The sequence below is a fragment of the Rhamphochromis longiceps genome, linkage group LG13, assembly GCF_057381845.1.
Source record: "Rhamphochromis longiceps isolate RC_006_pf linkage group LG13, R_longiceps_female_GT1.1, whole genome shotgun sequence".
Classification (NCBI taxonomy): domain Eukaryota; kingdom Metazoa; phylum Chordata; class Actinopteri; order Cichliformes; family Cichlidae; genus Rhamphochromis; species Rhamphochromis longiceps.
Genome location: NC_140569.1, coordinates 10,609,055 through 10,732,463, shown reverse-complemented (window position 1 = coordinate 10,732,463; position 123,409 = coordinate 10,609,055). Strand labels below are relative to the sequence as shown.

Sequence of the window (123,409 nt, the reverse complement as noted above, 5' to 3'; positions counted from 1 at the left end):
CGGACGGTCCTGATCCCCAAGGACCCCAAGAAGGGACCGGTCCCCTCCAACTACCGACCAATAACCTGCCTCAGTACTACATGGAAGCTCCTGTCAGGCATCATATCGGCTAAGATGAACAGGCACATGGGTCAATACATGAGCGGGACACAGAAAGGAATTGGCAAGAATACCAGAGGCGCAAAACACCAGCTACTGGTAGACAGAACAATCAGCCGAGACTGCAAGACCAGACTGACCAACCTGTGCACTGCCTGGATTGATTACAAGAAGGCCTATGACTCAATGCCCCACAGCTGGATACTGGAATGCCTAGAATTGTACAAGATCAATGGGACCCTAAGAGCCTTCATCAGGAACTCAATGGGGATGTGGCGTACAACACTAGAGGCCAACTCCAAGCCCATAGCACAAGTCACCATCAAGTGCGGGATCTACCAAGGAGATGCTCTGTCCCCACTGCTGTTCTGCATAGGCCTGAACCCCCTCAGTGAGATCATTAACAAGACTGGCTACGGATACCGACTACAGAACGGAGCAGTTGTCAGCCACCTCCTGTACATGGATGACATCAAGCTGTATGCCAAGAGTGAACGAGACATCGATTCACTGATCCACACTACCAGGCTATACAGCAATGACATTGGAATGTCGTTCGGACTGGAGAAGTGTAGTCGGATGGTAACAAAGAGAGGGAAGGTAGTCAGAACTGAGGGGATTGAACTACCAGAAGGCAACATTGCAGACATAGAGGACAGTTACAAGTACTTGGGGATCCCACAGGCGAATGGGAACCATGAAGAGGCCGCTAGAAAAGCTGCAACCACCAAGTACCTGCAGAGGGTCAGGCAAGTCCTGAGGAGTCAGCTGAATGGTAAGAACAAGATCCGGGCCATCAACACGTACGCCCTGCCCGTGATCAGGTACCCTGCTGGGGTAATAGGCTGGCCAAAGGAGGAGATAGAAGCCACTGACATAAAGACAAGAAAGCTCCTTACCATGCATGGAGGGTTTCACCCCAAATCCAGCACCCTGAGGCTGTACGCTAAGCGGAAGGAAGGGGGCCGGGGACTGGTGAGTGTCAGCACCACAGTCCAGGATGAGACAATGAACATCCAAGAATACATTAGGAAGATGGCCCCAACTGACCGAGTGCTCAGTGAATACCTCAGGCAGCAGAAACCCAAGAAAGAGGAGGGAGACGAGGAACCATCATGGAAGGACAGGCCCCTGCACGGTATGTACCACCGGCAGATAGAGGAGGTGGCTGATATCCAGAAATCCTACCAGTGGCTGGACAAAGCTGGACTGAAAGACAGCACAGAGGCACTAATCATGGCAGCACAAGAACAAGCTCTGAGCACAAGATCCATAGAGGCTGGGGTCTATCACACCAGGCAAGACCCCAGGTGCAGGCTGTGTAAAGATGCCCCAGAGACAATCCAGCACATAACAGCAGGGTGCAAGATGCTAGCAGGCAAGGCATACATGGAACGCCATAACCAAGTGGCCGGCATAGTGTACAGGAACATCTGTGCCGAGTATAACCTGGAAGTCCCAAGGTCAAAATGGGAGATGCCCCCAAGGGTGGTGGAGAATGACCGAGCTAAGATCCTGTGGGACTTCCAGATACAGACGGACAAAATGGTGGTGGCTAACCAACCGGACATAGTGGTGGTAGACAAACAGAAGAAGACGGCCGTAGTGATCGATGTAGCGGTTCCGAATGACAGCAATATCAGGAAGAAGGAACACGAGAAGCTGGAGAAATACCAAGGGCTCAGAGAAGAGCTCGAGAGGATGTGGAGGGTGAAGGTAACGGTGGTCCCCGTGGTAATCGGAGCACTAGGTGCGGTGACTCCCAAGCTAGGCGAGTGGCTCCAGCAGATCCCGGGAATAACATCGGAGATCTCTGTCCAGAAGAGCGCAGTCCTGGGAACAGCTAAGATACTGCGCAGGACCCTCAAGCTCCCAGGCCTCTGGTAGAGGACCCGAGCTTGAAGGATAAACCGCCCGCAGGGGCGTGCTGGGTGTTATATATATATATATATATACATACATACATACATACATACATACATACATATATATATATATATATATATATATATATATATATATATACACACACACATACGTATATATATCTATACATACGTGTATAGATATACAGACAGACAGACAGACAGACAGATAGATAGATAGATAGATAGATAGATAGATAGATAGATAGATAGATATGTATAATATTTTAACTTCAAACCATCAACTGCAGATGAAACAGCACTAAGCAGAATTTCAGTCTGTTTGTTCAAATGGTTTTCTTTAAGGTATCCAAAAGTCAATAACAACTGCTAAAATCAGAAGACAAAGAACATAGTGAAGAACTGATTTTTCTTTTATTCAAGTAATAATCCAAGAAAATAATGAGAATACCAAGTATTACAAACAGTAGCAATAGTCGCTCAAGTATGTCGTATTCAGCATTACAAACAACTAAAGTGCAAATAATTGTAATATCATCTCACTAAGCTATCCAATCAGAGTCTTCATTTCAAGATCAGAAAACATATTTCTGCCTTTAGTTCAGCAAACAGGTGTAGTGCTCTGTCCCGAGCAAAGCACCCCCTCTAAATGACAAACAGACTGAGAACAAGTCCCAAATGAAGAGTCCTAACTGTTAAACATGACTTGAAATTTTTGCTTTTATTTCTAAACTTGTAACAGCTGTTCACTGAAATTGATCATTTTAAAACTAGCCAAGTTAGGCACTAGTCACACAGGATTCGAGAGTGGTCGGCAACCATCTGGTGAGCACTGGTCATGGGGGGTAAAATGTGTATTCCCTGACTGGTTGTTAAGTTGTTGCCTGAGGAAATCAATTCAATTCAAGTGTTGGTTGCAGTGGAGAGGCACAGCAAGTTTTACAACAACTCAAATAGTCACTGCCACCAGCCTTCAGGAATTACTTGTCAGTGGGTCAGAAAACAGACATTTTACCCTAAGAATCAGAGACTGCCAGGGGGGTCACTGACCAAGGTCTGTGTATCTCAGGCCTTAGCAGTTTAAAACCTGTAATTTTCTGTCACACTTCTAGTGACAATCATAGGTATTAAGTGACTCTATTGCAAGACCCTGATCAGGTCCAGCCCAATCCGTCCCCTCTGAAGGTCAACATTCAGGACCCGGACCTCCACTCGCTCCCCAGGTCCTAGAGCCAGGCTGCGACGACGCTGGCTGACAGGCAGCTTGTCCATGGTGATGTTGCTCTTGTGGATGAGGCCTGCACGGCCAACGCCAATATCTACAAAAGCCCCGAACAGAGCGGTGTTGTCCACACGGCCTGTCAGCACAGCACCCACCCGCAGATCACTCATGGACACAACGCCCCGCTTAAAGTCCGCTTGTCCAAAATCTGGGAATGACAAAAAGATAGCTAGACGCAAGGTGTGGAGCGATATCAATGACAAAATAATACACAAGTGGCAGACAGTCGAAGTGTTTGGGAGTAAAAAGTGGGATAAGGGAATGCAGAAAAAAATTGTTGATGAGGCAGACATGAAAAACATAACATTTCGAGCAGTCACTCAATACTTGTATCTACATACGTTTATCAGCAGTGTATTAAACCCCACTTTCCACTTTGCCTGCTCATAAGACCTGTTTCCTGTCTGTAACACTAACACAAAGGACTGTGCTCCAGGAAATAGTCCCGTCCAATTATCCTCCCAACAGCACTGATTTCATGCAGTAGTCTTAGCCCATCTGTTTATTCAGCTGAGCACTGGCTATGAGGCCAAGCATAGTGTACTGCAACCGAATAAGGCTAACCTGAGAATGAACTTTGAAGCCGCGTTCCTCAATTTTAAGACAAGTTAGCCAGCAATAAGTGGGTAGACTTGACTTCTTTCCTCTTCACATAAAATAGTATTTAACTAGCCAGTCTGAAAATAATTACTCTTTTGTACTTACATCTTTTTTTCCCTGTTTTGGGGAAGACCGTCAAAGAAAAATATGTTGCACAAATATTAAAGTGCTCTGTGCCATTTTTAATCAGGATTTGAGAGTTGATGCTGACTTATATTTCCTCATTATCAATAAATAGGCTGCTTAATCAAAAACAGAAGAGCAAGAGATGTGTCCTATTTTTTTCCTTGAGAAAACAAATTTGAGCTACAGCAACAGTTTGTAACTATGGATGGGGTTTTAGTGGTATGTTTGTATGTGCCTGAACTGAAGTGTTTCAGATTAAGGAGAAAAACAGAGTTCTTTGTGCATTTTGTATGTGTGTCTCTGCAAAGAGACGCTGCCCAATAACACAGTCTGTTGGACCCATCACACCCTGTCAGAAACACACTGCTTGTATTGTGGGGCTACAGGGAGGAAGCCACAGCACTGTCAGATGCTATCAAGTTACACTGCCAAGACATGCCTATTATAGTAAAGACAAGAAAAGTCAGTGTGTGTCATAACTAGCAAGATTCTCAAAGAGCTGGATGAATACAAGTTTGATTTTCTATCAGTCAGTGGGGACCTATAAAGGACATCATGAAGGAAAGATGAGAGGCCAAGGGAAGTTACTGTGACTGATAGGCTGCAGATACGTGCAGTCTACAACATTTTTATACGATTCAAAATACTGATAGTTTTGAGATATAAGGAAATAAAAAACATGCATGATCAAGGGTATACATATGTTTCATTGGCTTTCTTCTATTTAAATACCTTTTAAATAACAAAGTCAAAGTAACATTTATGTAAACATATTAATGTCAACATCTCATTTTCCTATTAAAACCAATTTTTTTTAAAAAATGTTTACATGCATTAACATGTTTTTCCTTCAGCATTTTCAACATTGTCCTTTGTATTGTTCTTCTGATTGAATTGATATCAGTATATCAGTGAGTGGCCGGAGTCTTACTTTGTCGTATGTCAAACCCGGGGGGCTGCGTCAGGCCGTCTATAATGAGTTTGAGGGTCTCGGGTGTGGTGTCCAGGGTGCGGGCCAGCTCCTCTACACTGCTTGTCTTAACTTTGTTCTCCACACAGTGTTTCAGGGTTGTACTCCCAATTTGGTCCACACTCCCACCCACAAGAGACAGAAATCTGGACAGGAGAGACGTGCAGAAATTTGAGCTTAGAAATAAAACCACAAACCTACTTGACTTCATAGAGCCTTACCAATAATAGATACTCATTTTTAGGGATTTAGAAATTCAAATATCATTATTATTTACTAGAGTTTAGTGTTCTACCGTTATACTGAAAAGGGAAAATGTTGGGATAATTTATCTATATTTCTAGCAATGTATTCCATAAACTAGCACAAAAAAAATTTGGAAAACGTTTCACCACAATCGCTCACATGATGCTCCATCTCCAGTTTGTATTGCTAATTGCAAAGTGTCGCTACCAGTAGGGGAGTAGTTTTTGCAGACACGGCATTGACTGTGCAAACTACAAACAACCACCAAAGAACTTGCAAGGAGGTTTTTGGTTCTGCACCAAGTAACTCTTTTCAACCAGTTTTACCTTGTGACTACCAGCAAAGTCCAGCAACCACTTGCCAACCAGTCAAGGGAATAAACACCCTTCCATTAGCAACAGAAATTTGCCAGGAGGGGTCACTGACCCATCTCTAGGCTTGCATGACTGGGGTCTAAGAGTAGATGACAAACAGTAAAGGTAAAAACAGAGAAAAAAAAAGATGCTGGAAAAATGGAGGGGAAAAAAAACATATTAAGCTTATACGGGAAAGTGAGCAGGCACTGGGGAAAAATAGGGAGAGCGGCAGAGGTGTGTGAGTAATACGCAAAAAGTTGTGAGTTGTCAAGGTGGAGTTTTCTGTGTTGGATGCAAAAACACATATTTAATTTACCCCTGGTAAATCAGGTAAATCCTCATTGGGCTGTAAACGCTCTGACACCTTGTTTAATGAAACTGCCTCCACTGTGCTAAGGCTGGACTTCGTGTCTGTCAGCTACACTTTTATCACTTGATTCCAGCACGATGTCCCACCACATAATGTCTAGACAGTCAAGTCGCACCATTTCAAATTCACTGAGCCGGAGATATAAATCCAAACTAATTAGTTGCGCTCTGTACTCTAAACAGAAACAGTAACAAATTGGCATTAGAGCCAAAGTAGCGAGCAGGGTTTATGGAAAAAAAAGTGATATGTGTGTGTGTGTGTGTGTGTGTGTGTGTGTGTGTGTGTGTGTGTGTGTGTGTGTGTGTGTGTGTGTGTGTGTGTGTATTATACATACTGTAAATATTATTTACAACAGGCACTTGGCATATTTGGTGATAGATGTGACTGCATTTGTTTCTATGCATGTGTTCATGTGTGGACCAGCTGGGTAACATCCGTGATAGATGTCGCTCACTGGCAGGCTGACGCCAAACAGACTCAGCAGCTGTCCACGACATGATGGACAGAACAGGTGGAAACACACCAGAACACACACACCAACCTGATTCATACACTGTGTTGTTCAGAAATGTTCATTTGGCAATAGGAGGGACAGTACCGATGTAACATAAAACAGCTTGTGTACAAACTATGTTTGTGACAGCTGTGCGTCGAGAGGCCCCTGCCATCAAAGTCCCTGTCTAACGCCCAAAAGAGGGAAACAAGCGGACTCGATCTCTCAACACCAGTAAGCTTGATCGGTACAAAATAGTAGCTAAGTATGTGCCAGACATGACTTAGTGGTAAGGAAACAACACCTTCGGACCAAACTGGATATCTGTATAACAATAAGGTCTTCTCTCCTGTGCCTCTTTAATCTTCTTAACTTTCCAACCACATATCTTTTAACAGGAAAAGAAATAGTTGTGTCTTGATTGCTTAGACACATATCATCTAGACCCCCAGTTGGACTAAAGCCAGGAAAAGGCGGCTGACATATAATTTCTTACAGAAAGCAAGCAGGATCATTTGTAAAGCTTTTCTTTGCACAATACAACCAAGTTTAATTATATCATTAAGTACAATTTCTGATATTTTAACTCTTTATATATATTATAGAGTCATTTAAGTCATGCAGTTAATATACGTTCATATAAGTTTTTTTTCCTGCTCCTTAATTCATATACACTGTGGTAGAAGTTCAAAATCCAAACTAAATGTATGAGCACACTGGTTGAGTAGCAGGAATACTAAAATCTTAAAACCTAAATAAAAGCAAATAGAAGAGCACAGGAGAGATATCTTAGAATAGATTAAGTGGGTGGAGGGCCCTACTTGTAGGTGTGTGTTTCACATTTTATTTTTCAGTGGTGTATGTTAGTATTTAAGGGGTACCGGGAGTCCACAGGCCTCCAACACCGTTGGGTTCATACTTATATAATTGCTACCAACACTGTGCATGTATTTTGGTATGTGTGTGTGAATGTAGCGTTGGGTGGGCTCTAATACAGATTTTGTCCAGGCATACAATCAAGGACCCACTCTGTCTTCAGTTATAGAAATATTAGGCCCTGACTGTTACTTATGAGAACAATATTCATCACACAGTGGAAGCTCGCTGTCTCAAACCAAATTACAATTAAATATTTCACATAATGCACTCACAGAATTAGGCTTCACTGATTTATTTTTTATTTTTTTAAAGGTGGAAAAATCATGCGTGTGCTCTTGTGTTTCTGGTTTTGTGCGCGTGTGTGTATATGGTTACAAAAAAGGGTGGATGTGTAGGCTGTGAGCAGTAATGGAGGATCCAGTTCCACTAATGCGATGAACATGATATTCCTTATACAGCATAAAGACACACACAAACACACACATACACTAACACACACAAGCATTCCTTTACAATTCTCCCTCTAAACCTTGTTTTCACCATTTGTAGGTGAGGAGGAGAGAAAATCTTTGGGGTATCTCAGTGATGCTCTCACAGCTAATAATCTAATCAATTCAAGTTGATTAGATTATTAGTGATTAGTAGCGATTATTAGAGTTCTGATTTTGAGTCAGTATACAAATTAGTGATTTTCCAAGTAACTCTTTGATTATGAATATAACTCACCAAGACTTTTACAGCTATAATCTAAAGGTTTACGTAAAAAGACATCCAAACTAGCCCAATGAGTGATACACTCGTCAAGTAGTATGGTCTATTTCCAGATCACTGTCATACCCTGTGATTTTAAGTTTAGTGGAAGGTTACTTATTTTCTGGTTTGTCAAAATAAAAGAGCAAGAACTGACATGGCTTTTCATGTACTGAAAATCTTTACAGAGACAGGTGATGTGCTGGAAACCACAACACACTTTGGGATACTTTCAGAACCCATACTGAATGGAGTACATTCCCAGACTTGGATTATAATACAGCCATAACACCGGATAATGCATTTGCCAACACAGGATTAAGAATTCTGAACAGCAAGAGAAATAGAAAAGCAGAGAACGATTAGATGTCCAGTGAGAAATTTCAATTGTGGAGTTAAATTCTATGGGAAAAGTGCTAAAGATATCTTTAAACGGTTGGTAATTCTGGTTAAAAGAAGTTTTAATGTGAGGCACCATTGAGAAAGTGACAGGGAGGGGCAGTGAGAGAGCTGAAAGTATGGACGAGAAACGTGTCTGCCAAATAAATAAATAAAAATAAAAGAGAAAAACAAATAAATGTAACTAAACGCGTGCAGCTCAAAAAGGAGTGCAGAGGGTATTAACAGAAGAGTAATGTGTGCTCTTATATTTTAAGACCTCTGATCCCCAATACTTCTTTGATGAACTACTCTCTAGTGCAGTCTGTATTGAACACACAGACACTGAAGTAGGAAGTTTCATACACGCAACATCAATCTATCTGCACGTGTGTGCACAGAGATACATCTCCCCACATATATGTACAGACACCATCAACAAGAGGAGAGCAATGCTTAAAACCACTAGTGTCAGAACTTATGTAGACTAAACACAGTTGAGTGACTACAGCTGGATGAGAGAGGGCCCCCTCTCTCTCCCTCCGTTTTGTGTGTCCATCTGTTACACACACACAGATGCTCAATGTGCTTCTGATATCAGCATCCGCAGCGCTAACAATCATCTCTCACACAAGGACACACACACCACAGCCAACGCCTCCTCTCTTGTATCCCATGTCTGTGTAAATCAAATCAGAGCCCTCCACCACTATAACCAACCCCATGTGAGATGGTGTCAAAATCAACTCCATCATAGCCTGAACATGCTTTAGCCAGTGGGGTGGGCTGCTGTTCAAGCGTCCGTGTGTGTTTGTGTGCACTGTACCTTTGTGCTACATGGTAGGACTCCGGGTGTATACAGGTCTGATCGAGGGGGTTAAATGAGGTTGAGACGTTGACACCAGTTTTTCCCTTGCCTTTCTTAGCTGCAGGTTTCTCGGGCACTTCTGGTGCCTGGTTAGATGATGATCTGACACTGTTTTGGCAAGAAAGAAATGCATTTTAAATCACCCCAGTATTCCTGCTCTAAGACTATATATTGTTTTATATAAACATTAAAGGAAAAGAAAGTCTATCAAGCCATGGAAACATGCTGCATTTTGCTTTACTGAGCCCTGTGAATTTTGCTTCCATCCAAATATAACAGCGGTACAAGTGCTTCAGGCACATCCCTCTGGGAGGAGATCCTGCCGCAGACCTGCGGCAACCTGGAAACATTATATCTCTAAGTTGGCTTGAAAACGCACCGGTGGTTGGGAAGTGGGAGGTCTGAGTTGCTAGACTGCTTAGACTGCTGCCCCCATCATCTCGGAGGGAAAAATGTCAGAAATACTGAATGGATGGATATTTGAAATAATCCAAGTACACTGTCAGTATTTCCCAACACATTTGACACGATTATCTAGAGTAACTAAAACATTTTTTCTTTAGAATAATTTCTGCATCACATCACACTCCTCATAAATCATAAATAACTTCTTCAACCCATCTCTGTTTTACATGATATACACGATACAAACTCTTGGATGGTAATTCAACTGTAATTTTTACTGCTTTGAACACTACGAACTGAACCCCATTGAGAAATTCTCAGAACTTGGGTGCAAGTTTATCTAAACTACTTGCATGGCTAAATAACACAAAATGTCTATGAATAAACAGGGCGTTTTAGCAGTTTGTTCCAACAGACCATTGCATGAAAAAAGACAACATTGTGAAACAGAATTTGAGTGTTTGTCTGCTTGCTTTTAGGTCTATCTATGTGGATATACTGTGTATATGAGTGCGTACCTGGATAGAGTTTGTGGGTTTATTCTAATGAAGCCAGCACACTGCTGGTAGGACTTGGGCCCCATGCCTTTGACCAGCTTCAGCTGCTCCCTGTTGATGAAGGGACCGTGCTGCTCTCTCCATTCTGTGATACTCCGTGCCCTTCCCGCATTTAAGCCTGCTACATGCCTAGGAGATAAAACAACAGATTGAAGGGAGAAAAATTACTCATCTCACAATATATTCAAACAACTTCTTAAAATTATTCTACACTAGATGCTAAAACAACAAAACAGAACAGGTAATTAAATAAGTAGGATCTCAAGCTTGGTTGATATCCATATAGGTTGTATACCTATGGGATCACCTATAATAACTCTACAGTATTAGGCTTAGACACACACACCCACACCAAACAAACAGCAGATTCTGCAACCGTGACCTGGCATTTAAGCAAGCACTGGAAACACAAGTGACACACATAAGCCAATATTAAGCATGTATATTTGTCCAGTTCAGGCTGAGCAAAGACGAGAGGTGATTTGAAACTCAATTAGGTCTGCTCTGTTAATGCCCACAGTGACTCACTCATGCTAAAGCATGTGGCTATGTCAACACTCGGCATAATACCTCAGTCATCAACACGTCTGTGTGTGTTTCATGTGCGTTTGTGCATAGCTTAACTTTGTGGAGGAATGGAAAACGCTCACTTGCAGAGCAGACAGGTAAACAGATGACCTGATGCCTGCCTTGCAGCTAATGCCAGCTCAATTCATACTGTTTGTCTCCACTGCAAAAAGTGTGCATATGAAATTTCTGCACTTCCTGCTTTTGACTCATGTTTATACTGCACAAGTTGTAACAAATAAGCACATGTGTGCACGGTGTTCTTGCATGTTTCTTCTTCAGCATGTATGTTTCTGTGAGTTTAATTGTGTCCACTGTTCCTAATCCTCTTTGTTAATACCAGTCAGCCCAGTAAGTGGGCCAAGGTGTGAAGCATTAGTCTAAACAGAAAACTGGCAGGCCATCTGTGTTTTTGTGTGTGTAGATCATGCAATGGCCTGTGCATGAGTGTGAATGAAGCCTTGCCATGTGACTGCAAAGGGAAAGTATGCCAGAGGTCTGAGTCAGTCTTCATCTCGTTTTCAGAATTTTGTCTCTGTCTGCATGTATTTGTGCAGCACACAGTGGTTGAGTGCAAACATGCACTTGCTTGTGAGGACATGTATTAAATGTTTTTAGGTATGTTTGATGTTTTGATTCTTAATTATCATCTAACATTAGCAAGACAGCTCACTGGTCCCAAACGAGCTATTTTAATGCATCTCTAGTCTGAGTCTACAGCCACGCTCAGTAAGAACCCTCTTCTGTGACAACATAGGCAAAGAATCTTGCAAACATAAACTGTCTGTAAAAGACGGACACAGGCAATGTGAGTCCCACAATTCAGTCTAAGCTGAGTATAATTCCCATTTTAGTGTTTAGAAACTGTACACGGTGAAACTGAGGAGCACTGCAAGATTATTGGCTAGTGACTTCTCAATCAAATCATATCAAATCACATCATACTACAACTTTTGTTTCCACTACAAATTGGGTGCAGAAGTTTGAATTTAATTTGGATTTTCTTTAATCAACACAGGCTCAAAAGCATACATACAGGTTCAAATGTGTACATACATTCACTTACATTTTTTTCTACAATGTCCTAACTTCACAAGATGATCCTGACCAAGAAAGAAGCCCTGCTCCAAAATTAACACCTTTGTACCAGCTGTTAAGCATGGTGGTGACAGCATCATGAGCTCAGGCTGTTTTACTGCTTGTGGTAATGGTATATTGCACAGTATATGGAATAATCAAGGAGGACTACTCTGAAATTCTTCCTTCAATTTAAGGTTAAGGCGGGCTAAAGCAGGCTGTTGCCAAGTGCATACTTGTTGTTTGATTATTGGGGTTCTCTCTGTGTTATTGAAGCGTCTCTACCTTACAATTTAAAGCACCTTGAGGTAAGTGCTGTTGTGGTTTGTTGCTATATAAATAAAACTGAATTGATTTTTAGAAATTATGCGATATGTCATTTTGGGTACTCTACCTCATCAGTATCTCAGAGCAGATGTTAATGTCCACACCAACAAAGCTCACACACTCCTGCACCACGCCATCCAATGCTGTCTTCAAAGCTCCAGCTGACACGTCATGCTAAGAGAAAAAAGAAACATATTGACAAAACCAGGGAATTTTTAAAGTACAGACACACACAGAGACAGAAAGACACATGGCAAAAACTGGTTAAGCAAAGAAAACAACTTTAAATCACTGCTTTTATCTGTGTGTGACAGCAAATACAGGAATTCTTAGGATTTTTCAAACCTCTTTGGGACAGATGAACACTAAAAACTAACACAGCTGCATGTAGCTGTGCTTTCTTTTTTCCCATCCAAATCTGTTTATCAAAATATTTTAATGGAAGATTTTAACAGACTTCACTTGAGCGTGTTCAGGTTAATTCCCATATATTATATTCCATTTTCACCACATACTGCTACTTGATCTTGTGCTGACAGCAATATAGCAAATATGAGGCAAATTTTAAACAAAAAAGGGAGTGAGAAAACTGATTGACAGGAGAAGTACAGAAGTGAAAGGAAAATGTTTCGTTAGGCCTTTCTGTGATTTTTCCCAGTAATACAGTGTTCTTGTCATTGTAGCTCTCAGTCTATAAAAGTACCTCCAAATGAAACTTTCACATTTCTCATCGACCAGCCAATCAAACATTAAACAGGAGATATTTTTCAAAAGCAGTGGAGCCTGTTTGTTTGTTTTTTAAATAAGAAAGGTTGACAGCAAGAAAGGAAAGGAAAGAAAATTATTGTCAACAAACTACTTAAGTACACAACCAAATAATCTTAAAGAAATATAAGGTCTGGCAGTGAGAAACACGAAGCCCTGTGTTGTGGTTAAAATCCAGGAGTTCAGCTACAGGCTGATGTCTCAGCAACTGCTTGAGGATTAGCTGACACTCTAAACTAGACTACTGTTGGTCTTTGAATGTGTTTGTGTGCATGTGTATGTCTGTCATGTGCATGAACATGACTGAGACTAGCATGTGCTGTCCTGTAACATGATCAAGCTTTTAACAAACACTGACTTGTAAACAGATAACAACAAGAGCAGCTAGCAAACACACCCTCTGTCAGCAATAACAGGATAGGAGGACAGATGAGGATAGAGGAGGGAGAGCGCGGTAGACAGAGAACACATGGGGCTCCAAAGTTTTTGCTTGGCCGTTGTGAACTACAATATGTAATTTCAGCACAGAACCTCCAATACTTATCACACATTTTTATGCTATATAGTTACAAAAATATTTCTATCTTGTTATCTTAAGTTAGCACTTAGCCTACAACAGATGTAGCTTTGCTCAGCAGACAGAGGATGACTTACAGCTAAAAGACAAAGTAGTTCTGGAGAAAAACAGCATCTACAATCTGTTCTTTGTAAGTATAACCAGAGGCCTTTTGGAGACAATAATTTAAAAAAAATTCCGAACAGGAACAAATAAAACTACGAATGATTTATGATTTCTGCTGAGTGGCTCTAGAAGCAGAAGCTCACATGAGAAAGAGAAGACAAGGAGGAGGAAATCACCTGTCATACCAGAAAAGAATTTTCTCACGTGAGAAAGTTGGAGGTGCGTAAGGTAGTGTGAGTTTTAACCTGCAGGAAAAATCCACTGAATGTGTTCTTAGATTCTTGCTGAAACCTTATACAGGCGTGAGAAACACTAGAACACTTTAGGTGCTGCTTGGTTAGGGATGGGAACACTAAAAATGTAGCTTAATAAGCATTTATAGTAACTTCCCAAAAGTAAACAATAATCATAATAATCACATTTACACTTGAAACATTGTGACACTGCTCAATAATAATAGATATTTGCATAACAAATAAGGGACTGCTACACAGAAAAGGATATGCAAATATGTCGTAAGGAAGAAACTAACGAGAAAATACAGGTGAAGAAAAACAACTGTACTAAACAACTGTGATTTCAGAGCTGGAGTGAAAGAGTTCTGCTCTATTAAACATCCACAATCCAGTCCGTGTGTTTCCGCTTCAACACCCAGGCAGCAGAGGCCCGCATGGCTCTGCGTCACAGTTTACAGTGGCGCTAACAGCACCAGTGAAGCATGTCATGCTGTATCTTTTTATCTATCGATCCACGTGTCACACTTTGTGAGGTATGTTTTCTATCTGATTATGCAACAGACGAGTCAAATAAAATGGCACGATCACTATTTTTAAGCTGCAAATTCTAGCTTTAGAGGGATGCACTGACCTAGTGTTCTTCTATTTTCATTTTATATTCAACTCACCTCGAGGTACACACTAACTAAAGAACATTAGAAATCACATACGCAACTTAATGCAGATTTTCCATCTGAGCCATCTAGATCATTGCTAAATGTTCTTCATAGTATTTAGATTAGAGCTGTAAGGTGATGTGGAAGCATAGAGGTGGTTTGCCAGACAAAGCTATATATGCTACTATCTCTTTGAAAATCACCTCCACTCCCTCATTCCTTCGTCCCAACTCCCAGCACCCAAACCTCAAATTCATACAGAACCAATGGAGTGGATCCCTATGTGAGAAGGTTATGTTTGGATTGGTCGGAAACCAGCCAAAGCCAGCCAACCAATACAAAGGAACAAAGTGCTTCTTTCTGCACCTCAAGTACTTAAACACTGTTGAGTTACCACATGTCAATCAGAGACAGTGAGAGAAGCACAGTGATGAAAACTACAAAAGAGACAAAACAAAAAGGGTTTTTTAGAGAGGTACTTTACTGATAAAACCTAGAATACCTTGTCATTTCGACATTTATAAAATTGCAGTGAACCAGAAGGTGAGTAAACCAGAGAGGGAAAGGGGACTGACAGTAATGAATGAATGTCTTTGGACAGCAGGCTGATCGTTTATATGAAAGAAGAAGAGCCTGAGGGATGTAAATGACAGAAGGTTAACTATGAGACTAGAAAAAGTTGCATTTCCTGCGGAAATGCAGTGTGAATGCTGTGTAGTGGAATCTGCTGAAAACAGCAGAAGAAGCAAAACTATCAGCTGAAGAGAGTTGTAGAAGCTGAAGTGCTTGCTGAAAATGGCTGTATTTGAAAGGGTACAGTGAAGAGTGTCAAGAAAGAGTGCATGCAAGCAGGGGAACATGTGCGGCAACCGCCACAGGCAGGATTTGAATCTTCGCCACCATATCTCACGGCAGCTGATCATCCCACTGAGCCAAACCACTTTCGGTCTCAACCAGAAATATGATGAGAGGCAAAATGTCCACTGTGCAGAAGAAGCTGAATTGTGCTGAAAAGAGGTGAAGAAGCTGAATGTTCAGCAAAAAGAGACAAAGAACCTGAAAATTGTGCTGAAAAGAGCAGAAGAGGCTGAAAATTCTGCTAAAAAGAGCAGAAGAAACTGAAATTTGTGCTCAAAAGAGGTGAAAAACCTAAAATTCTACTGAAAAGAGCAGAACAGACTGAAAATTCTGCTAAAAAGAGCAAAAGAGAATGAAAATTCTGCTGAAAAGTGGTGAAGAAGCTGAAATTTGTGTTGAAAAGAGTGAAAAAAAAGTTTAACTGTTAACTGAAAAAAATGTTGCCATAAGCGGGATTCGATCCCAGCCCTCCTGCTCTGAGAACGGCTGCTCATCTCACTGAGCTAAAACATGGCTCAGCCAGGCAAGCAAAACCAGTGATCACACTCGCAATGTGGTCCCATTCAGCAAAATGGGCCAAAAAATGGCATAAAAAGCTTAATATCTCAAAAAGTATAAAAGTTGTGAGGACCAAAAGATATAGCAGGAATTAGCAGAAGGAGCGGAACAGAGGGAGTAGTTAACCAGCAAAGTCAAAGTCAAAGTCAACTTTATTTGTCAATTCTGCCACATGTACAGGACATACAGAGAATAGAAATTTCGTTACTCTCAAACCCTAGATGAAATAGCAATGAACATTTAAATATAAGAGAGTGATTAAAAAATGCAAATAAAATAATTAAAAAGTAAAAATTTAAATAAATACAATACAAATTAACAAGAAAGCTATACAATATACAATATACAGTATTCAGGTAAGGGTAAATGACGTTGAGTGTAAACCAGGCAGAGTAGTGCAAATAGGCAAAAAGGTCTGAGCAACTAGAATAATAAGGTAGAAGAATAAAGAATAAAGAGAAACAGGAACTCAATAGTATGAATGCCTGTGAGGCATTCACACAATAAAGAATAAAGAGAAACAGGAACACAATAATTAAGATCAAATGTCTGTTGGGTTCCAAGTGTTGTATTCAAACTGAGACACAAAGGCTTATACTCATGTATTAATTCTTGTAATGTGGGAAGCCACAAGTCAGTGAATGTTGTCACATCTACCTGAGGTTGATTAGTTAAAACTGTTTATTTAAATCAACCAGAGCAACAACTAAGGTATGCTGCCTCAGCAGCAGCCATGATTCCAAATTCTGCATCACCAAACTCAACCCCCACCCCTTCACAGATCTCCTCCCAGTTGTCAACAATCCACAATGTACTGGGCACCAAAGTGAAGTTGGGAAAACCAATTTTGAAGACACAGATAGACAATGGAGTGAAACTGCTGAGTGAAGTCATTCAGTTTCACATAATAAGTGAACTATGTACAAATAAACAAGGCTATTTGAAGGTCATGATCTTGACTGACAGCACTTTTTAAGGCCTCTGAGACCTGTATATGTATTCTACATATGGAGCCTTGGCTGAGTATGCTTGTGTTTGTGGATGCAGGCATTACTAATGTTTTAGGCCCCTAAATGTGGTCACAACAATTACTTTATGAAAGTCTAAGACAATATGCAGACTAATCAGTGACTCTTCTCTACAGGCATATTATCAAACTTGTCTTTCTTGAAGGGACAAAAAGCAAGTCTTCAATATAAAAATAAATTTTAATAACCATTTTTAAGATGAATTTTAAGGTTAGGTTACAGGTTAGGCAAGTAGTGCATACAGTTAAAGTAGTTAAAGCGTGGGAGTGTGCATGCACACACAAGAGTGATCATTATGGAAGCTCAGGAAGTTAAGTAATAGCTATCAGGTCTTTGTGAAAGGTGATAGAAAATCATAAAAACATGTCCTTGCCATCATATCACTTTCGGGTGCTGATGAATGACTGGCATTTAACGACCTAACCAAGCACATACTCGTGTGCACAAACACATGCACGGTCACACATTACCCAAGGGAGTGCAAAACAGAACATGAGAAAACTAGAACAGAAAGCGCTTCAAGAGAGGCACAGGAAGTCTCATCTATTTAGGTTTTCACTTGGAAAATATCATGTTTGAGAATTTGGACAAAATACTCTATTCAAATGTTCCATTAACAAAAAGATTAGAGGCAATGTTTGCATTTTGTTTAATATAGATGAAAAATTAAGGACACAGTTGATTTAAATCATCATTTTAAGAACCAAAAAAATGCACCTTTCCTCCTCTCTTTTAAATAGTTTATTTCTTATTTGACAATTCTGCTGTTTGCTCTTGTTAACTATGAGGTTTGTGTGCTTTTTTCCCTTGAATATCCTACTATATAAACTAATTTTGATATAAAAAGGTAGCAATTAGAAAGCACTTACCAAGAAATTTAAACAAGGGAAAGTAAATTGTACAACCTTAAAATAAGTAGCCTGGCAGCCAGATATGTATTATTTATTGCAGAATAAGAAGATATTTGGCACAAGCCTCTGTAAATCCATTATACAAACAAAGATGCAAGGTTTATTCATTTAACACCCTGCTTAAATGCACAAACACTCAAAAACATGCTTGAACAAATCTAAAGGAAATCATTAAAATAGTATCTCCTAATGTTTTTGGCACCTTCTGCCAAGTCTTAAAGAGCTTGCTTTTTTTTTCCCACGCTCCAAAGCGACTAGGCAGGAACTATCAATCACTGTCAAGCCTTCATTTTTTATTCTTCTTCTTTCCCTGTGCTCTGCCTGCTCCTGTCTGCCCCATAGGCACTACCATTCAAGGGTGAAAAACATGCCAAAGGAGTCATAGACACTTTCTTCACAAGGGGTTTTCAGTTTCAGTTTTAATATGTGACAGTATTGTGCAGGCTCATGAAGAGGTACAGGATTAAGTTACTTTACTTACTGCTGCACAAAAGTATTAAACAGTTACGTTACTGTTAAAATTTCCAGGGAAAACACTTCCTAGGTTACTTTTGTGCTTACATTTGACTTGTGCTGTGTCACTGTATACAATGCTGTGTCACTAGTATTGCACTATAATGCTGCTGGCGGCACCTTGTGGCAACAGATTCACACTTTCGATGGCATCAATGACAGTGGCTCAATAGAAAAGACGTACAAAAAAATGCCCTTGAATTTGTTCACACTTATAAATGCTGCCTACAAGCTGCGATCAGTTTTTTTTTCTACATCCTTATAAATATCATTATCTCAGATTTCCTTGAAATATTGCACTATAATTTTGAGGTTGTATTACCCACTCCTAACACGTTGTAGTATTTGAAAGAAAACATGAAATTAAAGGAAGGCAGATGAAGGGCATTAGTTCAGGTGTGTGAAGAGTTTTACAAAAAGTTAGAATTGGAAGAGAAAAACAATCAACAAAGGTGAGGGGAAGAATGACAGTTTCTTTAATATCCGGCTGGCGGGTAATGTTTTCTTACACAGCAGTGTGCGTCTGTGTGTGTGTATTTTCCAGTAGTTCATTTCACATCCCTGGGGATTTCCCAGCTGTCAACAGACCATAGCTACATAAAGGTGACTGACAGGTGGAGGTCTGGTTCAAAGGAAAGTTAGTGTCTAATTATTAAAGAACAGAAGACTCCAGCAATGTTTACACACTTAGTTTTCTGTACTGTGCCGATGTGTAAGTAGTCTTTTAAATGTCAGTGTCCTGTTAAAGCTAATGACACTGGCTCCTCATTCTGACATGTTTCTGGCTTTTCAGCATTCAAAAAAAAAAAAAAAAGGAAAACTGTCAGCCAGCGGATCCACAGTGAAAACAGCGTTCCCACCCCAATACTTGCGTCCAATCTGATTTTAATGGGCCTCACTTCTTTAGCCCTCAGCTCATTTCCGTCTTTCCCTCAGAGCTGTCACTCACTGGGTCAGCAGGGAGAGAGAAAGAGAGCGCATGCTGTGCCAGCTGTCTAGAGTTACATCTACCCTTATGCTTTTTGGGTCTAATGGCAATAAACTTTCCGAAAGCTCAAAAGGCCATATAAAAGAACTTGCTAGAAAACAAACGCATGCATGACTGCCCTATTCTCACACATATACATTCACGTATACACCAATGCAAATGTATGCACACACATTACATACTGACTCTGAAAAAGGATGGGAAGAAAGTGTGTATGCTTTGCGTGAGCTCATACACAGGTCAAGATGATGTCCCATCTCATATCTGTCAGCACCCAGAGTTTATTTACTCGGTAAGATTAGCATTTGTTGACCTAGTCACATGATCTGAGAGCGGGAGGTGCAGAACCCTGAGCACCCTAGAGAGTCAAGATCAGGACGTGATGAGAGACACGGGCCTGTGACCTAACACACACAGCCATGCACACAATCATTTGAACAATATGACCTCCTCCTTTTACTTTCAAATGTTAAATTTTTCCCATCATTCCTTTACTTTGACTTTTGTCACCCTCTGCTGTTCTTTTTAACCCCCCTCCTTTCCTTCTCTTCTTCCACTGGTGAATTCTTTTTCTTAACACTGAAATATTACCCAAAGCAACACATGAAAATGCTTCTTACGCTCCTTGAATGACAGCTCTTGAAATAACCTTGATAAAAGATATCAGTGTATTACTTAGTTACAATTTACCCTGTACAATACTGACTTAGTGAGCAGAAACCTCCTCTCAGCAGATAAACAGCACCTCATCTGTTAGTTGATGAATGAAAAACCAACTGATAACAACTTCAGTCTCCTTTTTACTAAGCCAAAAGCAAAAATTCTTTTTCATCAATGACAAAAATATCTGCTTTTTTAGCAATTAAAATTAAATTAAATTAAAAGTTAATCAAAATAAAGTCAGTCCTACGGTGCATCAATTCTTCTCTCTCATCATTTCCCAGTGATTAAATGGGCTTCACATTTCTATTACAAAGAGGAATTCCACCAATTTAACACTAGACCTGAAAACTCACTCAGCCTTACAGTACATCAGCTCTTCTCTCTCATCACTGCCCAATAATTAAATGGTCCTCACATCTTTATCAGGAACAGGAATTCTACCAATTTAACAATATAACTGAAAAACAACTGCTGCAAAAAAGCACTACATGTTCTGCAGTTTACACCCTCTCTTCTACCTGCTTTAACTATATCCAATAAAGCCTTAAAAATAACTTTATTATTACTTTTTTTGTAGTACATAGCATCTAATACTGGATCCATCATGTACAGCTGACAGTCGTTTATTGTGACCTTATTGTATTTGCCTGTGTCATCCTCATTCTTTTCCGTTTTCTACTTATTTCCATCTCCTCATAGCCTTTTCTTCCAAGACCACATGGAGAACAATACTGCATTCATAGCTGATGCTAACAGTAAGCTCACTGACATAATGCTCAGATTGCCTTTCTCGCACAATTACATACCCACTCGCAATGCGGAAAACCAACACTGAGCCAACTCCTGCTTCATACACACACACACACACACACACACACACACACACACACACACACACACACACACACACACACACACACACACACACACACACACACACAGACACTGGAAAGAGTATAAAAGAGTTGGCAGTGCACACAAACGGACAGAGAACGGCAATTAAACAAGCAAAAGCAAATGTCCAAACATACGTCATGCCTGATCTCCATTAATTGAATTAGTCATCCTTAGCATCATCTGTTGACACAGCTCTCAGCCAAGTTTATCTTCTTTGTCCCTGCTTGCCTGTTTTGCCTTTTTTCCTCATCCCTCTCATCGCTTTTTCTTTTTAGGACTCAGTTACGTTTCTGCTCTCTTGGTTTTGCCTAAAAGATAAATGTCGCACCTAAACTCTAGTAAAAAGCAACTTGTGCTTTGGAGGATGAAAGGATAGAAATGCAAATGCATGATTACATTATTGTTGGTATGAAATATTTGATCTGGACTCTCCTAAAAAGACCATCTTTGATAACTAAAGTAAATACGAAACATTAAAATCAAAATAAACATAAGTGCCTTATTGTACACCTGGAATATTTGTCTTCATTGACAAAAGCAGACAATCGAAAAGCTAAAAGCTAACTTACCTGATATGTTCCAATGCCTATGTGTTTGGGATCAATCTTCACAAGCTCAGCCAGCGGATCTTGGACACGTCTTCCAATCGACACTGCCATCACACACACACAGACACACACACACACACACATGAGATACCTCTACGTCTCATGGGAATCCGTGGTTTGTGTTTTTCATAAACTTGGTATTTGACTCACAGTTATTGAATATGCAAATCCATAGTAGTATGCGTAATTACTCGATATGCTAATTGTCTGCATATTACTGTGTTGGCCTGAGGGCAGGCCAAACCTAATTGTCATTCCTCCACCCCCACTAATAATAATTAAAGCTGGCATTCAGCTGGAGTTGCTGCACCTGTCATTTAGCTTGCTGATAGATGTTTGAGCCATGAACCTTTAAAAACACCAATTTATCCACTTCTGTGCCCTCAGGCAAAAACAGTCAAACGTAGCACACAAACAAATACACAATACTCCTCAACCAACGTTGGGTTTGTTTTATGACAGAGTCTTTAAGGTTTAGATCACACGTCTTTTCTGATTTTCTAAATGACAAAGAGAAAAATTACAATAATCTTATTCACATACACACGGCATTTCCCCACGAGCACACACCAAGCGGAGAAGAATAACACAACCAATCAATTGTGTACTTACATAACCATGGGCAAGACAAAGGGGATGCCAGCTCTGGGCGTTACCGTACACTGTTATGTCTTTTCCATTTATATAATTTTTAAAAAGAGAAAAAGCAATATATACATAAATATTTTTAGTAGTTTGAGTTTCCTTAAAAAATAGAACTTAAAAAAACTGCTATACTCCCCAAACTTTGGCATCACAACACAATTATGACCAACGATTTGCTCATCCATTGATCAATTTCAGGGAACAGTTTGTCCCTTCATTTGTCCTTCCTTTCCTGCCCTATCCACCGTTTTGTGTATGTAGTATGCTGCATGGGATGCATCAGATTCTGATCTTTGAGGTGGAAAAGGCAGACAAAGGGAAGAATAGGATGTAAGAGAGGGAGTATGTCTGGAATCAATGGTCCTCCTCTCTCTCCTCTGGCTGCGGCAGGAGCCTGCTGCCTGAGATAATATTTAGACAGGGATGGAGTTTCAACCCTAGCCTTGCTCAGTACACCACCAAAACTCTCCTATACTCTTTCCATTTATCCCGTCTCTAACCCCCACCCCCCCTCTGAAGGGAGGTTATTTGTAAATGGAGTCCAGCAGAACTCTCCAGCACTTATTGAAAGTTTATGAGCCAAATACAGTACTACAAAAATGGGAAGCAATGAAGAGCACAACAACTGACGAAGGCCCTGGCCAGACACATTACTCAGGAGAAAACGGAGACATCCAGCCTTCTGGTGAGACACTGATGATGTGGCTGCACAGTTTTTGTTGCAGAGCATGAACTGAGAAAGAAAATGAACTGCTCGCACTCCTCTCAAACATCATTACTCTCAATCAGATCATGAGCTGAAAAAACTTGATTACAACAGGCCAACTTTTAAAGAGATGCAGCATGTCTGCAATGAGTGACTGAAAACCAGTTAGTAGCAGCAGTCCTCTGATCAGAGGGGAGACGGGAGGAGCAGAAATAAGTGGAACAAAAACAGTAATCCCTGGAAATGGGTAAAATATTACCTATTTCCACTAGGTGTCCCTAATCTCACAATAATCAGTGTAATAAGTCAAAACACCCCCCTGCATACAGTGTTACACAGCCATTCATTTAGACTAAGGCAATAGCAAAGATACCCCCGAAAGGCAAAACAGACACACACTGTTATTCATGGTGTCGAGGCTTAGCATCCAAATATAAATTCAGTAGATTTCTTGAGGTTTTCGTTATGGGTATAAATATGGCTCTCTGCAAGTGCTCTGTGCTGCTGACCACAGGATACTAGTGAGGAATAATCCAGCCTTGGCTGATTTATGGTTTTTATAGAGGAAGTCTGCTGGAAACATTTATTCTCCAAAACTCAGTGTGATTCCTTTATATTCTACTGTGTTTTCAATGACGTAGTATGTGCAGAGAGTTAGGAAGAATTGGCAAGGGAGGCAGAGAGGTAAAGCAAAGTTAGGGCGACAGAGGAGAACCAAAAAGCAATGCCAGAAATTCACTGATGTATGAAAGCATTATGCAAAAAAAAAAACCAAAAAAAAGGTGGAAAATAAAATTGAAGCTGAAACCAGTGGACATACAGCTGTTCCTGACTACCAAATTTCCAACCTTATTCATATTGCTATCCACAAAAACAACACATTAAACCAGGAAAAATCTACTTGCTACTTGACAACAATCAAGCTTTGCAGCTTGGTGTACCTGCACTCCTAAGGTTAGGGTCCAGGTCTGGCATCTCTTGGACTGCCTCGGGACTCACACTGTAGATGGATGCTCCTGCCTCATTGGTTATACTAGGGAAGATATGGGAAAGAAAGAAAAGTAAGAGTTAGAAAAGTAAAGGATGTCTTTGGGAAGATACTGGCAGAGATGTACAAAGGAAAAAGGGAAAACATACAGGTTCGACAGCGGGGGGAAGGTGAAAAAGAGGTGAGAAAGATGGGTTTGCATAGGGAGAAAATTGTGAGTTAAGGAGAGGGAGGAGGAAACTAATTAAAACAGCTATTACTACTTGAGAGACATCATCATAATTAAACATGACTTACATCTTTAATAATGTACTTGAAAAGTCCTTAAAACAGTTACTTTATTTGACTCTAGTTACCCCCTTTGTAGCCATGACAAGCCAAAATAGCATCATGACTAGTAGTCCTGCACCCTTAACATTAAGATCTCAGTTACAGTCTTTCAAATGCCTTTAAGTATTCTGACACTTGGCAGCAGGTGTAAAAAAACAACTTGCACTCCAAATACATGTATGAGTCACTGCCTCATGTACCTATGAATACTTAACATGTTCAGAAGTTAGCGAGTCAGTTGGGTGATTGAGTCAATTTGCCCACTGTATGGTATGCACTTTAGGCAACTATAAATTCACAGCCATACATTTTTCTGCATATATGATTCAGAGTACGGTCACTTTTCCACACTGAACTCTCACAAAAGAAAGTGTGACTCAGTAGTAAGATACCGAACCTCTTTACAGCAAATCGTGTGGCACTTCTGCCATCTAGTGGTAGTTTTGGTGCACTGTTTGCCAGCCTCTATAGAGTATTACTATAGACAAGGGATGTCAAACTCACTTAACCTCGTGAGCTACACACAGCCTATTTTAATCTTAAGTGAGGCATAGAAATGCTACTTCTCTTTCTGTCAGTGTAAAGAAACATAACTAAACATTTAATCCCTGAGATGTCTCAACATAACAAAAAGAAGTGCAATTTCAACAGCACGCTTCATTTTTCTACGTGATAAATGTGTGAAATTACAGAAAAATAAATAATTTTACAGACTGTCCTTTATTTATAAATCGAAAAGTTTTTGTTCATTCACAACAAAATGTGAAATTTATATAACAGAAAGTGACAAACATATTAGTAATTTATTAGTTTATTAGTTTTATTAGTTTATCTATTACTTAAATACTTTGGTGCATTATAAGTGTCAAAGGGGTAGGTCTATATCACTAGGGAACAAAAGGAAAAGCTGTTAATGTAATCAAAATACAATTAAAAGTTCAAAATGCTGCATTCATTCACATTTTCCAAAGCCATGTCAGGACTGAGACATGATGTCAGACATACCAAGTTTCAACTAAGTCCTAAGTAATATAATTCTTCTTTCTGCCCAGTTATCTATAAATTTAAGTAACATTAAAAAAATCCATTTACATGTTGCTGCAGAAAGAAAATCGTTAGAATTATGCATAAAGTTAGAAAATAAAACCAACAGTCTGCCTTAATACTTCACATAATTAACCATTAAATAAACTTTTAACGACTCAACTGAAGTCAAGGTCTTTGACAATTCCAGCATTGTTATATTTCATATATATCTTATAATTAAATTCCTGGCAATATAAGGTTAACATGCTACGAATTATACAATTTCCCTGTTAATGCATTCAGTCTAAAGTAGGCTGCTTATCATCCATCACCACACTTGCAAGATGGTGGTACAACAAAGCCACTGATACCCATGTTAATGTTGGTGACACACAAATGAAACTGCCAAATTGTTTAGTCGTCCTATTCTCTTGAAGGGGACTTGGAGAAAGAAAGAAGGGGGAGTTCCCTCAGGGCTAACCAATATGACAAGAGGGTCGTCCCCTCCCCTATGTCCAAAACTAAGGTCTTCCATAGTGCGCTCACACACACAAACACACACGCGTGCACATATACTATCCCAGAGGCCTAGACCTTGCTACAACAATCTTGCCAATTATAAGTATCTCATTAATGAGGAGTGGCAGAGGCCGTCTGATGAGAATCGCATTTAAATTAACTTGTCTGTCCACCCTCCCTTTTTCTTTCTCCTTCCCAATATCTTTATTCAGCCCTTTCTCCATTACACTGTTCTTTTTGTTAACCTCCCATCCATCGCGCTGACAGCTGACATATCGCCATGGTGACACTACTAACGAGCAATGGCACATGACCTTCAAGGAGGTCAAAGCAAAGCTGGTCATTAACCTGACACACATGGGCTCGCGCAGAAACATGCAGGCTTGCAGAGACACAAATTTACATGGTAGGTAATGCAGATTAAGACCAGATTAAGATTTCGCTTATATAAACAAAATCATTCACTATACCTAAATCTCAATTTTCCAACAGCAAATGCAAAGGGCCAAATAATTATATATGTATTTATATACATATGAATGTGTATTTCCCAACCCTGATCTCTCTCTCTGCCCCCAAAACAGAGTGGGTAGGTCAATGAGGTGTAGCACCTACACCGTTTGTTTTTCAAGAAAAATTACAACAAGAGAGAGAGAGAGATGCTCTAGACAGAGTGAAAAAAAATGATGGTACAATGAAGCATACACAGGACATATGAAAGTTGAGAATAGGGTGAGAGAAGAAAGCAAGGCCACCAGCCCCTATCACGTCTGACTTAATTAAGGCTGCTGCTGGGGCATCTGGGTAACCACTGTCATAGATACAGCTCTGAGCCCTCATCGCCATAGCATCTATGACTGCAGCCATAGTGAGGGGATCGCCCTGGCAGCCAGCAGAAGGTCATCTGTGGTTGGATGGTGGATGAATGGACAGATAACACACACACACTCTCTCTCTCTCTCTTTTGTATACAAAGTCAGTGGTTGCCTCTTGGTGTGAAGCAATGATTTCTGCCACTGTAGGGATATCGTTCACTCGCATGTTCATTTGCTCTCTTAATTGTACACAAACATAAATATAGACTTGCCTTTAGCCATGCCCTTTCCTGGGGGAAAGTCACACACACACACACACACACACACACACACACACACACACACACACACACACACACACACACACAATGACTGGCATCCTGCTACTCCTCAAGAAAACAGAACTGTTATTAGCCACAAAACCCCAACTCAACAACTTGAAGAAAGGGATGCTGTAACTGAATATCTGTCTATTTAGATGTTTGTTGTTTAGGCCCTATGGTTTTATATTTCACTAGTCTGATATTTCTCTTTTTAATTTGGAAATACCCTTACACTTGAGATGCTTCAGTTCACATAATTGTTGCCAATTTTGGAACGTTTTATACCAATTATATGCTTTTTTCATAAAAGGAATCAATAACAAAAATCAGTAGACAGGAGAGCTTTGCCTCTCACACTTAAAGGAGCTGTAGCACCAACAGTCCGCGCACAGTCAATTACCAGCAGGTGCAGTCACTTAAGAGAGTAAATCAAATAAAACATGCCTAGTAAAGAATATATACAATATATATGTGTAAAATACATAATATGACCAAATGCTGATGAATAAATCCCCCAAAACTGATTCTGTTTATCTGGATGTAGCCTTTTCAGTGGGAGAAATTATGAATTTAAAAAAGCATTCTGTGTGCTGCAAAGATTAATACCTTTGAAATCACTGATTTTGTAATTCAGCTGGACAACTAACCTAAACCTACATCCAAAGCAGAGATATTTTTTAGAATGAAGATGAGGGATATAACTGCCAAAAGTCAGTCACTTGAATTCAGCAAGACTTTGCATGCATTTCACTTGCTTAAAAGAGATCCCATATAGAATGCGAGTGTAGGTGGCTGCAATCTGCTGCTTAATATGCAAAAGAAAGCAGCAAAGGGTACTGATCTCCAATACCTTTCTCTCTGTGTTAATGATACCCAGTCAAGCTGAAGTAGAAACCTTCTTATTTACTGCTTTACTTAAATATGGTAAGGAAAAGAGAACGCAAACTTTGTTGCCCAAATATGTCTAACCTGGACCATGTTTTCTATTCCAGCAACTGTGTTTGTGTTCAGGATACTTGGATTGGCCTCATTTTATTGCCTCAGAATGAGCTGTAACATCAGATGTTGTCACCCAAAAATAAATTTGCACGCACACGCACACACACACACACACACACACAAAAACACACACAGTAAGTTTCTCTGTCCCAGCTGCTCAAACAGCTTCGTTCCATTGTTCAGTCAGCTGCAAAGCTTGACCTGAGGGAGACAAATTGAGGGATGCGCCATATCGCACTCTCTCTCTCTCCCTCTCTCTCTCTCGCACACACACACACACACACACACACACACACACACACACACACACACACACACACACACACACACACACGTCGGTTCTGAAGACAATGACATTTTTCACAGAGAAAAGCGTCCAAATGGCAGGTGTCAGAGGCCGTCAGTCTCTTTCGAGGCGCTAGAAGGCAGGCAGCCGAACGCACACACACATAAACTCCAACTGCCAGTGTGAGGCATGTCTGAAAAGAGCAAAGCCTCACAGACACTCACGTCAATCTGGTAGCAGGAAAGGCCTGCACTTGTGTCATACACAAAAGCATACACAACCACATGCAAACACGCAATACACACATGGCATGTCACACACATTCATCACACATTTTTGTCACACAAGACTATTGTAGGGAACCGTGTAGCCCTAGGGTGAAACGTGGGGAAGAAGGGACCGAGGCTGGCCACCAGTGAGCACGGTGGGAGGAGCGACAGGCCTGTGGCTCCTCAGAATGAAAGTGGCAGATATTTACTGTTCACCACCTGCAAGTGCCAAGTCCTCAACCCAACCCAAACCATCTGTGACTATGTTAAGCTAAAAAAGTCCAAATAAACCTTCTTCAAAAAACAATACTGCTTGAATTATTTGTTTTTTTACAAGCCATTTACTTCAGTAATGGAAAGAGCAAAATATCTCCAAGAGCTCCGTGAGGATGAAATAGAAAGAGAGCAACAAAAAGCTTCCTGCTTTGTGCCAAAAAGAAAGGGCAAACGAGATCAAATGAAAAAGCTGTGAAGAGCACAGAAGGTGGGCACAGATGTCACAGTGCTTTTCATGCCCTTTAGACTTTCACACTTTGACGGGTAAAAGGTTTCAAGGAAAAAGTAGAAAGTAGCTATCCCACAATTATTAACACATAAGTCATGCCATCATAATTCATATCAAATTCATATTTTTTTGTTTCATTAAAAAAAAAGCATGGTAACACTGTGACTGATTAGAAGAAATGTCTACTATCTGCAATACATGAATGCATTTCTACTTTATACATAGTAACAGACAATACACATTCATTTTGCAACTAACTAAACTATTTATTTAACCCATCCTTTTAAGGTTAAACAAATAACAAATATACAGAATATGTATTTAAGTTGAAACTCTCAAGGTTCCTTAAATAATCACGATAAATGCAAATGATAATGTTTTTCTTCTGACCTGTAGGTTTTCCACTAACACACAACTTGGGTTTTGTTCAAAAACATTTAGCTAAAACAACCACATCTCAACCCCACGAGCCACAACCTGTCCACAAAGTATTAAAAGAGAATTTGTTACGTTATATTTTCTCCTGTCTGAAATGTTTACTCAATACTTCCACCATTTTCTGCATCAGACTCAATTCATTATGAATTTTAAGGCAAAGACATAACCTCTTTGTTTACCCGTGGGTTTATTTTCCTCTTCTAATATGAAGATGCACCCCAAAGCCAAGCTGAGGCCTTTCCATGCCTCTAAATCCATCTGTCCCTCTGCACCACCTCCTATCCAACCTTCAATGGGGCCTGAGTGCCTGGATGTCACTCAGTCATCGCTTGTCCTGCCACTGTATGTTCATCACTCTCTCAGCTTGGCCCTGGGAGCATGCCTGGACACAGGACATGACAGGGGATACACATACCCGCACCCACATACAGTCTCCACCACTTTCCTCCAGGTCCATCAGTAGCAAGTAATAATGATCTCATCCCAACAGGAGCGAGCCAGAGGGCAAGACAGTCAAGGACTTATTGTAAGCGTGCCTGTGTGCCAGGGCAAACAGAGGCTGTTATTAGACACTGCTATTTGACTTTTTCTTCTGCTGCTTGTGTCAATCTCATCTACAGAATGAACCATTTAAGGAAAAATAATGACTAGCACGAGAAAGAGAAACGTCATAATACTTTTATCAACTAAAAGTACAACTTTGACAAAACCCACAGCTCAACGACAAGTCAGAAATGGCAAAAAAAGAGATTCAATTATAATAAACTGTAGCAAAAGTCACCATATAGACAAAGTAGTTTTATTACGACAGAGCACCACAAAAAACGATTTTATTTTAACACACTGCAATTTATCAGGTCATTTATTCAACGCAACAGGACCGGTGGTTGGAGTTGTGACATGTAGGCCCGCAGGATCTGATTGTGTGTTTATGAAAAAGGATAAGAGGGTCAGTCATCCCATTGCCTTGAGGAGCAACAGAGAAAGTGGTCAAGAAATTGGATGTCGTTTCTGTTTGCCTTTAGCAGTGTTCAGAGTGCGTGTGTATCATCACAGTTGCCCAAAGATCTCCCTAACCTTACCCCACATATTCTTGCCCTCTGATATAATAACATCAACCTATTACAGCCAAACACTGTCAACTTGTTAGCCTTAATGCTCAAAGCCCAAAACATGCAAAACAGTGAAATGCAACGGTAAATGTATCGCAGTTCAATCATAACACTGTGAAAACAGGAAGTGTTTAAAACTGACTTGCAGATCAAATTTAAGCACAATATTTTTGCACTGAACCCTCTCAGCTTTTTGTCATTTGTAAACCTCAGTCCAATTCACTGTGCGTACGTGCATTCGTGCGTGCGTGCATGTCTTTCCTACCAGTAAGATTCCCCCACAAAAATCTGGAAACCACCTGACGAAAGTGACAGAGACCACATATCATATCACCAAGCACAACGCTACATCACACCAACACACAAACATTTCCACTCGAGCATCTGTCTGGTCCGTGTTGTGCACCTTTGTGAGCTTTGACAAAGCCTGCATGCTCTATCAGTGTTAAAGCACAATGACAGCTGAGGTCAAGCTGCTCTAGCCAGGCAAGTAGGAGAAAGAAAGACACACGCACACATACTGAGCAGTGAGCTAGCAAAGAGCAGGTGTTAATGACAATGCCCAGGCAATCAGAGCAGATGCACTCTGGTTAGGTCACCTAAAACCTAGAAAATAGTTTACTCAAGTCAGAAATTTGGAGCTTCCTTCTAATGTGTCCCAGAATGATGTCCAGCAGGAGGTCTTAACATTATCCAGGCACAGCTGTATGGCAAGTAACCTAATGTGCATTCAGTGAGGGTCATCATCGCCACAGACAAACCTTGTCAGCTTAATATTACCTCATGCTGTATAATTTCCTGCAGATTACTGGTCATCCATAGAGGCATAGTTCAAGCTTAATCATGCAAGGTTACTGTGTGGTGAATCTTATAGGACTATGAAGAACCAGATTGTGTGATATAATTCTTACATGGCAAAGACAAGAAAAGAAAAATACAGGAAGCAACACTGAAGTCCTTAAAAGCTGTCATACTTAATCCTCCACTGCTAACATCTAAATATATATTTTTTCTAATGATAATCCTGTTTCAATAACCTTGAGTTGTATGCTAGTATATACTCCTTAAACGTCTTTGTACTATGTCAAAACTCACAATCTTCTCTTGAATATAAAAGGTTTTATATAATTTGAATAAAATATAAATTAACATAACAGAGATTATCCGCTTAACTGGTCAACTAGAAGCCAAGTTCGCTCACCATCTTTTTCATTAAATAAAAAAAAACAAACAACAAAACAAAATTTAAGAGAACTAGGCCTAAATTATTATGGAGAGGATGTTGAAATCAGACACAAGTATGCACATTTTAGGCAGTTTGTTCAATTTACCTTTGTTAAAAAAAAGCCTTGTATAGCCACAATGATAGCATCAACCCACTAAAATATTTATGATGTCATATGCTTATTATGAAAAAAAAATCCTGAGAGCAAATCAGTGCTGAAAAAATTAATTAACCGATCAACAAAATATTTATTCAGCAACAATTTTAATAATCACTACTGGTTAATTTCACATTCCAGCCTCTCAAATGTGAAGATTTGTTGCTTTTCTCTATTGAATTACAGAATATTAAACAGCTGAAAGCATAAAATAATGAAAAGATTAATTGCTGTGATAGTATTTCTCCATTTTGAATTTGCTAAAGTTGTGATTATTAAAGAATCAGAATCATTTTTATTTGCCCAAGTTTGTGCACACAAACAAGTAAATTTGCAAAAATATAAACGTTATATTTAAATAGGCAGTATATACAAATAAGTTATATTTTTGACTTTCAGTAAGTGCAGAACTGAGTAGTGCAATGTGCATATGTGCCTATCACCTTCATATAAAAGGTACAGTAAGTAGCTTTCGGGGTTATTTATCAGAAAAAAAGAATGTTGTATTCATAGAAATACAATGATTGGTGTGTAATTACATCTTCTAACAAAGTGATGTGGACAAGACGGACATTGCCATTCTGCATAATCGCATTTTATGTATATGGCTGGATACCGGTCACATATGTTGTACACCTTATAAGTAACTTTATATTTAAAGATCACAAATAGGTCGTTCAAACTATATATAAGTATTTAACATTTGGACATCTATATTTACATCATCAATTTTTCATTCTGTCTTTCTCCCCCTCCACACATGCTCTTTCCTCCCTCATTTCCCCCTCCTCACCTTAAGCCTCATCTCTGGTACTAAAGTTAGAAAATGTGAATAAATATGCTTATCTATCTTGGATATTCTTGCAGTCACTTATTCACTGAAGATAACACATCCGACACTACCATCTCTTAAACAAACTAACAGTAGGCAAGCTAAACAGCAGCAGCTGGTTATAAGCTAACATTATTCCAGCTAATGTAAGGCTCAAGTGTCTTGCAAATTACACTCTCCCTCTGATAAACAGCTTGATAACATTCTCACATAGTTATTCACCAAGTGTCCCTGTAAAACAATGTTTAATCTATTGTTTCACTAAGTTCAGCGAACAGTGGCAAGAACATCATGATTACAAACAGAAAACCCTGGACACGAGCTTCACTGACTCATCGACTCTTATTGGACTCCTTTCACAAAGTTTTGCAGCTTGTTCCAGAAACAAATAGACATGGGAAAGTGGTATATTGACAGCTGAGGTAGACAGCGAAGTGACAGGCTGCAGTGCCAGCTAGAGTTGTTTGTCCCACATCAGCCACTGTAGCTAGGTTTATACACTTGAATTGGGAGAGGTAAGAAAACACAATTCAATTGACTGCAATCTGAAATCTACTAATATGGTGAGATTTACACACTGTACCTTTAAAAAAATCAGAAAGAACTACATATATGTTAATAATGGTGCTGTGTACTTTTTGTGGCCTAATGAAATTACTCCGTGCACTCCATTGTACATCATTTCTGCGCTATCAGGGAAACAAATAGGGGTGACTATTACAGCTGCACAGAATAAAACAAGCTTTCACATCTGTAGCTCCAAAATGACATAAAATGACAGTCTTACAGACAAAGACTCAAATCTGTGCACTTTTTTCACCATCTTTGGAAAAGGCCACACTTCTAAAGCATTATGGTGATGCGGAAGATGAAAGTTAGACTTAAACAGGACTAAGGCAAGGAAAACTGCATGCACACACACACACACACACACACACACACACACACACACACACACACACACACACACACACACACACACACACACACACACACGCACGCACACACGCACACACGCACAGTCAAAATACAAGTAGGGATGTCCTGCAGGCTGCCATTTCTGGCTGTCATCTGAGCACTGAGGCAGAAGGACAGAGAGCGAAAGAGAGACAGGCGAGTAGAGAAGACAGGGTGGTGAAGGGTGGGGGTGGTGACACAATGAAGGCTCACAGGGAGACAGGAAGCAGACGGTGCAAATGAGGCCGGGGACTTTAATGAACTACGGCACAGTCAAAGCTGGCAGAAAAAGTGGAGGAAAAGAGAAGAGAGGGGAGGTCTAATTACCAACACATGTGTTTGCAGAGGTACACACAGAGCCAAACAAGCCAGCCCAACCTAATACCTCTAATGGTATTCTAGTAAAAATATTAAAATACTGGTAATGCCAAACTTTTACTGATTCTATTTAAAATGGTAATGGCATCATAACTAGCAGCAGATGACAAAAAAAGCAGGGTGAAAAACAAGGGCCACTAAAGGTATAGCAATGGTAACACAGGGAGAGTCACTCACTTTGTAAATACCCTGAAACCACTATTTTGTCTTCCTGGTTGTTTTCCACCACTGTGATTTGGCTAGCTACGGATTCCTAAAAACCTTCCTACATCTGTCAAGCAAAAAGTATTGGGCACCAATTTGGTATCACGTCAGCCTACAAAAGCTCATGCAAACATGCTAAGTATACAAGAAAATAGGTCAATTAATTACTTTGGGGTCATACACAGCCAGCACTAAGATCCCTACTGTTTCTGATGCTACACAGCTATTCTACATCACTGTCATCATCCTTGTGGTCACAGTAATGAGTATGTCTTAGTAGCAAGTCAGGGTCAGCTGTGGGTCAACCAGCAGGGGAGTGAGACCCTCACAGTAAACAACCATCACTCTTTGAGGCCAGTTATTCTTTAATCAGCCATGCAATCATTGTCATTCTTCAAGAGATGCTTCTGTCAAATTTGACACAATTAACCAGATATCTTAAAGGAGTATTAAGGAAAAACACATATTACTAATACAGCAGGTATTAGGATGTTAATCCGTTTTAGATCAATAAATGTTGACAACTAGTATATTAACCAACAGGCTAGCTATACAATTTCCCCACCCCTAAAACTTTTTTCCATTTGTACCAGGAGAATGACTTCATCCAGCATAGAATGATTTTCCATGCAGCAGGAACGACAGAATAAAAAACATGCAGAAATAAGTGTATTGATATAAAACTGCTGTAACATAAATGTGAAGTATCTCAGTTACACAGTCAATTGGGTTAAAAACCAAATTGAAAAATTACAACTAATTTAAATCAACTCTACCTATTCTGCTAAGATGAGTGGCAAATTACCCAGCCACAGTTATGCCTTTTGGTTGCCGATGGCTACCAAAAACATCTGGTCAAGAGGCACCTTGCTAAGGGACATTTAACCAAATATTAGTGGGGACGTAAGTATACATTTGACACTGTGTGGATTAGAAAATATCAAAAATAAATTCTAACTTGAAATGTATGTTATCCAATCACCTCACGCTGGGAAAAGAACAGCTCAAAAAAATAATTAAAAGTCCAAAATTACCATAACAATTACGGATATGATGTGTGTATGTAAACTTATGACCACAACTCTAAATCCCAAAGTACGTGCAATACTGATACTGAACCAATCCTAGAGTTTTAACACTTTGGAACGAACCACTATTTAAGTATGGGCAGTTTTTGAAAATCTAGGAAAAGGATTCTGCAGGGCCAAAGAATGTTCAACTGAAGTTAAGAAGGGAAAGTCAGGAAAGGGATACATAATGTAAAACAAGGACCAAGGAGAATCAGATTGAGAGAGAAGGGAGCGAAGAGCAGCAAGAGCAGAATGTAGATTTAAATTCTGAAAAAAACAGACTGTATTTTAACATCTTTTTTTTCCCCATATCTTATTCATCAACTGTCCAAAGAAACCAGAGTGAGATATAGGACCAGATGATTCTGGAAAGATGTTATCTCTGGACGACAACAACCATTTTTCAATAACTAATGTCAAAACAACAGCTTTCTGTTCTTCTATAGTTCACACACTTGCAAATGCCTTTATTCCTCAAACCATACCAAGTTAAGGCAGACTCTTTACACATGTGCTGCGTACTCAAATGTGATTAATCACATTGAGTAATACAGGACATTCAGCTATCACCACATCAAACAGACATCCAAAGGTTCTTCTGTGTTGTGAAAAGTGTGAATGCCAAACAGCTGCAGCAAAAGAATGAACAAGAAAGGCATTATATCAAGATGTAAAATTTAGCTGCTCTGGAGGTGCTCAAAAGAAAAACCGTCTGTCAGGAAAATAATCAAGTGGACATTAACTTACTAAACGCCTCGCTTTCACTGTTTCTGTTCTAAAAAGACGACAGAAAATGTAACATGATAGAAAAAATATGGGCTATTATACCAAAAGCACAACCTTTGAAGTGTGTGTGTGTATATGAACTCCAAGGTGCTCAGAAAAAAAAAAAATTATACATAGACATTCACATATCACTTAAAGTCACTTTAGGCTGTGGTCCCACTTCTAACCCCAAGTCAACAAACACACATGGAACTCAGTAGAGAGTGAGCGAGATGGAGCAGGGAGAGGCCAGTGGTTATTATGCTTGGACACAGGTTCTGTGCTGTTATATTCTTAAGTTTGGACTGGGCCTGGTTACAGACACAACTTCAACCACAAAGCGTCTCTTTAATTGGACCAAAGCGTAACAAAGTCCAGATGGCTTTAATGGACAATATTCACTGGAGGACACATTCCTCTTAGTCTTACTCTGCATCTGTGTCCTGCTTTCTCGCTCACACATATAATGCTTTTTGTTTTTTATTCTTCTACACTTCTCATCACTGTTCTCCCCCACTGTTAATCTTATTCTGTACCAAGATCATAATAACTTAATAACTTATTAATCATCATAATACTATGGGGGTGGCTGTAGCTCAGGTGGCAGAGCAGGTCAGCCATTAATCAGAAGGTCGGTGGTTCGATCCCAGGCTGCCTCCTGGCTGCATGCCAAATATCCTTGGGCAAGATACTAACCCCATGTTTGCCTACTGGTGGTGGTCAGAGGGCCCGGTGGCACCAGTGTCCGGCAGCCTCGCCTCTGTCAGTGCGCCCCAGGGCAGCTGTGGCTACAATGTAGCTTGCCATCACCAGTGTGTGAATATGTGTGTGAATGGGTGAATGACTGAATGTAGTGTGAAGCGCTTTGGGGTCCTTAAGGACTAGAAAAGCGCTATACAAATGCAGGCCATTTACCATTTACCATAACAATTCCAGATCTTGCTGATACCTCCCCTCTTACTCCTCTTTCATAATGAAAGAGATTACATATTGGCAGTTAAGTTGTATAAACAAATCAAGGATATTTCAATAAATCACTTACTTAAAGGTTTTTTTTAATATTTTGGTCCTAAAAAATCCTTGGGTGTTTTCTAAGAGTAGGAACCATGAGTGCAGTTAGCCTTGGCTTAGCCGAGCAGTATGGCATGTTTTTTGCAAACACCATAGAGAGGAAAGACAACAGACAAAGTTAACTTTAAAAATAGTCAGAACAAATACAGTTGCAAATATGTATTAAACTTTGAATTATTTCAGCACCAGTTCAATTCAATTTGTTTCTGGTGTTACACAGATTCATAAAGCTTGAGCTTCACTTACTACTATGTAATTTTCCTTTCAGAAAAAAATACATATCTTGCAAACCATCCAAAAATATCTAAAGGTCCACAGTTTACAGCCTTCTGTTACTGTTTAAGATGCAAATCTTGCAAACCCAAGAAACATTAAACTGTGCAATAGAAGTCAGCCCTCTGGAGAGTCATCTATCAGCCATCTTTTATAAGCATTTATTTCTACTCAGGATAATAAATAATTTACGAACTATTCCAAAGTATAGTGGACCTTACCAATAGGACACATCCAGCGGGTGAAAATACCGCCGGGAGATGAGGTCAGCGAAGAAGGACTCTGTTTCCCGACATGCTGTCCCATTGCCAATGACAACCCTACTACAGCTAATATGGACAAGATGAAGAGGAGAAAACTGAGGATTAAGAAAAAAAACATCAACCTCTGAAAAACTGCAACTGGGTTTTGAGTTCCCTCCAGATTTTAATAATATACAGTTCAGTGGACTTTATAACACCAAGAAAGCAGACAAATACACAATCTGCACAGAAATACTATGATTAACAGTGACTCTTTAGTTGTAATACCTGTATTTGGTCATAAGGTGGCGTAATTTCTCTGCTTCCCTTGGTTGGTTTGAATTATGCAGGTACACAACATCAGTTTGGAGAATCTGACCTTGGACAGATAAAAGTAGCAAGAGAGAGAGAGAGAGAGAGAGAGAGAAATTACAATATTGCTGATATGTCACTATGATGACAAGAGGAATTTAACAGACAAAGATGTATGCTATAACGTAATGTCTCTTCCCTCTAAGTTGAGTACACAACCTATAATCCATCCAAGCTGCGCCAGAAAGTCAGTCACTTCACTGCTTCATTAAAAGAGAAGTTTGGATCTGAAGCTGTGAAATGATGTGAGCCAGGAGACACAAACCTGTGACCACACCACACGGTATTTGATACTATTTAAGTGTGCCAGCATGACTTTTGGCCACACAACTGGTAACCCAGAGGGTGGGGCAATCCCTTGCCAGTTTGAGGGCACAACCACTGAGTGACATGTCAAAAAAAAACAGTAAAATGGACACAGCACATACACATAGTTGTGTGCACACAAAAAAATAAACCCACCAGGTTCATGCCAGCTCTATCAAATCTAGTGGTGCCTGGTTACACGGCAACCTTTCAGAAAAAATCTTTGGCTTCATAATTTGCCCAGTAACAACTGGAAATGTGTGCCATTGCTATGTATATCCAGGTTTGAATTATCAATAGCAAAGGGAATTAAGCACAAGTGTCAGAAATCACAAGACACAAACGAGGGAAATAAAAATTCACTAGTCATAAATTTGAAAGGACACTTAAAAAGTGTGATTAAATACAGTTGGCAAAAGCAATGACGTGAATTTATACTTAGTTATTGTATTAAAATATGACAATGAATTGCATTAACTAAAAACAAACCATCTTGGCACAGCTGTTCTCCTGAGATACAATGCACTCAAAACTTTCAAAAGGTTTAGGGTAAAAGGGTAAAAATACAATTCCCTTTATAGTTAATGGACAAAGGTGCTCTTTGGAAAGGGCTACAATGATTACAATCACAAAAAGCCTTTAGAGATGCTTTTTGAGCAGCAAAAATGGATGTGGCTCATGGCTTTGTCTCCCAGTCAGATAACGACTCAAAAACATTTGTTGCTCTACATCCAGTAGACCGAAGTCCAGGACAAAGCCCTGATTTGAATCCCTGGGTAAATCTGTGGGATTCTCCGATTCTAAATTGCCTTTATATTTCCATCTTTCTTCAACATCAATGTGATTTCATCATATCTTTAGCAATAAAATGTATTTTTTGTATTATTTGTGTAGGTACATGAGTATGCTTTTTATACACTGACTTGCAAAACCAAGAGATAGCTGACAGTGAGTCCACTTTTGTACATTTTTGTGTTTACTTACTAGTAGGTGAGAGAATTGCCAGCTTGCAGCCATGTCTGAAGCCAGGGTCCACCCCCATGATGACACAGCCTCTCACTGGACACACCAACAGGCGCTGGCGGAGGTTGCGCACAAACATGGCGATTGACTCCTTCTCCGCTGCACTCGTCAGCTTAGTCCTAAAGAGAGAAAATGCAAGATAGAGACAAATAGATAAGTTAAAGAAGAGAATGACAACATCAACAAAAGAGAAACTGAGAAAGGATCAAAAAAGGATCATGGTGTAAATGGAAAAACTGATATTGGGTGAAAAAACACTTTAAAATCCAAAATCCACTTACCTGTAACTCCTGGTGAGGAAAGGAAGAATAAGCCTTTTATATGAATCCTCCACTGCATTCCTAATGATTGCATGAAGTTCTTCTTTTGCAAATGTCTTTGGCCTCCACCTGCATTAAAGCAGTGGGGGTAAAGAGTGTGTTCTTCTGCAAGGCGTTTCTACTGCTTAACGTATTTTGTCAAAGCAAATGTGCCTTTGCAAACTGACTCTTGTGCTCCCAAGAGATGCTTTGCAAATGTCATCAAAAACCCAATCTGTACAGAACCTTTTATTATAGTTTAAACCAGGTGGAGTGTTCTGCTTGTCATATTTGGTGGCACATAAGGAAACTACTCCTTTAATCATGAGAAATACGTCTTATCATTAGAGTAACATTTTGTTACCTTGCTTACAAGATGCCTAAGAATATATATTTAAAAATGGATAGCGTACTTTACAAATAGTACTTACAAACAACTGCTATTTGCTTCTTTTTCTATTTTACTGATTATTTAAATGGCTATTTCAGAGTGGCAAAAAACAGAATTAGCAAAAGTTGCTGTTACCTAGGAAAGTGCTGTGCTACTCATGCTTCCCAAAACTAATATTAAAAAAGAATACTAAGAAAATATTCAAAATTATGAGAATTGTTGCTAATAATAATTTCTCAATGTAAAATCTAATTTAGAGATACCTGAAGCATAAGTCAAAAATAATGAATGGATTGTATTCAATTTGGAGTATTAAAAAATATTAAATTTTCATTTTTGTCCTCTTGAAAAGCAATAATGACTCTCCAGCCATTTCTTAGTATTTCTATTACCGACTTCAGCCACAGGCAAAAACAGCCACAAAACATACAGCACTGGTATCATATGTTCAGTTTTGTGCCTTTTGTACAAAAATCTTAAAGTCAACAACAGATGCCACACTTTCTGCCTTCTACAGTTCCAGTTTTGTATTAAAATTTTTAACAAAACATCATATGATCATGGCAGACACATGTGTCAGTGAGTGTAACAGTGTTTGTGTATTACTTGTGTCTGACCTGTTGTTGATGCACCACCTAGTGAAGTCACTCTTCACCCTGTCGGGGATGTTCACCTTCACTGTCAAAATCTTGAGACTCTCCCCTCGGTTAATAGCCAGCGTCTGCACATATATGCACGCATGAATGCAATACATATATTTCCACCAGTTACCGCACAGACAGTTAAACAAGACTCGCTGTTGTCCCTAAAACCAGCATCCACTGAAATCATAAATATTCAGATTAATTTATGTGTGTATATGTGATATACTTCATTTGAAGTATGATAAATAGCAACGGCTAGCAGAAATATTTTAGAAAAATGTATATTTTATGTGTATATTTTGTTTTAAAACACATAAGGCTCTGTCGCTTTAGTGCATGAACACGCTTTACTCACACAAACATACAAAAAAGAAAAAATCTTTGAAATCTCAATACACGTGCGCTAAAAGTGATGAGCCTAGGAGTATATCCCGTGGCCAGGCCTGTTTTGCTGTGCGGTCGTTCCCCCCTCAGAGGAACTGTTACATGCTGTTAAGCAAACAGTAGTAAGTGTCTGACCTTTTCAGTGGGGAACCTTTAGCCTGCCATAGAACAGGGCCAAGAAACAAGACGTCAATCTGGAGCCCAAGCGGAAGAAGCAAGCTGACAAATGCCACCACCATGCCACCATCAGCACTGAGACCGCAAGGCCTTCCCCCCACCCGCACCCACACAGTGCCACAACCATTACCACTCAGCAGCACCCTCGGAAGGGATGCGCCCATGTTCAACACACACACAAATAAAAACATAAAACACAGCTAATGGCATGGCAGAGACACGGATTAATGCAGCAAGTTTCCTTAAATAATGATGAAAGTTAAGATTTCTCCTGTGTTGACATGTTTCTCCCCAGAGCTGCCTCGCTGACTATGAAGAGATTTCTCAAAGAATCTTTATCAAAGAACTAAAGTTTAAGAGGTAGTCTTAAAAAAAAAAGGCAAAACACTTCCTTATCTTGGAATTTAGGAAAGCCCATGAGTGAAATTAAAGCAGTAAATACAAAACAAAGCCTTGTTAAATCTGCGCTCTTGGGCTTTAATTATTTTGGGTAATTAAGAATGACATATACTTTTATAGTGTTATTCATACGACACTGTCTGGCATCAACGTGTGTATCATCAACTAGAAATAAGAAAATATTAATAAAGTTTTCAGAAATTCAAGAATTCATAACACTTTAAGTAAATAGAAGCTGCACAGATAAACATAACAGTCTATCTATATACACAACACTATAATGTATGATAAAGATATAATTCAAATATGTATTTCTTATAAACAACTGCAAAAATGCACAACTGTACCAGAATTTTAGCTGCTGCTTCTAAGGTTTTATTGATATCACAACCTAAATGGAGAAAAAAAGAAATCTCTCCACAGTGTAGTGGTTTACACATTCAACAGATCACCAGTTCAATTCCAGGAGAAGACACAAATTCCTTTGGTATTGCATCAGGAAGGGTATTCGGTGTAAACCCTTCGAAATCAAACATGCAGAGATACGTGCTGTGGCAAGCCTTGGTGAATAAGGGAGCAGCTGAAAGTAGCTTTCTGGAAAACAAACAAACACTAAATTCATCTTCCTTGTTGCTGGTATGTATTCCAAATTCAGCTATGGTGCCAACAAAAGTAAAAGATCTAAGTTCATCCAACAGCAATTTTTGTTCATGCTCAGGTTTTTTCTATAGCAGATGAAGGTCCTCAGTGATGATAAACACCAGTGTCTGGTGCTTCTCTCACTTTCTCTCAGTTTCTATCTGAGTTGGGTCACTGATGGGACACACAGGGTGATCTGGAAGGAAGGGTGATGTGAGACAGAGTAAGAACTGTGTTTGTGTTTTAGATGGGCCCAGAGTGACAGGTAACCAAGTAGCGGCCAAACCCTGACAAGAGCAGACAGACCGTCTCTTCTAGATGCCCCTTATTCCTCCCACCAGCCCTGAAGGGAGGGCAGTCAGCCAACAACTATACTCTGTCTGTCTCCTTCTCTCTCTCACCCTTTCTTTAGAGGAATACTGTCATCAACACATCTATCCATCCGACATATCAAGGATAAACAAACAGACACACATATTCAGTGCCAACTTGCAGACTTTTTGACTTTGTTGACACACACAGGACACATTGTATATGAGTGACGAATGTGGTTGTATAACAGCTGAACAAAGCTGTCAGTAGAATGCTCAATATCCCTATATAAGTGAAGGCCAGTAGGATTAGAAATACAAAACTGGGCATATAATGGTCTGGATAAACAATAACCAGTAAAGTATATGGAATAATAAAACAAAAGTATCTTTACACAGTTTGATTTCATTTAAAAAATACGCTTTGTAAGGAACACACATGGAGTTTCCCATTCTCACTGTCGCACAGTGACGTGTTCTCACTACTGGTGATATGTCGCTTGGTTTAGGTAAAGGTAGCGAATAAATACATTAGGTGCAGAGCGTGAGGGAGGAAGGAGACAGGACACCTGATGTCCACTCGTAATCACTGATTACACAGACTTTGTACTACCCAGGTGGCAAAATAACATATTTTATATTTGACACATGAATCTGATTCAATATACCGCAAGTTGTACAAAGTTATAAAATCCTCAGAGCATCTCGGGCATTAAAACCATTACATAAACTCAAATATACCACATGTACAGTACACACACACACACACACAAACAAACAATTTTGCAGTACAAAATGTGAACATACAAATAATCTTGTTTTTCTCCGCCTGTCCATCAAAAACAAGTGTTTAATTGATAAAACAGTTCCATTTACCCAAGCTTCTCTGCAGGCAAGCCCCAGACTGGAGTGCTGAACTACCATTTGATCACAGCGCAAATCGCATTAAAAACAGCCCACTGCATGTTTAACAAATCTTCCCTGGCATACTCGAGAGCATAGCAGCTGCTAATAGCTATAAGGTAAACGTGTACCCTTCAAAGAAGGCCTCAAATCATGTTAGTCGGAATTAAATCTGAGCTAAAGAGGGCACAGCTTAGCCTGGTGTGTGGTGTGCTCTTACAAAACTGAGGAAGTTGGACAAGTGAAGAACAAAAGAAGTGGCAGGCGCAAAAAACTATCAGCAGATGAACAGTAACCGAAAGTCGTACCATTGGGAAACAGTAACAAGAGATTTTGAATGTCCTTCATGAAGCCTGGAGAACTATTCCTGGAGACTACATAAGTTTGCCTTAGAGAGTTCAGGCTGTGTTGAAGGATAAAATGATACCGACTTTTGAGCTTGTTGAAATTGTACAAATTCTGCTTTTGTCTTATATACGCTACAATAAATCACTGTACTTTTTCCCCCATTTTCACTCATAAGAAATCATAAGAAAAGTTGGATTTTTTGTGCCTGAAATCATTAGCTGATTAACAAGACAACAAAAAGTACTGAATTACTCATTTATTCCTATAATTTGTTTATATTTTCAGCCCTTTTTTCAAGAAAAGTTGAAAAATGCCAAACCAAAAAGTTTCAACTTCTAAAGTTCAGGAATGCACTCTTTTCCTTCACTTCATGTGGTCATAAAAATCAGTGACATGGATTTTAGAAGGCAGCACGAGAAAAATCATCCACCAAATCTGTTATTATGGATTCAGAATTAAACTGTCATTTCAAGCCCGTACTTTTGAATCAAGGTGAACACCTAATGTTCAGATGTTACCTTCTTGCTTAATTCTTTTCCTTAATGTATTTAACTTTGACGATGAATTAAAATGTACCAACACCAAAACCTAGAATCCCTTTTATGCGTTACTTCATTAAGGAGATTAAAATTCTGAAGATGTACTTTCCATGCTACCTAATTTTGTTTTCCACCACAGGAGATCTATACTTCCACACACCCTTAATACAATGCCTTGCACTTTATTTTTAACAAACTACCACGGCTGGGGCTTAATAAAAATGCGCTAAAGCAAACGGGCAAGTGTGTGCTCACACACATGCCTCCTGTCAAAACACATCTCCCACCTGCTCCCCCTAACTGCCAACTTGACGGCTAGAAAAGGTTCATATTAGCCGGAATCTGACAGCTCGCAGGGTCACAGCAGCCTGTGGATTAACGCTCCGTGACAAAGGCGAGTCATCGAATTAAAGGCCTTGCATAGAAAGGGGAGGAGAGGCGCAAAGCGGAGGTGATGAGTGGATTGGAGGGCTGACGTTTAGTCAGAAAAAGAGGGAGGCAGAGTAGAGCGAAGCAGGAGAGATAAGTGACGGAAGCACCTCAGCACCACTCATCTGTCCATGCTCTGCCTTCCCTTACTGCCCCCCACTCCTTCTCCCCGTCCTTTTGTCCGCCTGTGGGCCCAGCAGCAGTAGCTGTCACTACAGGAGAGCGCCTGTCAATCAAAGCTCCCTAATCCAATGGCATGTCGGCAGGGGACATGTCACATATGTTAAGAAGAGAAAATGAGGGGACTCACAGGGTGCGCTTGTGTGTGAGCAAGTGTGTGTATGCATGTGCGTATGCGATTAAATGACTGTAGGGCAGAGAGCGGTTGCCAGAGAGTGTGGTGTGGCAGAGACAGCAGATGATGGAAGCTGTGGTGACACATGAGGCCCGGGCCCAACTCTGAGTAACCCACCAGTCACTAGAGGGACAGAGGGGGAGCAGAGGATGTGGTGCAAGATGCAGGAGGGCTAAATATGAAGGCACAGACAAGGCTAACTGTGACTGACAAGGCTAGCATTCAGAAGTGGCATGCATTAAGCAGACAGAAATGACACAAGCAGATGGTGTGCATTTGTTCATGTTTATGTGCATGCGTGTGTGTATTTGAGAACTAGGGTAGTCAAAACACACTCCACAGCTGTAAATGACCTTTATGATCATCAAGAAGACTTGACTTATTTGTTGCTTTTCAAGTTTATTTGTTTTGTATGTATTTTCTCTTATGGCTGGGTTATTACTTGTCTCATTAGTTATATCATAAAAGTAAAGGTGTTAGAAGGAGTAATTCCAGTCGAGGTAAAAAAAAAAATAGGCACAAGAAAAAGTGTGAGTCTCAGCAGCGTAAATGTATCTTACAAATAAAGCAAACTGTCATTCTTTTTGTTTGGTTTTCGCTGTGGAGCAATTTTAGCCACCCTTTTCCGCAGAATTGTTCAAATTGAGCTACACTGAAGGGTTTTTGAACATGAACAGCCTATTTAAGGTCACGCTAAAGCCTTTCAATTGGACTTAAGCTTGGACTTTGACTAGGCCATTCAAAACCTTTAATTTCTTTTTTTGTTTAAGCCATTCAGAGGTGGACTTTCAGGTATGTTTCAGATAACTGTCCCACTTTGTAACCCAAGTGTACTTGAATTTCAGGGCACAAACTGATGGCCAGATATTCAGGATTCAGAATTCATGGTTTCATCAAATACAAGTCACCCAGGTCCTCAAGAAGCAAAGTAGTCCCAGAACACCACATTTCTACCACTATGTATGCTTGTTGGCACAATATTCTTATTATGAAATGCAGTGTTAGTTTTATGTCAGATGTAAAAGGAGTCAAAACTCCCAAAAAGTTACATTTTTGTTTCGTCAGTCTACAGAATATTTTCCCAAATGTCTGTGAGATTATCGTTTATTTATTTATATAGCACATTTAATTACAAGACCAACGTTAACTAAAGTGCTGTACAAAAATACCAAATAACTAGTACCAAATAACTTATAATATTAGTACCAAACACCAAATACCTCTCATACTGTATTAAAAGCCAGTGAATACAAATGCGTTTTAAGATGAGATTAAAAAGACTGACAGTAGTTGCCTGTCTGATGCATAGGGGTAGATTATTCCACAGTTTAGGTGCTACGGACCCAAATGCTTGATCACCTCTGTGAACTAGCCTTGACCTTGGTATGGCTAAAAGCAAAAGCTCATTTGATCTAAGAGATCTAGAGGGCGCATATCGCTGCAAGAGGTCAGACAATTGCCCGGGAGCCTGTCCATTCAGGGGCTTGTAAGTCAACAATAAAATTTTAAAGTCAATTCTGAAGTGAACAGGGAGCCAGTGAAGAGAGGCAAGCACCGGCGAAATATGTTCACATCTTTTAGTTCATGCAGCTGCAGCATTTTGGACCAACTGCAGTCTTGCAAGGCAGGTCTGGCCAAGTCTAACATATAAGGAGTTACAATATTCCAGCTGGGATGTAATAACAGCATGGATTGCCCATTCAAAGTTTTTAAAAGACAAAAATGATTTCACCTTAAAAGCCTCAGTTTGAAAAAAGACCAATGTACAACTGAGCTAATCTGTTTTTCAAAGGTGAAATTGCTGTCAAATATAACCCACAAATTTTTGGCATGCAGCTTAATAAAAGACTCAAGACTGCGCAGGTTAAAATGAGAGGTGCTGGGATTGACACTTGGTCAAAAATTATCACTTCAGTTTTGTTGTCATTAAAGTTAAGGAAGTTAGAGGCCATCCGGGCTTTAATTTCACCGAGACACTGAACTAAGGGCTCCAGTGGAGCAGGACAACTTCTCTTCAGTTGAAGACAGATCCGAGTGTCATCGGCGTATGAATGGAAACAAATGTTATATTTTCAAAAAATTAGACCTATGGGCAGCATATAAATAGAGAATAAAATTGGCCCCAGTATAGATCTCTGGGGAACACCACAAGTAAGGGGAGCTGAAGAAGAGATAAAAGCTCCAAAGCTCACAGAGAAAGTCCTGTCAGATCGGTATGACCTGAACCACTCTAATGGAAGGCCCTTGATGCCGCAATGCTCCAATCGTGAGATCAAGATGCTGTGGTCAACAGTATCAAAGGCAGCTGTCAGATCCAAAAGCAAAAGCACAGCTGAGTCTCCTGAGTCAGGGACTAATAAAAGATTGTTAAGAACTTTTAAAAGTTCAGTTTCAGTATTGTGAATAGCTTTAAAACCAGACTGAAACCTCTCAAGAACATTGTGTCTATTTACAAAAGAACTAATACAATCTTTTCCAAGATTTTCAATTGGAAATAGGTCTGAAATTTGAACGGACACGTGTTGGGCAGGGATGCCAAACATCAAAAGTTCAAAACCTGAATGAGAGTCAGTTAAGAGTTGTTTGCATGCGAGCTTCTCCCTAAAAACAGCCGCCATTCCACCACCACGCCCAGTCATCCTCGGCACGTTAAGAATTAATATCAGCTTTCCTAAAAATGAGTTTAATCACAGTTAATTCACGATTTTATAATGGGGCCAATTACTTTTTCACATAGGTTTAGGTAGCATTTTTTCCCTTAATGAATAAAATCATCCTTTAAAAACTCTATTTTGTATTTACTCTTGTGAAATGTATGTAATATTAAAATGTTTTCTGAAAAAGGAAAATAGTATTAGTAATAGCACTATATATGCAGTGCATCAAAGCCAAAATAAAAATATCCCAAACTCTAAAATATTCAAAGGACTTGAACTGATTGTTTGTTTTTTTGGTGGCTTGGCAGGCAGTTATAGCTAAAATGTAAAGAAAGAAAGAAAGAAAGAAAGAAAGTGTACTTTATTATGTTTATTACAAAAGCACTCGAGAAAGATTTTAAGCTTATAATCACACTCCAAATGGTTACGCTTCTGCTATAAAATGTATTTGCACAAAACTTTTAAGGTAGATTGCAGACAATTCTTAAAAGGATAATTAAACTTCCTACCTGATGGGGTTGGATACGTTGGATGTTACAGGTGAAGTCAAAGTAGAGTTGGAACTTGTCAATGTCCTTGTTTTTATTTTGCTCGGCGCCTGCTTTTGTTTTGTGGCCTTGGACAGGTTTCGCCTGTTCCTTTTCCTTTAATGCCGACTTAGACACAGACGACTGTATGCTTACAAAATTTTTCTCACATCTGGCACAAAAAAAGAAAGACATACAATATTAATAATTCATGAAGATACAAGAAAAATGAATTCGATTTTATGTGTATGTAGACAGACTCCTACAATGTCTTCACGTAGGTGAGTGTTTCAGGATCTTTGGCCATCATATCAGCCAATATGTGCTCCACACCTGTAGCCACTTCTTCCACTGATGACAGACCTGTCACACATATACACACATCAATAATGTACTTTAAATGAGTCAATAAATCTTTAAGAATTTAGAATGTGATTGTGTGTGTCTTCATCTGCATTGCATAACCATTTAAATCATTTGGTAATCATTGGCTGGTTCAAGCAATACACAAAACAGCGCAGACCATGACAAGAGTGTGCACATGTTTATCAGTTACCTTCAGTACCAGGTTTTATCCATGCCCTTAAATCTAGAGTGTGTGGTGTGTTCATCAATGCAGAAGCAGCGTCCTCAAGGCCAAGTGCTTTGGCCCTGCGAGCTTTTGTCAGCTTGCTGCCTTTCTTATAGGGGGAGTACTGCAGGCAAAAACACAAACACTGGACTGAGCTAGTTATTAGTGCTAGAGCCCTTTTCATGTGTGGAGAGTCAAGAATGAACTAATCTTATTACAGTTAATTGATGGATAACACTTTGGAATACAAATTTGATTCTGACCACATGATCCAGTTCATCAGCTGAACGGCAGTTCCTCAGGTTTTGTTCCAGTTCAGTTGTTAACACCCCATCTTTCTTCAGGGTCTGAACCACAGACTGAGTCCTCTTTGCCAAAGAACTGAAGAACAAATATACACATAGAAGAAAGGCAGATTATCAACTGTGCAGGACAAACACACAGAAATCAGAGAAATACAAATCAGCCACATGCAACTATTTCAGGCTTTAAAGCTTGACATATAGCACCATCTAGCTGCAGGACTCAGTATAGTCAGCTCATGTGGTTTCACAAATCTAATTCCAGTATTCTAAAATGCTCTTTCCATGCTTTTAACATATTGAGGGCATGAGTAGTGTAAGTAGTATAAGATCCATCCATCCATCCATCTTCTTCTGCTTATCCGGGGCCGGGTCACGGGAGCAGCAGCTCAAGCAGAGAAGCTCAGACCTCCCTCTTCCCAGCCACCTCCTCCAGCTTGTCTGGGGGAACACCCAGGCGTTCCCAGGCCAGCCGAGAGATATAATCTCCCGTGTCCTGGGTCTGCCCCGGGGCCTTCTCCTGGTGGGTCATGCCTGGAACACCTCACCCAGGAGGCGCCCAGGAGGCATCCTTGTCAGATGCCCAAACCACCTCAACTGGCCCCTTTCAATGTGGAGGAGCTGCGGCTCTACTCTAAGCCCCTCCCGAATGGCCGAATTTCTCACACCATCTCTAAGGGAGAGGCCAGCCACCCTTAGAGATAGGGTGAATCTGAATCTTATGAAAGTATAAGATTCATTTTTTTTTTTGTTTCATTGAACATCTTACATTCACTTACCATAACTCCTCATAAACCATCTGGACATCTCGAACAGCATCAGCATCCATGTGGTTAATCATGTCTTTCCTGTAGCGCACCATGAACGGCACAGTGTTCTCCTCACGAAGCAGCATAATGATGTTTGCACATACCCATCGCTCCACACATGTCAAGTGGGACAGCACCTGGGGGGGAATCACACACACAGGAATTGCAACTCTGCATCTACTCTACATGCATATATACACACACAGTTAAGCAGGTAGGCAGAAAGACACAAATTAACCTTCAGCAGAGAGCATTTGATTATATTTGATATGCAGAATTCTGGATCTTTGTGTGTATTAACTGATCACTGTTTTTTAAATATGTCAGTGTGCATTAAGAACGGCTACTTGTATACTTATGATTTTCAAACATCAGTAATGCAATACACTAAATTTGAAAAAGCAGTTGTGACTTTTTTAAAGTGGCATTTCTCTCCAGTAGCTTATCACCTAAACTGCATATGCGAATCACTGTCACATAGCCTAATTTAATTCTTGAGTCATAACTTTATGCAAATGAAGGTAGAAATATGCTTTTTGGCCAGGTGGTGGTGGTCACCTTCAAACTGTTCGTTTATTAGAGCATTTATTTTCTGTCTGAAACTAAGTGAGGTGTCTTTTTACCACCTGACAAAAAACAAACAAAAAAAGAAACAATTCCCACATAATATATAAAAATACCTCTATCAAGTCCCAGTTCATATTGAGTTCATTCCTCAAAGACTGCGCTTCAGATGATGGTAAATTAGTCGGCCGTCCCATGCAGGCAGCACTGGTCTTTTGTTTCTTTAAACAGGGCTCATCAAAAGTAAAATCCTCCGCATCTACTTCCTCTTTCTTCACTCCAAGCCAAGCTTGTGAAGACCCCTCGTCTGCCCATCTGTCTCTCTGATAGGATTCTGACACAATAAATGACACCCTCTACAAGAAAAGAAGAGAAAGAAAGGAAAACAAGGAAAAGATGAAAGAAAATATAAAAATGCAAACACAAGACATTTAGAACATGGACATTTTCTGCAGACATCAACTCAGAATGTAAATATTGATGTGTAGTTCATTGTCCAGTTTTTAATATTATAAATACAGCCACAGTTTTGTGTAATTAATGGGTCACAAAAGTTAACTTATAATTACATTCTAATATGTTTCATTTGGCTGTAATTATAAACACTGAAAGTTTGCCTTACCTCTTCCTTCGTTCTGACACTTGTCCCGCTCTCTTCAGCCCTCGTTTCCTCTGGACAGTCAGTTTGAATTCCTCCTGTTTTTTCTCTATAATCATTATCCACTTTTTTCCTCTCCATTCCAGCCAACACTGAGGCTTCAGAATCCTTTAGACTTTTAGCAGCCTGTGTTTTTCGTCCTGCTGCAGGTTTACGTGGTGCCCTTAGCTTAGGTTCTTTAGGCACTTTGGGAGCTTTAGGTTCTTTGGGTGCTTTTGCCTCTTTTGGTTTTGCAGTTTTCTTGGCAGTTGTTTTCTTTTCACCAGTTGCAGTACCTCTAGCAGTTTTGTTGGGGGCTTTTGACTTTGGCTTCGGTGGCCTCCATTCCTCAGCATCCTCATCACTACTCACCGTTTGGGAAAAAGATCTGATGGTGGAGTAAAGAAAAAGAACAAAATCTGTCAATTATAACACCAGAACCAAACTTGAACCTTTCTAATAACTTTATAATGTTTTTCACAGGTGTTTAATGGATTGATAGTTAGTAACATGCAAGCAACCCAAACAATTAGTGACATATTTAACATTTAACACGTAATACCCCTTTCTAAGGCCTCACAAAGAAGGCCTTAAACTTCAAATGATCCAAAATACAACACCTGTTTTGTCACTATAACTAAAATAGAACAAATATAACTTTTAAAAGTGCTTCATTTTATAATTCATTTTATTTCCCTTAATGTCATTGTCTAGGAATCCGTTTCCTGATTGGTCCATTAAAGTTTAAAACACATTACACACAGTAACTATTAAAAAATAGATTAATACATGTTAAGTATGTATCTTATTAATAGAATTAATACTATTACAGATGATGGCTGTTGCAAAAAAGCTATCTGTAGCAATTTCGAAGACATTAGGGTTTAAGTGACCTTAGCCTGTGCCTGTCATGTCTTCCTATGTTTTTATCAGTTTTGATTGTTTTAAATGTATAGCACTTTGGTCAACAGTTTTTGTTTTAAATGTGCTATATGAATAAATTTGACTTTGACTTAGATTATCATAAAAGACTAGCTCTAGACTTGGTGAAACTTGTTTGTTGTCTGCATACCATCTTATCCACAAGATCCTGAAATTCTAGTACCTTAAAATTCCCAAAAGCAGAACATACAGAAATCCACCACTTTGTATTATTGACCATCACGTAAACAGCTTCGATTTAAACCACATAATGCATTTTTTTAAGCTTCAGTTTGTGAAGCTATGATGTAATTCACTTACTGCACACTAATTTATAACTCTCAAGGGCTTTTTCATTGAATAGAGAAATCTTTTAAAATACAGGATTTAACAAATGTTTTAAGCAACCTGTTATGAAAACAATGGAACATGATTTTCTGCTCCTGACCACAAATACTGTACGGCATTACTGAGTGGGTGAAATGAACGAGTAAAAACCACTTACAGGTCGGAGTCCACATCTTTGTACTTTACAGCGTTGACAGTAGTCGCTCTGGGTCTTCGCATCATCTGTTAGAGGAGGTATTTTGGTAAGAAGCATTACATCAAATTTCATCGTTAAAATCATATCACATCGTGTAAAATTATCTGGCTTTAACAATAATAGTGCACTGTCAGTGCCGTTGGGCGAGAGTTACGTCGCTAAACAATACTCAGCCCATTGTATTCAACCATAAGACCATTTATTTTTGCTGAACTTGAATTGTACGTGTCTGCTAGCTAACAACAGAATCGGCGTTATGTTGGTTAGCTGTTTCAAATTTGCCGCTACATGATGAAGCAAGCAACGTTACTGACATAACGAAGCATTTTAATTCATGACACAATTTTTCCGCACGGCATAAAGCGTGACTACCTACTATACCTTTATACTGTTGATAATACTCAAACTATTTGTGGTTATTGCGCTGGAATAGCACTTTGTGCAGTACAACGACTGCTTCCTGCAACAAAATGGACTGAGCCAATCACAGCAACCAAAAGTCTTAAAGGGCCAAAGACTCTTCTTCCTTGTATTTGTTGTGGAAGGTGCACACTGCCACATACTGCAAAGGAGTGGTCAAACTCATTTTAGCTGAGGGGCCAAGTACAGCACAGCCTCAGTTTCGTGACTTGGGAATTTGTGAATTGTAAACGAGAGTATGTTTGCAGCTGGCTTTATGGCATATGTAATTGTAAGTTTCCCTTCCAGAAGGAGATTCGTTTGTCCTTTTTCACCTGTCCTGTCGGCAGCTTTTCCAATCTGAATTATCATCTGAATTTACTGTTGTGCCAAAACTATTCACTTTTCCAAAATTAGCTTAATAAATTCTCTGTATCTCTATCCTCTTGTTTGTGTTTACCTTTTTCTTTTATCTATTTACGTATTAATTTCCTTTTTTTTCTTTCTTTCTTTTTTTTTTACAGTTTTTCTCCATCGCTTTGGCTCAGTTCTGACAGCAGAAAGGTCATTCTCGCTACTCTTAATGCAGAACTCAAATCTGTGACGCATATTCTCACTCATATAAGACATTCTCCTTGTTTTTACACACACTGCTATTGTGTCTACATTGTTTCTACTATTATTTCTACATATACCTCATATGCCTCACTACTATAGCTATTTGTTTCTGTGTTGATGCACTTCTCACTACTCACTTTTATGAATTCTGTATGGATGTCTGAATCCTCTGTATGTATGAATATGTATGAAAGAGCAAATACACTAACACTATGTCAGAGGTTTACTTGCAACCAATAGAAATGCATACTTGACATGGATTTGAACTGACATTTGGTGAATGTGGAGGCCATATGACTACGATGTTTTTCCAGTCTTCTATTGTCCAATTTTTGTGAGTCTGTGCAAACTATAGCCTCAGTTTCCTGTTCTTAGCTGACAGGACTGGCCTCCAGTTTGGTCATCTGTTGCTGTAGCCCATCTGCTTCAAGGTCAGATGTGCTTTCAGAGATGCTCTTTTGCATATCTTGCTTGTAACATCACTGTTGTCTTTCTAACAGCTTGAATTAGTCTAGCCATTTGTTTTCTGACCTCTGCATAAAGTTTTATCATTTTGCTTTTCTCCATTTCTGTAATTTTGTAAGTAAGTAAGTAAGTAAAATTTATTTATATAGCGCTTTTCACAGATAAAAAAAAATCACAAAGTGCTTTACAACACAGGAAATAGAAATATAAAACAATATAACAGAAAATAAAACAGCAAATAAAACAATGTAAAACAATAAAACTATAAAAACAGCATAAAAGGAAATTAATCATATGCTTTTCTAAATAAAAATGTCTTCAGCTGTTTTTTAAAAGAATCAGTGGAGTCCGTGCAGCGGAGAGACAGTGGAAGAGAATTCCACAACCGTGGTGCCACAGTCTGAAAGGCCCGATCACCACGAGTTTTAAAACGAGTGCGCGGTACCACCAGCAGTCTCTGATCCCATGACCTTAAAGCCCGAGAAGATGAATGTGGTTTCAGCAGGTCAGATAAATATTGACGAGCTTGACCATGTAGGGTCCTAAAGGTTAGAACTAAAATTTTAAAATGAAACCTAAAATTTATAGTCAACCAGTTAAGGGAGGTCAAAACTGGAGTGATATGAGATCTTCTCTTGGTGCCTGTTAAGAGACGTGCTGCAGCATTCTGCACTGTCTGAAGACGATTTAAGGCAAAGTTGGGACAATGTTAATGACTTTCTTTTTCATCCACATTTGGATCACTTAAATCTACGACAGTCATTCAGGCAGTAATGCCTGGACTGGAAACAAACATCCTTAAAATATTACAACATACCAAGCTTCTGTGATTGAATGCAAAACAAATGTGCTGTTTGATCTAGAGCCTGCACTTGTGACTGAAGAATAAATACATTTTATTTTGATTATGTAAGTAATGTAACTTCCAAAACAAAGTTGTGGAAGGCCTAAACTTAGTTTTAGAACAATTAAATCTGAGACTTTGTTTCATTGTAAGATTATAACAATGATGGCAATATAATTGTTTGATGTTCAGCAGAACAGTGTCCAGTATGTTGGCTGTTATACTTTTTTGCATTTGAAAATAAAAGTTGGGCTGATTTTAATGCCATTACAAGAATTGTTGTTAATGGGTTTGTTTGTTTTTTTAAATCATACTTGCATACAGTGTTCTATTAATACAAGTGTTGTACTAGAAATTTCAAGGATGATAAAACATAATGTGAATTTATGAACCGCACCAAATCACAGACTTTTGTAAAGTTTTAAATAAATCCTTCTCATTTCATTGTGTTTTGAAACACTTAATATTAGGCCTATATTTTTGCTGTACTATTTTGAAAGTAAGTAAAAAAAAATAGCAATTTGATGTCTTAAAATGACAAATTTTGACAAATGTGAAAAAGATTTTGATTGTTGTAGTGTCTTTTGAACAGGTTAGTCTGTGTTATGAAAAATGCCTTAACCATTTTGACAGCTGCATTAAGAGTGGTGAAAATTGTTCCAAAATTATTGAGAACAACTGTAGGCTTATGGTTGTGATAGTTGCCACTAGTACTTCTTGTTTTTTAAAAGGGGAAGATGTTATCAGAACGAGTGTGTAATCAATACTTCACGTGGATGACTCAAAGTTATGAGCACACTGTCAAAACTCTGCCCTGAAATTCTTCACTCGGTGCTCAATTTGAGCGTTTAGAGGCCAGCCCACTTACTGAGTTTAAATAATACTGAGATTTTTATTAAACAGAGCAGAAATTAATTGAACTGAACTTTCCTTTTTCTCTGCTGTGTGCACGCAAGCAATTTGGTAAATGTACTAGTTCTTCTATAGCACTTGTGAGCACTACTTGAACACTCAAAGCACTTCATACAACATGCTTCCTTCACCCCTTCATGTTCTATATAACATTCACACTTGATGTAATGGAGAACAATCTGCAAATTGTTTAGTATCTTGTCCAAGGATTTTTGCAATGAGGACTGGAGCAGTCAGGGATCAACGTACCTACCTTCAGCTTGCTCTACTTTCTGAGCTACAGTCTGTTTTGAATTATAGTGAAATTGTCACGGTTCTGGGTCATTTTGACCCAGCTTTTTCTGTTTCTTATGTTTTGGTGTTTTTCTGGATTATGATTTATGTTCTGATTATTTAGAGATACTGTTTTGATTATTGTTATTATTGCAAGTTTAGTTCAGTGTCAAGTCTGTCTCACTCTGTCTAGTCCGTGTCTTAGTAAAGTGTCTTGTTTCCTGTTTTACTTTGAATGTTCACGTTCATGTCTGATGTCAGTGTGTTCAGTTTTACTTCTCCCCTGTCTCGTTAGCCTAATTTCTCCCAGCGGTGTCTCCCTCCTGTTTCCCATTGCCTGATTACTCCTCTGTGTATATAAGCCCTGTGTTTTCCTTTGCTCTCTGTTGCGTCGTATTCTCAGATTGTGCCTGTGTGTTTCTGTTTCCAGTTGTTCATTGTCAGTTCATGCTTTGTTTCATCACCAGCAATAAAGCTGAGGGGTTTTTTGAGTTGCAATTCAGTGTCCGAGTCCTGCATTTGGATCCTCATCTCCGCCTGCCCGCACACAGAGCCCTGACAGAAATGCCTGTTAACTGAAAATTGAAATTTAAGCTATTGTTATATTATATTATATTATATTATATTATATATGTCTTAGGGTGATTTGCGTACATATACACATGTGGCACAATAACATGGTAACAGGGACACCGCGTGACCTGAGTGTAAATAACTTTTTGTGTTCCTCTATGCATTACACAGATCAGGAAAGCCCCAAGCAAGATGATACACATGAAACTATCTTCATCTTCTTCTTTTGGCTGCTCTCTTTAGTGGTTGCCACAGTAGTTGTCCTATTCCTAACATTATCCTCTGTCACATCAACCCTCCTTCATTCCACACATCTTCTATCTGGTTTTCCTACTTTTCTGCTGCCTTGCACCAGCATCTTCAACATCCTTTGCCCAGTATATTCACTATGTGTCCATTCAGCCTTGTCCCTTTACATTTGTCTCTAAAGCACTCAACTTATACTTTCCTTCTGATGTACTGATTTCTAATTGTCCATCCAACTCACTCCCAATGAAAACTTTATCAACTTCAACTGTGCCACCTCTGGCTCAGGGTTCTGTCTTTTTGTCAGTGCTATCATTTCTAAACCACATCTCACTACCTTGTCTCTTGCAGCTTCTTACAGATCATTCCTGAAAAAAAGTGCATCAAAAATTAAACAAGGAAAATTATATAAACAACTACAATACTACTGCTGTACTATTGTATATTACAGGAAATTCCCACTATATATGGTTACAGTATATATGCGTATGTAATTAGTCACAACACACAGCTGTGATACCAGAATGAGAGCATGTGTTACTATAACCACTGAAAAAAGTAGGAAGTGATTTGCTAGCAAACACTAACACAAAGTAAAAGATATGTTGTATATAAGTTATAATACGTACAGATGAGAAATGCATAAACACAACAAAATGTTTTTAGTAGTGAAGTATGTGAAGCATATGAAGCATAATGATAAAAGACCAATGTAAGGACATAAAGAGTGGTTAGAGTGACATTTCTGATCGGAGAACTGTGTCAAAGCAATCAAGAAAAACTGTTTTTAAAAAAAATCCCCAGTATCACTTCCTGTTGCTCTGTTCAGCCTCAGATTTTTATCAATTTCTCATTTACATTTTTCCTCTGGTACATTCTTCTTCTGGTATAGTAAAATCTATACTCTGTATTCGTCTGCTTCTTGTGTTTTGTTCCCTTTGTTGCTGAAAAGTACTCTATTCCTCTTCCTCTTCACTGGGCTGACTTCATTTCCTGATAAATGTCCATCTGACCAGGCTCCTCTAAGTTTACAAATTGTTGTTGTGGAACTAATGTTGGTATAGTTGGTCTGACTCAAATTTTGGATGGAAGTCTTCAATACAATATGTGAAAAGATTCAAAACTGTTTATTATGTTATGGACATGAGAAAGAGCATTTCTCATTCTTTGACATCACTTATAAATGTTTTCAGACATTTACAGCACTGAAAATATTGAATTTGTAAGCTTGAACCATCTCATTTTTATCATAGTTTCATTTTAATGGAGAGAAACAGAGTATTAACCAAGAATCCAGCAAAAGCTTCAGCTCCCTCCAAAGTCACCAGACAAAGGTGCTCCAATACAGTGCTCCAATACAGTGCTACAATATGTGTAATAATAAATATTGAACACGCTTACTGAAATTTATTTAACACTTCGTACAAAAGCCTTTGGTGGTGATGACAGGTTGAAGAGGCTTTTTTTCATTGTCTTCCTGAAACGGCCACCCTCGTTTCATTGTCATCAACCTGGTAGATGACACCAGTATTTTTATCAAGAATGTCTTGGTGCATTTTTCCATTCCTCCTTCCTTCAATCATAAAGTGTGCCAGTGTCGTATGCTGAAAAACAACCCACACCATGATGTTCCCACCACTGAAGCTGGTATAGTGTTTGTTGGGTGAAATCCAGTCTCCTTTTATCTCCAAACATGGTGTGTGTTATGGCACCCAAATACCCCCATGTACACCTCTTCATGGAAATGGGGTCTACATGGTGTAAATGTACATGGTATACATAAAAATCTACTGAAAATGATTTGATAGGGTTTCCCCCATTAAATATAGTATAGTGATTTTAAAGAGCGAAAGCAATGATACTACAGAAGCCTTTCCCTTTTCCTTACTCTTGAAAGAAGGTTATCTCCATCGCCCACATACTCAGAAAATCAGTTTCATTTTGTGTAATGTTTGTAATTTCAGAACCTCTTAGGCTACCAGAAGAATTAAAACACGAGCACAGAGACTCATTATTACAACTTCAACCAAACCACTCACAACTGTGATTTTGCAACCTCGTCTGATTTTAAGTTATCTGACTTGCAGTACTGTCCTGTCAAATCAGGTGTCCAATATACTTTCACTTCCTTTAGCCAGTTCAATTGGGTCTTTGTTTTATTACTCTGACGTCACAACAAATCTAAATCAAGAAATACCTCAATGATTTTACAATGCTGCATATGTCTAAATTGTAAGAAACTAAGCAGTGTCCACACTTCAGATGTCATTAATTGGTGGAAATTTACAACCAATATAAAGAGAGGAAAAAGGAAGTCTGTAAGCCGGATGTGTGGATATTTATTTGAAATATATATAAATATACCAATATTACTCTTTCCTTTTTTTTTTAGAAAAATCTCCCATGTTAAATATATGCTAATGATATATATTTAATATAATAACAGATTTTATAAATGAGTGTTAACTGGGGTCTGCTTTTTGAATGGTGAATGAAAAACTGTCTTTTTCAAGAGTTAAGTTCGATTCAAGGATGTAAAGACATTACAGGAGTGGGTTGGAAGCATAATTGTTCCTCAATCTATAGTTATTAGTAGAATTTTGTTAATATTAGATTTAAATTTAGAAATAAAGATAGAAATATTTTATTAAAGACATAATCGGTAGTACAGGTATTTTGAAAACACAGTATGTTGTTTGTGTTGTTAACAAAGTTAAATTATTTACAGATATTTAATAAAATTCAAAGATATACCCCATTTACTTCGCCATATAAAGAGCTCAATTGTTTTTCCAAGACTAAACGTCTGTATTCTCTGCTCCTAGTTACAGATGATGAACTATTACAAACAGCCAATCACAAATTCAGTTTGTGAAAAAAACGCCAACCAGAGTAGAGATTGGCAGTGCGGGATTCCCCTGCCTTCAGCTTTCAGTTCCTTCTGCCTTTCTTCAGTCATAAAGGTAAAATTTGGCTGAATTCGGTCACTAATACCGTGAATCACTTTACAGTCTGACCTAAGAGAAGGTAAACAACCCGTTTCCGTGTTCTTGTGTGTGTTTGTGTGTGTGTGTTTATGAAAGCATGTTATTATTCTTTCTGTTTTATTTTGTAATTAGTGGGTTTTTTTTAAAAAATATATGTATGTTTGCCCCCAGGTTTGTGTTTGCGTGAAGATGGCCGACCCCGAGACTCCAACCCAACCTCTAATTGGCGCTCCTAGCCACGAAACAACCGTCAATGTTGGAGCGCCAGGACAGAAGTAAGTGTTTAAGATGTTTTGTTTTGTTTTGTTTTATTTTGTGTGTGTGTGTGTGTGTGTGTGTGTGTGTGTGTGTGTGTGTGTGTGTGTGTGTGTGTGTGTGTGTGTGTGTGTGTCACTAATTGATTTACACACTGCAAAAAGAAAAGAATGAAACAAAAATAGATTCCAAAACTGCAATGTGAAGTGGATTTGTGGGTTATTATGCTAAGACTGCTACTGATATAGAAATTAATGTTATTTTAGAATTAAATAAAAATATAAATGAAATAGAGAGAGAAAATTTCTTTTTGTTTTTTGGGGGGTTTTTTGTTGTTGTTTTTTTCTCTCTATCTCTTTCTCCTTTTTTTCCCTTTTCCCCTCCTTTGTATATACTTATTTAGGTATATAAATATGTATGTATAGACATAGATATGTGATTGTTTATATAATGGTAATTATATTTTATGTATGTTTCACGCTAATAAGAAAACTAATAAAAAAATTAAAAATAAATATATATATATATATATGCAAATGAAATATATATGGTATTTGTTTAAAAACAAAACTGTATTTAATGATTTTAGGATATTTTTTTTCTAGAATCAGTAAATCAGAAGTCAAAAAACTTCTTGCTGAGCACACGTCAATAAAATTAAGGATTGTCCAAAACATGCCCTGGTGAAAACAGAGCTCATCTTAGATGTTCACTCGGGTGTCTGCTTGACAACAGCTGATGTCATTACTTAGTTACGTATACACATGAGCACCATGGACATAGTTCCTGTTATATCAATTTTTTTCCCCAGTTCTGAGCCAACAAAAAGTCTAAGTTACCAATCAGGTTCTTCATTCTTCATATTCTTTTATGTCCATAAACCTTTCTGCCTACCTACTCATCATCTTTCTCCCACTGAAGGTTTTCATCCTGAAGACCTTCTAGTGCCAAATAATATTCTTTTAATCCTACAAGCATTAATAAAGAAATATTGCTTTCTTTTTTTTTTCAGTGGCCGCTCTACCCGGGCTTATAAGGTGGCAGGATTGACCCTTCTGGCCTGTGTGCTGATTGTGGGCCAGGCGATGACCGCCTATTTCCTCCTCAGCCAGAAGAATGACATCAAATCTCTGGAGGATCAGAACAACAAACTTGAGTCACAGGTGTCACGAGTCAACTCTGGTGAGAATGCTATGCTGGGAACTAGCAGGATGCAGCAAAAAAAAGCTTTATTTAAAACAAACTGCTTAACCGCTAAACATTAAAAAAGATGAAAAAAAAGACAAAATGTCATGAAACTGCCCTGTTACCTGTAAAACAACTTAGACTGATAATGAATCAGTGCCTAGAATTTTATTGAAACCGAATTACAGCTCTCTGTTGTTGTACAATTTATTTTTAGTGCCACTCTCTTTTTTCTGTATTTTGCTTTTTGTTTTACCTCTGTCTCACATACACCTTTCTCTCCCTGTCCATAGCTCCTGCACCCATGAAGATGCATCTGCCCTCGAACTCCATGGTGATGTCGGACCTTGCGGACACGGTAAAAAAAAAAAAAAAGTCTGAAACTGGGCTTTTGATTTTCAAGTTAGTAAGTCTCAGTTCAAATCTAACCCTAAACCCTAATTTTGTCAATTTTTTTTAAAGTTAAATAAGTACAACTTTAGTGAATCCTGACACACTTCTAAAGTCCCGCATTTTTCTCATTTGTGGTTTTTAACTTATTGTGTTGCAGGACTCTTCAACTGGAACCCCAGATGATTCCTGTATGTCTTAAATATTTGTGTTCATATATTCTGTATATGTGTTAATTATCTTCTCATCTGTTTATGGCCTAGAGAATGCTTTTTTTTATTATTATTAACAAAAATGCTCTTTTTTCTGTCCTCATATGTGACCTCAAAGTTCAATAGTCAGAAAGATTAAACTGTTACAGTTTGTCTTTAACAAATTTATAAAATGTGGATCAACTCATCCCCTCTCCCCTGCTCTCACAGCCCCTCCTCCCACCAAGTGCCAGCTTGAGGCTTCTGGCGTGAAGCCTGTGCAGGTGCCAGGTTTCAAACCTGCCTGTGAAAAGGATGGCCTCTACAAGGCCCAGCAGTGCTTCGAGTCCGTTTGCTGGTGTGTGAACACAGCCACCGGGGAACAGATCAATGGAAGCCTGCGCCAAGGACGAGCCAATTGCAATCAGTCCGTCCGTGCTGGTGAGACAAGATAACAGATTTTGAGTATTAAGTTCAAATTAGAAAAAAAAAAATATTATTGAAAATGCCATGTTCAGTTTCATATCAGCATTTTATTGTTGCATTTATGGTTTATTTCATGTAGTTATTTAAATCTACAACCCACACGTCAGAGATTTCAGTGAACTTTTTTGCTGACTATTTGTAGAGTTGTGCACGATTAATGAATTTGTGTATTAGGTTTTAGCATGATATTGAATATACTTTCAGAGAACTCAGGATTTTTGTTTTAAAAATATTGATCTTTCATAAGAGGATTGCAATGTAATTCCGATATGCATATACAAATCTTGATTCATCTGGAGAAATCTAAAACCTTTAAATGATTCAATTATTGATTACATTCAGGATCTGATTTAAGCTACAGTGTCACTTACAGTCCAACATCTGTCTTTCCAGGCACCATGATAAGAATGATGAGTCTTCCCAGTGAGGACAATTAAAACTGTGGTGAGTAAACAATCATATTCTTCTGTCTTGCTTTATATGATCGCTATAAGCTACAGTTTCTACAATTAAAAAGTGCATTTCACTATCGTAGGGTATTTCCCTACAGTGTAATGTGCCTTAGTGCTATATAAATAAAATTAAATTGAACTAATAATTTTGGAAAAGTACAATTGTCTTGAATAGCGAATTTAAAACCATTAATCATTTATTAATCATGCTTTTTGTTGTTGTTGTTGTTGTTTTAGGCAACAGAAGCCGCTTCAGTCTTTTCCAGAAACCAGTTTCGGCTCATCTCCTAGTATCGTGTTACAACTTTGCCGAATTAATCACCACAGCTGCACTTAATAAGCTAATGGGGTTTTATATATCGCTGATAAATTACCAGTAACCAATTACCTGCTTGCTATCGTTCCTATTTTATTGCAACCAATATTCTACTGACAGCAGAGCCTTTTGACCGTGATTGGAGATTTTTAATGGCTATTAAAGATGAATAATTATCAAATAGTGTTTAGTGTGCAGCCTTAAAATGCTTTATTTTAATGTTGATGATTGGACAAGAATGTGGTTTTTGTGTTGGGAGGCACACATAAATAAAGAGGAAAAAATAAGAGAAGCTAAGCCAAAGTACTTTAAAAAATACTTTTAAGAATGGATTTCTGACTAAATGTAAATGCAGTCCTCCCTGACATCAAAGGCTTGGTCTTTTAATTTTGTCATGTTTGGCTTAAGGTAAAATATAATAGTAATAATAAAGCTGTTATTACAAGTTCTGAAGGATCATTTGGACACAATCGGGATACATGAGTAGATTTATTTGAACAACCCAAATAAAACCTGTTAAAAACAGTTCTGATGGTTTTCTTTTATGATACCAGCACAGTGGGAATTATAAACAGTTCTGTTTTTGATGTGTAGGAGCATAAACACACAAAAACCAAAACTGCTAAAACAAAGCTCTGTCAAGTTGAATCAATATCCCACAAACATTATTACTTAAAAACATGCAAAGATAGGACAAAAAAAGAGACACTAAAACATACAATATGGAGACAGTAACACAATGACTGTCAATAGGCACATGTTGTTTCTGGATTCCAGTCACCAAACATACAGTACACACGTTTGCCTGAAAACTAACAAGCTGATCACAAGCTGAAACGTCTTTCTCCTTTATGGCTTGTTTATCTAATTTCTGTCAGAGATCTAATTACGCAATGGTGTGAAATGTTCATTTCGATGTTGCCACCATGTTAAAAACATCACAGTGCAGTTTTACAGTGCTTTCCATAGACATGAATACATTTTTAATATTACACTAAAGCTGCAAAAACAACAATATATTTTGTAGAATCACTGAATACTGTAGTGTTTACTGATTTATCTTTGAAAAAGCGGATTGTCCACATTTTTGTATGTGGATAGTGAAATATCCGCTGTGCAAAATGAAAATTCACACTGAAATGTATGCTGGTTTTGCCAAGTGGCACCACTATTTTGTACAACTTTACACGCTGGATTATTAGAGATGTGTCTCCTGCAGCAGAAGCAGCATAGTCTATGGATAAAACACTCAGTTTTACAGCTTAAACCTCTAATACTAAAAAAGTACAACTCATAGGTGCATGATGCAATCAGCACATTCTAAGAAAGTAAAACTTTTCACTTTTCATTCTACAGATTTCAATAAATGACTCCAAAAAAAAAAACCATACTAATTACTAACAGCTTTAGATTAAAAGAGCATAATCGATACATGTGCAAACGATCAGTTTCCAGCATATAAAAAACAGGCAGCCAACTCTTACAAGGCTTTTGAGATGATACTGTCAACTCCAGACCATAGTAGGCACTCTTAATGTATACTTTACATGAAATGCTTTAACACACATTCCCCAGTTTTTCTAAAAGTCCAAAGAGCAAATTAAATCTTAATAAAGAAAAAGAATTGCTTTGGCATTTGGCTGTTTTCTTGCTCTTAGAATTGTTTCAGCATTGTGAGGACACAGGAAAAAGCAACATAATTTCTGGCAAATTGAGTGTTTTTCTGAGTCAATCATGGAACAACTTGTCAAAAAAAAAAAAAAAAAAAGGAAAGAAAGAGACAGGTCTCTGAAAAGTGTTAACTTATAGAGATTAGGAAATATAATCCAGAAGGAAAGGGGAAGGGTTCTGTACCTGTAGATTGACATTACTCCGCATTACAGACACTGCTCTGATAACTGTAAACAATGTGAAAACTAACAAAAACCAAAAGATTTGACAGGTTTTGCAGAGAAGAACTGTGTGATGTAAAGTGAGGCAATTTTACACCCTGAGCAACAAGGAAAAAGTGTCATTAGTTAAGGCTGCTATTATTGATTTCTGACCACTAGAGGGCAGAAGATACCAAAACACACAGAATTCAAGTCCTGTTTGAATTTTCATCAAAATGCAACGCGTTTTCTTACAATAAGCTTATGCTAGAGAGGTCAACCGAACCAGAGTTTACAGCTACATATTTGTTGGTCTTTCAATTAAGTTTTAGAAAGCATGTGCTGTAATGAAAGACAAGGTTGGTTTCAGAAGTCAATCATAGCAGCTGTAAGGATTTACAATAGCAGTTTGTCTAAATTTCAACCACTGACATTTTTCTGCATTCATATTAATGAATGCATGAATTAATGAGCTGTCTTCTGCAAGGGGGTCAACTAAATTAAAAAAAAAAATATATATATATATATATATAAATAAATAAAAGGAAAAGAATAGCTGTTTTTTTCACTCTATACCAAATTCAATAGTGTAATTATAAATTTTTTATATATATTATTTGAATATATTTAAAGTAAAAAAATACCACATTAAATTCTGATAAGTTTTAAGCTTTTTCTATATGTTTCTGATCCCATGTGGAGCTGTACTGGCACACTCTTTCTGTAGATGTCTGACGCTCGCTTTGCTCCGTTGTTTGGCTCCAATTTTCCTCCTCCTTACTTGTGTCCTCCTTTCAGGTTGCGTATGTAGTCTTTAATGGTGTTTTCGATGTTGGGAACAGCATAATTTTGAGCTGCATACATCCCTGTACACGTGCCTATGGCAACGCCTAGCAGCGCTGATGAGCGAAGTCTAGCAACAACGTACCCAGCAAGAAAACCCTTCAAGAAAGGAGAAGCCAGCAGACTGCCCCCCTAGAGAGAGGAAGAGAAATGAGACCCGGTCTGGTGTTTTGATATATACCTCGACCTATAATTTTATAACTTAACTCTCAACAAAATTCAAGGCAAAGTAAACTATGCTCTCTCTCCATATATACTAATACTACTAATAATAATAATATTTGATTTGTGAGCCTTACTGGAGGAACTCCAGCCTGTATCTCATCTTCTACCCGTTTCTGAATGTCCTCCAACTGGTCTTTTAACTCCACGAGATCCTTGAGTTGACCCAGTGGACTCTACAAAAACATGTAGGCACAGAGACAAGCAAACAGGTTAGTGGAGGCAACCAGAGTTTTCTAAAACATGGAGTGTATCTAAAAATAAAACATTTGAACTTCCTGTATTATGACCAAGCACAGCAAACGCTCTGACAATGAACTTGAAAATCCACTGAAAATATATGTTCTAAAATCATTTGGGCATATGATGGATTTTCTTTCAGAGACTCTGTTGTCTGAGTTTTAGTTTCAGTTTTGTTTTACCTTAACAGGTGACTGCAGATTATCCATTTCCAATAAGAGAAAGTACACCATATAAACTAAAAAGAAAACACATACTAAGATGGTTTTTGCTAATACTTGCAATCGTGAACAGGCAATTTCCACATTTGGAACTAAATATTAAATTGGTTTTATCTTATTACCCCTTATTAGTTAAGTTGCCTTTAGGCTTATATTTCCTCGTGTTTCCCCGAGCTCTGTGTAAAAACACACTGCATTCCACAAACCAGGTAAAACGGGTAACTTATACAACAGTGACCCTATGCCGATGGTAGTAAAATAAACAAAAAGCATAGAGAACATGTTGGAACAGATACTTGTCTCTTAAAACCATTCCCATATATCCGTTGCCCTAAGCAGGCATGACACCTTTTAGAGAACAGTAACATTATTTTCGACAGGTTACTAAGCTAACTGTTTTCTTTTAGCTTATTTAATAGTAGAAATATTTCATTTTAAGCGCTGTGGGTCGTGTTTTCGTTGTTTGCTAACTGACAGTCTCAAGGTGAACAGACCTTCCAAATCTAGTCCTTCCCGTCAACGTTATTTTAGCAGCTAGCAAAACGTTTACTGTTATGAAATTAACAGTCTCTTTATTTTCAGCTTATTGACAGTGCTATGGATTTGGTTGAATACACAACAAATGTATTTCCTGTTTGCTAATTTCATTCGGTTAAACGGAAAGTAAGCTAACGGTTTAGCTAGTTACCTCTAGGACGCTACACTTGTTTTACGTAGTGACACCCCAAGCTGAAGCTGACAGCTAATGCTGAGTGACAGCTCAAGTTAAAATGAACGCCTATCCACTATTCAAAGTTGGCTTAACATTAAAACTTGGAGACACACCTTGTCATTAGCCATCTTTCCAGTCCGTTGATGCACCTCTTCTTCTTGTTCTCGTAGATTTGCTTAAAAATGACGTCTACTGCCCTCCACTGGTGTATTCACAGACCACTCTTCTTCTTCTTCTTTCGGCTACTCCCTTTAGGAGGCAGAAGATCCTCCTTTCAGATCATCTGTTTCAATGATCTCACCCTATCAAACCAGCTTTCTCCTTTACTGCATCTATTAGTCTAACCTGTGGTTTTCATTTTTTTACTCCTGCCTGGCAGCTCCATATTCAGCTCCAATGCTCCTGGCTTTGGTTCCCATCCACCTGGTCTCCTGCAGGCACAACACATTCTCATTCCTTGTCTTCATCAGTCAGGCAGGTCTTTCTTTACCAGTGTCATGCCAAAAAGGGGATTGCTGATGTTTATTTGTGGGGTTTTTTTTTTATGTCTAATATATTTATTTATATTGATAAATAGGCTGTAGTCAACAGGATTTATGTCAAGGATATATATGATGTAAAGAAATGGCATGTTTTGCAATGACTCTACCTATTGTACTTAATGCTTTCACATTTTCCTCTATCACACCAAACCTGTTGCACATCACAATATCATAAATCTTCTCTGTGGTCTTCCTCTTTTCCTTCTGCCTGACACCTCCATATTCAACACCCTTTATTCAATATATCCACTATATCTCCTCTGCACATGTCCAACCCATCTCATTGTTTCCCCTCTAACTTGATCTCCAAAGCCCTCGACCTGAGCTGTCCCTCTGACAGAATTATTTCTAATCCTGTCCACTCTGGTCACTGCCAAAGAAAGTCTGAGCATCTATGACCGTGCCACCTCCAGCTCAACCTTCTGTTTTTTGTTAGTGCCACTGTCTCCAAAACATGCTACATAGCAGGTCCTACTACCATGTTGCAAATATTTCTTTTCACTCTTGCTGCTATCCTTTTCTCACCAATCACTCCTGACACTCCACCCACTTCACCCTGTCTGCACTCTCTTCTTCACCTCTGTTCTGCACTGCCTGTTTCTTTGGATAGTTGACCTCAGGTATTTAACAGAGGTGTGGACTCGAGTCACATGACTTGGACTCGAGTCAGACTCGAGTCATTAATTTTATGACTTTAGACTTGACTTGAAAAAATGTTCTAAGACTTGTGACTTGACTTGGACTTTTACACCAATGACTTGGGACTTGAATTGGACTTGAACCGGTTTACTTGAAAAGACTTGATATTTTACCCCAAATATAAAATTTAACATGCATATTATATAGAGATTGAAAATGTGACGTCATTCACGGGTAGAACCGCAAAGGATTCTGGGAACTCGTGGCAAGCGGTACTAGCGCACGCAGGCTTTCAATTGAAATCAGTTACACAGCGATAAAAAGAAACACAAAAATGTCAAGAAGCTGTTGTATTATTAACTGCAATAGCCGGTCGCATGACGGGAAGCCGACGGGTAAAGAGATCGGTTGTTATCGGATTACGACGTTGAAGAGAAATTGTTCGAGCCATGTTTCCGAAGTAACAAAGACGCGACGGATGGCCTGGATTGCAGCCATTCAAAGACCAAATATAACGTCCCAGAACACTCCAGCTCACAGGTTAGTCTGCTCCAAGCATTTACACGAAGGTCAGTGTTTTTTAGTAGTTAATACGTCATTTTCATAACATAATTAGTGATATAGGTTACAAGCAAGTCTGGCGCTGAACAGAAATTGTCGCGCTATGCTCCTTTGTTTATTGTGCATAAATAGTGAATTGTCCTGACACAATATTGCGTTTCGCTTCTGTTATTATGGTACATTGACAAAAACATATACTTTTATTCACAGGATAAAACAGGTTTTTTGTATCACTAATTGCCCAGTACGATTACAGCATACAGTATTGTTGTCACTGCTACATTTCTGTGATGCTACCAGAAATTATTTCCACTGCTAATTAATTACCGTTGAGCTCAAAGGTCCTATTAATAAACGGTTAAGGAATGTGTATTTATGACGACAATTTGTGAGACTGGTAAACTTATGATACGTACGATGGTCTTTACTTTCTACACGGTGCATTTCAAGGTCCTGTACCCATCCGTCGGTAAACTGTACCTGGGCTTGTTGCAGTGACCTGAAGTTACTAAACTTCATGAGTGTATGCACTCACTCCAAGAGCCGTATGATTATAAATATGCATATAAATATGCTACGATGAGATAGCTGACTTCATCTAACTAGCAAATGTTGTCCAGGCTACGTTGGTGATACAGTTTTTTTTAATGTGTATGATATTTTTGTCATGCGATTTTAAAGCTGGTCCTACAACCGCATCCAAGAATGACATGCAGCTTATCTCAGAACTGTCGGTGAAAATTATTCTAGGAGCTAGGTTTAATTGAGCTGCATTTTAAAGAGGTGCAATTTCACAATTTGTGTATATTTTCTAAGTTCACTATTTTGTATGTGTTGAGAAAAACACAGATTTAAAAATTACATGGTCTAATATTTACATTTAGCATAACTGCAACATTATTTTTTCGTTTTTTTTTTTTTTAAAGACTCGAAAGGACTTGAAATTCAAAGTTTCAGACTTGTGACTTGACTCGGACTTTTACACCAGTGACTTGAGACTCGACTCTGACTTGCCTGACATTACTTGAGACTTGGCTTGAGACTTGAGGATAAAGACTTGAGACTTACTTGAGACTTGCAAAACAATGACTTGGTCCCACCTCTGGTATTTAAACATGCAGAACAGTTTGTACCCACCTCAAATGCCCCTGTCCTTAGTCTGTCTTCCACATTATAGTGAATTCACTCAAATATCTTTATTGAATTGTTATGTTATATATATATTTTTTATTTGTGCTGCCGTCTTGGGCAGATCTCTTTTGACAAAGAAGTTTTTAATTTCAATGAAACTTTTTTACCTGGATAAAAAAAAAGCATTTATAACAGTCACTTTGACAGAACATGACTGCAACTTCTACCTTTTGACAGGAATGTTATTTCTGGCTCAAGATGACTTGATATCACCCGTGAAAGATATGTTTGAGATTTCTTGGGCAGATCATAGGCTAATAAGTCAATTACAGCAGTTTAAATACTGGCAATCATTTTTTGGGCAAATACCAGAACCCACTTTCTTCAGAATTTGTGACAGCCTGATAAGTTTCATTAAGGTGAAATACGAATAAAGGAAGCAATTAATTACCCTGCTATTTCTGATCATGCAAAAAAAAAAAAAAAATAATAATGATATGCTATGTTTGAACACTGTGATAATTGGGGAGACTTCAAAAACAATTTAACCAAAACATAACTCACATGGTCACAATGGGCTCATTACTTTAATTGTCCTCTTTCATCTCTCACTCTGAAACCTCTTTAATTCCAAGTTCCAGTTTGGCTTTTGCAATGCAGAGCAGTCCCCCCCCCACCACCACACACACATTATGATGCTGAAATACTAATATAATATACTGATATAATAATATAATAGAACAGATCCAAATTATGGGAAAAATGAAAGTGAAAAGAAAATGAACAAGAGTTCAGATAAATAATTAGCTAGGCAAAGGGATAGAGGATCAGAGAAACAGAAACAGAGATGCTCATTATCTCTCATTTGTAATCATCAGTGCATCCCACAGAAGCAGGGAATAAACATTGTAGGGATAGTGCAAGATAAGTATTTTCCCATAGATGTATAACATTGAAGTCCAAGTCATTACATCAAGTGAATCGGATTTAAACCCTTGTGTGATTTATTTTTTTCTTGCTGAGAGCATGACTCCCCACAAGTGTGTCTTTCCAGAGACTGTGGAAGTGAGAGTGAATGGCAGAGCCCCGAGTCACAGGAGGTGAGAAAGAGATTGAGAAAGATGGCAAGAGAAAGCATTTAAGACCTACTAGAGAACTTGAGTTATTCCCATCTGATGTAGAGGCAAAAGGAGACAAAAAGGGCGAAACTGCAAAATGAAACTATTCATTTAAAAAGATTAATCTTGCCAAAACATAAATTTCTACTTTTTAGACGCTACTGGCTGGCTCCTTTTTGTTTCTCCGAAGGGGCTTATAGGTATTTAATCCTCATGCTCAGGCAGGACAGAGAGTCCATTAACTTTTCCTTGTTTTGGGTTATTGCAGGACCAACCTGATATGGACCACAGTATTTAATGGTCAGTTCAAGCTGGACATAACACAGTCTGCATAGTTTTGCATGAGATGAAAGACTGGCCTCGCAATCCCCTGGACTGCAGGTGTTTAAGACTTGGAAGGAGCGATGGAGGTAAGGCGTCTGTGATCTTCAGTGCTGTTGATGGTTCAGGGGGCGTATTGATTTTGGCTGAGGCATGTTTGGCTGACTAATCTTTGGACGCCTCTGTACTGGAAAGGTCACGGAAGCTTAGGGTGCAATCATTACAGAGATGAGCTTCAGGGAAATGTGTATTCATATACTGTACCACGAATATCAGGGACAGATCGTAGATTTATGTTTGAGTTATCATTTTTAGTTTAGGTAGTCATTGTAATGTCATGAGATGCAGCTCGCCCAAAATAACCTTTGAAACAGTAATAAATTTGCCTATTTTCCAACTAGAAAAAAACAATAAATAATTTGGACTTTTATAGCTTTGTGACTAAAGCTTCATTTATTATTCAACAAGCCCAGTGGAACATTTTCTCTTGCATAATGAATGTGGTTTGTGTTAATACTCCAAACAGCAATAGCATGGGTTGTTTGAGCAGATGTAGTTATTATAATTTAAAGGATGGAGAAGTAAGCCCTGCATACACTGGCTTTGAGATGTCGAGGCAGTCATTTTTTCCCCGATGTGATTAAAGAACTCATTTAAAATGTATTTTATAGTCAAAGCACTGTATGTGTTACTGTCTGTTAGTTATTTTCTTCATTGGGAATAAAGCAGGAAAACCCCAAGAAATGTTTACTCCATGATTTACTGAAACTTAATGAAGCAAATGGTTTTCATAAGCAATCTTGAGTAAATATGAGCTTCTCTGAAGGGCACATAAATTCTTTAATTTCAGAAGCTTCTTCACAGCAAATATGTGTTCCTCAAATGGGATGACATCTTCTGATAATCAGGGTATGAAATACTGTACGAGCTTCTAAAAGCATCTCTTTGGGATAACTTGCCAGCAGCATACCCTTTATGATTTATGTTTTTATTTGCTCCTTCATATCTTGTAAGTTGTTGTGTTGTTATGAAACAGGTACTCAGTGTGAATGTGGCAATATAAGGAATTGTTTCTTAGAAGAAATGTGCTTGAAACATTGAAAGTTTTATCACAGAGTGTATAAAACTCATCTCCTGCTGCTCCTTGTGTGAGGAGCACTGAGTTATGGTTTCACAACCTGAGCTCCGCTTCGAGAGTGTTATGGCTAAAGCAGCGTGGTACTGACTCTATGCTGCTTTTGCACTACCATGTTGGATGTTATCAAGGATCACAGTGCATAAATTGGTTCTTTCTATTGTGCTGCACGGCACTATACAAAAGACAGAAAAAATGTACTTAACAAGCAAAGTTTTTCAGTTAATGCTTTGTGCTTTGTGCTTTAACCTAGTCGCAGCCTGGGATCACTTTTGATCCACTTTAATAGAAATAAAGTGTTTCATCAGTCAGACACCTTTGTAGTGTAGCAGCTAATGTGATGCTTTTCCCCCAAGGCTAAAGCCTAAAAGCCTTTCAGCAAGGTGCAGTGGTTTTGTGGGCCCCTCTTCATCCGAGTTCCCTCATTAACCTCAGTGCTCAGTATTCAGCCCGCGTCTCCACTGATGGCTCCTAGCCGAGAAAAATGTGAGTGAAGGAAACAGAGCTGCAGAGGGACTGAGACTGCTTCACAAATATTCTTGACTCAGCATTGTTTAAATGCAATGAGGTGTCACAAAAAAAATTATCAGCCTTGAAAATAACACAGAATGAGTTCAAAAATAACACAGAAATGAATGGAAGCTAGGTAGTATTAGCTTTTCATGTCTAGTAAGGGCGAGTTTTCTAAACCTTTGAGAAAACAGAAGAGAAGGTCAAACTTTATTGACTGTGAGGCTGTGTGATTTAATATACACTGATTTTTTTCAGGCTGCATGTCAACATTTGTGTGGACAGCCCAGGCTCCTTGCTGTAGCAACCACCAGGATGAGGTATAAGTCAAGTCAAAGTTTATTTCTATAGCACATTTTAAACAACCTCAGTTGACCAAAGTGCTGTAAAGTTTCAGGAAATATGCAATTATATGTGTAAGAGTCACCAAATCAAACAATAAAGATACACTAAAACTCAAATAAAACAAGGAAATAAGACTGTGTTTGCATAATAAAAGCCAGAATACTCTGCTCGACTAGTCAAAAAAGCAAGCGAGAAGAAATAGTGTTTTCTAAAGTGCTTAAAATGATTGAGAGACTGGGCAGCTCTTATGTAAAGAGTTACGTTGTTCCAAAGATTAAGAGCCACCACTCAAATCACTATCGCCTCTGTTTTCAAGCCTGGATCTAGGAATGTCCGAGAGGAGCTGTTTTGTAGAACTCAGTACTCTCTTAGGATTGCAGGGTTTTAAAGTTTCTATTAAGAAAGGGGTACCAAACCACTGAGACTCCTAAAAACAACTAATCAAATTTTAGACTGGATCCTGTGTAAGGAGGCCAGTATAGGTAGAAGAGTTTACACCATTTCTTTGGATAAAGGATAATCTTGATGATTGGATTGGCGGTATAAAGTAATCCATGTATGAAATGAGCCTGATAACTTTCTATACAGCAATGTAGAAAACTGAGTATTCTTCAAAAGCAAATTTTATAATACACTTACTAAGCCAACTGTACAGCTCTGACATATGGCTTGCTGTAAGTTCTTTTTTTCCAAAAAACACTGAATCTTAATTTTAATCTTTAATTATATCTCTATGGAGTGTCTGAGGAACATTATGCAGTGCATCTAAATAACAGATGATACAATGATGTCATTATTTTTTTTTTTATTCATGAAAGGTGTGGAAGTGCTTTTTCCCCAGATCGGCAGTAATAGTAACATTAGTTCTAACCGGGACTGAAAAATGAAAGAAACTCATAACATCCATCTGGACATTGGAATTTGGGGAGTCATCAAACCTCCACTGTGTTTGGACCTTTTTAATGGAAGTATCCAACAAATATTATGACCTGTTGTGTGATACAGACTGTCCAAGACGTTTGCAACAAAACAGCACTTGTGATGGTTACTAATGATCTTCTTACGGCATCTAACAGGGGATGTGTTTCTATACTTGCTCTGCTAGGCCTCCATCCACCATTTAATACCACTGCTCATAACATAAAACTGAGATAACAATGCACTGCTTGTATTCAATTAAATTAAATGAGTCGTATCTGTCTGTTAGATTTAATAGATTCCAGTTTATTCATCCAAATGGCTCTGTGCTGTGACCAATACTTTCTTTCCTTATCCAATATTATTAGAAGACATTGCAAAAAAATTAACTGCTATTCAGATAGTACTCAACTACATTTGTCTATTAAGCCAGACGACAGAAAGTAAAGTACAGGCATGTCTTCAAAACAGGCCTGGCCTGTAACTTTCTTCTCCTAAATTTGGACAAACCTGAAGTTATTGTATTCTGTGCTAAAAATGTTAAAAATGTATTGTTTAATCTGGTACACTTTGATCAGCACATATGTGCGTCAATGGACACATTAAACACATATGTAGGACTGCTCTCTGCCATCTGCACAATATTTATAAATATCCTAGAAAGAAAATTAGAAACGTCCTGTCCTGCATTTCTTTATGTTGAGGCTGGAGTATTGTAATTCATTATTAGCTTCTCTTCTATGTCTTGAAAGCTCAGACAAAATCACATCTCATCTTTAAACCATATTGTCCCAATAGAACACTTAACTCTCAGACTGCAGGCTTACTTGTGGTTCCTAGAGTTTCTAAAAGTTGAATGAGAGCCAGGCTGCAGCTATCAGGTCCATCTCCTGTGGAACCAGCTCCTAGTTTGGATTCATGAGATAGAAATCTTCTTTTTTTTAAGGCTAGGCTTAAAACTTTCCTTTCTGAGAAAGATTAAAATTAGGGCTGGATCCATGAGACCCTAAATCATCCACTAGTTGTTCTGCAATTGTATTAGGCTGCTGGGGAACATCCCATGATACACTGAGCATTTTTGCTCCACTCCCATCGTTCCCCTCCATGTGTATATATTAAAAATCACCTGTGCATGTCATTGAATTTTGTGTTCTCCATCCTAGAGTTTGCTTTTTGACCTCTCTTTCTAAGCTTTTCTTTTCTTTGTTCTCTTTCCTTTCACTCTCCACCAGTCAAGGCAGATGGCTGTCCTTCCCTGAGCCTGTTTCTGCAGGAAGTTTTTTCCTGTCGAAAGGGAGTTCTTCCTTTCCACTGTTGCCAAGTGCTTGCTCATGAAAAGCCTCTGTTTGTTGGGGTTGTCTCTCTTACACTTTAGCTTACCATGAAAAAGAAAATGACATTTTGGAGCTGTTGCTTTGAGTTGGTGCTATGTAAACAAAAATGTATTAAAATGAGCTAATTGTTTTAGTGTGTGAAATTCTAGTCTTTTAGTCTGTGAGTTAGCACTTTGTAGCAGAATTGGTAGTTAGTTCATAACTTAGCACTCTGCCCTCTTACAAAAAAACTGACATAGCAGGGCCCAAAGGTTTAAAAAAATATGGAATCAAAAACCTAATGGTTGACTTCATGGTGGCAGAATCCATCTTTTATACAATCTTTGGCTCTGACTAAGGAATTGTATCAAATCTAGACTAAACCAGTACACATTTTCTTTGACAGCACCCTGAATTCCTCCCATGCACAAAATAAAAAAAATCCGAACACCCTCACAGCCTTATATATTTCTCGCTATTTTATTATTTATTTTTAAGTGGCACCCCAATCATATTTTTGTATAATAAGCAGAGACTGCATGTGTTGTCATTCTTTGGCAGACTCCCAGCATTAACACTAACCACAGAAATGGAAGTCAGTGCATGCAATTAAAATGAACTGTTTTTATTTCAGTGAAGCAAAGTGCTCTGGCTATCCACCACTAATCACTTCAATGTGTAGATGGTGTGTGAGACAGAACTTGCATTGCTTATATTATGGGGAGCTGCCTCCCCTTTTTTGGAACAAGAAAGCAAGTTTCTGTATTGCAGCTCATTAAATTTTAGGGTGAAGACATCTATAGATTAATGGAATATAGTATAGACTTAGGGATTCATGGTAAATGGCCTGTATTTATATAGCGCTTTACTAGTCCCTAAGGACCCCAAAGCGCTTTACATATCCAGTCATCCACCCATTCACACACTGGTGATGGCAAGCTACATTGTAGCCACAGCCACCCTGGGGCGCACTGACAGAAGCGAGGCTGCCGAACACTGGCACCACCGGACCCTCTGACCACCACCAGTAGGCAACGGGTGAAGTGTCTTGCCCAAGGACACAACGACCGAGACTGTCCAAGCCGGGGCTCGAACCGGCAACCTTCCAATTACAAGGCGAACTCCCAACTCTTGAGCCACAATCGCCCCGATCAGTACTAGCACACAGGAATAACTGAAAGGAAATTAATACAAGTGAGTGCAATGTCCTGTAACTGGAAGTAGAACCGATTGTGTGTGTCTGTGTGTGTGTCAGTACAGTATGCATGAGTTTACCCAGATGCCAATTAAAGTTTTTAAGCTCTGTTGCTTCTCTGGCACAATGACACAACCAAAGGTAAAGAAAGAGAGGTACTGCAGCCTCACTGCACCACTCTGCTGTGATGCACCAAGGGGGATGTTTGTGCGTGCGTATGTCTGCATGTTTTAGTGCAGTCAGAGGTACATGTGTCATAAATCAGTGGAAAGATAAACAACTGAAAAACCTGTAAATACTCAAGTGTGTGCGGTGGGAAGAAAATGAAGAAAGACAATGCAGAACTGGAGGTGTAGGCAGCAAAAGAGTGTGACACAAGTGGAGAGAGCTGACAGGTTAAAAGAAGAAAACACTGATATTTCATAGTGTGAGGCAATTGCCAAAACAAGTGGAAAGAGAAAGGATTGAAGGGATAAAAAGAGGTTTAAGATTAAGAAAAAGGCTGAATAATGTTTATTGGATAAACACAGATGTGTCTGTTCCTCCTGTCGTCAGAGTCTATTGATAACGGCGTATGCTTTACAGAGGGGTCTTTCCTCCCTCTATGACTATGAATCAGCTTCACCTCAACTCTGTCCATCCCCTCTCTTTCTACCTCTTTCAGTGTTCTTTTCAACCCCTCCTCTTCCCCTCCCTTCTCCTGTTCCTCACACTCACGCTCTCACACGGGGGATGCCTGAATCGGTGGAAGTCCTGATCAGTGTTGTCGGAGTCCCTCGTCTGCTGAGGGCAGAGCCCAAACCCAGTCTAACCCAGATCAGAAAATACTGAAGATCTCTGCAATATCATGAGAAGGAGAAGCACTTGAAAGAGGATTTCTTGCAGCCGATGGACATTTGTCAAAAGTGTTGAAGACAGGGACAGTCTCATTTTATAACCAGAGAGGTATGGTGAGAATGAAAGCTGTTTGTTGATTATTTTGAGGAATGCAAAGCTTCAAACTGGGATTTTGTGTTTAAGTCATTAAAGACACTGACAGAAGAGGATCCACCAGAGCGGAATATTTATAGCAAACCACATTGGAAGAAAAAAAAAAACTCACATTTTTATAATTGCAGAGAAATAAGTGTATTTATTTTTCAGCATGTGCAAATTGAGTTAAAATTTGAGTGTACGGGATGCAGCTGAATTAAGAGTTGTTTTAACCTATTGGCTGAGGATCAACAAGCTAATTGATTTTTTTTTTTTTTTTTTGGCAAGAGTGGAAGACCACTGAACCAGTTGCCCAACCAACTAGCCATGGAGTTACGAGGAATACGCGGGATAGTAGGTGGCCAGGACACAAAGTGTCAGGGGTTAGGTTTTGGCTATCCAGTCACCGGGATTCCAACCAGCTCCGTAATAACAGCCGTGCAGCAGCAGGACTACTCAGCCAGCGTCTGGCTTCGCAGGAGGGATAAACTGGAGCATGTAAGTTCTGATACTGGAGATGAGGTATTAGACACAGCTGAAAGAAGAGTGAAGTCTTAAGTAGAATTTAAGAATAGTTAAAAACATGTTGTGTTTTTCATATCCACTGGGACATGTTCTCACCCTCTGACCCTTGGTTAAGCCTTTCAGAACATGTAATTTCAAAAATGGGATAAAATGGAAGAGAAGAATTTTAACATATGAATGTCTTTTAGTGTTCAACTATTACAGACTGATAGAATGAGGGTGGTGTCACTAAATTATGATAATATTTGAGTGGAAACTGTTTCCTATGAATGCACACCCAGATTGTAGGGTGTGGGCTGGAGTGTTAACAAGAAGAGGCTGCTGTGGAGACTGGACAGAAAAATATCTATTTATATAAATCTGAAATAAAATGTTGAGACAGTGGACTGTTTGGTGGCCATAATGCAGAGACAAAATTCAGAATACAATGCAAAGCTGAAACACTAAATAATTAATTTATTGATGGAATTCTAATTATCTGGATAAGTGCAGCTCCTTATGTCTGATTAATAGAAATCTAAATTAAATTAATTACTTTGTTTTTTGTTATTAGCAACAAAAGGAATTTAAGTTAAGCAGAGGGAAAATTGATTGTTTATTATAAGGAAATGCTCATAATGAAAACATATATAGACCTGCTGTACGTTCATAAAATATTTGTCATGTCACATTTAAATTGTGTTGAGTAACTTCTTTTTTTGTTAACCATGCCCTCTTTCAGTACTGTAGGTTACAATGATCTACATTAAAATGTATCCTTATAGCAAATGTAAATTTGTGTAAAAACGAATACAGAAAAGGGTCTGATATTAATGAATCTGCTGAGCAACTTCAACTGTAAACTACTGCTTCTATAACACATCAACTTAAGTTTCTAAATTTTGCATGCTGAGGGGAATTTTGTGTTGTAAGTGAAGGAATAAGCTGAATTTTGCTTTATATGCAGCAACGCTTTTCTTTTATACCTTTGTGATGTTCAACAGTTACTTTTGTTTTCTATTAGAAAGGAGTTTCTATTAGAAACATCCTCAGGAGACTCGCTGCTCCGACGTAAACTGAATCAACATTCCGTGAAGGCCTTCCAGGTGTAGAGATTTAGCGTCAAGGAAAGGAATGGAAGAGGTGTGTGTGCTGAATATTTGATGCTGGAGGGGAACAGTGCCACGTCCAGAGAACTGCTGCTAAGTCTGTCTGCATAACTAACTAGAATGATGAAGCAGCCTGTCCCCTTTCTGCACACCCACACACATCTACAGAGGCACTGAATCACACAGATACATGCACACGCATGCTGTAAGTCTGTTTTTACAGGCCGACAGAGCACACACAAAAGCACTCAGAGGCCAGCAAGTTGGCCGTCAAGCCTGAAAACAGAAAAGACATTTTGCATTTTAATAAACTACCAAGCAGACATGCAGATAAACACACACTCATTCACTCTATGCATTATTCAAAACAAATTATAGCTTGAAGGACAAAAGCAAACTTTACAGTGTACAGTGATTTTATTTTCTGTAATTGCATAACATTAAGTCTGCCTCTTTCTATCTACATCTAATGTAAACGATGTGTTGGCAACATTTGACAGATATGATTTCTCATTCGAGTCGAGAACAAACCCGTTATTGTTTTATAATGAGATTTTCTTTAACTGATGGAGCTTGACTTTACATTTAAGAGCAAGAGTTTTCCTGCTGACAGCGATGACAAATGTGGTGTAAGTTCAAGGAGAGATAAGAAGTTGGATACTGAGAGCCTTAGGGACACAGAGTGCCAGTCACAGTGATGTGATTCAAGTCACATCTTTAGCATATTTTCAAACTCCAAGAAGTTTTTTTTACTCATTCCAAGTGAAGTCATCAATCTACGAAATCAAAGACTGATTACAGCCTCATGTTTTCACCTGGTCACGTTGTAACTTGGAATATGAATATTCTGCAGTTGTCCAAAAGTCCACTTAAAACATATACAAAAACTGAAATCTGTGAACATTTTGGCACGATCCTCAAAACAGCACGGATCAGTTCAGTATGTATGGTAAAATTTCATTCCTTGCTACGTTTTGAAAGTATGATAGTGCTGCATTTGGATTAAACATCATCTTCTGTCCTTATTTGACCAATCTCATGCAATTCATTGAACATATTTTACTGCTCATCCGAGCGCATCACCTTGCTCTTAGTTATTACTTGGTAGCTATGCATATGTGTTTTCTCTTACACTACTCTTTTCCTCTTGTCTGTGCTGAGTCATTGATTTTGTAACAGATGAGTTTGCTGCGGTTGCTTTCATTAAATTATGCAAGTTTAAAGAGTACATTACTAAAGATGGGATCTTGATATAGTACGCAGTGGAGCTACTTTTGCTTCTCATCCTGATGTAGTTTAATTTCTAACATTGCCAAACAAAATACAAATCATGCAAATAAACAAATCATTCAGCAAATAATCTGAATGATTATCAGCTGAAGAAGGTGCTTGGTGCTCTATCCAGCTTTCTGCTTTGTAGATCCTCTATTGTTTGTTGATTGACTACATGCATTTTTTCACGAGTACATAGAATTTCAGAATCATAGACTAAGTAGTTGAAAAATATCTTTTTTGTTTCTTGTTGTAGTAGACAGGTGTGGCTGTTCTGCACCTTGTAGTCACACTCATTCGTCTATCTGGTTTCAGGTGCACATCCCTGCACCTAGGGAGGTGAAATGCCATTTAAAGTTTCTCTTACAGCAGTTACTGGATCTTCTGTGTTCACTGTGTGCTCATAAGACAGTCTTAAAGAAGATGAATCAGCAGCTGAGAGCCAGGGCAGGAGGCTAACTGTGAATGAAAGATAGCCAAACCTCCAGGAGGAATTTTAAGAATTGGCAGCTGAAAGTACAGCTGGCTCCACACGCTGATTGCATTTTCAATTTCATAGTGGCAGTGCTGATGTATAGACCCATATCTGTGGTGTTATTGGTCAAACTATATGGGGCCTAGGGGACTTCTAGCCTCTTATGTAAGTTTATTTGTTATTGTTCTTGGCTGGTGACCCAGCGTTCTGTGTTTTGGACTTTTGAATCTTAGTATTAATCTTAGGCTACGTTCCCACTGCAGGTCTTAATGCTCAAATCCGATTTTTTTGTCTGCTTGTTCACACTACAAATAAAATGTGATAGCAAACACGCTCTAGTGTGAACCCTCAAAGCGGCCCGCATGCGCAAAAGAAGACGCTCTGTTTAGACCCAGACCAAACGGTATTGTTTGACTGATGGCCCTTAATATAAAGACTTGTTTTGGACTGTATATTTCCCAATTTAGCTTTAAGTTGTAAAGTTATTTTGTTATTTACATACAGTCTAATAATTGTTCTTATTGCTGTTTTAGAGAGGAGCGGTGCTTCAAAGGATAGTTGCAGATTTCTGTCAGAATCTGCAGATTATACAGTGCAAATAAAATGTTCACGTTTCTCCAACGCTGTCTTCCAAACAGCTTCACTGACATCTACAGTGGATGGCCAGGAAGCGTTCACGATGTCTTCTCGGGCGCTTCTCCGGCGCTGATAATTGGCGTATGTCTTGTGTCAGTGACGTAAAAGCCGGATTTAATGCGACATGACCGTTCAAACAGCAGTCGCTTTCTAAAACGTCAGATATGTATCGGATTCAGTACCACATACGAAAGTGACCCAGATCGGATTGGAAAATATCGGATTTGTGCCGTTCACACTGTCATACCGTGATCGGATATGGGTCACATAGGGTCAAAAAAGTCGGATTTGATGCGCTTTCGCCTGCAGTGTGAACGTAGCCTTAGAATATTAAGCTGATTTCTGGATGTTATTATGTTGGGTTTTCCTGTTTAGTCACTTTAGGGTCATCAGCTTATTGTCCCGTTTTCTTAGTCTTGTCACTGTGTTTCGTTCTTTAGTGTTCTCCTCCTGTGTTCTTACACTCACCTTTATGTTTTGTCCTTAGCGTTGTCCATGTTAGGTCTGCCATGTTTCCATGTTTGTTGCCCTCTGTGTCTCTCGCCCTCTCTTTTTTATCCCAGTCATGCCTCTGTGTTCTGTCTGTGTGTTCATCCTTGTCTCCCCTGTCTGTCATGCGCTCCCATGTTTGTTTATCCCCATCCTGGTGTCAAGCCATGTCCTTGTCTGAGTCTTGGTATGTGTGCTACTTGTCTCATGTGCATTGTGTTCAGTTTTGCTCTCCCTGTCTCGTTATGTGGAAATTTGTTCCTGCGGTGTTTCCACTTCCCTCATCATCCCTCGGTGTCTATATTGTCTCTGTTTTCCTCCATCCTTTGCCAAAGCCCCTCTTCACCTACCCCTGTGTTTCCATGTTCCTACTTTTCCAGGCTTTCATGATTAATTCCTCATTCATTTTGGTTTTCTTATTTCGTTCTGTTTTGACAATCAGGCTGAATAAATGGCTCGCCTTTTGTTAAAGTTCATTGCTGCCTACGTTGTCTGCATTTGGGTCCTCACTCTCCGCTCCACACGGTCTGCTGCCTGCAGATTGTGACATTATTATGTTTATTTCTTTTTTTTCCCCCTATCCCTCTCATTTGCTATTTTTGTGGGCTGGGCGAGTGAAGATGATGAAACTCAGGGAAAATATTTATTTGCCTCAAATGAATAAGAAAGTTGGATTGATTTCTCAGTGCACATTAGTCAAAGTATGAAATATTATTAGACATATATCTTATGATGAACTTTTTTATCTGGAAGTGATGAATGATGCTGTTAATCGGTTGAAGAATGAGGGGTAGGAAGATTACACTCAGGTTTTGACACGTCCATCTGTAACACAAGTTCACCCTGGAAGTGGGAAATGTAGATGTAGTGACAAGGTAGAAATATTTTTAGCTGTGTGAAAATTTCTGGAAATCAATTTGAGAAGCTGTCTATGAAGTGAATAACAACTTATGATTATTTATGATAAACCTCCAGATTTAATACATAATAAATAAAGTTATATATGTGAAACATTTATACTGCTTAACTAATTTATTAGACCACCACCCAGTGTAATGATCTGCCACAGCTGTTCTAAATCACCAATATTTTTAATTACCAAAAATCACTTTTACATTTTTATTTCATTTGTTTATTAAGATGCCAAATTACACTTACTTGCATGTCACTAACAGAAAAAAAATGTTTTAATAGTTAAAACTTATGCTTGATCTGACTTCTTAGAGAGTCCAGAGTCCAGGCTCAAATTTGAGTATAAAAATGAGAATTCAGCAACTTTTAGTTTATGTAATTTTGTAATTTTAAAATGTAATTTGAAGTTTAGTCTTTTAGTTAAAGATGTTTTGACTCATTTTTTAAAACATTTGTATTTTCTTGTTCTTAAGAACGGTGTTCTAATACATTTATTTTAAGCACTTGAAGGAAACCAGAGTAAAACCTATTATTTCCATTGCCTTGCAAGGTGGAACTGTTTATATACATTTCAGATACTAAATGCAGAGACACTAAACCTGTGGTCAAAAATGAGGAGAATTAACTTTTTTTTAAAAAATATGATTAATTTAAAAGAAATAATAATCTTGGTGTATAAAACTGAGCATAATGTTAGTTCAAGCATGTCACAGAATCAAGCTCACCTGGAAGTCCTGTTGGGAAACATTTTACATTTGTACTGCTGCTTCAGCAAGCTGCTTTGCAACCCACCCTCCACACCAGCTCTTCTGTTTCATGCTATTTCTGACCCAATCAATGTCTGTTGTCATTTCCTACTGCTCAGTAATGGTGTATTGCTAAATTCTACAGCACCTTCTTTTTAAACAAAAACTTGTGCTTTAGAAACTGTTAGCAATTTATGTAACAGACATTAATACATTCACAAAAACACAGTAATGAATCATTAGGACACAGGAGCACATCTGCCTCCTTTAGGCGATCCTAAAAGATTTCTTGTCATCACTTTCAGTCCTTAACCACGCTCAGATAAAAGGTTGCTCTCCGTGGAGAAAGTGCAGCCTCATTAATGCTGTTGTCTCATGCGTTCATCCCCATTACTTGGTGATGACCTCGGGCAATTGTCTCTGCCTTCAAAGCAGTGAGACCTTACTTTTTCAGTTCGAGATGGACATGTTTTCAGAATTCTGGATTCCTTTTATTTTTAATTGGTGAGTTTTGTCTGACAGCAGGGGAAAAGACTCATCTTGAAGTTTGTGCTGAAACTGTTTCTTTGCGGTTCAAATTCAACCATGAAGCAGCCTCTTCATAATGCTGCTCGAAGGCTTTGATCTTTCAGTAAGATGTTCCAGTCTAATTGTTTACTCTTAAACAACAACAACAAAAAAATCACCAATCCATTTCCCCCCTGTCAAGCAGCCACATTACATTTTAAGTAAAAATGTTGACCGGTTGATTAAAGGTGTTTGATTATAGACAGAATACTCTCATTATGTAGTGGATGGAAGATAAACAGCAAAGAGAAGCCAATGAAATAAAAGACAACACATTTGAACTGCTGCAAGTGCTGATCAAAGTTAAGGAAGATTTACATTGGGATTATTTTCCTACCTAAAGATCAGCAGAAATGAAGGCAAGAAGACAGATGTCTTTATATCTGTGAGAGTTGTTGTTGTATTCAAACTTTATGTAGATACCTTTGGCCAGAAGCTTACTATCATCAATCACCAACACTCTTCACTGTGTTCAATACCCAGTACCAATTAAAATTGATGCTCGGGGTTCTTGGCTCCTTTTTAACAGCTTGGCATGAGTTCATCCTGATTTCACTTCAGCATCAACTTGACCTTGTGTGGAGGCTTCATGCTTAGTTAAAGTTTACCTCTTGCCTGTTTACAGCTAAACTGTATAAGGCTGCAACTACTGTATAAACATAACTGACACAACATAGTTCTATATAGTCCATAATTAAATTTGAGATGCTATCATAACAAACCTTGAAAGAAATTCAATTAAAGCTACTTTCAGCTGCTCCTATGCACAAGAGGTCAGCACAGTGGGTAGATCCACAGTAGATTTCTTGCATGTTAATCACTTCTACATTATAAAGTAGGTGTTTCTAGGAACTAGATATTTATTTTCCTAAACGGGTAGCATTCCTTGTTTACTTTGGTTGTGTTGATGGCTGGTTGTATTTCAGTGGTTTCTCTGTATTTAAACAAGCTATTTAAGGTATGTAAACAATAATTATCCCAAATTAAAACAATAATTTACTACCTATAATTGCTCATTCGCACTCTTTCATGAGTGGTTGAATTAACACAAATCTGGCTGGGTACACATACACACACACATTTATACACTCACACACGTATACCCTTAATTCACTATTCTGTCGTATAGTCCTGCCTTGTTCATTTAGTTTACTTCGACTGCTTTCTGATTGGATAGATGCTTATTTGATTTTCTTTGTGAATCACATGACTTTTGTATTTGCTGTTGATTTCTTTTCTTAACCCTTTAAATTAAATTTTGATCCTTAGTGATGCTGCGAGTTCTGGCATAGTTTGTAGCCTACAGGAACAGTAGGGGGAGCTATCACCCAATATGAAAACTTCATTGTGTAAATTGATGTAGATTTTTAATTCAAAGGATTGGAGCTATAACATTTTGGCCCACTGCATGCATCAGACTGTCAGTTTCCAGGTGTGTGATCTATATACTGCACCATGATAATGAATACCATCTGTTTCAATTCTAATTAATTAAACATCTCTTCAGGACCTGACAGTTTGAGGCATGCTGGCTGTCAGTTTTCTACATGTGAGCTTTAAATCTCCTTTAGTTTAACTAGCTTTCTTATTTTCATTCCTTTTTTATCTTTGTTTTATGGCATCTCAAAATTCAGCGTGTTTCCTCTTTCTCTTTAATCACAAAATTGACTCAGACTCTGATTGCTTTGAAATATAATTGGTTAATAAATACACATTACATCAAAATTTTTAATACATAAGATTTTTTCTCAACTTTGTAATACTGCAAAAAGACCTTCAGTATTTATAATGATATATGTTATATATTTAGGATTTACTGCTGAATCAATTCAGGCCTTGAATAATGTGATAGTGCACTCAGGGACATCATAAAAAAGATTTTGCCGTCTTCAAAGTCAGAAGAGGTCTTTTGAGGTCTTTGCCTGTTGTTATTCTTTGTTTGACAAACTGCCCTTGGCACAGACAATGGAGTGCATATCTGTGAAGGGGAAGTGACTGACTAAATTAGTAAATAAGTAAATCAATAGCATTCCTTATCATGGAAAAAAGGTTGTATAATTTATTTTTTCCCCAGATTTGAAAGATGGAAAGAATCTCTAACAAGATTACTAAAATCAAATTTGATGGTAATCTGGTTAGATGATTTACTTATGATTTTGTAATCTGAATACATAATCCCGGTTACATGTATGTTAGCCATTTTTGCCCAACCCTGTTACACATACACAACTACCCCCTCACAACCACCTGCCGAGACAGAGTAATGGGGAAGATACACTGGAAGCCATAATCATGCTTTTTCATGAATTGAACTAATTAGGCAATTAGCTGAAACTCATTAGACTCTGTTTCTGTACCACAAAGCTAAATTATTTCAGCTGTGAAAGTGTTACATGAGTACAGAGCCCTCACTGAATTGTGAAATCCACATTATCTTAAACGTCCAGAAGGATTTAAGCCTTCTATGAAACCTTTGTGCCATCATCTCTAGATCTCTTAAGAGAGAAGCTCTGCTGGTCTGTTGTAGCTCACAATGTAGATTTAAAAAGAAAGCTTTCATGTTGACATTTCATAATCTAATTTGATGCTCTTTTTATCCCCCTCGACTCCACTGATTTCTAGAAATGTTTTCTGTTTAATTTCACTGGCAAACACTTCATAGCTCTTATAGTTCAAATGCCGGAGGCTCAGTAAACTCTCATGCTTCAGGAAATTTCAATACAGCAGAGCAGAGATAAGAGTGGTTACAGCTCATGAAACTACTCAAGTGCAATATCTTTGTATATGCTAGAAGGGATTCGTTTATTGGATGCTTGCTTTGACTACACTGATAATAAAGAGATTCTTAGTGTTGGAGTAACAGAACTGCTGCTCGTGTTATATTCCAGCTTTAGAACTTTTCTTCTCATCAAAACTATGGTAAATGTATACCTGCAACCCTGCAAATTTGTTCAAAACATGAATGTATGGAGTGCATTAGGTCTGTGCGTTATTCACTTTCTTGATAATTCTTTGATTTATCTGAAATTCTGAGTTTTCAAACCTCCTCGGGCTATATATCTTCTTTTTTTTTTAATCCAGTCCCACTTGGAGCTGTGTGTTATTTAAATTTTTATGTTGCCTGCAACAAATACAGTAAGCTACTGTTTATATTAATGTAACAAATCTTTTAAAAAGTTTTAGGGTTTTGCACACATTTAGATAATTAATCAATCAAAATAATACAACCACACATTAATGTGCATAAGAGAGATGAACTGTCTATGGCCACATCTATAATTTTTAAAAACACAGACTGCATATAAATGATGGAAGCAGCTTCTAATAGCTTGCAAATATGCATAGAAAGATCAATGCACTAAGTAATTCTTTTCAGGTACGTTTATTGCCTCAAGAATTTCAAGTTTTATTAAACAAAACTTGAAAAAAAATGACTAGCGTAAGAAAAGCTGTTAGATATGCTTTAGTAATGATGATGAATGAAACTGTGCATTAAAATTGCATTAAAGTCGTGTAGTCATGGCAACTTATGTTCCTTTGCTGATGAAATTCATGTTGACCTTATTTCTGAGTTGCTGTAAAGTGACTGCCCCCTGCTGGAATTTCTGTCATGTGTTCCTAATTTGTGGGACAGTGCCAGATCTAATTGCACTACTTGAGTATCACGTTTACGTGGTACTCAAGTAGTGGTCAGAGGGCTTGGTGGCGCCAGTGTCCGGCAGCCTCGCCTCTGTCAGTGTGCCCCAGGGTGGCTGTGGCTACACCATCACCAGTGTGTGAATGGGTAGATGACTGGTTGTGTAAAGCGCTTTGGGGTCCTTAGGGACTAGAAAAGCGCTATACAAATACAGGCCATTTTACCATTTCATATCAGAGTGCAGCTGTGATATACCAGCAATATATAGGAGAGTAGTGAGTGATAAAACCAATGCAGCAGCTTCCTCTTGCTGCACACGCAGCCGGCATCACATTGTCAGCTAGCTGACACTAACAAGAGAGACGCAACTTGACCTCTTCATGGAGTGTGGCAAAGGAAATCCGGAGCTGATACCGAAAGGCTGGATGTGAAATGACCTGAATCTGACATAAAACTGTCAATCTAGACAAAGCCAAACAAAGTCTCCCTTGATTTTTTTGTTGTGCGCAGTGCCAAGTCAGCTTGAAACTCACAGTTCTGCAGTGCATCCAAAACACAAAAACACACCAACTTCAGCAGATGGATGGCACCGCTGAGTGCTGATACTGCATCAGTGATGCTTGTGACAGATGCTCTAATTATTTTTGTGTGTGAAGAAAAACTGACAGATCCTGAAACTGTGAGAATGTATTTAATGGAACACGGATCAGCATTTCTATAACTATTGTGTCGTTAAAATATTGTTTAAGGTGTGCTTTGCTGCTGTGATGACCCCCTTTGAGATTAATATGTTCCTGCTGTGGAACACAAAGACACATATAGACATTTCAGAGGCAAGTAAAGCTACTGTTATACAGTACTATTGAAACATTTGGAAAACTGATCAACTACAGATTACATATCTTTTAGAGCTTCCAAACAGCACATGCATCCTTTATCCTGCAGAAGGGCAGATGAGGTAAATGCTTTATATCTGAGATTGGTTGCACTTCAGTGGTTTCTCTGTATTTAAACAACAATTATCCCAAATTAAACAATAATTTGCCACCTATAATTGCACATTCTCAGTCTTTCATAAGTGGTTGAATCTGAGAGTTTACGTCAAACAAGTTCTCGGTCATTTCCTCCGAGAAACACTTATTTTTGGTTTAGTCAAGAAGGCTGCCTGGATACAGAGGACAGGAAGCAGGAAACTAAAAACACCTAATTTGCTGCTTTTAAAAGACGTAAAGGCTTGTGCAAATAAACTTTCTCATGCTTCTTTATATGTGCTACAGTTACACTGTACGCTGACTAGTCATAAACAAGTGTTTAATTGATTTTCTCCTGGTTAAAAAAAAATAATAATAATCTGGAGTGATGTTGCACTTGCTGCCATTCGGGTCATTGTACTGTTTTTATACTTAAGACAAGGAATCTTATAAAAGTGACTTTATCATGCAAATACCATTTGAGGCAACATGAATATTGACCATAGGTGTGAACATGAGTGTGAGTGGGTGTCTCTCTGTGTGGACTGTGACTGAGTGGGTTCCCTCTGGGTAATCTGGATTGCTCCTACAGTCCAAAGGTATGCAGTTTGTAGGTTTAACTGGTTATACTAAAATGCCCACAGATGTGAATGTGAATGTGAATCATTGTCTGCGTAAGCCCTGCAGCAGACTGGCAGCCTTTCCTATGCCCTGCTTCAGCCCTGTGGCAGCTGGGGTAGACTCTAGCCCCGCACAACTCTGAGTTGGATAAGCAGAGGAGAATGGATTGATGGATGGATACTCCTGAGGGGGAGATTATATGGGGTCCAATTGTAGTGCTGAAGAGCTATTGTCAGTGCAAGTTATTATAGCATATGGGTGGTTGGGTGGGGAGAAAAGCTGTTCCTTAGTCTGTTTGCATGAGTATTGTATTCATCTGTATCATCGGCCTGATGGCAAAAGTTGAAACAAAGGGTAACGGGGGTGTGACGTGTCTGAAATGATGCTGCTCGTCTACTTCCTCAGAAGAGTGGTGTAGACATCTTCCAGTTGTAGGAGCTCGTTTAGTATGCAATCTTCACCACACGGTGTAGGTCATCCGCTCGGCTGCTTTAGCAGCTTTAGTACCGCGTCATGATCATGTTTGTGAGGATGCTCTCGGTGATGGTTCTGTAGCAATTCAGCACCAGTCCCTGGGGGAGATGTGCTTGAAATACTACACTCGAACAGAAAGAGTCTTGAATGACTGTAGTGAATGATATGGTTTTTATCACCTTTGTAGGCACTCGATCAAAAAGGAATAAATATTGCTTGTCCGTCTAACAAATAACAGTTTCAGTGGGCTGTAGTCACTACGCAGGTAGCTTCCATTTCCTAGGGAAGAACTGTCCTTGTTGTTTGTTTGTTTTTTGACCAGGTTTGAGGACTGAAAGTCCATGTCAGGTGGCTGGACATGGTAAGTCCAACAAATTTTAATCTCTGCATACTCTCTGCTGCTTAATATACTGTTGGGATTTGTGCTGTGTTTACTTTTTATATGACTCTCAAGTCTTGTCATCTTCCATTTAAATAATCAAGAACATGTCTAATAATACGGATTTTAAGCTTTTATGAGTTTCAGCTAACGATCATCATTGTAGCCTTTCACAAGACTGGGTACTGTAACAGTGTTTTTTTATGGGCAGTAAAGCTATCGGATAGCTAGCTGCAGGTGGACCATAAAAGACACAAAGGTATTTGTAAGGGCTTTAACAAAGAAAAATTGACTCTAGTGTTTTCTGCTCCATTCTCTGCTGGTCTGTTCTCATTGTTTTAAAAATGGTTTCACATACCTTCCGACTGTTTGGCCATTTTCTTGTTTGTTTGTTTTTATTTCAGTCTATGGTAAGTTTAACAATTGATGTCTGATAGATTCTAGACCTTAAAATATATACTCCCATCTATCGCAGGAAAAATCCCAGAAATGTGAGCTGTTACTAAGGGGGGATAAGCAGGAAAGGAAGAAGAGGAGGAGAGCCTGATCATCTATTTATTGTTTAATCCTCCATCTATATGGCAGAGACAGAAACTGTCTGATAGTTGATCTTCTATTTAGCTCTAATCACAAAGCCCTGTTTCTCTTTGTCTCTTATTTTCTTATGCCTACTGCACTGCGATGATCGCCAACTTAAAAAGCGTACTAGCACCCCCTGTTGGCTTTTTTCTGTCAGCACACAGCTGCAGGGCAGACAGACTTTAAAAGATTTACTATCTATACCCTGCATCTGAACAGGATCTGCTCTGCATTACAATGTGCTGCCGATGTATTGCTTTTGCATACTAAGAAGTGTAAAATAGCATTACTTTGCCATATCTCTGCTTGCAGTCAATGAACTAAACTGCACTGAGATGTATTGAATCAATGCAATTCAGTTACATTGGCTGTGTTTCACTAGGCTCACTGCCTGCACTTTGTTTCATGCTGTGCCTCTGCAATTCCATCATGTATTGCAATTCTGTTTTAATATCTGAACAAACTGGATTAGTATTAAAATCAATAGACCTGAAAAATCAGATTAATCACAGAAAAGAAAAAGTGGAGGAGCTCACTATTGCAATAATGCAGGGTAAGGTGAGACAATATAAGCAGGAGAGGCAAGTGGATGTACAGTGAAAAGAGAGGAGAGTCCGAACATCTATTTATTCTCTATTCCCTCCCTGTTTTGTGGGTCTGTATGGAAGAGTGGAGAAATTTGAGCTTTCTATTAGAGAGAGAGAGGGTGGTGAGACAGCGCAGGGGAGGGAGCGGGAGAGTGAGAAGGAGGTGAGCAAACATGCGATATGGTGGGATGAGAGGAGGAAAGGATAGAGAAAGAAAAGTGAAGAAGGAAGCTAGAAGACAGATAGCTCAACAGATAGATAGATCTATATATAGATAGACAGATAGAGGTGTGTCCTTTTATGTTTTCATTCATGCAGTTGTAGGAGAGGATAGGAGGAGCAGCGCTTTCCCTCTCTTTCATTCTCTTTCACACACATATGCACGTGCACTTACAAACGCCAACACATACATTTTCTCTGCCGAGAGGGATGGACTCTCCTCCCCTGTGACTCCCAGGGAAGAGAGGAAGCAGCGGATTTTGCAGCTCACACACACGGACACATACTCTTTCTGTCTCTTTCGTCTCGCACATCCGGAAGAGCACATGTGTTTCCGAGTGGACTAACAAACAGAGGGATGCGTCATGAAGGTGGGCTCTCTACTATAAAATTTGTTTAATCTAAGCAGGAGTGAGTGAGCGAGTGAGTGGTTCTATCTATCTATCTATCTGGTGCAACCTGTGTGCTGCATGAGAAAGTCATGTCTCTTTGTTAGTGTCAAGTGCTCTGATTGTTCTTTGGCTGCAAGTGTTTTTTTCTGTTTTTTGTTTTCTTAGAGTGTGAAGATCAAGTCTTGAATATAGGGTGTAGCCATCAAGGATAGTGGTGCTGTGGGATATTGTACTTTGCCTTTACTTTATACTCTTCTCTGATCTTTGTTTATAGGAAGTAGGTCAGAAAATATCTTGAAATATTGCATGTAATGTGAAGTCATCCATGCTTTGGAACTGTGCATACTCATTCACACTTAGACCTAGATACAAGGTGCTGTATTGACTTGGTCTTGTGACTATTTTATCCACTGCTGTCTTTGGCAATCAGTGGAAAATGGGTTTATAAGTGCCTTTCATTACTTTATCCATAAACTCAATGTGATTTTCTGCATTTCTCTGTTATTCTTTATACGAATCTTATTATATTTTGAGGCAAATCTGTGTACGGTCATCCATGTCACGATAGTCTTTGGGTTCAGAAATATAAAGAAGTCCTGTTGCCTTCTTTTCAAGCACTGGAGATTTTGAGGTAACAAGGTGGGCTTTTGTAGGTGCATTCATACTGAGTGGATGGTGATGATGCAGTAAAAACAAAATGTGGTAAAAAAAAGAAAAAAGAAAAGAAAAATGTTTTAACCCTGTATATTAGGACGCTTTCACATTTTTTCTCTCATGCCTAATTAGAATCACAGAAAGTAATTGATGTATTTTTTATATACATACAATTTTTAGGTCAGTTGGATGATAAGATTAGCCCTCATTTAGCTACAGCTACAAAGCTACAGGACTACATTCACAATTGTATTGCCTGGCACATAAACTAATAATAAAAACACACACAATGACATTACTCAATGCCAACGAATGTTTTTTGATCTGCATATTAATTTTGCATGCATTATGACTCATTATGACTCATGACATCTATGTATTAGAAAATATTGCTAATGGAATGCTTATGAATTCAGATTATAATACTGGCTATAAATGTAGCGATTTACAATTATTTGTTTATGGGAAATAGTTATTAGTCGATATTGTGGGACATACTTAATTTATTATTAACAGGCTTACAGTAAATGCTGGCAGACAGTTGTGCTGAATATTTCTTTTTTTTTTAACATGCATTAACATAAAAATGTTTGTTAATGTTTGTTTTTTTTAAATATTTTTTACATTGTTAGCATTTAGTGTACAATAAGGTTATCTTTTATTATGTCTCAGACCTCAGTTATGGGTAGCCTATTAAAGTGACTCTCCAACAAAAGTCAGCAGGTAAAGCATCCAGTAGAAACCCTGATACATAATAACACCGTTCCCTAAACATCAAAATATCCTGTTTACTGAATACACAAGTTTGAATTACAAAGCAGATTTCATCACAGTGCAAATAAAATCAAAGAATGCTGGAGGAGGACAGCCAGACTAATCTTGTCCAGGCTTACCTCACTGCTGGTCAGCTCTCACTGGCCGTGATTCACTGATTAGCGCACAGAGCATGACTCAGACCCATACAGATATCAGGCTGTCCTCTTTTTGTGGTTTACTGAAATTTTATATCATGTGTGTGAACCTTTGACAACTATAAATTCTCCCAGGATCTTTATAGGAATGTTCTATACCAGTACTCTATGTCCCTGATCCTTCCTCTCTATCTCTGTTTCTCTTTGTCTCCTGGTGCCATCAGTCTTTCAGCCTGGGTACACATAGCACAGGCTGACAAGTGGGCTGCTGGGCCAAATTGGACTGGCCAAGTCTGGCCTACTACACTCTGTATATATCTATGGGGGGGGAAGAAGAAGAAGAAGAAGAAGAAGGGTGGTGATGGCAAAGGAGGGCAGGGGGGGAAAATGAGAAGAGAAGAGGAAAATATGATTACAGAAATAAATGCGCCATGAAAAGAAAAAAAAATTAATTCTGCTCACAGACAGCATCAATATGCTGGATACACAGACACACATTCACAGGGACTCATACAAACAGACCCAGAAGCCATCAGACCATGGTGTACAAAGCACCAACAGACAGTAGAGCCCTCAAACACCTGAACTGGTATCCATGGCAACCAAACTACTACCTCCTGAATTCTAGCCAAAACAGAACAGCCAGTGATTTATCTGTGAGTGATATCTCTACAAAGACAGGTCAGTCTGGCCTGATCTCATTTTGTGAAGAAGAATGTGTCCATTAAAGGTTAGAGGTTCGATTAGTCGTACTTCAGGATTAAAGCGGTCTGATTTACTGCATTTTGCCTGCGCGCAGTCTTCCCCTCTCTGGCAATACGTGTTGCGATTGTCAGTGAGAAACAGTAATTGGTAGATCTAGCTAACAAGGTGCACACTACTACTAAAAAGTCAGATTAATACTCTCTCTACATAAAGAAGGATTTTTCTGGAACAACTGTGGCAAAGGAAGTGGGGTAGGCTTCAGTCTAGAAATGCTGTATGCATTATTGGGATAATGAAACAACATAGTTATGCTATGTATGCATTTAGTACATCTAACTGTAATTTCTGTCACAGTCAATATATGAATAGCATCCTTATTTGGACTGTTGTAACCTTGCTTCTCTGTCCTCATGCTGCAGTATCCTCAGTGTCAGTGAGTTCAGTTCAAAACCATGGTTACCTCAAGAAAGAAAAACTATAAGAAATTGGAAAATGATCTTTCCATCAGTTTCTTATTCTTAGTTATTTTGTTCTAATTGTTAAAAAGATAGAATAAAGCAGTTCGTATACATACTGTAAATGTTTCTTTGTTAGAAAACCAGTCAATATTATATCATCTGGGCAAGCTCTCATAATGCTTCAAGCATTTTCTGTTACTGAATTAATGTCACATATTTAGCACTATGCACTCTCAGAGTGGTTATTCTGTTGCAGTTAATTGGGATAATGAACACGTTTAGTATTGTAGAGGCGTAAGTGTGGAGAACACGCGTGAATAGATTAATGAATCTCGTTCTAATATGATGTCTCTTCTGCAGATGTCACCTTAGGACAGCCCTGAGGTTGCTACCTGCATACTGAGTACGCTTAGTTGATTATATAATCGCAGATGGAATAAAAAGGATAAAAAGCTGAAAAAATAAAACTGCAGAAGATGCCTATAGAGCTACAGTTTGTGGTGTCTTCACTATTCATTCTTAAGCACTTTTAAAGTAATTTAGCATCAGTTTCATCAGTAGACAGACCTGCATGACTTATTACTTCAATACTAGTGTGAATAGCGTGAAAGGGGATTTGATTTTCGGGTTGTTTGTAGAGATTTTTCTTTCCTTGTTTTCTAATTTTGGGTTGACATTGTTCTCATTTGACAAAAAATCTTTTTGTGGGTGGGTTTATTTTTTTTTCCTTTTAGACTAAACTGTGCTTTTAGTAATTTTAAATATCCATCCATATTTTTTTGCTTATTTGGGGCTGGGTCGTAGGGGCAGCAGCCTAAGCAGAGAAGCCCACACCTCCCTCTCCCCAGCCACCTCCTCCAGCTTGTCCGGAGGAACACCAAGGCGTTCCCAGGCCAGCCGAGAGATATAATCTCTCCAGTGTGTCCTGGGTCTGCCCCGGGGCCTCCTCCATGTGGGACATGCCCGGAACACCTCACCCAGGAGGTTCCAAGGAGGCATCCTTGTCAGATGCCTGAACCACCTCAACTGGCTCCCTTTGATGTGGAGGCGCAGCGGCTCTACTCTGAGCCCCGCCTGGATGGCCAACCTTCTCACCCTACCTCTAAGGGAGAGGCCAGCCCATTTCTGCCGCTTGTATCCTCAATCTCATTCTAATTTTAAATATAATTTTTCTTTTTTCTGCATAAGGTCTAATTAATTTTTTTGGTTTCTGTTATGATTTTTGGCAGGGTTGCATTCCTCAAACAATTTGTTAGCCTTTGCCATTTCAAAGCTACATTTCTGCTTTAAAAGCTACATTTTGAAATGTCATATTGATATACTCAGTAACCTTGTTTGCACCACCTCTGGTACAGATAGATGGATTTTAGTTGTATAGAGTTGAAAGCTGTCTGAGACTTGTCCGTAAGACGATTTAAATCCCCTGTTTTGTGTCAATCATTTCCCCTAGGAGTTGAAAGAAGACTTTCATTTAGTTGTGTATGAAAAGGTGGATTGCTATCTAACAGTAATGCACTGATATAAAGCATGATCTACACTAGACCACATTATTAAGGAGTTGGCCTGTGTAGCTCTACCTACTGAATCCCCTTTAAAACTACAGCTGGCTCTGCACAAGTTTACAGTGTCGCACCCACTTTAATTTATTTCAGATTCAAGGTTGTTCTGAAGGGTTGGTGGTATGTGTGGTAATCAGGGGAGGATGACCAAATTCATGGTGTTGGCCTTGTGGGTTGACAACATCAGGTCCCCTCACTTCTGCCCTTCACTGATTTTGATTGACACATCATTCATCACTAACCCTGCACTAACAAGGGTTTAACAAGACAAAGCATATAACACCTCTTAGAACATTACAAGATCTTGTCAGAGAGAAAGAGAAAATGAGATTTAACAAACCATTAATAATGAATGAACCTGGAGGAGAGGAGAGGACGCTGACTCTTTGTTTCATATATTTACATTTCTGCGCCCTGCTGTTTTTATAAATTGGTACATTGTTACAGTATTAATTCATTACATAGCTTAGAGGAAAATGTAATCCAGATTAAATTTCACTAAAGTAATAATACAACAGCATTTTGTGTGTTTATTCACTGCTCCTACGTGCAGTCACTACCCGCACTTTGTCCTTGATTTGTCTAAGACAGTCCAGTTGTGGAAACCCATCTATTTCACAGGTGACACAGTTAGTCTGCATTAGTTCTCATTAAGTTCCTGTCACTACTTCACTTCAGTCAACTAAGGGTGACACAGCCTGCAGAGGGATGATCAATTTGTTAAAGAAGATGTGTTCTTTTCGTGCACCTATCGAAGAGTATGGATTTTTTTAAGTCTTTAATGGGTCTAACTTGCTTGCCTTTTTCCTCAAATGATAAAAAGAGAAAAATGAACATGGCATTAGCATGATGAAGTTAAAATTACAGTCAGGTGAGTGTTTGAGGAAGTCCCTTTTCAGTGCTGTTATTCTTTTTCTTCTTAAAAAATACTAAGGGGGGACTTATATTAGCCCCTCTTAGCTACTGCTACCCAGAGCTAGTGAAACTTTAGCTGAAGTTGATATATCCCTGTTGGACTGTTGCATAGTGAATAAACTCTCATATGATTTTAGAATGAAATTCTAAAGGAAAACGAGCAACCAAAACTCCAAATAACTTTCATGTTCAAAAAGGAGCAGAAAGAAGCATAAGCATATTAGGCTACGTTCACACTGCAGGCAAAAGCGCATCCAATCCGATTTTTTTGACCCTATGCGACCCATATCCGATCATGGTATGACAGTGTGAACAGCACAAATCCGATATTTTCAAATCCGATCTGGGTCACTTTCGTATGTTGTACTGAATCCGATACATATCTGACGTTTTAGAAAGCGACTGCTGTTTGAACGGTCATGTCGCATTAAATCCGTCTTTTACGTCAATGACACAAGACAGACGCTAATTATTAGCACCGGAGAAGCGCCCGAGAAGACATCGCGAACGCTTCCTGGCCATCCGGTGAAACTGCTGGGAAGACAACGTTGGAGAAACGTTAACATTTTATTTGTACTGTATAATCTGCAGATTCTGACAGAAATCTGCAACTATCCTTTGAAGCACCGCTCCTCTCTAAAACAGCAATAAGGATAAATATTAGGTTATCTACATTATTATGTAAATAACAAAATAACTTAAAGCAAAAATTGGGAAACGTGAATTCCGAAGTCTTTATATTAAGGGCCATCAGTCAAACAATATTGTTTGCTCTGGGTCTAAACAGAGCGCGTTGTGTGTGACATCTTCTTTTCCGCATGCGGGCTACTTTGAGCGTTCACACTAGAGCGCGTTTGCTGTCGCATTTTATTTGTAGTGTGAACGAGCAGACAAAAAAATCGGATTTGATCAAAAAATCGGAATTGAGCATTAAGACCTGCAGTGTGAACGTAGCCTAAATTCCAGATTCAAGATTCAAGACCCTTAACCTCTAACCCAAACTGTTTATATGAGGGAAAGTATTATTTTTAGGACACTTGAACCTAACATTAGTAGTGGCATAATCTTAGCTTAAAACCAGATGTTGCTGTTTAGCCAGCAGTTTGTAGGCTGTTCGGAGATTGGAGGTCTGCATGTCTAATCTGCTTGCAATAAGTAACTGCGATAATATCAAGAATAAATAAGCATGCCAATGCACAATTTCATGTGTTAGAGCCCTGACTTCAGTTCAGGAGATGAGGCTTGAGGTGAAGAGGAAAAGGATGACATTTTATCAAGATGCTGGTTGTTTTGGTCTTTTTGCGTTGCATATTCGCTTCTTTGTTAAAAGGGACCCCTTGTCAGATGATAATACACAGGTATGAGCCTTCATATCTTGAGTCAGAAAGTTTAGAAATAGATGAAAATTTGCTTGCACAGCAGGCAAATGCCTAAGAGTTCCCTTCTCCTCAACCTTTGGCATACAAAGTATGCAGCCAGTCTCTAGCCACACACATAAAATGCAATTAGACAAAAAGCACCATGTTCAAGGTGGCGGGGAAACATGGGAGCTTCCACAAACCGGTGCCCTAAGTTAATGAATTCATTAAAAAACTAATGCATTAGTTTGGCAAAATATTTAAATACACACTATTTAATCTATATTCATAAGTAAAATATTCTTTATATTATATTCTAATCTCAAAAAATTACTAATCGCACCTTTGAATGTTTGTAAGTGTTATTGCTGGGTTCAAATGTACTAAGTAGCAGGGGCTTTTCTGTGTATAATTTCCATTTTTCTCCATGTACTGGAGTTTTCTCAAAATAATCCTCCCACAGTCCAAAGACATGCATGGCAGGTTAAATGGTTATTCTAAATTGGCTGAAGCTGTGAGTGTAGCTGTCAGTCTCTCTCTTGGAAGACCCTATCATTCAAATATTGCAGCATAAATCAACATTTTTCAATCTTGCGTTGTTCAGTAGGTGTAGATTGAAGTGTCCCAAATAAAGTAGTCATTGAACATATAGTATCCATATATAGACAGAAATATACAGGTAGGGAAAAAAGTGACTTACCACCACCTCCAGTCAACCAGTGTTCATCATTTAGCAGCATCTAGCTCTAGTTTCAATCGTCTTGCTCACCTGATGTAAAAAAAAAAAGAAAGAAAATCATCATAATCATAACCATTACCTTCATGTGCAAGAGAGAGAGCGGTTTAACTCAACATGATCTAATGGCCAGATCTGAATAGGCCACAGCAGGAGTGCAGATGATGTACAGTAGGTATGGTTTATTGTGACAGTGTTATTAACAGTGCAAAAAAAAAGTGTAGACTCAGTGATTTTAAAGTTAGCTCCCTGTCCTGGAGTTAAATCTGCCACTAAACTTCTTGATGTGTTGGCTCATTACTCTGAGCATCAGCATCCCTGGGGCTTGCAAGAGGGCTCGAAGGCCGGAGAAGGAGAAGGCTGGGAGACTGTCAAGGCCATACGTATAATAAAATTGCTGTCACAAACTTTGCTCCAAGTAAAATAGTGGCAGACAAAAAAAATTGTGTCAAACACCACAGAGTCCTCTACATCATAAGATAGACAGGCAGCAATGGCAATTTTATCGATTTTTCTCACTGGGGTGCCCAAACATATTTAAGAAGCCAAAACGTTGATAAACTAATATGTTTGTGTAAAGAATGAAAGGACCATAAAATCTAATGATGGTTTAGCCAATCCTGTGCGATAAGAAGTGGGATACTGTGGAGGTATTGTACAGACGATACAGGAGCTGTAACTTTCCATTCCGACTTTATTCATCTCCAAACTACAACCCCAGCAGAACCCCTCCTCCCGACCTGGGTGTGAGTGAAGCCCTCTGGTGGCCACCCTAGCCACCTAGCCTAGCCACCTGTGTCATCAACCGCCTTACTGAAATACCTCTTCACCTTTAAAAGTTATGAAAAGATAAATTAGCTACAAAGTCAAAAACCTGATTATTTCTGTTGTTAAATTTGGTATTTTTCCTGTAGGACACCTTGTAGGAGACATTAAATTGTTAAAGTTGATTTGGAGCCAGCTTTAACTAGAAATTAAAATTCTTTTTTGCTGAGATATTTCTTTATGGACTAAAAAATTACGCTGAAATTGTGAATCCTGCAGACATCCTGGAAGTGTGGAGAGAAGGTTCAATACCAAGTCTTCTGTAGAACTAAACAGCGATGATGACTTTTAAAATAAAACATTTCTGTTATTGAAAGTAATTGAAGACTAATTAGCTAAAGAGTCAAACATCTCTGTCCTTTAACACACCTATACAAACGCTTCACATCATACTTACTTAGCTTAATTTCCTGAAGATTTACACTGCCTCTACTTGTCAAACCCTGAGCTAAGCTATTTATATCTAAATTAAATGCTATGGACAGTCACACTCACAGAACTGATAGTCTGACAGCATAGCACGGACACCCAGACATATAATCCACTCACACCAGAGACTAATAAACGCTCACACGTGTTGTTCCTGTTAAATGACACTTTGTCACAGAGCTGCTACTTATTCATTTATTATAATTACAAATACACTGACACAAGCGCTCAAAGCCCAAATGCAAATAGTGCCGCACTCTAAGGTTATGTGCATTGTCAAATGTTGTGGTCATTACAAATCTCTGAAAAAGGTCATGGTGCACTGCAGATATAGCACCCAAGCCCCTTTTGTGGGGCAGATCATCTCTCTGTCCCCAAGGTGATCACATTACTCAAGCTAGGAAGAAAAAAAAGTTGCAGCACTGAATTGAGTTCAATCAACAGAGTTTAATGGCTAATTCAATCCATGTGTAATTTGTGGATAAATTTGCATGAAAAGTTTATGTTATCACAGAAAAAAAGGTCTTCAGCTTTCATAATCTTATCATTTCCTAAAAGTTTAAACATGATATTACTTTGCTCGTTGTTTGGCTGCTATCCCATTTCTAAAGCTCAAAGGTCCAGATAATTATTTTTTTTTAAAGAGTGCACAGAGAGATGAGCCCTTATTGTGAATCAATTCATGAAGCTCACTCTTTCAGTGCTCCCTTTTTGTTCCCTGCCATCGTTGTAATTTAGCCTAGGCCTGTGACTTGTCAGGGGATCGTGCCCAAGCAGCTCTACTGGCAGATCTTTAATGAAACACTTTGGTGCACAAAGCATGTGAGTGCTTCAGTGGATATGTGTGTGTATGGGTAGTCATAAACCATTCTCTGTGTCTGTATACACCAGCTGAGCCAGTGTAATTTAACATCCTGCTGATTCCACCACAGACACATGGAGTCACAAACACATGCACAAACAGTGAAGTGCGGTGGTATGACCAGTGGCAATAGGATACATTTGCTATTAAAGATATGCAGGAAAGTCAGGAAATGCCGTTTGGATGGTCGGAAATGTGGAGAAAAATGCAGTGGTATGCAAAACATCTGCTTTTTAGTAAGATGAGAGCACCGTCGTGGTAGCTTTAGTACTATAGTCAACAAAAACATACAGTATATCGCTTGTATTGCTACACCAGCAGCAGCGTATTGCAAGTGTGATTTTGTGGATTGCTTATGTTTAGAAGTTCTTATGTGTGTCTGTGTGTGAGAAGGAGGCAATGAGGGCAGTGTCTTTCTTTCTGGACAGTAATTGTAATGCAAATGTAAGAGGAATAATAAGACATGTGGGTAATAAAATGGTGTTAAAAGTAGATAGAATATCAGTTATTCAAAGCGGTTTTCTTATTAAACACTGTAAGAGTGTGGTGGAGCAGCTATGCTGGAGAGTCTACTCTGCAGAAAGCTAATAGTACAACTTATAAATATGGTATAACACAATGCAGTTTGATTCACATGCAGGCGCTGAGTGGAAACTGTCTTGCATTGGGTTGGACTGAATCCATTGAACTACACATTTGCAAAAATGACTTAGAAAGCAACGTTGCGGTTATTTATAAATTCAAAAAAATATTAATTCGTTCAACATGTGAGACATTTACACCTTCAACAATTACCATATGTATAAATAATTAAATATCAATGCATCACCAGATTTACAGACAACACAGCAAGTCCAGATGAAAACAAGCCATACAGAAGATTCAGAACAGCATGTCCATCAAAGAAAGCAATGTGTCTTATCAAAGCTTCTATTAGATTTTTTAATAGAAAATATTAATTCCATTATGAAATGAGTCACTTGCAACGAAGGCCCCTATTCAAATTAATGTCTGACTGCAGCTTCTTTTATAATGTGTTTAAGTTCAGGTTAGAAAAGATTCAAAGGAGAGAAGACAGTGATTACTGGATTTAATGTTGCTTTGTGACTGCTGGCAGTCGAAAATCAACATCTGTTTACTAATGAGTTTGCCACAAATTGCCACATCACATTAGAAAGAATAGCCATTGTTTCGTTCACGACTTGTTTCTGCCTAAAATCACCCCTCCTCCCATCATGACCGCCACCCCCACCACACACACTTCAAAACAAAAACAGAGAAATTAAGAAATTAAGAAAATTCCTGATATCAACAATCATATGTGTGTTTTTGGTTTCCCAAATTTAGCACATTTCTTTGAAATACAAAGAGATGAACAAAAGTGCACGCTCTTTGAATATAATTAAGTTTCACAGTGAACAGTAAGAAGAAACAAAGATGATAAAGTCCTAGCACTTTCTGCTGAACCAGCAAAAAGCATACAGCCCTTACAGTCTGTGCTAAACAACCAACTGCTCCTAGCTGACTGGATAAAAGCTGATTAAATGAACAACTGAGCGCTGAGTGGGTGGGTCAACAGTGGACTCAAGTCTCATCACGGTCAGCAGGGTTCTTATGTCATTTTAACAGGACTGCGGATGACTTATTGATTTTGATAACACAGGTGGTATGAATGGACACAGGCACTTTGCAAGAGAAGGAGGCATGAAGGGAAAGTGTGAGCGAAAGTAGATTGAGTGCATGATTGTGGTAGATGTGAAATGTTTAAATGTGATAACCTCTTATTAGTCAAGGCGAAAACAAGTGTCCAGAACATGTCTGCAAACAGACTATATGAATTACAACAGTATATAACACTTTGCATCTTCAAGTCCTTCCTGGTCATGTTTCTTCTTCTCTATGAATCAAAATGATTTCTCTGTCTTCTACAGCTTATACAAAGATGCACAAAGACAGACATTTAGAAGTGTACATCATCATTTGCAGGTCAGCTTCAAGGCCAATGCTGACTTTTGTTATCAGAGATTGACAACGACCTCTGTCTGTTAAGAAAAGGTCAAGGAAGAGGTCCGCTGAAAGCTTTGCTCAGAGAGAGACAGACTGCGTTGCCTCACCTGCCTGACCTTTAAAAGATGATGCATATAGATGCATATTCAAGACATAGTTTGGTCTTAAACTTTTCTCTGAAGTGTAGGACTCTGAACACCAAAAATAATTTATTTGCATTTTCCATGACGACAATGACACAAACAGATGAATGTAGATAAATGTAAGTTATAACTAGACCAACAAAGAGTTTAAAACCTACCCACCACTTAGGACTGGTGAAGGGTTTACCATCCACCATTCCCAAGACACATCCAACCAGTAGCAGTAGGTGCAGAAACCAGTCCGTTTTAGTGTTTTAAGGACAGAAAGCTGCATCAGTCACAGTTGCTGTTGTATTTCATCCCCTCACATCCCCACATGCACTCTCAGGTTCAAACTGTCAGCATGGATACATGCTGCAATCTGTTTGCTCCAAATGAAACCGTAAAATATGTTTTTCTTCACAAAACCCTTTTTTATACAAAGTGCACAGCATCTGAAGACGTGACACTGTGGATTAAACTGGATGATGGATCGTTTCAGAAGGCCTGAACAACACAAAATGTGCTAACCTTCAACCTTAAGAAGGAATCGAGGACTAGAGATAGAACAAGCAAATTGAGAAATAGCAGCACAGTTCCCTGCTGAGCGGGAATTGATGAGATTTTTTACCGAGTTTAGGTATGAAGGTTCAAGACTGTCAGAGTAAATCTGGGGAAGAATGGAGCTGCTGGGACTGTCTACCTCTCTAGCTCCTTTCATTCCCAGACTTTCTTTAGAAGTGATGGATGGGCTTGCTCCAGTGTTGCAAACGGAAACAGAAACGATTCAATTTAGAGTGACTGATGAAAAGTTTTGTGTACTTATAAAGTCGTTTGTCATAGAAATTAAATCAGGGAACACAAAGTGACATGAAGAAATGGGATAAGACACTTCATGTGTCTCAGTAGCTTTGCAAGCATCTGCCTTTTTTATTGTCACCCCACAGAAATTGAATCAGTGTATATAGGCTACAGAATTTTTTCAGTTAGTTTTTTCTCTGTGCAATTTGTGCAATATGTTCAGAAAATTACACATTTAATATGTTATTGTAGTTTAAAGGCTCTTTTGGAAGGTTCTGCTAAAAGAATCACACAGAAAACTAGTAATTTTCATCCATCAGAAAATAAACAAGTTGTTGTCAAGGCAAGCTGCTTTTTGAACCAATCCCATTCAGATAGTGATCCGAGACTGAACTGCGTGACTTCAGGATAATTCTCTCTCCAATGTTACCACACCATGTCTCACCATCTGTATACCAGTTTCTAGGAGAAGTGCAAATATTGAACAGAGGAAGCTACTGTAACAGCAAAGGGCCAGAAAGATGGAGCTAACAGCGTTTCGTTGTATGTTTCCAATAGTTTTTCATTTAACTGTTCTTCAGTGAGATGAAAAAAACAAAACTTTCCATTTAGGTTTCTGGTAACACTTTAAAATACGACCTGAGAATAAGGCACAAATACCCTGTACTTTCTGGGGCAAGGGTCATGTTATGGAGTGACTAAGGCGCAACTATCCTGTACTTACCTGCAATTTGCAGGTAACAAGTCAGGTTTTTGCAGGAAACAATGAAACAAGTATATTGTAAGTACACTGTACTTTCTGGGGCAAGGGTCGTGTCATTGGGTGAAACTACAGGGTACATAAGATGTAAGATGAGGAAATATTGTTTGTTTTCTGGTATTTACCATGAAATAATCCAGTTCTTAAAATTGCTTAATTAAATTTTATGTTATTATTTTATTGTTTCCAGTAAAAAACAACAACAACAACAACAAAATTACACGTAATTACAGAGACTTGTGCCTTAGTCGCGGGTGCTACAGTGTAATTGTTTCATTGTTTCGTGGGTCTTGCAAGTGACGCATAATATGGCTTGCATTTCATAAAGTACAGGGTACTTACAGTGTAATTGTTCCATAGTTTCTTGCAAAACCTGCCTGCAAAATGCACATAAGTACAGGGTACTTGCGCGTCATTCGCGGGTTGTGTTATAAAGTGTTACCAGGTTTCCCTATGTCTAATTTTTATATTAGATTTGACACTTGTTTGTACATTTTTATTGCTCTCAGAATAACATGTGATGAATGACATCGTGTTAAACACAACTCGTTAATGAGGCGCATCATGTCTGCTCTGCTCTATGTGAGAGAAGTTATAAAGAAAGGAGAAACTGGTGTAACCAAAGATAACAGCCCTTCTCAGCAGGAAAAGCTGAAGCTGAAAAAAGATTATTATTTAACTACTAAATGTTAATTCAGTAATTCATGCATTTTATTCAGCAGAATTTAAGTCAGATCTTATCTTATGCATTAAAGCATGATTCCCAGTCTCTTCTACAGAGTGAGGAATAAAAAAATTGTGAAACTCTAATTACTACGGTCTATATTTATATATTGTAGTTAAATAACCTCTAGCTGCTGTGTGAATAAGTGGATGTAAAATGTGTCTGATGTTTTCAATTTTAGATTAAATGAAATACACTCTGTTAACCTAAAAGATATACAGTATAACATGTGAAGTGATTCCATTAAACCCCAAACATAAGCTTTTCCTAAAAGAAGGTTTTAGCTAGTTTATGTGACAAAACACTGAACAAAAACAAAGTAAAAAGTAACTAAGAGTGGGGGGCGACCGTGGCTCAGGGGGTTGGGAAGCGTATCTGTAACCGGAAGGTCGCCGGTTCGATCCCCGGGCTCTCTGTCCTGGTCGTTGTGTCCTTGGGCAAGACACTTTACCCTACTGCCTACTGGTGTTGGCCAGAGGGGCCGATGGCGCGATATGGCAGCCTCGCTTCTGTCAGTCTGCCCCAGGGCAACTGTGGCTACAACCGTAGCTTGCCTCCACCAGTGTATGAATGTGAGAGCATTGTAAAGCGCTTTGGGTGCCTTGAAAAGCGCTATATAAATCCAATCCATTATTATTATTATTATATAAAAATGGTCATAGATGAAGTAGATGAGACTCATACTACTGTCAAAATCCCTTTACTTGACTCTTTTAAAGCATAGACATTCCTATTTGCGTACATGGGTCATTTTTAGGCAGAAGGAACAAACTACTGACAAATAAATTGACCTTCCGCTACCTGAAAACATTTAGCACATCATGAAAAATATAAGAAAGAAGACCAAACTCCAGCAGCTGGTTTCCTCAGTGCCCATTTAAAGACTGTTGTTATATGGCGTTATTTTTGTGCCTCTATTTTGAACACATGTAAATAAGAAGTACAAGTGTTGCATTTTGAGGAGAGAATGATTTTGAGTGAAGAAAAGCTTAATTAGACCGAACAAAATTCATTGCTGCATGCAAGAAATGTATTTCAGTGTTTGCTATTATCCATATACACACACAATGACTCTCGCTAAGTTGTTGGCATTTGCTCTAGCTCAGACCTCTGCTCTGTGTTCTGACAGAGATCTGAGGACCTGCTCCCAGTGTGTCGCTCCGCTCTCAACATCTATGCTCAGCTCTTCCTGTACACCGTTATAGATGTGCCACAAAACCACCCAATCACAGACTTGGATGCAAAAATTCTAATTGGCTGTTTTGTTCTCCAATCAGCTCGCTAGCTGCGTTCTGGAAACGCTGTCCAAAATGTAGCTAAATCCAGTGGAGTGGTTTGGGTTAGAGTAGATTAAAACCAACAATGGCCTTAAAAAAGTATATATTTTAAAATAAAATAATTAAACATACTAACCTAAAATGGGTTTAGCTAAATTTTGGACAGTGTTTCCAGAATGTAGTACCTAGCAAGCCTATTTGGGTTTATCAAATTTGCAAATCATTACATTTACTTTTTAAACTGTGAACCAAACTTTTTGGAATTAGGGTTGTAGATGTTTTTTTGTGGTTTGACTAGAAAGTTTTCTCTCTTTACTTGTCCCTCCAGCTTTCAGTGAATGTAAAATGCATAATGAGTTCATTTATGTGGTTCATGGTAGCACTGAGCAGCAGCTGAGTGTACAACAGTGGTTTCATTACGACTTCTTATTCAGAACAAAGTGAAAATGCATTACTGAAGTTTAATTGCCCTCATAGATTTATAACTGTACTTTAATGGGTGTACTTTAATGCATGTGTTTCATTAAACTACTTTATGTTTCATTAAAATATTTTTTGGCCTCCCGTCCACACTGAGATGGCGTTTTCACTCATGGAAAACGCTCTCGAAAACGCAGACATTTAAAAATGGTGCTTTCGCGTCACAGTGTGGACAGCGAAAACGCAGACTTTCTAAAACGATGAAGCATGTCAGTCATATGATGTAGGCATGTGACCAATTAAACTAAGATAGCAATTAAACTAAGATAGCAAAGGGTATTATACAGCAGTTGTTTTGTGTGCTCTCTATTTTTACAGCCCTATTAAAGATTAATATCACTTTGTACATGCTCCAGATAGCTTTTCTTCAAATTCTTTAACTCTCACTCGCTTTTGCAACTTTGTATTTTTGTTTTACTCGCAGCAACAGCTCCACCCCATTGTTAGTCCATTTTAAAAACTTGGTGCTTTTCCTCAACATTTTGCTGCAACATTTCAAATACCCGGAAAGTAAATAAGCGGCAGACAGAAATGAGGCAGGTAGAATCTTCTTGCGTTTCACGCATGCGCAGTACTGGAACGTAATCGTTTTCAATGTGGACACGCAACTCTGTGACAACGACTAAAAAAGCTAGTGTGGATGCGGAGCATTTTCAGACGAAAACGCAGTTTTCAAATCTATCCGGGCTAGTGCGGCTGTAGCCTTTGTGCTTTAATGAAACAAATGCAACTGCAAACCAAATGGAAGAAAGGAACAACGTGGCCATTTTTCTGCCAGAAATGAGCCAAATATGCCTCTACTGCTTAGCCTTTAAATACTGTAGCTACAAATCACAGCTATTCTTCACATTATAAATGCTTCAAGCAGTTCTTCATTCTGTTAGAGTAGAAAATTAGATTTGAGAATTGTGACCCTGTTGCTTTAGCTGAAATATTAAGGTGAAATTTAACTGTTGCTCTGCCCACTTTGTATTCCAGAGCATACTCTTGTCCTGTGTGTGTACCTGCCTTAAAGATGGATGATGTTCCTCTTCTATTGATTGGCCCCAGTGATGGATTCAGGCTGAAAGTGAAAGAGACATAAGTTGGCATTAAGCCAGGCCCTCTTACTGTTAGCACAACCAAAAACAAAAATGAATATGTGCGGCTGTACAGAGGCAGAAAGACAGAGGAAAATAATGGTGCGATGATATCTTTATTCCAGTATTTATTTACTTAAGATGTATTTAAAGCGCACCATAGGTCATTGACCAAAACATGCATCTCCTGCCAAAAAGCTATAAGAGTAAAAAAAATAAAAATCCCATCATCCATTTTTATGCTATGTGTGCATAAGGCCATCGGGACTCTTGGGTGCACCACAGTGATTTTTAGTCACATCTGAGCTGGCAGGATCAAAAATCAGCAACATAGCATGACACAGTTTGTAATTACCATATAGAAAGGCAACGCAGTAACAGAGGCACAATGACGGGACATGCGACATCGAGTGATTATCATAACAAATGCAGAGCAGAGCACTCATATGTTGTGGTCTCTACAATCCCCACAGCTCTGTTATTATTGTTGTTCCTGTTACTTTGAGTTTGACAGAGCCAGCCTAGCAGTTTCAGCTCACTTTTCTCCTTCCCACAGACACGGAGTGATATTGATCGTCACATGTAACTCTCAGCAGGAAAGCAAATGAGCATATTTCCCAAAATGTCAAGCTGTTTGGATGAACATTATGAATGAATCATGTTTGCAACTCAGTATAGCCAAAAAAAAAGACTTCAAAAGAACAATGGCATTTCCAGTGAAACAGTAAATTATGTGTGTTTTTCTTATTACAGTACCTGAGAGGCTCAGCAGCTTTTTTTTTTCTTTCTTGTTGACATGAATTAACTTTAATAAGATTACATAAAAGATTTATGTACTAAAATGGGGTACAGTGGTATAGCGGTTACCACTATCATCTTACAACAAGATGGTTTGGGGTTTGAACCTGTACTACCAGTACTAAGAAGCAACTGCAACATTTCAGTAAGGAGAGATGGTGTTGAAGAACTGAACGTAATTTACTGAGACACAGAATTCAATGAAGCTATTAGACTGATGACCCACCATGACAGAACAGAATCCCAGTGGTGGTAGGAATTAGGACCAGTCCACCCTAGTTTAGACACTGAAGATGAAGATGGAAGCTTGGATGGGTTTTTGCTTTGAAGCACACAGAATGGAGGCCGATTGGCTCAGAGAATGCAGGTGTGAAAGTGATTGGACTAGAGCAATGGACAGCAGGCAAATGAGTGATCTTCCCCTCTGAACTTATGCAGTTTCATAATCATTCATAATCTTCTTCTTACTTGGATAAGTAGTTGCATGTATATGGTTATCAACCCAGAGATTCCCATTGAATTAAGATGATGTTCAGTTGAAAGTGGAGCAGTGGCAGCATATATCCCATCACAAACATGGACAGATAGAGCAAGTTATAATAGAATGATGTCTTGTTTTGTTTTTTAGAAGTCTGTTCTTGAATCAGTTTTAGCATTTTCCACTATTGCCTGGTTTGGCAATGTTAAAACCTAGGGACTGCATAAACTTGAAAAAGTTGTGAGGGCAGCCAAAAATGTATTAGGTCTCCCACAGTCACCGTAACTTGCTGTATATGAGCAGCAAGTATTGCGAAAGGTCTGAGCTATTGTGGAGAGCTAGAAACACGCGTGGCATAGAGAATTTCAACTGCTTCCTTCAGGCTTCAGGTACAAAACATCAAAAGTGTGTAATAGAACCAAAATCAGTCTGTGATGTTTGTACCTTACCTTACACCATTTTAGTTTTATTTAAATATATTTTAGCAATATTTCTCTTTTTTTTTCTTCATGTTTGTTTGATTATGTCTTGTGATTTTGTATGTTTGGTTTATTTTGGACGTGAATTTAAGTTTTAGTGCATTATTGTAGTTGTTTCAATGATAAACAACAAAAATGGATAAGCTGTACCAAAAATAAGTAGCACCACCTAACAGCTGCAGGAGATGTTTAATTGTAAAGGAAAAAATAGTGCAGTGGTTAACATGTGTGATGGCTGCACTTACAGCCACACAGTGGTAATACCCACCATGTTAGTATAGCTTATAAGTAACATTGCATTCACATGTCTTTCTTTAAATATAGGAATTAATTTACAGGACAATAAATAACTGGTTTTGGTTTAGAGTTAATTCACATATCCACATAACACTGCATTCTAAAATAAGTGCGCACATTTTAGTTTACACTGTTATGTATGATTAATCTTTTGTTTTCTGAGTTACCTTAGCTGCAGCTGTTCCAGTCCCTTGATTAAGGAGCCAAGAGGTGGAAAAGGGGCGGAGCGAGCTTTAAAGGAAGACTGCAAATTGGTTCATGCCATAACTCGGGACCATGGGGGGGAATTGGAGTTCATTATGTTTGTTTTACCCCTTCTCCTGTTTTTGTGGGCTGATCAGCCACTATTTAAGTTTCCCCTTTGTCTCATTAAGTTAGGTCAGTTTGGTTGAGTTAGCAGTTGTGTTGTCAACTTTGAGTAGAGTTTTGTTATTTTGACCTCTTTTATGGGCCCAAGATTTTGATTCTTTTTGCATGAGTTAACCAATTATGTTTTTTGGGTTAAATAAAAAATCTTTTTTTTTTGGACTTTAACCTGTGCCTAAGTTTCCTTCACTGCTCAGTCCATCACAACATGTTTGCCTAACCCAATAAATTCTAGTAAATCTAGTTTGAGACCAGGAAGAGACACAAATCCCTGGGTGGGGTTTTTCAGGAACCTTTGTAAAAGGTCTATGCCAAATCAAATATGTGGTTCCATCTGCTGTGGCAATCCCTTATGAGTAAGAGGGTAGCTTACAGAAGCTTTTATAAATGAAATAAAATGTTATGTAACTACAATAAGCCCAAAGCTTAAGATATTATTGTTATATGAAGGCTCATAGAAAATATAAAATTCCTTGTAGCTATAGGGTCAAAAAAAGCAAGTTATAAAGTTCTTATTTAAGCACCAAATCCTGCTTCATAGTACAGGCTTCAAATTGGCTGAGACCTCTCTGCGTTGAGTTGTATCCTCTCGTGCATCTCCAGTATGTGGATTTCCTCCAGGTGCTCCAGTTTTCTCTCACAGTAGAAGCATCTTCTTGCCAGATTAATTGAAGACACAAAACTAGCTGAAGGTGTTGATGTAAGAGTGTGTAGTTGTCTCTCTGTGTTTGGCTGTAATGGACCGTCAGTGTGTCCAGGATTTACAACACCTTTTTTGCCTGTTGTCAGCTGGAATATGCTCTTCTTTTAAAAACAACAGTCTACAGGCAAATTAACATCTTACAGTCAAATAAGAATTTAGTGGCCACATATTTAAACAACACAGATGCGCTTACAGGTATTTTTTAGGATTCCTGTAGGCAGATTGGTCCAAATATTATCTGATATAAGGCTTCTACTGCTTCATTTAATTCCAACGTCCTTGATAGGGTTGAGGGGCACATCATCTGTTGCAGGACTCTTGTAAAATAATAACTCTTTAAGACAGTGGCTGTTTGGTTGGGATCACTGTCAAAATGCAAAATGAGTTCAGTGCCGATGATGTCCTGCTTTTATTGTGTGGTGTGGAAAAAATGTAAACATCTTTAGTGTCCAAAAACCTTTGCATATGACTGCATATGTATGGCTTACGTCTCACCATTTAAATTCATTAAAGCGAGAAGTGTTTCTAAGAACAGTTCCTGCTCCACAAACATTAACACGAATGAGAGAAAATCCATACATGCACAAGACTTGACAGAGCAGTCAAACAGAGTGATAGTGGAAAATCTTCAAAGACATGTAGCCCCTGGTCTTCCAGCCATTACAGAACAAGAGCCAAGAATCTGGTCATCCATTCCTTTCTTTTATTTGACTAAAGGTGTCAAGCTGAGGCGATCACTCCTTTTTTAAATTGAACAGATATGGAAAAAAGGCTCTCAGCCAACTGGCTACTGCACTCTTTAATAAAGTTAACTCAATTTACTCTGTGCTCTTGAAGATATTTCCTGCTCTGGCTTTATGGTTAGTTCTTTAAAACTGTTTCCAACTTTGCACAGCATGGCCTGGTGCATTTCTCTTATTCAAACACCTAGACAACAAGAGAGCTTCATAATAATAATGGATTGGATGTATATAGCGCTTTACAATGCCACTATTCATTCACTCTCACATTCACACACTGGTGGAGGCAAGCTACGGTTGTAGCCACAGCTGCCCTGGGGCAGACTGACAGAAGCGAGGCTGCCATATCACGCCATCGGCCCCTCTGGCCAACACCAGTAGGCAAGTAGGGTAAAGTGTCTTGCCCACGGACACAACGACCAGGACAGAGAGCCCAGGGATCGAACCGGCGACCTTCCGGTTACAGATACGCTTCCCAACCCCCTGAGCCACGGTCGCCGTCATTATGGAATAACATCTTTAGAAAGCTTCTGTGGTTGTGCTTCACTAAAGGCAGAACTGTTTCACTACTCATCCAGCTGGCACTTTGAGCTCTTGGTTCACTCCAGGGACCAGAGCAGACAGTCTCTAACAACACTCAGTCTCCCAAGAGAGGAGCACTTGATGTCACTTTCCAAAAGGCAGGAGCAGGCAACAGCTCAGAGGTGAAAACTGTGGCAGCAGGATTGAAGGAAAGCACTCGTTTTTTGATAGAAAATCTGATTAATTATGTTGCTTCTCTGACTTTTTCCTCAGTCTTGCTAAAGGAAAAAAAAACAAAGTATGGTCTAATATTAAATAATCTTAGCTGACAAAGAGCTCCAAGGACATATTAACTACCTACAATAAAGTAACAACAAACAGGTGTTTAATTTCACCAAGAAAACTGCTAGTTGTCTACCTTAACACCTTTTACCACATGCAACAGACAAAAACGGACCATAAATGGATCCGTATAAGCCAGTGGATTTTATCCAGATAGACACATTTTCAGTTCACTGACAGCTTGGGGCAATCATGCTAATCACAGATCTCTATTAGTACATTGCGATAGCCTTGAGTCGCCCAAAATTTCCATTGCCATTGTTAAAATGGTGTTGAGCAGCAATTCTCCAGGTTTTCTGAAGATCTATCAAAAATGTTCTATGGACATTTTTTAAGTATAAAAAGCATAAAAATACACTTAACTCAAAGGGTAAACCAGTATTTTGTCCACACTTGAATTTGCAACAAAAACTATTTTATCTTGTAACAAGGCATTTTTACTAGCAGCCTGTTACAAAGGCATAGTTTGCCACTTACCATTTCTTGAATCTATAAACAATTCCAAAGATAACGTAAAAAAAAAAAATTTCAAGTACCAAAATCCCAAGGTGATTCTCAGAGAGCCATTAGCCCAAAACGTGCCATTTTTCGGCATCCTGTGCAATGTGTCCTTTTAGGAAACTGGACAAGTAGAGGACAACGAAAGAAAATCCTAAAAATATCTACAGCAGATAAACAGTATCTGAACTTCAAGTCACTGGAGTGATAAACTAAATTTAAAGTTATTTGCTCAAATCATCTTCAGTCTGTACAGATGAGATCAGGCGAGCGGTACAACTGTGTCTACAGCCATTAGTTCTGTCATGGTTTGGTGTTGTATTTAAATCAGTGTTGTTGGGGATCTGGTCACAACTGATGCAATTATGAATGCAGAAAAGTACCAGTATCAGATTTTCATCCACCATCTGGATCCCATCTGGAAACAATTTCACTGGCAACACCTTCATTTTTCAGTATTATAATAATCCCAAACACACTGCCAGTGCAGTAAAAGCATGCCTGATTAGAAAAAAACACACAATGGAACAATATCAGTCATTGATTGGCCTCTCAGAGCCCAAACCGAACATTACTGAAGTAGTGTTGGATCAGCTTGACACAGAACAGAACAAAAGCAACCAGCATCCAAAAAAGAGCTTTGAATGTCTTTAAGAAGCCCGGAGAACTCTTCCTGAAAAATGTTTAAAGAAATTACCACAAGGCATGCCCAAGACATGCCTTTCAGCTAACCTTTTAACTGTGTCTGCTGCAATCCCTGTTAGAGGGAATACACATTTTAGTTTTGAAATGTAGCTTTTAGTAAACTATTCCTTACATTATGCTGCGATGTTCATCACGAATATTCAGTTAAATTGCTTCTTGTCTCACACTCGCGTTATATTTGTTTGTTTATTAAGGAACTCTATGAATGCATGCTAGAGGAGTGTGCATACGGACTTTCAGAAATGCTGATCATGTTGTGCACCAAAGTCCATTTTAGCTGTCACTGCCTTGTCAGTTTGCGTTCCTTTCTATGTCTGTCTTCTATGTGCATGCCCAGCTTTTCAAAAGCAACATCAGTAAAACATCAGCATATCTCCTGAATGTTGCTCAGTCTTTCAATTTGAACCTGAACGTTTTTCTAAATGTGTAAATATTTCCACTATTCTTACACAGAAAGCTGACTTTGAGCATTACTTCAGAAGGGTTTTTTCAGCTTTGATAAATTTCCATCATCTCATAAAGTAATACATTGCTGTCACCTTGAGCACAGACCAGTAAAAAGACTTATTGCACTCATGAAGACAGACAGCCTCCTAAAAATGAAGCATAAAATCATCCAGCGTTGCCTCTGAACAGAATTCCTTCATATACTGACCAAATTGCAGCACAGACAGATGGATTATCTGCTAATAAATGCAAGCAGCACTTTGTGGCAGAGTCAAGAGCACAGTTAGAATCACCAGCACTCCACACTCCCTAGCAGATCATTACATGGAGAAACCTTTGGAATGCAAGCATGCTGATCCACACAGGTATGCACACATGGGTATTCACAGACGCAGACTAAAGCTTTCTTGGCTGCTGCCTCAAAGCACACTGTGCGCTGTCTATCTTGCGTGCTGCACAATATCGTTTATTATTTAGTAAATATTGATATCTATGACTAGCTAGTTTATTGTGATGGTGCTTTGTTTTCTCTATTATTATGTTGCTCTTTGTTGTTTGCTGTCTCCTCTGTTTGTTTTTTTTGTTTGTTTGTTTTTTTTTCTCCATACAGGTGACCCAGGAGTTCTTTTTTTTTTTCTCTCTCTCTTCCCCCCCCCTTCTCACCGTCTCTTCTCCCCTTTGGTTTTCTTTCTTTCTCTCCCCCTCTTTCTCTCATTCATTCCCCTTGTCCTATTTATTTAAAAAAAAAAAAAAAAAAAAGTCTCCAACTCAAGACAAAACAACACAAAGACGTCGGCTATTTTTGGTGCATGTATAAACTGTCAGGCCTCAAACTGTTCTAAACACTGTGTTTCAGGCAGTTTGTTCTACTCTTGGCTCTGTATGATGTCACTGAGAATAAATATCTAATAACTAACATGGTTATTTAAACAACACTTCCTCTTCTCGTCTTACCTCTGGGTGTGCTGGAGTTGGGTCTGACAGAGTCCACTCCCCCACTGGTATTGGCACTCCCTTCCAGTGTCTCCTCCATCGTGTGCATTAGCAGTCTCCGTTTGACCTTGGACACCCCTCCCTGACCGTCACTGCCACTCTGTGGGGTCAGATGCTTTTCTTGCTCAGGATGACCTTGTGACCCTGATCTTTCAGTGAACCACAGGCCAGACTCCACATCATATGACTGATTTAGAGATGGTGAGTGGGTGGAGTTGTGACCTTCTAGGGCCAATTCTTTCCTTCTTTCAACAAGGTGTTTACTGTTATCTGAAGGCACTGAGATGTAACTCCGAAAAGGAGGATCAGATGGAACATTTCGGAAAACATCGGGAATGCGCATCTGCTGAGCCACAGAAAGGATGCATTTACCAGGTGGCTGCTGCTTTCCGCAATCTCCAGGCTGTGCAGAACTCCCGGTTAGTGCTTCTCTGCTCACTTTTTTCCAACTTTCTCTCTCTGCAGATAAGGTTTTGATCAATTTGCGCTCGCTAAAATCACAGAGCTCATCCCCGTTCTCCTTAACTGTGAGGGGAACATCATCTGTGTCACTGACAGTCGCTTCCGGAACTAAGTCTCCATGCATGTTTCTGTAATTGTTATATAACTGTCTGCTCGACCACTTCCTGTACTCTGCATCACTGCTATTATCACCATGAGCTCTCTGCTTGTCCTCCCAATAATCACTTTTTATTTGCTCATTTGTCATACCCTTAAAACTTAACTCACTTTGCAGGCTGCTCTCAGCTTGGCTGTGACTGTCTTCTTTCAAGTTTTCTTTCACCGTTGACTCAAGATCTGTGATCAGAACCTTAAGACTGGACAGGTCTGACTCCAACTGATCCATGTGCTGTGAACTCTCAGTTAAAATGCTTGTTACTTCCCCTTCAACTGTGAGATTCACTCCGGGAGGACCCACTATAGGACTGTTTTGATGACCTGGATTAACTTCTTCAGAATTGTGATGGTCTTTCAAACCAGTACCAACCTCAAGTTTCCCCTTTGAGGTCTCCTCCACATCAACCTTTTGTCCACTTTTTCTTTTGTAGTGAACAGGGCTCCTGCAGAAGCTAGGGGCTGGGACTGTGCGATATTTCCCTGCTCCTTTAAAAAAAGCTGGAGGATCTTTAACAAGGGAAGTTTCTAATGGCTGTTGCTGGATGAAGGCACTGAATTGTTTTGGCTTTATTAAGACCTCCTGTGAACTGTTCAGCCTATTACTTATGATGATTGTTTCTTCATCAACACTAGTCATTTCCTTATTATCTCCATCTCCTGTTAAATGTGTCATATTTTTCCCAGAGAATTCACTTTCAATCATCCGCTCATTCTCATAGGATTTCTTTAACGAAGTTTCCAAAAAAAAAAGAAAAAAAAAAAGAAAAAAAAAAAAAAAAAAAAGAATCACCAGCACTCACCGACTAACCAGAAAAACAGGTATTTGAGACAGAAATAAGTATGGTCATGTATTAGTATATTCTGTTACAGACAGTTACTTGATAATAATAAATACTAAGTACCCCAACCCGTTGTGGCAGATAGCTGCCCCTCCCTGAGCCTGGTTCTGTCTGAGGTTTCTTCCTGTTAAAAGGGAGTTTTTCCTCCCCACTGTCGCCAAAGTGCTTGCTCATAGGGGGTCATATAATTGTTAGGTTTTTCTCTATATGTATTATTGTAGGGTCTATCCTACAATATGAAGCGCCTTGAGGTAAATGTTGTTGTGATATGGCGCTATTCAATAAAACGGAATCGAATTAATAAGTTACTTTAACTTTTAAGTGTGTAAAGAAAAGTACAGGAATTAAGTTTAACCAAAAAGCAAAAACACAAGAGGAAAAAAACTGAAGACATGAGGAGGCAGAAGATACACCAGGAAAAGCAATCACCAAAATAAAGAAAGAAATGACTATAAATGAGACATGAGAAGGCTAACAGAGTAACAAATAGGACAAATACAACAGACACCAAGCTCCATGACAGTGTTGCGTTTAAATAAAGATAAGCATGAGTAGGGGACAGCCGGGATGTTTGGCACACCTTGTCTTTTGTGTTATCATTTCTGTCATGCAGTAATTTAGAATACTCCAACCAGCCTCAAATGAAAGATTTAGGTAAAGTCGTTTTGTGTTGTGCCAGCAGTTCTACAAAACAGCTGTTATAGAGTAAAATGTTGAGAGTTAAATAACAAATGTAAGTAATAAAAGCTTTTTGTTCACACCAGAAACAGAGAATGTACACATTAAACCAGGTTTATGCATATTTTGACCAAATAACAGTTTGTATGGGTGGTCTGTATATGTGAGTGTGTGTGCTCAAACCCTCGCCTCAGCACTCTGTGTGCATAAACGGCTGTGATAATGTCAAGTAGGCAAGCAATTTGATATTAGATTTCTATGGCCATACCCTTTTAATTGCCTGTATAATAAATGAGTGCCAGCCAGCCTGTGTCGCTGGTGATGCTGTCCTGCTCATCTAACTCTCCATCAGAAAGCACATTTAAATCTGTCAAATGTTCTTTTTTTTTTTTTTTTTTTTTTTTTGGCCTGTCCTGTTTGGCTCTTTTGCCATCAGAATTGTTGTCTAAAGGCAAAGAAAGATGCCCAACGGATTTACTTTACCAAACTGACCATCCCAGCCTTGCCGTAATGGTCCATTTGATTCACCTTTTATTGTTTATTTTATTTTCACTTACTGAATACGGGACAGACTTGACTGGGGGAAAGAAGGGGAGAAAGAAAGAGGGAAAGAGAAACAGCTGAGAAGAGGGACGGGGGAGAAGGGCAAAAGACAAATCTGTCAAATTTTCACTTTTAGCTCAACAAGAAAATGTCACAGTTTTTTCTCTTGTTTCTTTTTTTCCCCTGATAATTGGAAAGATAAAGTTAAAGATAGATGAATACACTGAAAAGAAGAAAGAGAAACAGAGCTCAAAATAGAGCCGACAGCACAGAAAAAGATACCAAGTCAGACTCTACACAACTAGAGTGATAACCTGACTTATCTCAACACACAGAGCCAAAAAAGAAGCAAGTAAAAGAGAGAGGAAGCACATAGGTGACTGGAAATGAACTGCACTCCCAGCATTTTGCTCACAGCTCCAAGACACACACAGAAACACACGATCATAATAAAAATTCACCCACTCAGCACTTACTTGGAGAGCATGGCAGTACACTGTCTGATATTATTTTTTCTTTACAGTCAGTCCCTGTGCAGCTCTAGCTTTCAAAAGCCACTGTACAAAATACACACATCATCACACAAACACATAAAGCTGCTGACTACGTGTTTGTGTGCAGAAATGTTGATCCTGGATTCACATTTCAGAGATAGACAGGTTATTTTTGTTGTTGTTGCTACTGTTTTATTTATCTGAACATTTTGCAAGACAGAGAAATAATTAAAGACAAAGACATTTAAAGTAGATTTCAGACTAGTGGTAAACACAGGATACAAGAAATTATTTAAAGGTTATAGAAAAAATTATAATTGAATATAAAAGCTTAAATGTGTTTTTCAGCGCTGAAATTTCACATGGCTTTCTCCTATATTTATGACGTCTGAAGGGCTGGAAGAAAAATTAATATGACTATATTAAAAAATATATTTTGGTACAGAAGGAATCGCTGCTTGAAGGTGAGCCTGATAAAAATGTTGTAAAGCTTAGACTTTTCATATGTCATAACTTGTTTTGATTAGTGGCCTATCAGACATGCAGTTTTTGAAGACTCTGTGTGTGGGTGTAAAACTGATTTGGTTGCAGTTTTTAGTGGCTTTCTCCTGTACTTATGAAATTTTGAAAGAAAAAAGTGAAAATAAGGTAACACTTTATACTACAGGGAAATACATGCAGACCTTCTTCCTCTATCACAGCACGATGACACTGGTGTTCACATTATGACGTCTAACACAGTTAAGCTTTCGTGCCACAAAATAATAAACTGTTTTTAAGAATTCATGAATTGTTTTCATACCTGTCAGCAAAAAAATACAAAAAAAGGTTAAAAAAAAAAACACAATAGTGAGAGGTTTTTTTGTATATTGCGTGAATACTGTTAGCATGTGAAGTTATTGAATTTCCAGCCGCTGTGTGAACCATCTGCTTTCGCCTGAGGCATGAGCCTGAAGCACAACAGCTTTTTCCCCACTTAAGACAGTTGTTTCATCACAAATGTGATTACTAGATTCATCCATTATGGTGTAATGTGGAGAAAGCGGTGTTAGAGTGATGGAAAAGTACCAAAAATATGTTTCGATCATACAGAGACCATAGTGTCAGTGTTTGTTTGTTTATTTGTTTGTTTGTTTTTGTTTTGGGGAGTTAGATGACCATTATGAATATGCATTACTACTAAAATGGTATTTTCTCACATTTGTATTTCAAGCAGCTTGGCATGTTAAAATTTATGGCTACGTTGATTAAACTGAAGTTCTGTCTCAAAGTCTAGTACATGTGGACTCATTCATTAGGCTACCTAAGAGGTTGCTCAGAGGTTCTCATCAGGACCTCCATCGTGAACTTAAAGTCAGACACTTTAGAGCAGGGGTCCCCAACTCCAGGCCTCAAGGGCCAGTGTCCTGCAGGTTTTAGATCTCACCCTGGGTCATCACACCTGAATCAAATGATTAGTTCATTACCAGCCCTGGAGAACAGCAAGGCATGTTGAGGAGGTAATTTAGCCATTTGAATCAGCTTTGTTGGATCACATCTAAAAACTGCAGGACACTGGCCCTCGAGGCCTGGAGTTGAGGACCCCTGCTTTAGAGGATTGTGGGAATTTAACCAATGCATAGGCCTCAAAGACACACTCTGCATCGGCTGATGATTGCTTTAAAAGTTATCTTGAAGACGAAAGAGAAAATGCACGAGAAGCACAGACAATGGCTGCAGTGGACACTTGTCATCATTTCGCTCCTCAAAAAACTAACATATTTTTAAATTTTATATTTTATCACTAATTATTGGCTCCACAGTCTAGTGGTTTTCTTATTCGCCTACCAAGTGACAGAAAGACTTGAATAACAGGCCCCATCATGTCTTAAAGTTTCCAAAAGTAGAATGAGATGCAGACCCCCAGCTGTCAGGCCTCCTCCTGTGCAGCTCTAATTTCAGTTAAGACACCTTCACTACTTTAAAAATTATGCTTAAAACTATCCTTTTGGGTAAAGTATATAGTTTGGGCTGAATCAGGTGGCCCAGAACCATCCATCTCTTAGTTCTGCTGCTATAGGCACAGACTGCTGCAGGACTTTTCATGATGCAAGCAGCACTTCGCTCCCCATTTCATTTCTCATGTGCTTATATGCCACTACTGTATGTCATTCATTTTGCATACTTTTTTCCAGTAGTGTTTTATCCTGTTTTGTTTTCTCTCTGTGCTGCTCCCAGCTGGTCACCATAGATGTCTCAGATCATTGGGGTTCTCTCTCTAGGATTGCAGGGTCTTCACCTTGCCAACTGATGGCATATAAATAAAACTGAATTGAAGTGGATAAAAACATAACTGCACATCCTTTGAAATACGTCTGCAGGCTTGTGATGAGCTTTGACTTCTCCCTCCTAACATCCCCACGACATCTGCGGCACTCCAAGCGCTCATTAGACAAATTATACCAGGATTTGTTGTTGATAGCTTTCCCATATTTCTGTTGCAATGGTTTGTATGGTGTAAACTTATCTTCCCCTCTAAGCCACATGGCTCCTTCCTGTCCCCTTCCCTTGACAACAAGGAAACAGTCCTAAGAGGATAATTGGGCCCCTCAAACTTTTCTCTGGCTGTACTGTGGAGAAACTCATTCTGCTTCTCTGTAGGCGCACTTTAAGATTTCCTTAAATGTGCTTCCAAAGCCGCAGGGATCATATGCCTTCACAAACTGTCAGCTTGCTGCATATTTCTAGCGTCTTTCTGCTTTTCTTCAGCATACTATAGTGTGACACTGCAGTACAAAAAAAGTAGGACTTAAGAAAGATAGTGTCTACTTTAGATAACCCCCACACTTTAGTAAAACTTTTTTTACAGCAGAGTTTTTAAAGGTTATAAGATGACTAGAATAAGCCAGTTTTTCAAAAGATAGAAAAGGGCAAACTATAAACAACTAAGAAGAGCTTTGGCAGATAGTTGCAGGGGGAAAGGACAGGCAGTTTTGTTTAAAACATCTGCCTCTGATCTGCACTTATAAACATCCACCTTCTCTGGCCTTTACTTCTGTGTCTGCATGTGTGTTTGTGCATTCAAAAAGCAGGCAAGGAGACAGTATGAGGTGTAGAGTGTGTTTGTTTTTGTGTGTAGTCTGGCACTGTGCCATCCACCTTGCACGGGCTTTTTTTAGATGGACTCAGGGGAGCTTTTTAAAACATCCAGCGAGCAATTTCATTAAATCATCTTATTTATGATTTTTTTCCCCCTCAGTCTCTCAAGGCTATCTTTGCTTCTGGTATAAGATTGGAATTTTTAAGCCACAAAAACCATCACTGTAAACAGCCAAAAAGCTTCTTGAAATCGATGACAGAAAAAAAGTCTGTATATTTTAGCTGGAAATTTTGTTTGTGGGATTCGTCTGTTTACAGTTATTGTTTTAGAGATGATACTGGCAGTGTCGGCGCTCAGTTTTCAGTGAAACGGC

At 38.8% G+C, this 123,409-nt stretch overlaps 4 protein-coding genes across 4 annotated transcripts; 1 reads left to right on the top strand and 3 right to left on the bottom strand.

Annotated features, from left to right (window-relative positions):
• Positions 1-2,377: 2,377 nt before the first annotated feature.
• Positions 2,378-53,250, bottom strand: srbd1 (S1 RNA binding domain 1). The gene is made up of 21 exons (XM_085427620.1): positions 53,167-53,250; positions 52,747-52,811; positions 51,306-51,708; positions 50,800-51,039; positions 50,090-50,256; positions 49,272-49,389; positions 48,994-49,132; positions 48,704-48,800; positions 48,420-48,609; positions 40,743-40,846; positions 39,717-39,824; positions 39,397-39,554; positions 38,023-38,113; positions 37,714-37,821; positions 23,892-23,983; positions 21,561-21,643; positions 12,304-12,410; positions 10,227-10,394; positions 9,262-9,411; positions 4,925-5,109; positions 2,378-3,415 (listed from the first exon to the last, which is right to left on the bottom strand). The coding sequence occupies exons 2-21, from the start codon at positions 52,809-52,811 to the stop codon at positions 3,123-3,125; spliced, it is 3,066 nt and encodes a 1,021-aa protein (XP_085283746.1). The 5' UTR covers positions 53,167-53,250; the 3' UTR covers positions 2,378-3,122.
• A 6,765-nt stretch (positions 53,251-60,015) lies between these two features.
• cd74b (CD74 molecule, major histocompatibility complex, class II invariant chain b) lies at positions 60,016-63,740 on the top strand. The gene is made up of 8 exons (XM_085427968.1): positions 60,016-60,142; positions 60,274-60,377; positions 61,370-61,539; positions 61,836-61,900; positions 62,093-62,123; positions 62,355-62,564; positions 63,003-63,053; positions 63,299-63,740. Exons 2-7 carry the CDS (start codon positions 60,292-60,294, stop codon positions 63,044-63,046), a joined length of 606 nt encoding a protein of 201 aa, XP_085284094.1. The 5' UTR covers positions 60,016-60,142; positions 60,274-60,291; the 3' UTR covers positions 63,047-63,053; positions 63,299-63,740.
• Positions 63,741-65,095: 1,355 nt separating this feature from the next.
• On the bottom strand, positions 65,096-67,725 carry LOC146655390 (SLC35A4 upstream open reading frame protein-like). Its single transcript, XM_085427969.1, has 3 exons — positions 67,600-67,725; positions 66,391-66,489; positions 65,096-66,223 (listed from the first exon to the last, which is right to left on the bottom strand). The coding sequence occupies exons 1-3, from the start codon at positions 67,612-67,614 to the stop codon at positions 66,026-66,028; spliced, it is 312 nt and encodes a 103-aa protein (XP_085284095.1). The 5' UTR covers positions 67,615-67,725; the 3' UTR covers positions 65,096-66,025.
• A 44,659-nt stretch (positions 67,726-112,384) lies between these two features.
• Positions 112,385-118,145, bottom strand: LOC146655389 (uncharacterized; the record flags this gene model as incomplete). Its single annotated transcript, XM_085428870.1, has 2 exons — positions 112,385-112,521; positions 116,747-118,145. Coding segments are annotated over 2 exons (1,536 nt in total), but the record flags the coding sequence as incomplete, so codon positions are not given.
• Between the last annotated feature and the right edge of the window lie 5,264 nt (positions 118,146-123,409).

Bases quoted from the DNA above. Each gene is read 5' to 3' on its own strand.
- cd74b (XM_085427968.1), top strand. From the start codon at position 60,292: ATGGCCGACCCCGAGACTCCAACCCAACCTCTAATTGGCGCTCCTAGC. The intron at 61,901-62,092 runs GTAAAAAAAAAA...ATTGTGTTGCAG, and splicing joins TGTCGGACCTTGCGGACACG to GACTCTTCAACTGGAACCCC. The intron at 62,565-63,002 runs GTGAGACAAGAT...CTGTCTTTCCAG, and splicing joins CAATCAGTCCGTCCGTGCTG to GCACCATGATAAGAATGATG.
- srbd1 (XM_085427620.1), bottom strand. From the start codon at position 52,811: ATGATGCGAAGACCCAGAGCGACTACTGTCAACGCTGTAAAGTACAAA. The intron at 48,801-48,993 runs GTAACTGATAAA...TATGTGTGACAG, and splicing joins GATAAAACCTGGTACTGAAG to GTCTGTCATCAGTGGAAGAA. The intron at 12,411-21,560 runs GTAAGTTAGCTT...TTTTTCTCTTAG, and splicing joins TAGGCATTGGAACATATCAG to CATGACGTGTCAGCTGGAGC.
- LOC146655390 (XM_085427969.1), bottom strand. The intron at 66,224-66,390 runs GTAAGGCTCACA...TCCTCTCTCTAG, and splicing joins TACAGGCTGGAGTTCCTCCA to GGGGGCAGTCTGCTGGCTTC.